The sequence below is a fragment of the Cricetulus griseus genome, chromosome 2 (genome assembly GCF_003668045.3).
Source record: "Cricetulus griseus strain 17A/GY chromosome 2, alternate assembly CriGri-PICRH-1.0, whole genome shotgun sequence".
NCBI classification, from domain to species: domain Eukaryota; kingdom Metazoa; phylum Chordata; class Mammalia; order Rodentia; family Cricetidae; genus Cricetulus; species Cricetulus griseus.
In genome coordinates this window covers 35,190,412-35,310,339 of record NC_048595.1, presented here as the reverse complement: position 1 = coordinate 35,310,339, position 119,928 = coordinate 35,190,412, and the positions used below count along the sequence as shown (strand labels likewise).

General features: G+C 47.6%; 7 protein-coding genes and 7 non-coding genes across 14 annotated transcripts in view; 6 read left to right on the top strand and 8 right to left on the bottom strand.

The window, feature by feature from the left end:
- Ptch2 (patched 2) overlaps positions 1-7,408 on the top strand; it is a 22,246-nt gene extending 14,838 nt beyond the window's left edge. Inside the window, 11 exon segments of the mRNA XM_035439684.1 lie at positions 279-478; positions 569-687; positions 795-1,143; positions 1,255-1,567; positions 1,663-1,805; positions 1,890-2,070; positions 2,200-2,480; positions 2,588-2,725; positions 6,231-6,373; positions 6,450-6,549; positions 6,790-7,408. Of these exon segments, the coding sequence (XP_035295575.1) occupies positions 279-478; positions 569-687; positions 795-1,143; positions 1,255-1,567; positions 1,663-1,805; positions 1,890-2,070; positions 2,200-2,480; positions 2,588-2,725; positions 6,231-6,373; positions 6,450-6,549; positions 6,790-6,981 (2,159 nt within the window). The 3' untranslated portion in view covers positions 6,982-7,408.
- Positions 7,409-13,145: 5,737 nt separating this feature from the next.
- Btbd19 (BTB domain containing 19) lies at positions 13,146-19,022 on the bottom strand. The gene is made up of 8 exons (XM_027402591.2): positions 18,609-19,022; positions 16,844-17,057; positions 16,660-16,713; positions 15,223-15,282; positions 14,187-14,255; positions 13,968-14,099; positions 13,729-13,854; positions 13,146-13,647 (listed from the first exon to the last, which is right to left on the bottom strand). The coding sequence occupies exons 1-8, from the start codon at positions 18,692-18,694 to the stop codon at positions 13,513-13,515; spliced, it is 876 nt and encodes a 291-aa protein (XP_027258392.1). The 5' UTR covers positions 18,695-19,022; the 3' UTR covers positions 13,146-13,512.
- Positions 19,023-20,933: 1,911 nt separating this feature from the next.
- Positions 20,934-21,632, top strand: Tctex1d4 (Tctex1 domain containing 4). Its single transcript, XM_035439683.1, has one exon. It carries the CDS (start codon positions 20,973-20,975, stop codon positions 21,630-21,632), a length of 660 nt encoding a protein of 219 aa, XP_035295574.1. The 5' UTR covers positions 20,934-20,972.
- Positions 21,633-21,639: 7 nt separating this feature from the next.
- Plk3 (polo like kinase 3) lies at positions 21,640-26,966 on the bottom strand. The gene is made up of 15 exons (XM_027402590.2): positions 26,269-26,966; positions 26,046-26,153; positions 25,841-25,957; positions 25,561-25,690; positions 25,380-25,467; positions 24,511-24,606; positions 24,221-24,419; positions 23,985-24,111; positions 23,679-23,770; positions 23,341-23,434; positions 23,116-23,199; positions 22,858-23,020; positions 22,576-22,705; positions 22,276-22,389; positions 21,640-22,167 (listed from the first exon to the last, which is right to left on the bottom strand). Exons 1-15 carry the CDS (start codon positions 26,476-26,478, stop codon positions 21,976-21,978), a joined length of 1,944 nt encoding a protein of 647 aa, XP_027258391.1. The 5' UTR covers positions 26,479-26,966; the 3' UTR covers positions 21,640-21,975.
- Positions 26,967-38,345: 11,379 nt separating this feature from the next.
- Best4 (bestrophin 4) lies at positions 38,346-42,731 on the top strand. The gene is made up of 8 exons (XM_027402596.2): positions 38,346-38,771; positions 38,856-38,950; positions 39,417-39,650; positions 39,843-39,997; positions 40,610-40,687; positions 41,285-41,482; positions 41,569-41,894; positions 42,006-42,731. The coding sequence occupies exons 1-8, from the start codon at positions 38,620-38,622 to the stop codon at positions 42,271-42,273; spliced, it is 1,506 nt and encodes a 501-aa protein (XP_027258397.1). The 5' UTR covers positions 38,346-38,619; the 3' UTR covers positions 42,274-42,731.
- A 2,889-nt stretch (positions 42,732-45,620) lies between these two features.
- On the bottom strand, positions 45,621-48,097 carry Rps8 (ribosomal protein S8). The gene is made up of 6 exons (XM_027402595.2): positions 47,940-48,097; positions 47,454-47,560; positions 46,891-46,990; positions 46,376-46,551; positions 46,054-46,183; positions 45,621-45,773 (listed from the first exon to the last, which is right to left on the bottom strand). Exons 1-6 carry the CDS (start codon positions 47,941-47,943, stop codon positions 45,664-45,666), a joined length of 627 nt encoding a protein of 208 aa, XP_027258396.1. The 5' UTR covers positions 47,944-48,097; the 3' UTR covers positions 45,621-45,663.
- Positions 45,888-45,957, bottom strand: LOC113833011. Its single transcript, XR_003482775.1, has one exon. It is a non-coding gene; the product is annotated as a small nucleolar RNA SNORD38 (small nucleolar RNA).
- On the bottom strand, positions 46,265-46,332 carry LOC113833012. The gene has a single exon (XR_003482776.1). It is a non-coding gene; the product is annotated as a small nucleolar RNA SNORD38 (small nucleolar RNA).
- LOC113833013 lies at positions 47,068-47,170 on the bottom strand. The gene has a single exon (XR_003482777.1). It is a non-coding gene; the product is annotated as a small nucleolar RNA SNORD46 (small nucleolar RNA).
- On the bottom strand, positions 47,648-47,726 carry LOC113833009. Its single transcript, XR_003482773.1, has one exon. It is a non-coding gene; the product is annotated as a small nucleolar RNA SNORD55/SNORD39 (small nucleolar RNA).
- Positions 48,098-57,380: 9,283 nt separating the features above from the next.
- Kif2c (kinesin family member 2C) lies at positions 57,381-79,843 on the bottom strand. The gene is given in 21 exon segments (NM_001246742.1): positions 57,381-57,960; positions 58,081-58,204; positions 60,312-60,422; positions 60,507-60,612; positions 60,931-60,998; positions 62,460-62,570; positions 62,667-62,871; positions 63,693-63,835; positions 64,754-64,845; positions 64,917-64,980; positions 65,183-65,273; positions 66,593-66,755; positions 66,843-66,897; positions 69,036-69,131; positions 69,710-69,810; positions 70,864-70,977; positions 72,464-72,586; positions 74,864-74,912; positions 75,060-75,161; positions 78,678-78,772; positions 79,734-79,843. Coding segments are annotated over 21 exon segments (2,157 nt in total). The 5' UTR covers positions 79,795-79,843; the 3' UTR covers positions 57,381-57,877.
- A 3,298-nt stretch (positions 79,844-83,141) lies between these two features.
- Positions 83,142-83,257, top strand: LOC113833020. Its single transcript, XR_003482765.1, has one exon. It is a non-coding gene; the product is annotated as a U5 spliceosomal RNA (small nuclear RNA).
- A 14,911-nt stretch (positions 83,258-98,168) lies between these two features.
- On the top strand, positions 98,169-98,285 carry LOC113833004. Its single transcript, XR_003482767.1, has one exon. It is a non-coding gene; the product is annotated as a U5 spliceosomal RNA (small nuclear RNA).
- Positions 98,286-119,171: 20,886 nt separating this feature from the next.
- LOC113833017 lies at positions 119,172-119,287 on the top strand. The gene has a single exon (XR_003482782.1). It is a non-coding gene; the product is annotated as a U5 spliceosomal RNA (small nuclear RNA).
- Positions 119,288-119,928: the final 641 nt, after the last annotated feature.

The following is a 119,928-nucleotide window of genomic DNA, read 5'->3' as shown; positions in this document are numbered from 1 at the left end:
TCACGAAGCTGCCACCCGACACCCCGCTCCCAGTAAGGACCCGTCCACCAGCCTGGGCCCATCTGAAGTTCATCAAAGTGGTTAAGAGCCTCTTGGTTTGAGTAATCTTGTCTGACTGGCTCATTAACCTTTCCGTGCATTCATGTCCCCATATAGAAACGGGAGTAACAGGGGCCGTGCTTGTGTCCTGAGGGTTGGCATAGGATCGGGGATGTAATTCAAGTCTGGTGCTTAGAACAGCACCTGACGGTGTTGACGTCTGTGGCAGCAGAATTCCATTTCTGCCTGGTTTCTGAGCCTCCCCTACTCTGTCTTGAGCTCCTGAGAGTATGTGCCTGCTCTGTCCTGGCAGGAGCGGATGGGTGAGTGTTTGAGACGCACAGGCACCAGTGTTGCACTCACATCCATCAACAACATGGTCGCTTTCTTCATGGCTGTCCTGGTTCCCATTCCTGCACTGCGGGCTTTCTCCCTACAGGTGAGGCCTCCTGAATGGGTGGGTGGGATGGGGTGGACACGGAGCTCAGAGCATGCTTCATCAGGCCTTCATCCCTTCCTGTCTCCCCAGGCAGCCATAGTGGTTGGCTGCAACTTTGCGGCAGTGATGCTTGTCTTCCCAGCCATCCTCAGCCTCGACCTGCGCCGTCGCCACCGCCAGCGCCTAGATGTTCTCTGCTGCTTTTCTAGGTGCTGTCCCTGCGTGCCCACCCTTTTCCTTCCTTAACCTCATCCTAGCTTGTCCCCTCCCCTGCATCTCAACATATGACTCATCTGCTTCTCTCTGACTCTTCCAGCCCCTGCTCTGCTCAAGTCATTCAGATCCTGCCCCAGGAGCTAGGGGACAGAACAGTACCAGTGGGCGTTGCCCACCTGACTGCCACGGTGCAAGCTTTTACCCACTGTGAAACCAGCAGCGGGCATGTAGTTACCATTTTGCCTCCTCAAACCCACCTGATGTCCCCATCTTCTGACCCACTAAGCTCTGAACTCTGCAGTCCTGGAGGGTCCACACGGGATCTTCTAGGCCAGGAAGAGGGGACAAGGCCAAAGGCAGCCCGAGAGCCCCTGCTCTGTGCCCAGTGGACTCTTGCCCATTTTGCCCGATATCAGTTTGCTCCGTTACTGCTCCAGACACAAGTCAAGGTTAGTCCCAGTCAGGTGGGGCAGAATGGAGATTCAGCATGTCTGGCTCCAAGGAGGGCAGAGGGCTGAAGGACAGCCCTGGGCCTACTGCTTAGTTCCCATTTTCCACAGGCCCTGGTGCTGGTGTTCTTTGGGGCACTTTTGGGCCTGAGCCTCTATGGAGCCACCCTGGTACAAGATGGGCTGGCCCTGACAGATGTGGTACCTCGGGGCACCAAGGAACATGCCTTCCTGAGTGCCCAGCTCAGGTACTTCTCCCTGTATGAGGTGGCCCTGGTGACACAGGGTGGCTTTGACTACGCCCACTCCCAACGTGCCCTCTTTGATCTGCACCAGCGCTTCAGTTCCCTCAAGGCTGTGTTGCCCCCACCTGCCACCCAGGCGCCCCGAACCTGGCTGCACTACTTCCGCAGCTGGCTACAAGGTAAGAAGCCAAGAGACCATCATAGAGGAATACTACAGAGGGAAGTCTTCAGAACTGCAGGCCGATCCTCGCCCATCCTGTGTGCCTGCCTCCAGGTATCCAGGCTGCATTTGACCAGGACTGGGCTTCTGGACGCATTACCCGCCACTCTTACCGCAATGGCTCTGAAGATGGCGCCCTGGCCTACAAACTGCTCATCCAAACCGGGAACTCCCAGGAGCCTCTGGATTTCAACCAGGTAAGGCGTGGACTAGCTACTCAAAAAGCACTGGCGGGCTCTAGACCACACAGCTCAAGCCTTTTGCCTTCTCTGCCTTCACAGCTGACCACAAGGAAACTGGTGGACGAGGAGGGACTGATTCCACCAGAACTCTTCTACATGGGGCTAACTGTGTGGGTGAGCAGTGACCCCCTGGGCCTAGCAGCCTCTCAGGCCAACTTCTACCCCCCACCTCCCGAATGGCTGCACGACAAATACGATACCACTGGGGAGAACCTTCGCAGTGAGTCCTGGGGGAGCTCACCTAGAACCTGGTCCTCAGCCACACAGGCCCTGACCCCACCCCACCCCACCCCCGTCACGGTTCCACTCATTCCATCACCCTCCCTCTGTTCCTCTGTCCTCTCCACAGTCCCAGCAGCCCAGCCCTTGGAGTTTGCCCAGTTCCCCTTTCTGTTGCATGGACTCCAGAAGACTGCAGACTTTGTAGAGGCCATCGAAGGGGCCCGGGCGGCATGCATGGAGGCAGGCCAGGCAGGAGTGCATGCCTACCCCAGTGGCTCCCCCTTCCTCTTCTGGGAGCAGTATCTGGGTCTACGGCGCTGCTTCCTGTTGGCGATCTGCATCTTGCTGGTGTGCACCTTCCTTGTCTGTGCACTGCTGCTACTCAACCCATGGACAGCCAGCCTCATAGTGAGTATCTGCAGGGTGGAGAGACAGACCCCAGTGGCACCCACCCTGCCCTATCTAGACCAATACTCCTCCTTCCCGGAGCTCCAGGTAAGCCCTGCCCTCCACAGGTGCTGGTCCTGGCGATGATGACTGTGGAGCTCTTTGGTATCATGGGATTCCTGGGCATCAAGCTGAGTGCCATCCCTGTGGTGATCCTTGTGGCCTCTGTGGGCATTGGTGTTGAATTCACAGTTCACGTGGCTCTGGTAAGCATAGGCCCTGAGAGGAAAGGTCAGCTGGTCAGTATTTAACACAAATGGTGTGTGCTGGGAACTATTTAAACGTTTAAACTGGGTGTGGTGATTGCCCTTTTAACCCCAATGCTCAGGAGGCAGAGGTGAGCAGATCTCTGTGAATTGGAGGCCAGCCTTATCCATGAATTGACAGGCCAGCCAAGGTTATGTAACAAGATTCCCCAACAAAAAGAATTGGGAGGGCCAGAGGCAGGCATAGTGGTACATACTTGTAATTCCATCATTTGGTAGAGAGAGGCAGCAAGATAATTCAAGGCCAGCCTCAGCTACATCGTGAGTCTGAGGCCAAAGTAGTTCCAAAGAAGAGCAAGAGGAGGGGGAGAGTTGAGCATGGTGGCTCAAACCTGAAATCCCAAATTCCACCTACTCCAAGACTGAGGCAAGAGGCTCAAGAATTCAAGGTAGCTGGGCATGGTGGTTCACCATACTGGTTTAATCCCAGCATACAGAACCAGAGGCAGGCAGTTCTCTGTGAATTCAAGGCCAGCCTAGTCTACAGAGTGAGTTCCAGGACAGCCAGAGCTACATAATAAAACTCTGTATCAAAAACAACAAAAAGGCAGGCGTTGGTGCACGCCTTTAATCCCAGCACTTGGGATATGGAGGCAGGCGGATCTCTGTGAGTTCGAGACCATCCTGGTCTCCAGAGTGAGTGCCAGGAGAGGCTCTAAATCTACACAGAGAAACCCTGTCTCAAAAAACCAAAAAGAGAGAGAGAGAGAGAGAGAGAAAATTCAAGGCCAACCTGATGAATTTAGCAAGATCTTATCTGAATAACTAAATATAAGGGTTGAAGAGATGGTTCAATGGCTGCTCTGCTTTTTTGTTGTTGTTTTTCCTTCTGGAGACAAGGTTTCTCTGTGTAGCCCTGGCTGTTCTGGAACTCACTCTGTAGACCAGGCTGGCTTCAAACTCAGATCTACCTGCCTCTGGTTCCCTAGTGCTGAGATTAAAGTCGTGAGCTTTTGTTATTGTTGTTGTTTTAGACAAGGCTTCATGTAGCCCAGGCTGGCTTCAAACTCTGTAGCTGAGGATGACTTTGAACTCCTAATCCTCCTGCATCCAGTTATTACAGGTGTGAGAAACAATGTGGGGACCTAGTTCTTCCAGCAAGTGTTGACGACTATCCTACTTTTTATGTGTACCAGTGTTTTGCCCACATGTATATATGTGTACCGTGTGCATGCCTGGTGCCCACAGAGATCAGAAGAGGATATTGGATCCCTTGGAACTGAAGTAACAAACGGTTGTGGTTCCTCCATGTGGGTGCTGGGGATGGAACCCAGGTCCTCTGCAAGAGTAGCAGTTGCTGTCAATCACTAAGCCATCTCTCCAGCCTTAACAATCATATCTTAATTAGTCTAGATGGCCAGTAGATAAGTAAACAAATAAGGTCCATATCTATAGTGAGAACGGAACAGGCCTGTTTGGAATGGAAGGCGGGAAGACAGGCAGCCTCATGTAATCTAGGTTGACCTACTGCTTTTGTGGCTGGGGATGACCTTGAACTGATCCTCCTGCCTCTGCCTCCTCCATGTTTGGGTTCGCCACCATGCCTGGCTTCTGGTTTTTGTTTTTTTGTGTTTTTCAGACTTTGGATCAAACTCATACATGTCAGGCAGGTGCTCTGCCATCAGGCCATATCCTCATCCCTAGGAACCAGCAATTCCTTTAAACAGTTTTACTCTAAAGGGGAGCAGAGATTGCATGGATGGCAGTGTGGGTATGAAGGAGGGGTTGATTCTACTGAAACCAATGTGTAAGAGCCAAAGAAGGTCCAGAGCTTCACGTCACAGGCCATCCGAAGCACCAGCACACCAATTAGTCTCCACAAATAGCATTCCTCTCCCATCCCCACAGTCCAAGAGTAACAATATATTAGCCCGTTGTGATAGTATATGTCTGTAATCCAAGCACTCAGGACTCAAAGACAGGAGGATCACCACAATCTTTTTTTTGTTTGTTTTGTTTTTCAAGACAGGGTTTCTCTGTGTAGCTTTGGAGCCTATCCTGGCACTCGCTCTGGAGACCAGGTTGGCCTCGAACTCACAGAGATCCACCTGCCTCTGCATCCCGAGTGCTGGGATTAAAGGCATGCGCCACCAACGCCTGGCGGTTTGGATCACCACAATCTTAAGGGCATCCTGGTCTACATAGTGACCTGCAAGACCTTGTCTGAAACAAACAAAAAATAAAACAAAATGAGCAGTATATGAATAGGGCATAGTGGCACACCCCTATAATCCCATCCTTGGTTGGTAGAGGCAAGACAATGACTTCATCCACAGCCGTGTAACAAATTTGAGGCCAGCCTGGGCTGTGTAGCAAGTCAGAAACCAGTCCAGGCTACATGAAGCCCTGTCTCAAACAAATCCTAAAATATTGTAGCTATACTTTAATAGGTGAGTGCTCACCTGGTACCATTAGGACATGAGTTGGATATTTTCCAGCACTGATTGGGGGCAGGGGAGCCAGTGTGCAGAACAATACAAAGAAATAATTTTCAGCTCCACAGTAAAAATTTGGCTGCTCTTGCAAAGGAACCAGACTAACTTCCCAGCACCCACTTGGCTGCCCACAAAACATCTATCTGTACCTCTTCTCAGGGATACAAAGCCCTCTTCTGGCAGACAAATCTGTATGAGTTCAAGACCAGTCTGGCCTATATAGTGAGTTCCAGAACAGCCTGGGCTACATAGTGAGACTCTGTCTCAAAAACAAACAAAAAGCCACCCTGAGAAGTTTATCACCATGTTGTCCATCCTCCTGGGACAGGAGTTGACACACATTTTTTTTTTCTTCTTTTTCGAGACAAGGTTTTACTGTTTAGCTCTGGCTGTCCTGGAACTCACTTCATAGATCAGGCTGGCTGGCCCTCAAACTCACAGAGATAACCTGCCTCTGCCTCTGCCTCTCAAGTGCTGGGATTAAAGGTGTGCACCACCACCGCTCAGCAACGCACATTTTTCATTATGTATACTTAATTTTGAGAGAGAGGGGCGACAGGACAATTGCAGTAGCTAGTTCTCTTCCAGTCTGTAGGTCCTGGGATTTAATTCAAATCATCAGGCTTGGCAGCCATCTTGCAGGCCCCATGCACATTTTCTTGTAAAAGGCCAGGTAGTAAGCATTTCATACTCCACAAGCTATGTTCTTATCCTCGTAGCACAAAAGCTGCCATGGGCAGCAGTGCTTTAATGAATGAATAGTATGGCTTTAGCAAACTGACCAAACACCATTGATACCTATCTGGGCATTGCTCTGTGTGGCCAGACACATCTCGAATGTGACCAAATTGGACTCAACAATGCTTCCAGACCATTCCCATGAAGTTAGTTCACCTGGCCTTCTGTAAGGGAAGACCTGGGTGCGCCCTGGAATGGATAAATGGCCACCGGGGATATTGGATGAGCTGGCTGTGATTGGCAGAGGAAGAACTCCAGGGCTCTCTCCCTAGGGCTTCCTGACCACCCAGGGGAGCCGGAACCTGCGGGCTGCTCGTGCTCTAGAACAAACATTTGCCCCTGTGACCGATGGGGCTGTCTCTACACTGCTGGGTCTGCTCATGCTTGCTGGTTCCAACTTTGACTTCATCATAAGGTATAAGAGGGCTCTGGAAGAGGGAACTACCCATCCTGGCCTCAAGGCCTGACCACTGACCCTCCCTCTCTCCCAGGTACTTCTTTGTGGTTCTGACAGTGCTAACACTTTTGGGTCTGCTCCATGGACTCCTGTTGCTGCCCGTACTGCTCTCCATCCTGGGCCCCCCACCACAGGTGACCAAACTCTCTCTCTGTGTCCTCACCCTAAGGGGAAGGGTGGTAAGGCAAGGGAAGGGACAGACCCAATACCAAACTCTCTCAGCCTGCGGTGGAACCGGCCTTAGCCTTTTAGGACCCAGAGCAGAGTTTCCCCAGCCTTACAATCTTGTATTATGAGCTCTGACAGGAGCCCAGCCTACAAACAGTAGTGGTGATCTCCATGAAGGGGCTCACTGGGACTGGGGTCTCTTTCAGGTGGTACAGGTGTACAAGGAGAGCCCACAGGTCCTCAGCCCTGCAGCTCCACGGAGAGGTGGACTCAGGTGGGGCATGCCCCACACCCTGCCCCAGAGTTTTGCCAGAGTGACTACCTCCATGACTGTGGCCCTCCACCCACCACCACTACCTGGAGCCTACGTCCACCCAGCCTCTGATGAGCCCACGTAGTCCCCCGCTGCCACCCCAGCTGCTGACAGCTCTAGCAACCTCGGTTCTATAGGAATGGGTCTAGCACTGTGTGAAAGAGCATTTGAATCGCAGACAACCCATAGGGCCACAATGGGTGGGGTGATCCCTAGAAGTCCCTATGCTGCTGTCTGCATCTCCTCCCCTGACTCAGTCACCCCAAACTTACCTGATACCCAAAGAGAACAGCTACTGCCTATTTGAGAACACCCTAGCACACGGGACTCTTGGGAACTCATGTCTGTATCCAGGTTGGGGTCAAAGGCTGTGTTCTGGCTGCAATGCAGCCCTGTCCCCTTCTGCCCCACACTGTCACCTCAGCAGACCAAGCCTGAGGGTCCTTAGCACATCCTCCCAGTCCTGGCCCTTCACTGTTTGGTGACTCCTAAGGAGGCCTTCTGTACCTCTTCCCACCTCCTACCATATAAATTATTTATATGAAGATGTTTATTTTTGTATATAGAAGCTATTGTTGCTGAAAGTTTTATTTTTAAAGAGTAAAATATATTCTATAAAACTCATTTCAAATGACTAAGGTTGTTTTTTAGATGACTCATGAAAGTTAACTAACAGAGGTGGCTTGCATAATGTCAGGACCAGAACTCCTGGGCTTGTCTAGTTCTGGGAAAGGCCTCAAAGCCTGGTATGGTGGCATATATCCTTAATCCTAGCACTAGGGAAGCAGATGCAGGTGGATCTCTGTGAGTTCAAGGCCAGTCTGAGGTCCAGGGCAGCCAAGGCTGCTACACAGAGAAAGCCTATCTCGGAGGGAAAAAAAAAAAAAAAAAATGAATGAGATGGGGGAGGGAAGACCTCAGATGCTGAAGTTTTATCAAAGTACTTGATAAAGGGTGAGCATAAAGCTTAGTGTTAGTATTCAGGCATCTGTCCTGGCCTGCCCTTGTTTTGTTTTGTTTTGTTTTGTTTTTCAAGACAGGGTTTCTCTGTGGCTTTGGAGCCTATCCTGACACTCGCTCTGGAGACCAGGCTGACCTTGAACTCACAGAGATCCAACTGCCTCTGCCTCCCTAGTGCTGGGAATAAAGGCGTGTGCCACCAACGCCCGGCCCATGTGGATCTTTTTTAGTTGTAGGCCAGCCTGGTCTATAGATCCAGTTCCAGGACAGCCAGAGCTACACAGAGAAACCCTGTCTCAAATCCCCTCCAGAAAAAAAAGAATTAACGTTAGCCGCCATAGTGATGAAGACCTGTAATCCCGGCACTTCAGCGCTATTGTATGATCAGAGGTTATCCTCTGCCACTTAGGGTTTGAAGTTAGCCTGGGCTACATGAAATGCTGTCCTTTTTTATTATTTTATTAAATTCGTTTGGTGTATAGGTGGGTAGTTGGGTGTGTATGTGCTATGTTTCTACAGAGTTCAAGCCCAGCCTGTTCTACAAAGCAAGCTCCTGGACAGCCAGGGCTAAAGAGGAACCCTGTCTTGAAAAAACCAAACCAAAACAACAACAAAACACACATACACACCAAAAAACATAAAGCCAGCAGTGTTGTTGCACATTGGTGGAAATATTGGGTAGCTCGGCAAAAACAAAGCAACAGAACTGCTACAGGCTTTGGATGCTGGCGGAGTTCTTAGCCCTTTGGTTGGTTGGAAACTAAGAATTTGTACATTTCAAAAGATTTACCTGGGCAGGAGAGATGGCTCAGTGATTAAGAGCACTGGTTGCTCTTCCAGAGGACCTGAGTTCAATTCCCTGCAACCACAGGGTGGTTCACAACCATCTGTAATGAGATCTGGCTACATGGAGCCTCTTCTGTCCTGCAGGGATACATGGAGGCAGAACATTGTATATACATAAATAAAATAAAATAAAATAAGATTTATGTAATGACCACAAAAACCTGGTGTCATGTACAGAGAACAATAAATGACTATCGTGGGGGCCAAAGATGTCCCAAGATAATTTGGCTCTAGACGTAGCATTCCAACCTGACCACATCATTGAGGTTCCAATCGCTTAGTCAGCCTTGCAGAAGGGGTGCTTCCTCTTAGGAACATTGTTCACAGCTGTGTTGAAAGCTTTTTAGCTGACTGCATGATCGGTGCTGTCCTGAAGAATGAGGGAGTCTCTGAAGGGATCCAGTCAGAGTTGAACCACTCCAGGGCAGTCAGTCTTGACCACTGACCTCATCCAGCCTGAGGTGAGAAGTTCTTCCCATACTGCTGTAGGGTGAGCTCACCCTGTGTAGCACTCCACCCTCTGGCTTAGCACCTTCCATGGCTCCCCATGCAGTAGATCAAGCCTAATGCCATCCCCCGTTCCACTAGGGCTAGCCTTGACTGCCAAAAACAGCCTCTTTAAAACACACTCCACTTTCCAGACAAGAATAAACCACTACTATTGGTGTCACCGTATACCATACAGAATGAGACACTGTTCTAAAACAAAACAAAAGATAACCTGGAGCCACACGTGGTAACATACATCTTTGATTCCAGTACTTGGGAGGCAGAGACAGGTGGCTCTCTGTGATTGTGAGTTCAAGGCCAGCCTGGTCTATGTGGTGAGTTCTAGGACAGCAAAGGCTATAGAGAGAGACCCAGTCTCAAAAAACCAAAAAATAAAAAAAGATAACTAGATGACAACTGCCAGAGGGGTGGTGACATGCCTCCTGTGTGGTCCTGCTGCTGAGTGCTGAGCTGGGCTGGTCAGTCTGGAACAACAAAACAGTCATTGTAGCACTGGGACAAACAATTCACCAATCCCAGATCCTATGAGGAAAGACAGGGAAGGCCCAGGCAACTGGCAAAGAAGCAAGAAGAGAGTGGCCTGGAATTCACAGCTTCCTCTTGGTCATTTCTGCCCACCCACATTCCTACAGCTGGTTTACCAAAACCAGTCTGAGGTCTTTTAATTTGCATACCCATGGAAGATAAAAAGACAGTTTCACTGTGCTTGAGTTCCAGCCCTGAGTGATGCAGAAGGTGCAGCGTGGATATGGATGGGTTCACCAGGGTCCAGGCAAAGAAAACTCAACACTTTTAAGAATGAATTTAGGGGACCCCAGCTTCAAGGAACCAAAGTACACTCCCTACACCCAGGGCATTTTTATTTTTCTCCATATTTACCATATTTACACTTTAGCCAGTTGATCACCACATTTTCAGAACAACTTGAATGAGGCTTCCAAAGAGACAATGCCATTTGCAGAGGTACCACAGTTTTCCGGGTTTCCTGAACCAAGTTTTGCATAGGCCTTCATCTTCTTGGGAAATTTCCAAACAAAGTTTACATAGGGGGACAAAAGGTATCCGGTAGGTCAAAGTATGGATCAGGCTAGGTGCTAGCTCTCTGGAGCTTGGCCAGGTGCCACCCAGGGGTTGGTTAGGGCTAGTCTCTATCACTGTCACACCAGGCCAACAGAATACCCACAACCTTGAGGATGTTTTTCCATGATTGTAGGATGCAATTTATTTGCTGAAAACACACATGTACATAAACTACATGCAGCTGAGGCACTGAACCTCTGGGTGCCTGTAAGCAAAAGGACACACCCATCCTCTGGTTTTTCTTCATATCACTGGCATCTTTCACCTTTCATACAAACATTTCCATGAAGAGGAACAATTTTGAGTCAACCCTTTTTCTTTCAGATTTATCTTATTTATTCTGTGTGTGGGGGTGTTATGTGTATGTGGCATTCAGACACCCATAGAGACTAGAGACATCAGACCCTCTGGAGCTTGAATTACAGGTGGTTGTGAGCTTCTTGAGCTGGGTGCTAGGAAATGAACTCTGGTCCTTTCCAAGAGTAGCTGAGCCCTCTCTGTAGCACCACCAACACATTTTTGTTTGCTTGTTTTTAGAAAGACTCTCATTCTATCTTCTAGGTATCTGGAACGCAGACAAAGCTGTCCTTCAACCCAGAGTGATCCACTCCCCGGTGCTAGGATTACAGATGAGGCACCACATTCAGCTGCTAATCTGGGGTATGGTGTTCCACACCTGTAATTAATGCTATCACTCGGGAAGGTCATTATAAGCAGGAGGCAGGAGGGTCATTATAAACTTCTTTGGTTTTGTTTTTTGAGACTAGATTTTGCTATATTGCCCAAGCAGGCTAGCCCCATTCCTGCTTCAGCTTTCTTAGTGCCTAAATCACAGGCCACCACAACTAGTTTTGTTTTTATTCATAGGTAACTCCGAGTGTCCTGGAACTCATGTAGACCAGGCTGGCCTCGAACTCACAGAGATCCGCCTGCTTCAGCCTCCCAAGTGCTGGGCGTAAAGGTGTGCACCACCATTTTATTATGTTTTTTGAAACAGGTCTCACCATGTAACAAACCTAGGCTGGCCCCAAACTGCTGATCCTCCTACGTTCATTTCCTGAGTGCTAACATTTACAGGCCTAGTTCGACGTGCTATGTTTGCCTCCTGAACACATGTCCAGAAGACAGCAGTGTTAGCCTGCATGAAAGGTGGAGTTTTCTGTCCTCAAGTGAAAGACTGATGGTTTCAAGCAATTGGATGGTTTCCAAGCTCCTGAAAACAGTTTAGAAAGCCATTCTCATCATAGTGCTGTAGCAAAGCTAATGGAAGCATAGGCTTAGCTTAGTACATGGCCTTGAAAGTTCATATAAAATAAAGTAACCAAAAGCAAGAGAATTAGTCATACAAGCAGCAAATTACTTTCAGTGTTCACTATCCAAACATGAATACTAACTGGGTAGCCTCCTGTTCAATTTTGAGAGAAAATACAAATACCTTTAATCCATAAGCAATATATTTTTATATGTCAGAATTATTTTATTTCCTTTTAATTGTTCACTGTCCATTTTTTTAATAATTTATTCTTATTTTATGTACATTGGCATTTTGCCTGCATGTATGTCTATGTGAGGGTGTCAGATGTTGGAGTTACATACCGTTGTTAGCTGCCATGTGGGTGCTGGGAATGGAACTGAGGTCCCCTGGAAGGACAGTTAGTGCTCTTAACTACAGAGCCATCTCTCCAGCCCGTCTTTCATTTTTAAATCTTTCTTTACAACTTCTTTAAAATTAAGCCGGGCAGTGGTGAGCACATGCCTTTGATCCAGCACTCAGGAGGCAGAGGCAGGCAGATCTCTGTGAGTTCCAGACCAGCCTGGTCTACAAAGAGTTAGTTCCAGAACAGCCTCTAAAGCCACAGAGAAACCCTGTCTCAAAAAAGAACAAAAACAAAAACTTCTTTAAAATTACTTGCTGGGAGCCGGACAGTGGTGCTTTTTCTTGGGGGGGGGATATATATTACTACAGTAGTTCCAGCTACTAAAGGGGGGTGTGTGAGGCATAGCTGTTTTAGCTCAGTTCAAGCCAGTCTGAGCAACAGATTAAGATTCCTTCCCATCTCTCTAAAAGGTTTTGTTTTCATTTTTCTGAGACAGGGTTTCTCTGTGTAGGCTTCACTGTCCTGGAACTTGCTCTGTAGACCAGGCTGGTTTCAAATTCAGAGTGCTGGCATCAAAGCCATGCGGCACCACTGCCTGGCTTTTTTCTGTTTTTAATTTAGCTGGAAGTGATAGCACATGATGCTTTCAATCTCTGTACCAGGGAGGCAGAGGCAGTTAGAGCTCTGTGAGTTCAAAGCTAGCCTGGCATACATAGTGAGTTCTAGACCAGGTGGAGTTACAGAGTGAGATTATCCACCACCACCACCCCAAAAAAGTTAACTCTGGAATTACTAAACTCAGCCGGGCGTTGGTGGCGCACGCCTTTAATCCCAGCACTCGGGTGGCAGAGGCAGGTGGATCTCTGTGAGTTCGAGGCCAGCCTGGTCTCCAGAGCAAGTGCCAGGATAGGCCCCAAAGCTACACAGAGAAACCCTGTCTCGAAAAAACAACAACAAAAAAAGAACTGCTCATTATCTAGGGACTTTAGTAGCTTGTCCTAGAATGCAGTTAAGGACGCTGAAGGACTGAGGAGGGAAAGCATGACAACCACAACCAGGGGACTATCACAAGGATGCATTGTGCACTGAGGGAGTGCTGGCAGGGGGTAATGGCAGAAAAGACCCCAGAAGTGACAGAAGGTAGGCTGAAGACTAAACCAACTCGAAAGTATCATTAGAATGGAGAAAGGGCATGAGATGAGATCCCGATTCCTGACCCGGGCTGGGAGAGAAGATGAGAAGGTAGAAAACACACTGAGCCTGGAGCCAGGAAGCCGATTTGTTGTTAAAGAGGATGAGCTAAATAGATAACAGAGTCACCCGAATAGAGGGGCACAGAGGAGTGGCCGGCAGCAGGATGCGGGGTGACCTCACGGAACAAAGGACAACCTCACTTCCGGCCTGGGGGCGTCGCCCGAGCTCCCGGTACAGCCCCAACCTCGGGCCCGCTACCCGCCCCTACTTCAAGGCGGAGGCCTTAGGTTTTGCCCCAGACGGGGAACGGTCCTCCCGACACCCGGCTCGCTAGGCTTGCTGGGAGCGGAAGCCCGCCTGCAGCGCAGAGCACCTCGGGAGCTGTAGTTTGGGGCGAGATCAAATTCCTCCCAAGTTCCGGAAGTAGGTCATTTGAAACGAAGGTCCAGAAAACGGTGGTGATCCCGGGGCAGGGTTCCCCTTCGCCGTCGGCACGTTGCGCCCCGGGCAGCGTCTCCTCTCCGTAGGGCGTGGCACTTCCACGCCTCCACAATTTGCTCCACCTGTAGGAGAAAGCTGGTCACCACGCAGTCCGAAGTCCCTGGCAAGGGCCCGGGCTCCTCTTCCCCACGTGGCGCCCGCACCGGGATGAACGGCTCCCGCCGGTTCTGCTCTTCCAGGGCGCTCAGCTCCGCCGGAGCCAGCAAGGCTAGTCTCAGCTCTCGAACCACTGGAGCCGCCACCTCGGCCACCGGTCGCTCCAACACCGCCTGTGGAATCGAACCCTGAGCCCCCGCGGAGCGGCGGCCTGTGCCCTGCCGCCCGCTTGCGGAGATCCTGCGGCCGCGCCGCTTGGCCCTCGCCTCCCCCAGGTCCCACTCACGGCGCCCACGCGCGCCCAGCTTCGGGCTGCCTCGACCAGCTCAGCCTCGTCCACGCAGAGCTTGTCACTGCGTAACACGGGCAGCAGCGCAGTGGCCGACAGCTCCAGGAAGCCACGGGTGCGGAGCGCCTCCTGTGGATCGGTGTATCGATCAGGGAGGAGGAGAATGGCGCGGGGCAGGGCAGGGCAGTCTACGAGTATAATGTTGGGGGGCTGTACCTGGCTGTGAGCCTCTATGAAGGCTATGCACCGCTCCTGCAGCCGCCCCAGGCCAAAGGTTACAGCAATCTGAGAGCAGAGTGAAGGTGGTCAGTCCAGAGACGGGAGAGGCGTGTAAGCCAGCTCTGCACACTAGGGACTGCCACAAGCCTGAGCACAATCCAAATGGCGAGGCTGACAGCACATGCAAGTGGCCCGTGAACACGCAAGCAGATGCTAAAAGGAGACCACGTTCAGGTCTTTAAACTCAGTCTTGGAGTCCAAGCATGGCTTCGAAACTCCACATCCCACCTTTCCCCTATCCCTGCTTAGAGCCATTCCCCCCCCCTTTTTTTTAAAGATTTTATTTATTTATTATGTATACAACATTCTGCTTCCATGTATATCTGCACACCAGAAGAGGGCACCAGATCTCATAACAGATGGCTGTGAGCCACCATGTGGTTGCTGGGAATTGAACTCAGGACCTCTGGAAGAGCAGTCAGTGCTCTTAAACTCTGAGCCATCTCTCCAGCCCCCCTCTTGGTTTTTGTTGTTGTTTTGATTTTTTTCCCCCTCCATACAGGGTTCTCTGTGTAGCCCTGGCTGGTCTTGAACTCAGATCTGAATGTCTCTGCTTCCTGAGTACTGGGATTAAAGGAGTGTGTCACCATGCCTGCCTTTCCCATCCCTTTGACTCTTCCTCCTACTTACGACCTTCCTGGTGTACTCAATACCCCACAGATCTGGGTACAGAGTTTATCTCTCAAGCATCCTTGAGCACACATGCCCTCATACCATTTGCAGATGGAGCCAGTCAAGACCACATTCTTTTTTTTTTTTTTTTTTTTTTTTTTTTTGGTTTTTCAAGACAGGGTTTCTCTGTGTAGCTTTGGAGCCTATCCTGGCACTCGCTCTGGAGACCAGGCTGGCCTGGAACTCACAGAGATCCGCCTGCCTCCCAAGTGCTGGGATTAAAGGCTTGCGCCACCAACGCCCAGCCAGGACCACATTCTAAAAATCAGATTCCTCCTCAGGGCTGCCCAGCAATACCTACCTGCAGGGCCTCACAAACCAACTCCACATCCAGCACTTTCACCACAAACTCCAGGCATAACTGGGGACAGAAACAAAAGCGAATTGTGTTTTGGTGTCCCTCCTTCAAGACCTTAAGTCCTACCCTAGAAGCAGTGAGTAGGCTTGGAACAATGAGTCACCCAGACTCCCAGCAGCCCCAGATCCATCTTGACCTCCCAGATTTGGGAAACAGAGGGAAATGTTCAGAGGACCTGCAACCTTGAAAACCTAGAGGACCTGGAGGCTAGCAAAGGCCATCCCAAAGCACCCCCAGTGCACTTGTCTCTGCTAAGACCCATCCAAAACCCCCAGCCTCCTCCCTTTCTTCCCCTCCTTAACTTGATGACACTTATGTTTTTTAACAGAAACTTAAATTTTATGCTTGACATCTCCCTCTCTTCCAGAAAAGCACAGGGTGGTGACAGCTGTCTGTTCTCAGAGCCACCCACTCTCTTGGACTGCCATTTCTGTCTTGGTCACATCCTCTTGACTTTGACACTAATCTGACTGGCCTGACAGGCCTTTCCTTTTTCCTTTTCTCTCAATCCCTTTCTCCCTTAGCTCCCTTGTCCAAAACTCAGTGAATCTCCACTACCCTTGCATTAAAAGGACTCCAGGGGAGGGAAAGTTGAGACAGGATCTTGCTATGTAGCTTTGGCTGGCCTAGAACTCTGTAGACCAGATTGGCCATAAGCTTGGATATCTTCCCCTCTACTCTGCCTACTGAGTGCTGGAAATACAGGTACATACACCACCACACCTGGCTAGTGCTAGGAGTTGAACCCAGGATCTATAGCATGCTAGCCAAGTGTTCTACCACTGAACTGCACTCCCAGCCTAAAGCACAAATTCTTGAAGCACCTGCATGAACCAGCTTCCTGGTACCCTTCCAATTCACCCCACACTCATGTTCTTAGTTAAACCACACTACTTATCTAGCCAGCTCCTTGATTGCCCTGTGACTATAATGCCATCTCCCCACTCTCCTGAACAAAACCCTACTTGTTCTTCCAGTTCTAACACAAAAGCTTCCTTCTCCAGGAATCTACATCAGCAGTCTGCCTATCACACTTAGACCCCTACTTTTAAGTTTAACTTTTGAAACAGTCTCCATAGCCCAGGCTAGCCATAACTCCATAAATGGCCTTAAATTTGCCATCCTCCCCAGCCTTCAGAGTTCTGGGAATACTGGCCTAAAGCACCATGTTAAGTGTCTTATGTCTCTCCAACCTCGGAGCCAAAGCCAATTTGCCCTTGTACTGCAGAGCCAGCCATAAACACTTCGGATGCTCACTCAGCACACACTGAGCATGCGCAGATCCTGTGTACACACTTCGGTCTGTGTGAGAAGGTCAGACTGAAGGAGGCTAAGAACTGAAAGGCAAGGGAAACAAGATGGCCTGCCTGAGACACCTACCTCTCGAAGTTCCTCCAGCCCATATTCCAAAGCTGCTGTCAGCACCTCCAGCACCTGCACAAGGGGTGGTTGTTGAGGGAGTAGAAGGGAGTTTCCCCTGCCCCACAGCCCACAGCATAAAGTGCAGACTCCTGCCTCTCAGTCCCCAGCCTCTCCTACCCTGACCCCTGCTTGGTAGGCTCACAGAGTAGCGGTGCAGCTTGACACTGTTGGTATACAGGAACTCCAGCACAGCTAAGAAGGCCTCGGGTGGCACAGTGCTTAGCACCACAGGACTAGTTACCACAAGGCCTGGCTCTGTGCCCAAAAGTCTCTGGAAGAAGTTGCATCTACAGGCCAACAAACACCGGTGGGCAAATACTTCTTGCCGTTCTTGACCAACCACAAAGCAAACATCACTGTGGAAGAGAGGACAGAAAGCTAGAGAAGGGAATCTTGAACCACATTACATTTTGCCTCTGCCACACTAGGGCTTAGCTTCTTTTTATGTAAAGTCAAAACCCAAGTCTGGGAGCCACAGGTCTAAACTCTAGTCTCAGTTCCACCCTATGACTCTCTATCTTTAACTCTCAGACTCCTCAGTCATGACCACAGGTCTCAGAGGAGTTGACTATGCTTGCTCAAAGAGGGGATGTTAGTATTCAGGCATCTGTACTGGCCTGTCCTTGGAGTTTTGACAGGATACACCCTCAGCTGCAGCCACTAAGAGTACTATGTTCCCTTTTAAAAGGGCCCTGCCACCTCCCATCCTCCTCTCTTTCCCTGTCTGTGTCCGTCTGTCTCCCTCCCTCCCCCTCCTGCACCCCTCTTTCCTCTCTCCTGCTACTCCTGTCCCTGAAGGCCAGTCTTCCCTTTCTCCTTTTTACAATCCTTTTCCCTTAATAAAAAAAACCCCTCTGCTTGAACTCTGTTGCATGGTGTCTTTCTTGAGCCACTTTTCTTAAATTACAACAGGGGATACCAGGGTTCGTGTAAGCAAGATTGCTCTTTCCCCAGTCTGAGTCTTGGGGGAAAGGAAACTCCTTGTGGTACTGCTTCTATGAGGTGCCAACTCAGCATCTTTGCTCTTCCTCCTGTAGGAGGGTGTGAGGATGTGCGGTACAGAGCACATTGACTGCAAACAGACATGGCAGTGATACACCATCATGAGGTGAGACCACATTTTCCATCTTCATGATCACTTCCGGCCCCAGCCTCTGGGCCTCTGAAGCTCTGTGTAAGGTAGGGGGGAGGCAGGCAGCAGAGAAAGCTTCAGCCTCCAATGCTTCCTACTCACTGGCTCAAGGCCTAAGGGTCCACTTTTTAGGCCAGACTGTGATACTCTGTCCTCAAAAAAGAATTATGACAGTCGCTAACCCTGGAGGAGCAGGCAGCCTCTTAGATAGTGAGGACGGGAAATGGCATTCTGTGTCCCATGACCAGCCCTGCCCCCAGCAAACTCTATTCCTGGTTTCAGACAGCACTAGTCTCTTGGGCAAGCAGTGGGAGGTCAGCCACCTTCAACTACTTCCTGTCTGGGTCTCTGACCTAATCCTTTGTGCTCTCTTCCTCTTAGGGATCCCTAGAGTCCTCTGTTCCTGTCTCTTCAAGGAAAGAAGTCCCATCACTTAGTTGAACACCCAAGGGAGGGAGTCAAGTCAAATCCCACCTTTCACAGCCGAGGGCATTAAGGATTCCTTCCTCTGTCCAGAGAAAGAGCAAATGGCTTTGTCTGAGTTCACACAGCTGCCCTCCTCTCTATCCCCCACTGCCCTCACCTGTGACTCAGGATAGCATGGACACAGGCCAGTAAACATACTTGCTACTCGGCTTCCTCATAGGCTGAGTTCACCAGGGAGGCCAAGTGCTCTTTCCTGGCCACTTCACCCTTAGCCTCCTCAAATTCATAGACCCATGAGAGCCAGCTAGGGAAAACCCACTAAGGGGAGGGGTGGGGGACACTGCCTCACCTGTACCGGGGATTGTTGACAAGGCTTCGTAGTGCTGTGGAAAAGGGTGCAGCCTGTCCATGCACAGCCAGTCCTGGGTTCTCCATATGTGGGATGAGCAACAGAACAAAGTGGGGAATGGCCTAGTAGGCCCAGCCAGGCCAAGAGCTAGTGAGGCAAGAGAGGCCTGAGAGGAAGAGCAGAAGCTGTGGAGGCCTGTTTGTGAGGAACTAAAGTTTAAGAAGAGGCCCAGGTCCCTAAAGAAGCTCAGTAAAGGCTGCAGGCACAGAGAGGACCCAAAGAAGCTGAGGTTGGAAAAGCCTTGGATTCCGGAGAAGCTGGTGGTGGATGAGGCCCAGATTGGGAGCCTGCCCAGACAGCGGCTGGGTGGGAAGCCTGTGGGTTTCCATGGAAACAGGAGCTGAGCCTGGGGAGGCCCCGCCCATCTCCCTATCAGCCCAGTAAAATATTTCATTGGTAGAAGAGCTCTAAGAAGAGTTCAAGGGTCCTCGTGCTGTCTCCTGCCTATGCTGGGTTTGGAATTCAAGACCTCTGCCTGCCTTCCTAATCCCTCCCCTATAGGTTCAGTTTAGAACCGGGATAGCCAAGCCTGAGACATCACCTCATCAGGGAAAATTCTCACCCCTAAGTGTGGTTCTCAGAGCTCAGACTTAGTTTGCCTGGGGGGGTGGGAAGCAACTCCATGCCTCCCAGAGTAGGAGAGGTGAGGTGTCAGTTCTAACAAACAGCACACAGCCCCTGGCATCCCTCAGAAGCAATCGGTCCTAGGGAGAAAGGTATTATATACTAGATACTGGGGCATGAAGGCAGTATGGCCAGTTGGAGACAAGTCCCAGGGCTTCTGAGTGGGTCAGCAGAAGTCAAGAGACTGGACTTAGATTCACCATTGAGTCATGGCTATGCCAGACCTGGGTCTTTCCCACTGAGCCCAAAGGCCTCCCCTCCTCAGCACACAGCTCTGAAGTAAGGAAGTCATCCAAGCCCCACCCTAGCTCTGCCCTGAAGCGGAAATGTTTGTCCTTGTTGAGGCTGATGGGAGAATGTAAAACCATGACGTACTCTTTCCTGTGAGGCCAGATGCTGGATTCCTAAGAAGCCGCCCCCATAGTCTAAGGCTTTAGCATATCCCAGGCCCCTGTAACTTGTTCACAGATGGCCAGGTCTGATGACTGGCCACTTCATAAGAAATAATGGCTCAAAAGCAAGTACATTTCTGATGAGTGTACCTCTCTACACCCGCCTCTCATCTGAGAGGCTCTAGAACTCCAAGCCCCTGTGGGACCCCTCCCTGCAACTCAGGGCATCCTTCCTCCCCTCAGCAGGTGCTCAGACCAGTAACACTTAGGTTATTCCAAAGTTTGGCTGGAGGGAGGAGTTCTGGGAGGGAAAGGTATGCTTGCCACAGCAGCCCCATGGTAACTGCACAACACAAGCCTTCCCACCCACAGGCCAGTCAGGCAAGCTCAGTAAAGACTGTGGGGCCAACAGAACTTGGAGGCCAAAGACAGCAGGTGAGTCAGGTGCCTGAGGGAGTTTCAGGAGAAGAGGGCATCCATCCCACAGATGATTCTGATGGGGTGAGAGACCTAAGGAAGAGGATGGATGTTGCTTCACTTGTCGCCTGCAGCAGGTCAAGGGGGGTATAAGTCACACCTTACTTAGAGCAGGGAAGATGAGTAAGTCCTATACTTCTGAGGCTAGAGAGATCTATGGGAGTGACGGAGTTGGGTCTGTCCCTTCTGGCTATGGATTGAAGAAACCCAGAAACCAGCTTCATGTCCCCATTTTGCTGGTGAAATCAAGTGGGAGGGGGAAAAAGGAAGTGGATTTACTGCTCACCCAGTCATCCTCCACAGTGACCGAGGGAAAAGAACTCTGGGTAGAGAGAGGTTCTACGAACAGAAACTAAGCAACCCTTTCCCTTGCTTACATCTCCAAAGCTACTAATCTTTCCTAAACAGTCCATGCACCCCCAATTTGATCTGTTTGTTCCAAAGATACAAGTAAACGGATATGGAAGAGTTAGACATGGCAATATATGCCTCTAGTGTCCTAGGTTGCACATTCTGTGGTCCCATCACTCAGGAGTTGTAGGCAGGAAGATGGAGTTCAAAGCCAGCCTCAGTTACAGAGTTGGAGGCCACGTGAGACTGTCTCAAACACACACACACACACACACACACACACACACACACACACACACACACACACACACACGAGAGACAGACAGAGAGAGAGAGAGAGAGAGAGAGAGAGAGAGAGAGAGAGAGAGAGACTCAACTTCACTAGGCAAGAGGCTGGGTGTAGAGAGATCTCAGCCAGTGAGAGCCACTCCTCAGTGTGGATCTTCCAGCAGGCAGATCCATGGCTGGCAGGACTCTGCTATCTGGTCGCCAGGAAGAGGAGACTACCAAAGACCTGGCTCTGAAATTACCACCAGGGAAGTCTGGAGGTCACCTGCCCAGCATTGATGAGACCCGACCTGTAGGCCCAGGCCCAGCCTCCCGTCGTGGCTCCCTGCTGAGCCTACACCCATCCTTTTCACGCCGCAACTCACTGGCAGGACCCCTAGTAGGTACTGGAGGTCGACGACCATCCCTGGGCCCAATGCCCCCTTTTGGTTCACGAGTTAGCTTTTCTGGGCTACCTCTGGTGCCTGCCCGTAGGATGGCACCCTCATACCGCACAGAACCAGCGCCGGGGGAGCGCTGGGAAGCTGCAAGCGCTCAGTGTGTCCTGGAGGCAGCACTGCACGCAGGGCTGAGCAATGTGTGCTACTCAGGTAGTGAGGCGGGGAAACTGGCACAGGCGCTGTGTGAACAGATACGCATGCGTGTGCGGGAGCTCTGCCTACCCCGCTACAAACTGGTATGCAGTGTGGTGCTGGGGCCACGCGAGAAACAGGGCGTGCACGTGGTCAGCCGCGCACTGTGGGATGCTGTGCACGATGGATTGGCCTCTGCTACCTTCACCAACACTTCACTGTTTGCCGTGGCTACTGTCCACGCGGTCTACTGGGAATGACAAGCCCTTCAAGTTCTGAAAAACAGTTTATTATCCCAGGAGGAGGCCCCCCTGGGGCTCACATCCCAATAAATAAATGTCTGTTAATAAATAAAAGTGGTCCATAAATAATGCCCCCTAACTGGGAGCTAAGGCTCAGGCTTATCTCAGGGAGAAGGGGGAAGAGACAGGAAGGGCAGGCCATCCCCAACTGTAGTAAAGCTGGTCCCTGATTGCCTGGGGGATTCAGCCCAGATCCCCCAGAGAGGCACCAAAGGGACAGGAGGGGCCACAAAGGCAAGGGCCAGAGCCTTTCAGGCACAGGCTTGGGGTCTGGATCACAGCCTGCTCTGCAGGTTAGAACCTAAGCAGGATTCCGATCCCTGAGCAGGTGCAGTGCGTAGCGCAGTCGCTGCCGCAGGTCCGGGGAGCAGCCCAGCTGCCGGAGGTGGGAAGCGAGGTAAGTACAAGCACTGCGGTTTCGAGCCACAAAAGTCACAAGGAGAGGCTCCCAGCCACTGAGGATCAACTTTGTGTGGTCCCCATAGAAGTTCACCTGTGCACAGAAGGTAACAGTGTTCAGGGCTGGGACACCAGACCCATATACCTTCCCAGAACCCTGGGCCTACCGGACCTTCCCTCCAACTCCAGGATGGGCTCTTACCTGCACAGTGCCATCACTAAACAGCATGAGTAGGGCCTGATCAGTCTTGACCCACTGCAACAACAAGGGCGGGGCAGGCACCTCTACCTCTTCCACACTGGGCAGGTCTCCGCCCTGAGAGAACAGGCAGGTCAGGTCACTAGACTGGCATGGGCTGGGTCTCTCCCTATGGATGTCTCCTGCCCTTACATGATCAGCCACTATCTTTGAGCCATCCCTTTCCCCATCCCCAACAGTGGAGAACCAGAAGAAATCAAGATGCATTAGCCCCCCTCCAGGCCCCCACAGCAGCCCACACACCTTCATGAGGTGCTGCTCCATGTAGGAGGCGAAATACCGCAGGATGCCCAGCTGAGGCTGCAGAGCACGAGGTACAGAACCCACAGAGAAGGAGAAGTGCTTCGTGCTGGTGGGGTTGTAGTGTACAATCCTGAAAGTGCAGATGCAGAGAGGAGCCTGGTATTATCGTTCCTCCCATTTGGACTTGAAACCCCCAGACCCCTGAACACAGAAACACACACCAAGGTGCAACCCTGCTTGGTACAATAGACTAAATACAAAGCACCCCAGCATAGCACTTACTTTCTATTGGCTGACAGGGCCATGTGTGTGCCATCGTTGAAGAGCACGGCTACACGGCGGCTGGACAGCTGATACCCAAAGCCAAACTTGTTGGAGTAGTCAACCCACTTGCTGACCCACACCAGAGGCTCTGGCTGTGCTAGAGGAGCTGGGTTCTGTTCCGCTGTTACGGGAGAGGAGGGAGTGAAAACATTCCCCTGGCCTCTAGGTCAAAAAGAACTTGCCAAACTATTCACATGTACCAGAGCCCAGCCTTACCTGGGGGCATGAAGGCCACACAGTTCCTCAGTGCACAGAGGGCAGACTCTACCACTGTGGCCACAGTCAAACCTTCTTCAAATCCTGAGGGAACAGAGGGCACTGACATTCAGCCAACAAACAGCCTCCTTGGGCCCAGGTCATGTCCCTCGGCCAGCTACTTCCTTCTGGCCCCTGGTCTCCACCCCAGCCACCTCCAGCACCTCTCATCTTCTGGCTCCTCACCATCTCCACTGCTTGCCAGTGTCCCACGGGGTGAGCTGTCCTCAGCAGCTGTTTCTACCAAGCTGACAGGGGCCAGACCTGCAGCTGCTGGAGCCTGGACAGTTGAGCAGAGAGGGAGTGCTATTAGGACCCAGAATCCAAATCCTTGAAAGTCTGATGGGCCAGCCCTGTCCCTGATGGCTCTCAGGGCACCCCAGGTCACCCTCAGCTGGCTAATGAGACACAGCCAATTAGGCCACCACGAGGTTGGATGCTTCATCAGCCTTTTAATGCTGGGCTTCCCTCAGCTGCTAGGGTCAGGGTGAGTCAGGGGAATAATGCTCACGTGAGCACCTCACCTCAGGCCTGACATCTGGATGACCGATGGATGTGCGCATCAGGCCGCTCACCAAGCAGGAGACATTATCCCGTTCCTCAGAATGGTTCTTATCTGGTGGTGAGGGAGAATACAGCCCTCAGTGTCCTGCCTGACCACATTTCCTAAAGTGTTCATACAGGCAGGTCTTCCCAAGTGCCTAGACAACACATGTTCTCCCCAAGAGTCTACAGGCACCCTCACCTGGTACCACTGACTCAAACAAATATAACAAGCCACTCCAACATTCTACTGCCCTATACCCTCAACCCACTGACACCTGACTCACTCTTGTTCTTTTTCCTGCCAAACAGGCTCTTGGTAACTTTGGCAAACAGACTCCTTGCCGGGTTGGGGGGTGTCAGATCTGGGACTGTCACACAGCTGTTGACAGGGAGCCGATCAGGGGTGTAGCCCTGAGGAAGAAAGCCATGCAAACAGAGAAGTGAGACCCCCAAGGGTCCTGCTCCCATTTATCCTTTGAGGTCATGCAGACGGAACCGTGCTATCTGGAGAACCACAGACCTTTGTAAAGAAGTCATGGCGCAGGATCTGTTCAATAGAGGGGCGGTCTTGGGGTGAAGCCCGAAGGATGGCAGCCAGGAGCTGACGGGCTGGCAGTGAGAGGCTGGCAGGCAGCGTGTAATGAACCTGCTTGATGCAGCGGTATGTTTCCTTCAGGTCAGCTGTCTCAAATGGGGGCCTCCCACATAGGAGTGTGTACCTGTGCCCAGGAATGGGAGATCAGACGTCAAGTAGTGGGAACACCCCATCCATGCATCTACCACCAGTCTGCCAATGACTTTGGCACTCACATGACACAACCAAGTGACCACACGTCTGCCTCGGGGCCATGGCCTTGTCTCAGCAGCACTTCTGGGGCCACATAGTTGGGAGTGCCACAGATGGTCCTGAAAGAGGGTAGGGTGGAGAGGGGAAGGCTCAGACCCAGCCCAACACCCGCCCCCATTCCTGCCCCTGCTGAGTTCAGACAAAGCAGCTGCCTGTCACCAAAGGCCAGAGAGCTCCTGCTTGTCTTGGGACAATGGATGCTGAGAATGGCAGCTGAGTCCAGTCTAGTCCAGCTGCTCAGCTGCTCTGCAGGACAGGAGGAGGCCCTGACCCCATCACAGCCTACTCTCCCAAGGTCAATACAGAGGGTCCATGACTGGTCCCTTCCCCCACGCCCTTCTGTCAAGTACACATTAGGCTGTCACCTCCCACGGTCTGTGCTGCACACAACCAACACCAGCTGTCATACCCTCCAAAAACACTCACCTGCCACACATGCGATCTGTGTTACAGACAGCCTGTCACAGGGGTCTTCTTAGACACACAGGGTATCACATCCTGTGATTCCCACACTCAGTCTGTCTTATATACATATGCTCACAGCCTGGCTTGTTTTCCCCACCCAACACAGGATCAGCCATACATTTTCCAAAAATCCTTAGACTCCCATCTGTGTCAGGGACGCAAGTCCTCGTCCATCTGGGCCACACATTCATAAGGCTGCCCTAGGATGCCACCTTTACCTTCACACATACAGACAGCCGGTCACCCCAGCCCTGTTTATCCCAAGCATACATCATGTCACCTTGCTGTCCACACGCACACTGTCACACTGTCACACCGCACATCATCTGTGTCACATACAGACCGCGGCCATCATCCCCTCACTCACTTTTTTCTCTGCTCAGGGGGCTCTAACCGAGATGCCAGCCCAAAATCCCCCACCTTCAGCTCCATGTTATCCGTGATGAAAAAATTTCCTAGATAGTTGCAGAGAGAAGTGTCAGACTCTTCACTCCCTCTCTTCCCTCCCCATACCCCCCACACCTTCCACCCAGACCCAGGAATCTCACCCAGCTTGAGGTCTCTGTGCAAGATACCCCTCTGGTGCAAGTACTTGAGGCCTGAAAGGATCTGGCGCAGGTAGTAGCGAACCTCTGGCTCCAACAGGGTGTGCCGGGCCTTCCAGATGTGGGCCAGGGACTGCAGAAAGCCACTGTTTCAGCCCCTGCTTGCCTTCCCAGACCCGCCCTCCATCTGTGCTTGCTTAAGGGTGACAGGAACCCAGCTTTGGATATTAGGAGCCACTTCCTTTCCCACCCCTGTTCCCGGTGAATCCCCTCTACTCCGGACCTTTCGGCTACAGAGCTCCAAGAAAATGTATATGTTGTCAGCATCCTCGAAATGGTGCGAAAAGCGAACGATATGGCGGTGCTGTAGGTCTCGGTGCAACTCGATCTCGTTTAGGATCTGCGACGAGAGCGCGAGATCATCATCCTTCCAGGGTTCACACGCCACCATCCCCTCCCTACCCCTGGTCCTCAGGGCCTGGACCCACCTTCTCGCGCTGATGCGGCTTGGCCACGCGGCTCTGCGGGATGATTTTGACCGCGTAGGCTACACCGGTCTCGGTGTCAGTGGCTTCATAGCAGCGGGCGAAGCCCCCCTAGGGGGAGGAGGAGGAGGATGCGTCGGTCCGGGAGCTCCCGGAGAGACAGGGTCGGGCCCGGAGGGCTCCCCTCCACCTCCGTCAGCGCCACCCCAAAGCCCCCGTGATCTACCTTGCCCAACAAGCGGCCCTTGATGTAGGTACGGCCGCTGCACGCATCGGTGATGAGGCGACCCGGGTCCGGCGCCGGTGACCCGGCCAGCACCTCAGGCTCCGACCGCGGTGAGGCACTAGAAGGCGGCCCCGGACCAGCGGGGGGCGCGGGCGGGGCGGCCGCGCGCGGGAAGGGGCGCGGGGACAAGAGGCCGGCGGCGGGCTCCATGCGGGCGGCGCGGCGTAGCGCCGGCCCGAGCTGGTTCTCGGTTCCGCCCGGCCCCGGCTGCGCGTGGCGCTGCCTGGTTTCTCTACTCTGCGATCGCGCCCGAGGGAGCCCGGCGTTTTTATCAATGAACGCCTGCCCCCTCCCGGGTGGCTCGTCATCGCGAGCTCCGCCCTTTTCCTGGCAGCCAGGCTTGGAGAAGCCCCGCCCTCTGCTCTGCCTCACGTCACCTGAAAACTCCTCCCTCTGTCCGGCCACGCCTCCTGCTGGGTCCTTAAAGGCGCGGTGGTAGTGTTTGTCATCCCAGCAGGTGCGAGCATGCTCCTCTTCATTTTTTTCCTCTCTGCTACCCCGTCCACGTAGTGACTACTTGTCCTGCCAAAGGCAGCTCCTTTCTTTCTTCATCCTTCTGGGTATATACTGAAGTCGGAGTGGAGGCCAGGTATCCGGAGACCTCTGTCTGAGCAACAAGGATCAGCGTTCCAGCTGAGAGAGGAAAGGCAGGGGTGGTGCAAACTTACCTCAGTGCACGTCACCGACGCGGGCGGTCTCCTGTAAGCGTCTCTTGCTCTGGAGCACAGCCCGCAGTTCTAGCCTAGTGCTGCCCTCTTTGGGCACTATAGAATAGCACGCTTCGGAGCCTGATTTACCTGCTCTGGGACTGTACAATGGGTTTGTATTCACGGTTTTGTTTTTGCTTTCAAGATAGGGTTTCTCACCGGGCTTTGGTGATGCACGCCTTTAATTCCAGCACTCGGGAGGCAGAGGCAGGTGGATCTCTGTGAGTTCGAGGCCAGCCTGGTCTCCAGAGCGAGTGCCAGGATAGGCTCCAAAGCTACACAGAGAAACCCTGTCTTGAAAAACAAAAGCAAAAAAAAAAAAAAAAGATAGTTTCTCTATGTAGCTCTGTCTGTCTGTCTGCCTGTTTGTCTGACTGTCTGACTGTCTACATAGAGCTATCTGTCTGTGTCTGTCAGTCCTGGAACTCACTCTGTAGACCAGGCTGGCTTTGAACTCAGAGATCCACCAGCCTCTGCCTCCAGAGTGCTGGGATTAAAGGCTTCACTTTAGAATCTTAATCCCTCTGCCGCTGTTTAAGGGATTCTGTCTTTGTTTTGGCCCTGAGATATCCATTCAGGCCTCAGTTTTACTGAAAGCATCTGATAAGTGGCAGGCACTGCCTCCACTAAGGATGATCAGAGCTGTAGCCCTACTTTAGTTTACATGGATTTGCTTTATGGAAGCAGTACATAAGCAAAGTAATTACAGGCTGTGAAAAGTGCTAAGAAGGAAATAAACAAAAGAGCAACCAAGAGTTTGCTTTGCAAAGACTAATCAGAAGAGCCAACAAATACATACACCCAATTCCTGCCACCTAGCTGAGTTTATCTCTCAGATGTCTCTATGTAAGCCTATCTTCCCTCAGACTCTGGTCTCATCATAGTCTACCTCGGTGGGATTATTGCTATTCTATACTGCCCTCCTAGCCTTTGGTTTCGTTTCCATTTCATTCAGTCAGACAGCTCATACAATCTTTAGCAGGCCCTCGAGGACTTTGTGTGTGTGTTTTGTTTTTCTGAGACGCGGTTTCTCTGTGTAGTAGTTTTGGTTGTCTTGGAACTATCTCTGTAGACCAGGCTAGCCTCAAACTCACAGAGATCCTCCTGTCTTTACCTCCAGGGTGCGTCACATGAGTGCTGGGGTTAAAGGCATGCAACACCACGCCAGGCCATAAGGACCTTCTTAAAGCTTGCCCTCATGACCCAAAAAAGAGGTCCCAAATAGCCTAAGACCAGGAGAAATACCAACAACTTCAATGAGAGGATGGGGTAAGGGGTGGTCAGGGATGTCTGAGGTGTCAAGCTCAGCAATTTCCCTTCGGGGAGAAGGTAGTGGTGAGGCCAGAAAGCTGACAAAACTTCAGCTTCCAAAAACAGATTCAAAGCCTGAGCTGGAGGATCGAGTCTAGAGGATCAAGAGTTCACAGTTGTCCTAGTTAGAGTCAGCTGTCAACTTGACAGCTCAGTGAGTGTCATCCTAGAGAGTCTCACTGAGGAACTGCACAGACCAGACTGACCTTTGGCCAAGTATGTGAGGAATTATCTTGATTGCTGATTGGTATGGGATGGCCAAGCCCACTGTGTATGGTGCCATCCCTGAGCAGGTAGACCTGGGCTGTATAAGAAAGCTAACAGACAGCCGGGCATTGGTGGCACACTCCTTTAATCCCAGCACTCGGGAGGTGGATCTCTGTGAGTTCGAGGCCAGCCTGGTCTCCAGAGTGAGTGCCAGGATAGGCTCCAAAGCTACACAGAGAAACCCTGTCTCAAAAAAAACAAAAAAACAAAAAAAAAAAAAAGAAAGAAAGAAAAGAAAAGAAAAAGCAAGCTAGCAGAGAGGTCTGGAGCAATGGTTCAGCAATTAAGAGCATGGAGTACTCTTTTAAAGTACCTAAGTTAGTTCGTTCACCCACACTGACTCACAGCTGCCTTGGAACTTGAGCTCCAGGGGAATTCAACACCTCTAGCCTCCTTGGTTGGGTTTCTTGTCTGTACACACCCACATACATACACGCATAATTAAAACAAAGAAAGAAAGCTAACAGCAAAAGGGATCAAGTCAGTAAGCAGCATTCCTTCATGGTTTCTGCTTTAGTTCCTGCTTCGGCTTTTGCCATGGCTTCCCTCCATGATTGGCTATAACCTGTAAAATGAAGTAAACCCTTTCTTCCCCAAGTTCCTTTTGGCCATGGTGTTTATCACAGCAACAGAAAACTGACTAGAACAAAGGTCATCCTTGCCTATATCCATAGTGAATTTTTTTTTTTTTTGAGACAGGGTTTTTCTGTGGCTTTGGAGGCTGTCCTGGAACTAGCTCTTGTAGACCAAGCTGGCCTCAAACTCACAGAGATCTGCCTGCCTCTGTCTTACATGAATGCTGGCATTAAAGGTGTGCACCACCAGTGCCCAGTAATATTTTCAAAAATTATTTTTATTTTTAAAAATTCTGTCTCTGTCTCTCTGTATGTGTGTGTGTGAAAATCCAGATGTCAAGCCAGATGTTGGTGGCACATGCCTTTAGCTCAGCACTTGGGAGGCAGAGGCAGGCGATCTTAGTGAGTTTGCGGCCAGCCTGGTCTACAAAGCAAGTTCCAGGACAGCCAGGATTATCACACAGAGAAACCATCTGGGGGGAAAAAGAAAGAAAGAAAGAAACAAACAAACAAACAAACAAACAAACAAAGAATGCAGGTGCCAAAAAGAAGACCGAATTTAGGGCACTGGAGAGATGGAGAGATGGCTCAAAGGTTAAGAGCACTGACTGCTGTGCCCAGTGGTGGTGGCGCTCGCCTTTAATCCCAGCACTCGGGAGGCAGAGGCAGGAGGATCTCTATGAGTTTGAGCCTGGTCTACAAGAGCTAGTTCCAGGACAGCCTCCAAAGCCACAGAGAAACCCTGCCTCGAAAAAACACCAAAAAAAAAAAAAAAAAAAAAAGAGCACTGACTGCTCTTCAGGAGAACCTGGATTCAAATCCCAGCATCAACATGGCAGCTCATAGCTGTCTGTAACTCCAGTTCCAGGGGATCTGATATCTCACACAGACATGCATGCAGGCAAAACACAAATGCATATAGAAAATAAGAAAGGGGGGGCTGGAGACATGGCTCAGCGGTTAAGAGCACTGACTGTTCTTCCAGAGGTCCTGAGTTCAATTACCAGCAACTACATGGTGGCTCACAACCACCTTGAATGATATCTGGTGCCCTCTGCTAGCATGCAGGCAGAAGACTGTATATGTAATAAATAAATAAAATCTTTTAAAAAAAGAAAATAAGAAAGAAGACAGAATTTAAAATTACATTTGTGTGTGTGTACATATGTTTATGGATTGCATGAGCGCATATGGAGCCTGAGTTGGTTCTGTTAATCCCAAAAATGGGAGGAGAAAGACCACCGACCCAAAGCATCATGGAAAAATTAATTAAAACAAGCTATTAATTAAAGCAAGCTTTTATGGGGAGTTGGTGGTGCATGCCTTTAATCCCAGCACTCAGGAGGCAGAGGCAAGCAGATCTCTGTGAGTTCGAGGCCAGCCTGGTCTCCAGAGCGAGTGCCAGGATAGGCTCCAAAGCTACACAGAGAAACCCTGTCTCGAAAAAAAAAAAAAAAAAAAAAAAAGAAAGAAAGAAAGAAAGAAAGAAAGAAAGAAAGAAAGAAAAAATTAAAGCAAGCTTTTTTATTTGCATTCATGGGCTGCTCCCCCCTAAGGTGGTGTTCAAGAGGCCAGTCAGCCTTGGATGAGAGAGGAAGGCATGGGGTTACTTCATCCCCTTTGTTCTCATCCTAGTCAATCAAAAGACAGTCATCCCAACATTCTCAGGAGGTATAGGGGGAGAGACACCCCTTTTTTCCTTTCCATACACTAGAGCCCTAAAGATGGCCATGCGCCAGTCTGCCATCACTGTCTTTGCCCTGTGCAGAGGCAGCCCCACCTTGTCCTTCTGAATAATAAAATCTCCTTTGGGCTGAGATGTCTGGTATCTGATATGTCCCGTACCATTTCCAGGGTAACTTCAGTTGTGGCATAAGCCAAGTGTGATGCCACAGGCCTGTAATTCTATCACCCAAGAGGTTGGAGGATCAGGAATTCAAGGCCATTCTCAACTTCATAGCAAGTTCCAAGCCAGCTTGGGCTATACTAGGCCATCTCCAGACAAAAGAAATACCAATAATAATAATAATAATAATAATAATAATAATAATAAAACCCTAACAAGTTCAGAGTAACTGAACAGTGCAAGGGTCAGACCTGAAAAAGCTTTGCAAAATGTGTGTGGTGTGTGTGTGTGATGTGTGTGTGTTTGATGTGTATGTGTGATGTGTGTGTATGTGATGTGTGTGTGTTTGATATGTTGGATGTGTGTGTTTAATGTGTGTGTTTGAGTGTGTGTAATGTGTGTGTGTGATGTGTGTGTATGTATGATGTGTGTGTGTGTGATGTGTGTGTATGTCTGATGTGTGTGTGTGTGATGTGTATGTGTGATGTGTGTGTGTGTCTGATGTGTGTGTGTGATGTGTGTGTGTGTATGATGTGTGTGTGATGTGTGTGTGTGATGTGTGTGTGTGATGTGTGTGTGTGTATGATGTGTATGTGTGATGTGTGTGTGATGTGTGTGTGTGATGTGTGTGTGTGTATGATGTGTGTGTGATGTGTGTGTGTGATGTGTATGTGTGATGTGTGTGTGTGTCTGATGTGTGTGTGTGATGTGTGTGTATGTCTGATGTGTGTGTGTGTGTGTGATGTGTGTGTGATGTGTATGTGTGATGTGTGTGTGTGTCTGATGTGTGTGTGTGTGATGTGTGTGTATGTCTGATGTGTGTGTGTGATGTGTGTGTGTGTGTGATGTGTGTGTGTGTGTATGATGTGTGTGTGATGTGTGTGTGTGATGTGTGTGTGTGTGATGTGTGTGTATGTCTGATGTGTGTGTGTGATGTGTGTGTATGTCTGATGTGTGTGTGTGTGTGTGATGTGTGTGTGTGATGTGTGTGTATGTCTGATGTGTGTGTGTGTGTGATGTGTGTGTGTGATGTGTGTGTGTGTGTATGTCTGATGTGTGTGTGTGTGTGTGTGATGTGTGTGTGTGGTGTAGAGGCAGTTCAAAGTCTTCTTGCCCCTCTTCACGTTGCAAAGACCCCAAGTGTGTGTGTGTGTGTGTGTCTTAGTTACCTAGAGGAAGCCAAATTTGAATTTGAGGAAACAGTTATTTGGAGTCTGGCAATATAGCCAGGGTCAAGAAATGGGTTTTGGGAAATTCAGAGGGGCAGAATAGCCTTAATGGGTTTCTGGGGAGAGGAAGCTGGTGCTGTGTCCCCATGCCTGGTTCCCTGGTCCTCCTTTCCAATACAAGGAGTTCCCACCAAGCATTGGATGCTAAGCTTAAGGCTGCTCTTTGCAGGCCTGAAACTTGAGCTTAGGCTGTTGACTCATTTTTGCCACAGAAAACAAGGGCCCTTGACTGAATTCCCTTCAGGGATGTCTTGCCCTCTTCTTATGCCTTCTTCCACTGGCTTGGTCCTCAGAACCACAGTGGGGCTTCAAGCCTCCTGTACACCTGTTGTTTTCATTCCATCTCCAATGTTAGGGACTGGGCCCAAGGCTTAAGGCCTGTTAAGAAAGTGATCTACCAGGGATGGTTCAGTGGGTAAGAGCACTGACTGCCATTCCAGAGGACCTGGGTTCAATTCCCAGCACCCACATGGCAGCTCACAGCTGTCTGGAGCTCAGCAGTTCCTGACACCCTCAACTCAATGCTCATAAAATAAAATTAAATAAAAAGTGATCTGCCACTGAGCTACACTCCAAGGCAACTGTCCAACTGGGAAAATTAACAAGGTGTTTGAGCCCTCCTCTGGGAGTCAGGATATTAGATCATTCTGGATGCTGTCATCTCCCTCAACACTCAGTCTTGGTATCAAACCACGGGCATGCTGAACTCTGTCAGATGTTGTAGTATAAAGGCCTGACTGTGCCACCTCTCCCTGTGTAATCTGCTCCCCATCTATGTCCCAGGCACTGGCCTAGGCAATTAGTGTATTGATTGTTCCCAGTCAGCCTATGGTAAGGAAGTGATTATAATCCTCTTGAGGAAATGAAAGCTCACAAGAGTGGAGCAATTTCCCCAAGGTCAACTCAGCTCCCAGGGCCAGATCCAAGACCTGAACAAAAGTTGGACTGACTCTGCTAGTCACAGTTACTTGACTTTTGTGGGGTTGCTGATCCCTGGGTCTTGCATCTGTCTATCTCTTTTGATTTTTCAAGACAGGGTTTCTCTGTGGCTTTGGAGGCTGTCCTGAAACTAGCTCTTGTAGACCAGGCTGGTCTTGAACTCACAGAGATCCGCCTGCCTCTGCCTCCCGAGTGCTGGGATTAAAGGCGTGCGCCACCAACGACTTTTCTGAGTTCTCTGTGTGTCCATCCTCAAATGTTGCTATAAGGCCTTCTGCTCTGGTCTGCTTGGCAAGTTGGAGTCAGTAACTCTTGATCAGAACCTAAGGGAGCAGGCAAGTCAAGAATAAGAGGTGCCAGCCAGGTGGTGGTGGTGGTGCCCGCCTTTAATCCCAGCACTGGAGAGGCAGAGGGAGGTGGATCTCTGTGAGTTCGAGACCACCCTGGTCTACAAGAGCTAGTTCCAGGACAGCCTCCAAAGCCACACAGAAACCCTGTCTCAAAAAAACCCAAAAAAAAAAACCAAAAACCAAAACAAAACAAAAAAAAGAGCTAGTTCCAGGATAGGCTCCAAAGCTACACAGGGAAACCCTGTCTTGAAAGAAAGAAGGGGGGGCAAAGAGGGAGAAGAAAGAAAGGAAGAAAGAAAGAAAGAAAGAAAGAAAGAAAGAAAGAAAGGAGGAAGGAAAACACAAAACAAACAAAACAATATGAGGTCCCACAAAGGTTAGGGTTCAGACTCCAGACGAAACCCTAGGTTAATCAGTAAGGAGGCCCCAGGCCCTTGGTGCTGCTGCAGCCCACCTCACAGGCTTGGAGCCAGCATAGGATACACAGTAAAACTTCCACATGAACAAAGAGCAAGACAGAGGAGGTGGTGAGATCGCTCAGTGGGTGAAGAGGCTTGCCATACACCACTGGTGACCTGTGTTAGAGCCCACAAAGAGGGAGAAACGATTTCACAAAATCTCTTCCACAAAACCGTTCTCTGACCTGTACATGCACCTCATACACACACAGCTATAATAAAAATCAAAACATTTTAATTTTTTTTGTTTTGTTTTGTTTTTCGAGACAGGGTTTCTCTGTGGATTTGGAGCCTATCCTGGAACTAGCTCTTGTAGACCAGGCTGGTCTCGAACTCACAGAGATCCACCTGCCTCCGCCTCCCGAGCGCTGGGATTAAAGGCATGCACCACCACCACCCGGCAAAACATTTTAATTTTTAAAAAGTGTGAAGGGTGCCCGTGAGATGGCTCCATTAGGTAAAAGCACTTGAATTAAATCCCCAGGACTCTTAGGGTGGGAGGAGAGAACCAATTCACGTACACACAGAATAAATAAATAATTACATGTAATTTTAAAATTTAAGGAGCTGGAGGGATGGCTCAGAGGTTAAGAGAACTGATTGTTCTTCCAGAGGTCTTGAGTTCAATTCCCAGCAACCACATGGTAGCTCATCTATAATGAGATCTGGTGCCCTCTTCTGGCATGTAGACATACATGCTGGCAGAATGCTGTATACATAATAAAAAATTGTTAAAAGTTTTTGTTTTTGTTTTTCAAGACAGGGTTTCTCTGTGGTTTTGGAGGCTGTCCTGGAACTAGCTCTTGTAGACCAGGCTGGTCTCGAACTCACAGAGATTAACCTGCCTCTGCCTCCCATCACTGGGTGTGGTAATATTCATCTGTAATCCCAGCACTTGGGAATTGGGAAGCAAGAGGATCATAAATTCAAGGTCACCATCAGCGACCCAGGGAACTTGAGGTCAGCTTATGCTGGGAGACTCTTATCCCACCCCATCCCCACACACAATTGCTAATGGCTAGACTATGCTTCCTGCTTTCCTCTTGCTCATCTGAGTACTTTGTTTATTAGCTAATGTTTCCAGCAACTTGATGCAATTGGTATTGTCATCTCCAGCTCCTCTTGGTGATATCCATTGATATCACCAAGAAGTTAGGCTGCTATGGTGGCACATGTCTATGATCTGGCACTTAGAAGGGGGAGGCAGGAGGATCAGGAATTTGAGAACCTGATAGATTACACAGTTTGAGGCTAGGCTGAGCTTCGTGAAACCCTGTCTAAATAAATAAAAACAGCTTGTCTGAGGTCGTGAAGCTTGGAGAGCATGGGAATGTGGGCAGCCTGGCTGCACACCCCAGGCTGTTAAGTACTCAGTCATATACCCACTATGGGGAGGGAAGGCATTGGTAGGCAGGACCAGCAAGAGGAGAATGGAGAAGCAGCACAGGTCAAGTGATTTATGGACCAAATGGTTCCATTCTGGGATTATAAAGCTTCTCCCAGCTTTATGATCCCAGAATGGACCCATCCTCAGTGGGAAGAGAGATAAGATAATTTAGGAGGGCATGCAGATGGCTTCCTTCTCCTGCCTGGGGCAGTTTTCAGGTCATGAACCTTTTATCCTGACTCTGTGGGAAATTCACAAAGCAGGGAGCTGATATCAGGTACAAGTGTGAGGCTCCTGAAGCTGTGGGGCATAGAACCTCAAGGGGGCAAAGGAGGGAGGGAGAGATGAAGAGAGGGAGGGAGATGAGGAGGAAGGGAGGGAGGGAGGGAGGGAGGGAAGGAAGGAAGGAAGGAAGGAAGGAAGGAAGGAAGGAAGGAAGGAAGGAACCACCCCCCAAGGCTCAGAAGATGGACAGGAAAAATTGTAAGAACCAGAGCTGAGGAGCCCTTGAGAGAATGTGTCTGTGGAAATGACAGGATCGATGCACTCAGGAACTCACAGGACCTGTGGTTGCCTGAACAAGACCAGCACATGATGAAGCAGGCAACATTGTAGCAATGGAGGAAGGAGAGGTTCACAAGCCCCCACCTCTAACTGAGGAGCTATGGATTCCAGGGGGAGAAAGTCAGACTTTTGGGTTTGTTAAGGGTGTGACCTCTGGTAGGTTGACCATACTCTAGTAGATTGCCCTATACTCAGGAGTACATGGGCAGCACAAATTGGACTTGATGGGTTATGGGGGAGAGGAAGAGAATGAATTGGAGAGTAGGGAGTTGGGGGTAGATTTAGAGTTGGGTAGAAGGGGATGAATATGATCAAAATACATTGTATGAAATTCTCAAAAAATATTCAAAAAGCTATATTTTGGAGCTGGATAAATGGCTCAGCAGGAAAGACCTCTTCCAGAGAGCCTGGCTTTAGTTCTCAGTTCCTACACCAGGCAGCAAACAACAGCCAGTAACTTCAGCTCCAGGGGATTCAACATCCTCTCCTGACCTCTATGACCCCTGCTGCATACAGTGTACATACATACATTCACCCCCACAAACATTAAATAAATAAACATTTAAAGTGGGCGGTGGTGCCACACGCCTTTAATCCCAGCACTCGGGAGGCAGAGGCAGGCAGATCTCTGTGAGTTCAAGACCAGCCTGGTCTACAAGAGCTAGTTCCAGGACAGCCTCCAAAGCCACAGGGAAACCCTGTCTCGAAAAACCAAAAAAAAAAAAAAAAAAAAAAAAAAAAAAAAACCCAACAACAACAACAAAAAAAACAAATAAATAATTTAAGAGAGAGCAAGTTTCCAGGTGGTGGTGGCTCACACTTTTTGTTTTGTTTTTTTGTTTGTTTGTTTTTTCGAGACAGGGTTTCTCTGCATTGTTTTGGAGGCTGTCCTGGAACTCACAGTATAGATCAGGTAGCTTCGAACTCACAGAGATCTGCCTGCCTCTGCCTCCCAAGTGCTGGGATTAAAGGCATGCAACACAATGCCGGTCGGTGGCTCACACTTTTATTCTCATCACTGGGAAGGCAGAGGCAGGAGGATCTATGTGAGTTCAAAGCCATCCTGGTCTACAGAGTGAGTTTCAGAGTACCAGAGTACACAGAGAAACCTTATCTTAAAACACACACACACACACACAGAGAGAGAGAGAGAGAGAGACAGAGAGACAGAGAGACAGAGAGAGACAGAGAGAGACAGAGAGAGAGAGTTCCCTAGAGCATTCACAGGAGTCAAGACCTTGGACACAGAACTTAAAGGCATGTGCATCATGCATGGATATGGGAAGTGCCTGACCAGGAAGCCCCAGAGCCTGGGACAGAACCCTGGCACTGTGTTGAGGCTACCGGTGTCAAGGACACTGATCTCAGTGCTCAAGTCTTGCTCTAGGCCCAATCAAGCAACTCCCAGCCTTTCAAGCCCAGAAGCCCGTGGCTTTGACTCCTGCCTCCAACATTAGTTGTGTGACCTTGGGCAAGTCGTTTGCTTCCTGGAACCTAATCTGTGAAACTGGAATGATTCCTACATGATGGGGATATGATGAAGATTCCATGAGAGGAAGATAAAATGTTGTCCTTGGCATAGTATCTGTCCCTTGAGTTAGTACTTTATCGGCAGCTGATATTATGACAATTTACCCTGAACTGTCATCTTGCCTATAGCATAGGATAGCAATCCCTATTGTCCCTAGTTTAAAGGACATGGCATGCCCTGTGCGAGTTGTGGGGTCAGGACACATGGCATGTTAGGTACTCAAAGACCAGCCTGGCCCCACAGGGCTAGTAGCACACACCCAGTTCCCAGGGGAAGCCAGATGACAGCCTCCATTCATCAATGACAGTACCAGTCCAATCTAACTTTATGGACCCAGCAGCTACTTAAGACTGAAGAGCAAAGTCTGGTCCCGTTCTTCCTGGCTTCGGCTGAGATCAGGTAGGCAGGTGTGAGTGGGGTTAGAGGGTCCTGGGGCTTGGGATACCAGGGGAACAGGTTTCAAGAAGATGCTCCAAGGAAAAATGGTGACTCTGGTTTGGAGTTGGGTCTGGTTTGTTTATTTATTTTTATTTTATATGTATTGATGCTTTTCCTGCATGTATGTCTGTGTGAGGGTGTCAGATCTTAGAGTTACAGACAGTTGTGACCTGCCATGTGGGTGCTGGGATATTGAACCCAGGTCCTCTAGAAGAGCAGCAAAGTGCTCCCAACTGAGGAGCCATCTCTCCAGCCTCCTGTTTGTTTTGAGACATGGCCTTGCTATATAGCATGGGCAGGCTTTGAACCGGTGACCTCCTGCCTTGACTCGGTGAGTGCTGGGATTGTAGGCATGTGCCACCATACCTAGCAAATTGGGGCTCTGTCCTCAACACTTCAGAATCTAGTTATCTCTGCTCCAAAGGTAGAAAGGTTGTGGAAAACCTCTGTAGGAGGGGCACAGAGTTCAGCCCCACGTTGCCCAACCCCGTCCTGGCTTCAACCAGCCATGTTCTGCAGAGAACAGTTTGTACTTCGTCCTACAGCTTTTTAACCCCTCGTCTAGAGACACAGGATGAAGATGAGTGACCAGAGATGAAGAGACTTTGCTTGGGGTGCTAGGCTTAGTGACGGGAAGACAAGCAGAGAAGAGGACAACTCTGTGACCTTCTGGACTAGACCCCAGCACCATGACGGTGTCTTACACTCTCAAAGTGGCGGAGGCCCGCTTCGGAGCGTTCTCTGGCCTGCTGCTCCGCTGGAGGGGCAGCATATACAAGCTCCTGTACAAGGAGTTCCTGCTCTTCAGTGCCTTGTATGCTGTGCTCAGCATCACCTATCGGTGAGAGCAGCTCTGAGTCCTAGCCTATGAGGACTTCTGCCGCCGGCCTCCTTCCAATCCAGGTCTCTGCCTGATGTGCCCTAGGCTGCTGCTGACCCAGGAGCAGAAGCATATTTATGCCCAGGTGGCCCGATACTGCAACCGCTCAGCAGACCTCATCCCCTTGTCCTTTGTGCTGGGTGAGGCCCCCTTCTAGTTTTCCCTAGTCTCCTGACCATGTTCTCTGACCTTTGGGTTGAGGTGACAACTCTGGGCAGCAATGGCCTGGAGTCATCTAGCCGAAGGGCTAGAGCCTGGGTCCTCAGTTTCCTCTGGGTTACTCCTTGCCTGTCATTTGCTGGACCCCCAATCTTCATTGGTACAGAGACACCGGCTGGCTTTATAATCCCACTCTGGGTACCAAAGGGGAGCTAGAGAGAAGGGATAGTCCCTCCCTACCCTCATAGGAAAACGGTCTCAGAGTCAACAATAAATTCATCTCGGACTCCCACTTCCTCCTCCCTGCAAGTTTGTGTTCTTTGCCTCTTTTCCGGGCCCGATTTCCCAGCAGGCAGTGGGACCAGAAGGGCCACAGAGTCCAAAGTAGTACCTCCCTAGCGCCTGGCATCTTTTTTTCTGTCCCTGTTATCCATGGCGGCTCACTAGGTTTCTACGTGACTTTGGTGGTGAACCGCTGGTGGTCTCAATACACAAGCATCCCACTGCCGGACCAGTTAATGTGTGTCATCTCAGCCTGTGTGCACGGTGTGGATCAGAGTGGCCGTTTACTACGCCGAACTCTCATCCGCTATGCCAACCTGGCGTCGGTGCTGGTACTGCGTTCCGTGAGCACCCGTGTGCTCAAGCGCTTCCCCACTATGGAGCACGTGGTGGATGCAGGTGCCTGGGTGGTCGCAGCCCTTAGGTGGGTGGCTAGATGCTTTCCTCCCGTGATGGAAAGGTCTGACCCTTAGGGGGCGCTCCAGGGTTTCACGGAAGCCAGTGGGTTTAATGGAGAACAGCCAGATGCTAAACCACTGGCGCCCCTTGCGGGCAGGAAACGTCTGCACTTCAATTTCTTCCCCCTGGCAGGTTTCATGTCTCAGGAAGAGAGGAAAAAGTTTGAGAGCTTGAAATCTGACTTTAACAAGTACTGGGTCCCTTGCGTCTGGTTCACTAACCTAGCCGCCCAGGCCCGCAGGGATGGACAAATCCGTGACGACATCTCTTTTTGTCTCATATTGGAAGTAAGTCCGTTTAGGATTTGGATCCTTGGTTCTATCTCTAGCTTTAAAATAATAACTTGGTACTTGACACTTAAAAGGCACCAACTATATACCGCACGCTACTTTTGGGGCGGCGGGGGGTGGGGTAAGATTACTCTCCATAGATCAAGCTTACCTGGAACTCACTATTTAGCCCAGGCTGGCCTCAAACCCATGGCAATCCTGCCATCATCTCCCAAACTTCGGAATCACAGGCATGAGCCACTAGGCCTAGCTACTGTGCACTTTGGAAGCATGTGCTTAAGGTGACTCATTTAGTCCTCAAAACAATCCTTGAGACCGGCACTATTATCACTCCCTTACACAGACAGGGAAACCCAAGCACAGAGTTGAAAAGCCCCTCACACAGCATGTTAGTGATGCTGGGACTCATGGTTGTTCTGGTTCCAGATCTGGAATGTTTTTTGCTACCTTCCTAAATTGCTTCCTGCCCTAAGCACCTCAGCCTGGTAGATAACCCTAGAGCAGTGGGGCTCTGGCCTGGCCCAGGTCTTCTTTGTGTGGGTTCCCCTGCTTCCTTCCTCGTCTTCCTTCCTTGTCTCCTCTGACCTCCCCCTCATCTGCTTTCTCTAGGAGCTGAACAAGTACCGTGCCAAGTGCAGCATGCTGTTCCACTATGACTGGATCAGCATCCCACTTGTCTACACCCAGGTAACTGTTGCTTGCCTGCCCAGCTCAGTTGTCTATCGGGTGTCCAATGGTGTGTGAAATACCAAGGGGCAGAAAGGTTCTTCACTTGGGCCAAGTCAGTCTCAGGAGGCACTGAACTGCTGAGGGTCATCCTCAAAACTCTTCCTCCACACCCATAAAGATCACTGTCTTGAGCTAGGCAGTGGTGGCAAATGCCTTTAATCCCAGCTACTCAGCAGAAGCAGGCAGAGCTTCGAGTTGGAAGCCAGTCTCCTTTACAGAGTGGGTTGCAGGCCAGCCAGGGCTACACAGAGAAACTCTGTCTTCAAAAACAAAAAAAGATCATCCTTTCTTGCCAAGTGTGGTAACACACATCTTTTATCCCAACACTTGGGAGACAGAGGCGGAAGGACCTCTGTGAGTTCCAGTACAGCCTGGTTTATATAGCAAGCTTCAGAACAGCCAGGGCTACAGAGACCTAAGAAGATGAGCCGAAACTCATTGATGCTACCACCCAGTCCATGCTTAATTACTTGTTAGACCCCTCCAGGCCCTCAGAAACAGGGACGGATTTTCTTGCTGTCCCAGGTACTCTGGCCCTTGCTTTTCCCTCTTCAGGTGGTGACGATAGCTGTATATTCCTTCTTTGCCCTTTCCCTGGTTGGTCAACAGTTTGTGGAGCCAGAAACAGGAGCTACCAAACTCCAGGAGTCTCTGGAGCCAGGCAAAGAGGCCTCTCCAGTCCTGGGGGACCTGGACATGTTCGTGCCTCTCACCACGTTGCTGCAGTTTTTCTTTTATGCTGGTTGGCTCAAGGTGGGCAAGGATGATCACTGTCACAGTGGGCAGTGGGTGGGGGTGGGGGCTCTGCGCCTAGAAGACACCATTCCTGCAATTCATAGGTAGCTGAACAGCTCATTAACCCTTTTGGTGAGGATGACGATGACTTTGAGACCAATCAGCTCATAGACCGAAACCTGCAGGTTAGATGTGGGGTAGGGGACTGGGGGCAGAGACAGCTAGGTGTGCAGAGAAAAGGTTGTGGCATACTGCTTGCCCTTCTGCTGGCCCAGGTGTCCCTGCTCTCTGTGGATGATATGTACCAGAACCTGCCTCCTGTCGAGAAGGATCAGTACTGGGATAAGGACCAACCTCAGCCACCCTATACGGTGGCCACAGCTGCTGACTCACTGCGTCCTTCCTTCCTGGGTTCCACTTTCAACCTGCGGTGAGTTTGGATTTGACATGGAAACCGGTACCTAGTGCCTGGCCATCCTATGGGGATACAAACAAGTTCTCTAAGAGTCAATAGTTGTTTATGTCGCCCTGGCACTGGCAGCATGAGCGACGACCCTGAGCACTGCCTTCAGATGGATGCGTCCCCAAGGTCTGATCTGCCTGCACCTGTCACACAGACCCCGCTGCTGGGCCGATTCTTGGGCGCAGGAGGACTCTCGCCCGCTGTAAGCCTGCGGAACTTCGGCAGAGCACGCGGTGCCCCCAGGACCCCACACCTGATTCGCTTCCGAACTGAGACAGGTGGCGAGGAGGCTGCCAGCCGCATAAATGAGGCTGAGGAATCTGAGGATGAAGCCCTTGAACCTTGAGAATGCCCAGCCGGCCGGTGGCTGCCACCAGCCCTTCTTCCCCAGCTGCCCTGTCATCAGCCACCACTCTGAGACTTTCCTGCACAGCGGGTTGGCCATTGGGGAAAGCATTTGGGGACAGCCCTTGAAAGCAAGGATGGCAAGGAGTCAGAGCTGGGGGCAGGGTGTGTCTCCTTCAGCTTAAAAGTGGGATTGCTTGGGGAGATGAAACGAGAATGAAGAAATGGCCAAATACGTAGGGCTAGAACAAGAGGAAAAGTTATCTTTCCAGGCTTTTGGGGAGCTAGGCTGGTGGCCCCAACACTGGCATAGTGTCAGCATCTTGCCTGGTGCCCAGCCTCTTTGTGCTGCAGTTTAGTACTGAGCTCAGGAAGCGGCATTTCTAGTTTTCGGATGCTGCTGTGGGGCTGGCCAGCTGAAAGGTAGATCCCACTGGGTGTGCTGTGGGATCCTTACTTGCAAGGTTCACTTCTTGTTTATAATGAGAATATATCCATTTCTTCATTGTGAATGAACTGTCTAATCTGGCGTCTGCCTAGGATGTAGGTGGAATTAGGTTTGGGAACTTGCCCTGGTGGCCCAGCACTAAGAACAGTTGTAGAAGTGAGCTGACTCTTGACAGCTAATGCCAGGAAGGAAGAAACTGAAGACAGAAACACTGGAGTATAGACAGAATCTCACTAATTGCCCGAGCTGGCCTTGAACTGTTAGATTCTCCTATCTCAGATTTCCAAGTAGGCATACAGGTTTGTGCCAATGGGATCCAGTCCTACCTATGTCCCAAATTTACAAAGTAGTTTAAGTCAGGGGGTGGTGATACACGCCTTTAATCACAACACTTGGGAGGCAGAGGCAAGTCAACCTCTGTGAATTCAAGGCCAGCCTGTTCTACAGACCAAGTGCCAGGACAGGCTCCAAAGCTACAGAGAAACCCTGTCTCGAAAAACAAACAAACAAAAAAGTACTTATGTGCATGAATGTTTGCCTGCACATATTAAGTGTACCATAGGGTCCAGAGGCTACCAGATACCCTAGCCATCTCTCCAGCCCCTCCAATTTTAAAAACTCAAATTATAGTACATTTATCACTGTGTATATACACATCGTGGGAGATCCACCTTTGAAGTCAGTTCTGGGTGGTGGTGGTACATGCCTTTAATCCCAGCAATTGGGAGGCAGAAGGTGGATCTTTTGAGTTCAAAGGCCAGCCCAGTCAGGCTCCAAAGCTACACAGAAAAACCCTGTCTTGAAAAAACAAAACTTAGTTCTGACCTTCCACCCTGTGGGTTCAAGGACTAACTCAAGTCACCTGCAGTCATTTCAATGACAACTAAAAACGACAGAAAACTTTATTTGGGGCTGGGTGTTAGTGGCGCACGCCTTTAATCCCAGCACTTGGGAAGCAAGAGGCCAGCAGATCTCTGAGTTTGAGGCCAGCCTGGTCTCCAGAGCGAGTGCCAGGACAGGCTCCAAAGCTACACATAGAAACCCTGTCTTGAAAAAACAAACAAAAAAAAACCCACCAAAACAAAAACCAAAACTTTAAAGTATGTGCCCCAGAAGGGGAATGTTTAAATTCAAGGTTGCCTGGTATCCTTGAATTTAAGTGTGGGTCATAGGGGCTGCAAAAATGACTCAGCACTGCCTGCACTTCCAGAGGTCCTGAGTTCAATTTCCAGCAACCACATGGTGGTGTACAACCATCTAGGAGAGCTGGTGCCCTCTTCTGGCCTGCTGGGATACATGCAGACAGAACACTATACATAAAAGTGAGCCACAAAAACAAGCAGGCAGTGCTCACCTTTAATCCCAGCACTTGGGAGGCAGAGGCAGGTAGATCTCAGTAAATTCCAGGACAGCCAGGGCGGTTACAGAAAAACCCTGCATTGAGAAACCAAAAACAAACAAACAAACAAACAAACAAACCAACTTATCAGAGGGGCTAGAGAAATGGCTGTTATTGACAACACCCATTCTAGTTCCAAAGGATTCTAACGCTGTTTTCTGGCCTTGGGTACTTGCAAAACACTCATGTTGGGGGGGTGGGGAGGACCTTATTGGGGTTAAGCATGATGGCACACACCTTTAACCCCAACACAGGAGAGATAAAGGCAAACAACCCTGTGAACCTGGTCTACCTAAGAAGTAGACCAGCCAGGGTTACATAGTAAGACCATCTCAAAAACAAGTTTTTAAGATTTAAAAATACCTGTTCCAAGACTCCCTTAATCCCAACACTCAGGAGGCAGATCTGAATGAGGCCAGCCTGGTTACAGGCTCCAATAAAAAAAAAAAAAAATCAAAAAACAACCAAAAACAAACCCTCTCACATTCCAGATAGCTGTAATTAGAGCTACCACTATGTCCTGTACCCACATGCACAATGCTCCCCACCAAAATGAACTGTAAGCAAACTCCCAATAAACCGCAAAATTTGCTGGGAATGATAGCATATATCTTTAATCTCAAAACTCAGGAGCCAGACCCTGGTGGATCTGAGTTCCAAGATAGCCAGGACCACAAAGACCTTGTTTTAGAACTTCTCCCCTCAAAACAAACTTGTTTCATTCAGTGCAGTATACACCTCTAACCCCAGCAATCAGGAGACAGAGGCAGGCAGATCTCTGAGTTTGAGGCCAGCCTGGTTTACAAAGAAGCCCTGTCTTGAAAAACAAAAAAAAAGTCCCCTTGGTCTTTGGTGTATCAGCCAGTGTTTGCTGTGCGAGTATTAAGACAGTCCAGATCCCTTTTCACAGAAGAGCACAGAATAGACCACCTAGGGTTAAGGCATGACTTTGGGTAGGGTTCCACTTTTCTCTGGGAAACCCCAGATTAACCTTAGCCAGGCACAGTGGTGCACACATCTAACCCAGCACCTAGGAAGCAATCTTCTCTGGGAACTCACATGATGAATGAAGGTCCCCAATACAAAGTCCCCAGACTTCCCATGAGCCACCTCACCTGGCTGGAAGAACAGCAGCTGGTAACAACCATGCACTTAATACTCATGAAAGTTAATGCTTAGTACACCTACACAAATTTAGTGGAATCCTTGAAACCCACGTCTACAAAGGAAAGGGAGTCTTCTAGCCTGACAATACAAGCATGGTTTAGTCAGCATCCCTACAGTGTTTGAGAACTCAGCCCTGAAGAGCTCACAAGTCTCTTCCACACCAACCTGCTCTAGGTTCCCAAAACACCCAGGAAATACCGGGTTTACTGTAGCCCCCGCTCTCAAAATAGACTAGGCCCAGGGCCTCTTACAGAACAGCTAGACAGTAAAGATGTGTTCTTCAGCTTTGCTCAGAGAAGGAGAAAATTTAGCCATGCATTTCGGACAATATAAATACAGAACAATAAACACCTTTATTACATGAGCTATGAATGAGTTTATTTGCCTTTCCGGGCTTTGATCTTCCTCAGGTAGAACTCCAGCTCCTTGCCTTCTAGCACATAGCCATCTGCTCTGCCGCACTGGCCTGGTCTTGAGGCAATACAGGCTGTAAGAGAATAGGCGGTCTTCAGTAAAAGGACAAAAGGCCCCACTCAACCTACCTGTCCCCTTTAAAGCCCAACTTGCTCTGATACCCAAAGGGCTGGCGTGAAGCCAACTGTCTCCTCAGATATACTTTATCCTCACTTACAAGTCAGCAGCAGAACTGGACAAAGTTCTCATCACTGAGACAGCCACCAGCCAGAGCATCACCACATCCCTCTTCAGCCTGACAGCCACCAACACTCATGCTTCCCACACCACCACCACCACCGCAGCTGACTCACCAAGAAGCTTGCCCTGCTGGAACTGCTCCTCCAGAAGGCTGCTGATTTTGGCATTCTTTTTCCTCTCATCATATTTCTTTTGAATTTTCTTTGATCGCTTTTTGTTTAATATTTCTTCCTCCTCGGGGGTCTGAATAAAGAAAATACAAATGGGTACGTCATGAGGAAAGTCACCAAGCCTTCTTAACCCCCAAAATTCCTGATGCTTGCCTTCTTCAGCACTATAGTAGTCATCTCCTTCCTTCAGTAGCAGAACTGGACAGTATTCTCATCACAAGAAGGCAGCCCTTCCCCTCATCCCCCACGGGAAAACAACACTCACCAGCTTGGCCCCCTTCTTGCGGCCCAGGGGCAGTGCATAGTGGGACTCGTACCACTGCCGGTACGGTGTGCTGTCGATGAGCACAATGCAGTTCTTCACCAGGGTCTTGGTGCGGACCAACTCGTTATTGGATGCATTGTAGACAACGTCAATGATCCTTGTTTTTCGAGTACAGCCTGCACACGAGGGAAACTCACAATTAAGGGGCTGGGGAGGCAGCCCAGTGCCAGGCACCTGCTTAATGTGTACCTGGCTCCGGCACATGAGCACAGGGCAATCACTAGCTTCACCTCCTTTCCCCAGGGTCCTTAGTGCCAGGAAGGGCAGAAAAGAACACCCAGCCTCTCTTCACCCACAACCATTCTTTCTTTAATTCAGGGAGCTTTTGCAAGCTCTCCAGAAACCACTCCAAGCTGCATGAGTCAAATCATATCCGGAAGAATTCTCCAGCCACCTCAAGGTCTTTGAGCAAGGGGCAAATTCAAACTCCCCGATACCCAAAAAGGACCACTTACACTCAGAGCCCCAGGAAAAGTTTCCCACGTCCAACCTTAGGGCACGGTACTTCTTATTGCCTCCTCGAACTCGGACTGTGTGTATACGACGAGGACCAATCTGGAAAATACAAGAAAATCACAACATGGTCATCAAGAAGAGAGGGGACCGTGAGAGGCACCTGAATTATACGGAGGTAACAGTCAGTGTAACTATGACAAGTCCTTTCATTGGCAAGTGGCATTCAGGTGACCAAGACGGCCTAACCACGCCTAAGGATACTTTTTCATCACTCTAGTTACCTCTAAAAAGACAGACCCTTCAAACACAGAAAGAATTCCAGTAATACTCCAATGTGACAGGAGCCCATTCCAGGGGTCCCTTGAGTCCTGGTGCCCAGCATGTCCCATTAGACCCTAAGCTCGGCGACGCGGGCGCACAGACCCAGCACGTGGACATGTGCCAAATGCTCAGTCTCCAAAAATCGGAGACATCAAAGCCTAAGAAAGAAGCGACCACAGCCACCGCAACCACGCTCTAGCGCAGGGAATGAGACACCCCCGGCCCCGACCCCGGCACGCACCTTCGTGTTGGCAGCAGGCCGTCCCAGCTCATACTTCCGCTTCTTGTGGTAGGGCTTTCTCTTACCCCCGGTCTTGCGGCGCTTGTGCCAGTTGTCCCGAGAGATGCCTGTGTGCGGGAGCGGGGACGCAAGCCTGAGCAACCGGGCCTCGGTGCCGGCGACTCAGCCAGCTCCGGGGCCCCGCTCGGCGCGGCCGCACACTCAGCTCTCCAAGGTTGGCCTCCCCACGACGCAGTCGGGAGTGTGCAGCATACCTAGGTGTCATCATGCGCGTGCGGCCCGCGGCAGCCATGTTGGACCGCTCGCAGCCCGGAGCCCGGCCAGCGGCCGCAGAGATCTCGGCAGCCCAAGCCCACGGCCGGCCCTCCCCACGGGTGCTCGTGGCCCAGGGTCGGGCCGAACACGTTCCTGGCAGGCGTGCGAGGCAGGATGGAGGCGGATGGCGCTCGCTCCCCGCAGCCCGACCCGGCCCGCAGGAACACTCACCCATCGCTCGGCGCTGGCTGGAAAGAGGAAGCGCAAAGCTTCACGGTCCGGTTTCTAAAACGCAGCCCCGCCTTCTTTACGTCTCTTCCGGTTTCCGGGAAGGACCTGGGGCGGCAGCGTTCCTGGGACGCTGGCACGGGGGACGGTCCCGCGGCGTGCCACGCCTGAGACCCCCCCTTCAGGTCCCTTGACCTCGGGCATTGTGGAGGGCCCGCCCGCTAGTCTTTAAGCCGACGTGATAGGACACACTTGCCCGCGGTTGAGCTCGCAGTTTGTTTTTTCCTTTGGAGACAGGGTTTTCTGTAGCCTAGATCCTAATTCCCACCTCCCAAGTGCCGGAATTAAGGTCGTACACTACCTTGTCTTTATATGTTGTCCCCCCTCCCCTTCCCCGTTTATTCTTTTATTTTTAAAGTTACACTTGGCAGGGCATGGCTCACGCCTTCAATCCCAGCTCACCGGAGGCAGAGGCAGGTGGATTTCTGTGACTTGGAGGCCCACCTGTTCTGTAAAGCGAGTTCCACGACAGCAGGGTTTGCACGGACCCTGTCTCTACAAAGAAAAAGAAAATAAAGTTAAACTTATCTGGTCTATGTGGGTGGGCTCGTGACTGGAATAGGAGTCAACTTGAGGGAGTCAGTTAGGTTTCTTTCTACCCTGTGGGACCCGGGATCTTTAGTTTTTGATTCTTTTTTTTTTTTTAATTAGTTAAAATTAGGAACAAGCTTGTTTCACATGTCAAAACCTTCTCCCTCCTCCCCCACCCCCGACCTATCCCCCACCCTATCCGCCCTCCACTCCCCAGGCAGGGTAGGGCCCTCAACCAGGGCTCCCCAAAGTCCACCACATCATTCTGGGCTGGGCCTGGGCTCTTCCCCATGAGTCCAGGGCAAGAGTGTAACCCTTCACGTGGGATGGGCTCTCAAAGTCCCTTCTTACACCCGGGAAAAATACTAATCCACTACCAGGGGCCCCCTGGATTCAGCGGCCTCCTCATTGACATCCATGTTCAGGGGTCTGGATCAGTCTTGTACTGGCCTCCCGGACAGCATCTGGGGTCGATGTGCTCTCCCTTGTTCAGGCCAGCTGTTTCTGTGGATTTCTCCAACCTGGTACCGATACCTTCGATCTTCATTCCTCCCTCTCTTCAACTAAGTTCCAGAGTTCAGTTCAGAGTATATCTGTGGATGTCTGTCTCTGCTTCCATCAGCCTCTGGATGAGGCTCTTGGGTATGGGACAGATCGGCCTTTTGATTCATTTTTGTGTGTGCTCCTGTTGGGAACAGAAGCTGTTGGATACCAGGCAGCCACAGTACCAACTCAGCTCTACCCTGTTAAGTTTCAAACCCAGGAAAAATGCCTGAGGTGCCTCTTTAACATATCGAAGTGGACCTGACCTCCAGGTTCTTTCTGCGTCCCTAAGTCCCTGCCTGTTAAAGGGCATGACTGCCATGCCTGGTCCTCTATCCAGAACTCGCCAACCCAGGGACAAGGCTGCCCTTCCCACAGAGGTTAGACATACACAGACATTTTGGTTACCAGTCCCCTTTTGTACCTTTGACCTCCAGGCCGCTGTGCCTAGTCTCTCCTCTCTCCTGTCCCTACCCCACACGGCCCAGCTCAGTCTGCTCATGTCCACTCTGGACTCTCCCTGATGTCTCTGCCTCTACCTACCCTCTCCCTTTTATCTAAATAATAAACTTTCTCCTCCACCATACCAATGAGCAGTTATGTCCTTTCCTTTCCTTTTGATTTCTATTTTTCATTCATACCCTAGTTCTGGAATACAATTATTTATTTTTGGGCTGGAGAGATGGCTCAGAGGTTAAGAGCACTGACTGCTCTTCCAGAGGTCCTGAGTTCAGTTCCCAGCAACCACATGGTGGCTCTGGTGCCCTCTTCTGGTGTGCAGATATACATGGAAGCAGAATGTTGTATACATATTAAATAAATAAAATCTTTAAAAAAAAACATTTATTTTTTAATTAAAAATGTGATTTATTTTCTCCCAGCAGTGGTGGCCCACACTTTGAATTCCAGCACTCAGAGGCAGAGACAGGAGGATCTTGTGACTTCCAGGCCACCCTGGTATACAGAGTAAGTTCCAGGTCAGCCAGGACAGTTACACAGAGAAACCCTGTCTCAATAAAAAACAAGCAAACACACAAAAACCTGCTGCAGCAGAGTATGCCTTTAATCCCAGCACTGAGGAGTTGGGGTGAGGGGTGGGGCAAGGGGGTATTTTGATTTCATGTGCATTGGTGTTTTTGCCTGCATGCATGTCTGTATGAGGGTGTTGGATCCCCTGGAACTGGAGTTACAGATAGTTGTGAACTGTCATATGGGTGCTGGAGATTGAACCTGAATTCTCTGTAACAGAATGCTCATGGAGCAGACTCAGGTCCTCATGTTTGTACACCAAGCTCTTACTCACTGAACCATCTCTTCCAGTCCCTTCCCTGTGAAGTCCTGGCTGTCCTTGAACTCACTCTCGGTCCTCTGGAAGCACAGCCAGTGCTCTTAACCCCTGAACCATCTTCTCAGCCCACGTTTCATGTAATTTTCTTTTCTTCTTTCTTTTTTTTAAAATTTTTTTTAAATTTTATTTATTATGTATACAGTCTTCTGCCTGCATGCCAGCAGAGGGCACCAGATCCCATTAAAGGTGGTTGTGAGCCACCATGTAGTTGCTGGGAATCGAACTCAGGACCTCTGGAAGAACAGTCAGTGCTCTTAACCAGTGAGCCATCTCTCCAGCCTCTCATGTAATTTTCATGTTCATGTATTATGTCTTAAAAATAAGCTCCGGGACTAAGTGTCCCACAGACCAGACAAACTCAAAATGGAGGGTTTAAAGGGTTCTAACTCAGGTGGTATAATGCTTGCTTAGCATGCCTGAAAGTGGTCAGTTGAATACCCAGCAACAGAGGAAATACGTTGGAGACAGGGTTTCTCTGTATAGTCCTGGCTGTCCTGGAACTTGCTTTGTAGACCAGACTGGCTTCAGATTTAGATATCTGCTTGCCTCTGCCTCCTGAGTGTTGGGATTAAAGGTGTGGGCTACCATGCTTTAATCCTTTGTTTGCTTTTTTTCTTTTTTCCTGTTTGCCTTAAAAAATACTATCTGTCAGCCGGGCAGTGGTGGTGCACACCTTTAATCCCATCACTCGGAGGCAGAGGCAGGTGAATCTCTGTTAGTTCAAGACCAGCATGGTCTCCAAAGGGAGTGCTCGGAAAAAAACAAAAAAAACAAAAAAAATAGCCCAGGCTGCCCCTCAACTGGTGATAATCCTCAGCCTCAATGCTGGGATTACAGGTTTGAGCCACCATGCCAGACCAAGATGTCAGATCCTCTGGAACTGGCATTGCAGGAGTTGTGAATCACCTAACACTACTTAACACTCTGGTGCTGGGAACTAAACTCAGGTCCCTTCAAGAACAGCAAGTGCTTTTAACACTAGACCATCTTTCCAGAACTATTATTGTTTTTGTTTTTAATTTCCTTTAATTTCTTTTTCAGATTCCTAATTGCTGCCATGTAGAGATACACATCAATTTTGTGTGAACGTATACAGGATCAAATCCACCTATGAACAGAGAACTGGAATTTCTGCTTTTCCAATTAGGACCCTTTACTCCTTTTTATTGCCTAATATCCCTGAGCAAAAGTAAGTAACCTTGAGCCAGGCATGGAGGCACAGGCATATAGTCACAGCTACTAAGAGGTCTGAGGCTGAAGGATTGCAAGTTCAAGGCTAGCCTGGATACCTTAGTGAGATCTTACTCAAAATCAAACAAACAAAAAGGCTCGTGAGATGGGCTCCTGGGTAAAGGTGCTCACAAGTCTGGTGATTTGAGTTTAATCCCAGAACCCAGGTAAAGGTGTACAGAAAGAACCAACTCCACAAAGTGTCCTCTGACCTCCACACACACCAAGAGTACATGTGATGACTCGAGCCCTCATATACACATGCACACACAGTTTTCTCACTGAACCTTTTACCAGGCTCAATGACAAGCCCGAGCAATCCTTCTGCCCCGCAGCATTGTGGTTACAGGCAGTCTTTCTCACACTTCACTTTTTTTTTTTTTTTTAAGATTTACTTTATGGGGCTGGAGAGATGCTCAGAGGTTAAGAGCACTGACTCTTCTTCCAGAGGTCCTTAGTTTAATACCCAGCAACCACATGGTGGCTCACAACCATCTGTAATGAGATCTGGTGCCCTCTTCTGGCGTGCAAGCATATATGGAGGCAGAATGTTGTATACATAATAAATAAATAAATAAATCTAAAATAAATAAAGATTTACTTTATGTGTATTTTACCTGCATGTATGTATATATTTGTACATTCTCTGTGTGCTTTGATGTACAAGGAAGTCAGAAGAGGGCATCAGATCTCCTCTAACTGGAGTTACAGTGGCTGTGAACCACCATGTGAGGGCTGGGAATTGAATCTGAATTCTCTGTAACAGAATGCTCATGGATGCAGACTCAGTCCTCATGCTCTTACCCACTGAACCATCTCTCCAGTCCCTTCTCTGTGTAGTCCTGGCTGTCCTTGAACTCACTCTGTAGACCAGGCTGGCCCTGAATTCAGAGATCCACCTGTCTCTGCCTCCCAAGTGTTGGGATTAAAATCGTGTGCCAACTAGCTCAGCTTTCTTACTTTTTAAAATTAAATTTCAAAACAAATATCCCCATAGGTAGCAGAGAGATTTGATAATCCACTCAGATTCTGTAGTTGCATAACCAGACAGCCACACTAGCTTCAAAAACTAAGTTGTTAGCTGGGTGGTGGTGGTAGCACTTGGGAGGCAGAGGCAGGCAGATCTCTGTGGGTTCCAGGCCAGCCTGGTCTACGGAGTGAGTTCCAGGACAGTCAGAGCTATTACACAAAGAAACCCTGTCTTGGGAAACAAAACACAAAACAAAAAAAAAGCATTAACCTCCAAACTGTTCTGCAAAATGTGGCCTGCCTAGAGCAGCAGAGAAACTGACCAGACAGGGATTATTAGATCACAGTAGGGCATTCAGAATTTATACTTTGTACCAGGGAAGTTACTGAAGAACACCAAGTTGAGGACTAATTTACCATTCCTCTGACTAGTTGACAATGGGTCACTGAGAGCCAAAGGCTCAAGCAGGGAGACTGGTTAGGGGGTTCTAACCAGAGCTCCAAAGTTTCCAGATGAAAGTCTTTAGTTTAACCTCTGTGACACTAAAAGGTGAATTTCTATAGTCTCCTTTTAAAAGATGGGGTGGAAAGTTAAGTTCTCTTCTCCTCCCACCCCAGCATCTCCTCTTGCTGATGCCAGGCAAGTGTTTGCCACTGAGTTCCATCCTTAGCTTCAAGAAGCTGTTGTCAAGGCTACAGAGTGATTGCTACTTCTCTCAAACATGGGACTCAGCCAAAATTCTGAATGCAGAAATTCAGATTTTAAAGGCTACTTTGTAAATGGAGGCAGAGCTTTTCTGTTCAGACTACCTGGGTCTCAAATAATCACACACACACACACACAAAAAAAAAAAAAAAAAACAAAAAACCTCCAGCTTATATCAATTACAAAATGTTCCATCTATAGCTCAGGCTTATTTCTAACTAGCTCTTACAACTTACATTAACCCATTTCTATTAATCCACATCTTGCCATGTGGCTTATGGCTTTCCCTGTCCTCTAGCATGTCTTGTTCCTCTGGTGGCTGGCTCACATCTTCCAGCTCTGGCCTTTTTTCTCTTTGTATTTTCAGTTTGGCTTTCCCACCTATTCTTATTCTGCCTTGCTATAGGCCAAATCAGCTTTATTTTTAACCAACTAGGGTAAGATATTACCAGCATACAGAAGGATTATCCCACAGCACTACTTAATGACATCTTAGACTTCTTTTGCTACAAGGTAGAAAATGCCTTTGTTTCATAAACTAAGGGGTTGAGAGTTTTGCTCAACGATTGAACACTTGATGACAAGGGCTGAATCCCTAGAACTGCAAAAATAAACACGCAAAACGTTTTGGGCATGCTGTCAATTCACCTTTAATCCCAGCACTCTGGAGGTAGAGGAAGTGGGTATGAGTTTGAGGACAGCCTGTCTGGTCTATGCCAGTTCCAGGCCAGTCGGGGCTACATAGTGAAACCCTATTCAAGAAACAAATAAAACAGGTTGGTAGCCAGAACTTGTTTCACTCATTCCCATTGTTTGCTTTCTGAGTGAGTTTATATATTCATGCAATTTGCCCACTCACTGCTCAACAACACCCCCCCTTTTTTTTTGACAGGGTTCTAGAACTCCCTCTGTAGACCAAGCTGGCATCCAATTTATAGAGATCCATCTGCCTCTGCCTCCCAAGTGCTAGGATTAGAGGCCTGAGCCACCGCTGCCTGGCTATACACCACCACCTTCTTTGTTTTTTTTGTTTTGTTTTTGTTTTACGAGACAGGGTTTCTCTGTGTAGCTTTGGAGCCTATCCTGGCACTTGCTCTGGAGACCAGGCTGGCCTCGAACTCACAGAGATCCGCCTGCCTCTGCCTCCTGAGTGCTGGGATTAACAACAACACCCGGCACACCACCACCTTCTTAAATGCACATCTATGTGACTCTTAGCATTAAAACCTTACCTCAACCCATCACATCAATGTTTTTCTTCCAGTCAGGGTCCCCAGTATCGTGACATTGCTCTCTCCCTCTCCCAGCCCAGTGAAGTACCCAGGCTTGGGTGGGATGACACAGCCACACCTTTCAGCCATTGTTCTTCCAGCTCCTCGGACCCTCATTTGCATTTTTGGGAGTCGCCCCACACAGGAGTAGGACTCCAGGGTCACTCCTGCTTGATTTGCAAAACTTGTTCCTCTTTCCAAACCCTGCCCTTTCAGAGAATCTCCAACAAAGGCACCAAAAAGCCCAGTTCTGCAATCTTAGTGGCTACGGCAGCTCCTCCTCCAAAGTTGCAAGTAGCCCAAGGCTCACCTAAAGTGGTTAGCTTTTGACCACACTTGGGCACAACCCCAGCTTATGGAGGACATGGCATCGCCTCTTGCCTACAGGGTACATAAGCTGTGTGACTCTGATCTCTGGGACTGGAGGGCTCACTTGGGAGTTGCTTGCTCAAATACACCTGTTTTGCTTTTTCAATTCCGATTGATACTGTGTCAGTGAAGAAACCTATTATCGTGTTACAGAAAAACCTATTAAGAAAAAATGAAGACATCCCAGCACTCGGGAGGCAGAGGCAGGCAGATCTCTGTTAGTTCGAAGCCAGCCTGGTCTCCAAAGCCAGTGCCAGGATAGGCTCCAAAGCTACACAGAGAAACCCTGTCTCGAAAAACCAAAGGAAAAAGAAAAAAAAAGAAAAAGGAAGAGTCCACTGTCCTGGATAAGCTGCTTTGTGATCTAGATTTCTTTTTTCTTTTCTTTTCTTTTTTTTTTTTTGTGATGGGGGAGGAAGGGTCTTACATGCTGTCCTAAAACTCATAAGGTAGCCTAGGCTAGCCTTGAAGTCCTGGGACTCCTTCTGACTCAGCCTTCCTAATGCTACCACACCCAGCTTTTCTGGATCACTTTGAACTGGGGATGAGCAGCAGCTGCAGCACTTCACTGGTGGAGAGGAATATGCTAGTTAGTCTGCCACAGGCAAGTCATTGTCAATGCGCTTGACTGAAATGGGCATGTGTGCACTGGAGTTGGATTTGCAGGCTTTTGGTTCAAGAGGCCCAAGGTCATGTACAAGATACAGGTTTGTAGAAAATCATGGATTATAACTATAGCCAGCTGTCCAGCAACTTCTGAAAGATGGATGCCATGCAGAAGCCCATCTTGCTGGGTGGCCAAAGGCCCCTCAGTTCCCAGTTCAGAAACCATAGGGTCCAGACCTTATGGGTACCATTTGATGGGTATGGTTGGGAGATCCAGCATCCATAGAAATGGTCTGTGGCAAGAAGTAACTTCTGCATACCACACAGGTACAAGATAAAAGATTGTAAGATGGGGGCTGGAGAGATGGCTCAGAGGTTAAGAGCACTGACTGCTCTTCCAGAGATCCTGAGTTCAATTCCCAGCAACCACATGGTGGCTCACAACCATCTGTAATGGGATCTGGTGCCCTCTTCTGGTGTGGAAGCATGCATGAAGATGACTGTGTACATAATAAATAAATAAAAAAAATCTTTAAAAAAAAAAAAAAAAAAAAAAAAAAAAAGATTGTAAGATGACTCAGGCCTGGCCTGGTTGCTATTTCCCAGAAAATCCTAGGTGTAAACCTGGCCATCCCCTCCATAGCAGAGGAAGAGCCAAGGATTTTCACCACTTGTCTCCTGGGTTTGTGAGCTGAGTCACTGTTTTACCCAGTCTGAACATGTGCTGCATTAAAATCCTTTAGGAACACATTAGCACCACTCACTGAATTCATTCTATGATATCTGACCCGTGAGTGCCCACACACCCATGCCTTAAGCTTGGTTCCTCAGTCCACCTGACAAACTAATCATTTTGCAAAAAAATACTATTGTTTCCTTCAGATGCCTTTTCTCTTCAGGAAGTCAAATGCTTTGTCAGCATTACCAATTTCTCAGCATGTCCTGAGAAGAGTAAGCGAGGCCTAGAGCCACAGGCTAGATTCCTGCTAAATGCAGATGCTGAGGAGGGAGGGTTATAACTTCAAGGCCAGAGACTTAGTGGGACATTGTCTCAAAAAGAATTTGCTAAGATGGCCTTAGCCCCATCTTCCCTGAAACTCTGCACCGTGAGAGCAAAGGAGGGAAAAGTGAAGGCACAGGTTCAAGTGCAAGAGAAGAAAGCTGAGGCAGAGGTGCAAGTAATCAGCATGTGTGTCCACAAAGGCTTTGGGAGCAGAAGTGAGGGGTACTGAAGGACGGGGGCTGGTACAAGTTGTTGGTACTGTTGGTAATGTGCTGCTGTTGGTAATGAGTCTCAGTGGATCTGGAGCATCACCATCTGCTCAGAGAGCACCCGAGAGACTGCTTGCCTGCCTGCCTGCCTGCCAGCCCAAAGTCTGCTGGCCCTCTGCCCTGGACCTGTGGCATCTGCACTAACTGTGAGTTCTGTTCTCACTTGTGGCCAAGTGTAACTCATGTAACAATAAATCAGCTTTCTCGCTGTCTCAGCTGAAGAATCAAAAAAAAAAGAAAAAAGTAGGAATACAGCTATAATGGTGCACTTTCCTGGCATGTTTAATCCTCACTGCTTTGTAGCTAGAGCAATGCAACTTTAGCCCCTTTCACTTAGCGTTCCTGGCCCCAGAACCTGAAGCTCAGTACACGGCTACTGAAGACAAAACAAAGATTGGAACTTCAGCCTGTTGCTGAAACCATAGGTGTAAACTTGGTTTCCTAGGAAGAAGAGACTCAGAGCCCAAGGCAGGAGCAGTGGCCTTGGACCTAAAGACTCAAGAGATGGCAGTCTCTCTGACAATCAGAGTCTGACTTTTTCTTTCTTTATTGTTAGGTACAACATAAAAATACATACAGCAGGAAATGGAAATCTTGGATTTCTAAAACTAAAACAGAGGTCTCAAAAACTTTTTTTTTTCTGACACAAGAGTGCTCAGAGCAAGGGTGATACCACAGACCAAAGGCAGTAGAAGCTGGACGAGGACCAATTTCTCTCCCAGAGCCTGGACCTTGCAGGTTGTCTATCAGCAGCTGTTGCAGAGGGGCAGGGTGCTGCCGCAGGGAGACTACCCAAACAGCACCCCCTCTGATAGGGAGGAAAAGGGGAAGCAGTCATGAAAAGCTCCTTCCTCCTGCTCCAAACTAAGCAAGAGAACAGCAATTCTCTCTCCGAGTCTTCCTGGGCCTGATGCCCCTTACCTGGCATTTACCAAAACCCATCCAACTCAGTCCCTAACCAAAGCCAGAAGGTGCCCAAAGTTTGCTGGATAGGGGAAGAGGCTGGTGTGACATAAACAGATCTTTATTGAAGTCATCATTGGTGCCGTTTCTTGCTGTTCATCTGTTTGCTAGCCTGTTCTTCCAGTTGCATGGCCACACGCAGGGCCTTGATGACTTCTGTAAGGAAGTGGAAATGGGTCACCAAGCGTCTTTGGAACCACCTTCTCCAGTGCCACTGCCTGCTCTGCTAAGAGCCACAGGCTGGCACCGCTGCACCTGTGCAGTGACAATACCCACCTCGCAGGGCTGAGAAGTGCTTAGTCTGCTGAGTCAGGGCAGATTCTGCTTTGTTCACAAAGGTCTCTAAGTCATAGTCTGGCTGATCAGTCATCTCAGAGAGCTCAAGCCAGCCTGGTCCTTGCTGAAACAACAGAAGAATCCAGTCAGCTCAACTCACGGAAACACTCCAGCAAATCATCCTCATCCTCGGCTGAACCCATATCCACATCTGTGTTCTGCCTCCTGAAACCCTTCCCCCAGGAAGTGCTCAGCCTGGGCACAATGTGGTAGTGTATGCCCATAATCTCAGCACTTAGAGGTAGGAGGATCAAGAGTTCAGGAGGAAAAAAAAAAACAAAAAACAAACAAACAAACCCCAAAGCCTGGCAGTGGTGGCACATGCCTTTAATCCCAGTACCCAGGAGGCAGAGGCAAGTGGCCAGCCTGGTCTACATTGTAGCGTGAGTTCTAGCACAGCTAGGACTACACAGAGAAACCCTGTGCTGAAAAATAAGAAAAAAAAAAAAAAAAAAAGGAATAGGGCTAGATAGAGACAGCCCAAGCAGTTAAATTACCAAGACCCACATAAAGGAGAGAACTGACTCCTATAAGTTCTCCTTTGACCTCAACACACCTCAACTCCAGGAGTTCAAGGACAGCCTGGGCTTCAAGAGACCCTGGATTAAAAAACAAAAACAAAAACAAAAAACCCAACCAATCAACCAACCAAACAAAAAACCCCAGCAGTAACAAAACAGAAGGAATCCTTAGCTTGAGCTTAGTCAGCATCTCCCTACCCCAAAGCTGTCCCTATGTCAAATAAGTGACATCACTGATCCTATCTTTTGTTTTTTCGATTCAGGGTTTCTCTGTGTAGCTCTGGCTGCCCCAGAACTTGGTCTATAGACCAGGCTGGCCTCAAACTCAGAGATTCACCTGCCTTTGACTCCAGGGTGCTGGGGATTAAAGGCGTGCGCCACCACTGCCCAGCTGGTCCTGTTGTAAAAAGTCAGAAGTTGGAATAACTTTCTTTCTCCCTCCCTTTCTTTGTGACAGGGTTTCATGTAGCCCAGACGGACCTGGAACTCATTCAGTATCTAAGAGTAGCCTTGAAGTCCTGAGCAGTAGTATTAGGCATGCCATCATACCTGGCTGATGAACCTCACAGGTACTCGAGGAAAACAACCACTGAGCCTACTGGCCCTATGCTTGAGACAGGCTCTTACTTTGTAACCCAGGCTGGCCTCCACTCAGCCTCTCAAATACTGGGATCACAGATTCCAGCCATCACACCTGGCTTTTTGGTTCCCTCCTTTTCTTGCTTTCCTGATATGAGCTGGGCATGGTGGTGCACACCTGAAATCCCAGTACTCAGGAGGCTGACAAAACAGGATTGAGAGTTGAAGATTATGTATCTATTACTCTGTCTCAAAAACAAAACCAGGGGCTAGAGATGGCCTGGTGGTTAAGAGAACTTGTTCTTCTGGATGTCAATTTCCAGCACACAAATGGTGGCTCATAACCAGTTCTAAAGGCTCCAATACCTTCATCTGACCTCTGTGGGTATTAGGCATAAAAATGGCACATACATGCAGGCAAAAACATTCAAACACATTAAAAACAAAACCAAACCTGTGCTCTGACCACATTGCCACTTTGCTGAAGTCCCTTCAAAGGTTTCACTGTGTCATAATAAAATCTGAGTCTTTGATATGAGCCACATGTAAGATCCTTTAGCACCAGGGTCCCGCTAACCGTATCTTTACCTATCCCCCTCTGTTGACAGTTTTTGCTTTGACTACAGTCAACTCTTGAAAGGGCCATGCATTTTGTCACAGTGCCCCCAGACAAAGCAGGGAGGACATGTCTGCACACTTAGTCTTCACAGCAGTCTCCTAAGTGGCACAGTTCTTTCTGCTTCCAAGTCTGCCACTGACAGAAGATGCTCCCCCCTATTCCCACAGCAGGCTCACAACAGAAGTAGCATTTCCCACTTTCACCAAATAAATAGGATGTCCCTGTATATGAAGGTCCCGCTACACCCCTAGTCAGCAGGACCAGGCCACAGGAGAGTGTCCCGGGTGAACAGATGGAGACTGGAGAGAGCTAGGTATAGAGGGCTGCATTGTCCCATCCCAACAAAGATCCAAAGGAGTAAAGCCCAGATTATGTTCCAGGAATAGAGCTGAGCTCTGTGAGCTGTGCCAGAGTGGCCTGCCAATCCCTCCCTGGCTGGGACCAGTTTGCACCTGTATGATCTCCCTGAGCTCCTCCATGGCCCTCTCTTCCAGCTCCCTGATCTGACTCATGGCTTCATTAAAGCTGGACATCTGGGAAGACAGCTCCTCTTCTTCCTTGAACTGCAGGCCAAAGGGGAGATAGTGTGTAAAGGTGTGGCCCAGGTTCCTTCTCAGAGACGCATTTCATCTTACCCTCTACCTTACATTGACTGCCAGCGAGGTCCCATTAGAGCTGGCTTCCATCTCTTCCGTTTCCATTTGAATTGGCTGCTCTCCACTGAGCCCGCTGTGGGGGCTCAGCTCCTTGACTCTGAGGAAATAAGATGATCTTCAGCTTCCCAGCAGTCCCCTGGGCACTCACTACAGAAGTGCATCACCACTCAGATAACAAGGCTTAGGGACCCAAGGGGTGAATAGCAGCTAGTCTTCAGCCCAGGAGAGGCGGCGTGAACCTGAGGCTGACATGCAAAGACCCTCCCATACTATGTTATAGACTGAAGGGGACTGGGACAGACCGAGCTGTGGCTGCTTAGGGAGGAAACACAGTGGTCACTGCAGTGCTCCAGTTGCTTCCCATCTCATCACTGCCATTCCCTTCTCCAGCCCACCTAGATGCAGGCCCTCATACCTGTCTGCATATCTCAGCGTGTTTAAAGTATATTCACAGGAGCTTATGCCTGGTGAGATCATGGCAATCTGAGAAGGAGGGAACAGGTGGTTACAAGTGGAGATTCCCAAAGTGCGGGCACTAGAAAATCTGCTCCCGGAGAGCTACCGGGAGTGGCTGCCAACCGGTGACACCGACAAAGTAAAGCTCATGTGCTCTGCTGGGCAACTTGTTCCTGGGCATGGAAGGCTAAAACTGACAAAACTGGCAGTAGAATAGAGTCCTGCAAATTGTCCTCTGACCTCCAGCTGAGTACCACGACATACGTCCATGCAAACACATCTACATAATAACAAATTTCAAAAATAAAAAATAAAGCTGGGTGGTGGTGGCGCACACGTTTCATCCTGGCACCCGGGAGGCAGAGTTTGGCAGATCTCTGTGAGTTTGAGACCAGCCTGGTCTACAAGAACTAGTTCCAGGACAGCCTCCAAAACCACAGAGAAACCCTGTCTTGAAATAAATACATAAATAAATAAAAATAAAAAAAGTTGGGTGCTGGGCTGGAGAGATGGCTCAGAGGTTAAGAGCACTGACTGCTCTTCCAGAGGTCCTGAGTTCAAATCCCAGCAACCACATGATGGCTCACAACCATCCCTTATGAGATCTGGTGCCCTCTTCTGGTGTGCTGATATACATGGAAGCAGAATGTTGTATACATAATAAATAAATCTAAAAAGTTGGGTGCAATGGCACATGCCTTTTAATACCAGCACTAGGGAGGTAGAAGCAGACAGATCTCTGAGTTTGAAACTAGTCTGGTCTATGCAATGAGTCCCAGGCCAGCCAGAGTTCCATAGTGAGACACTGTAGAAAAGACTGGAGAGCTAGTTCAGTGGTTAAGAACACTTGGTGTTCTTGCAGAGGACCTGGGTTCAATTTCCAGCACTCACATGGCTGGTCATTCATAACCACGGTTAGAACTCCAATTCTAGGGATTAGACACCATCTTCTGGATCTGAGGGTACCCAGAACTCTGATTAAATCCGCTACAGTGTCAGAGGAGGACAGAGAACAGTAGTACTAACTAACACTAACTAATAGAGTTTAAGCTGACAGAGAAACCTATCCTTCATGATAGGGCAGAGGCGAGGGTGTGCTCCGGATAGTGGCAGATGGCACTTAGCAGCACCTGAAGAAAAAGCAGGGCAGGAAAGTCATAGAGGCTGTTTGTAGTGTGGGAGTCATGGAACCTGAGGGGAGCTGTGGGAAAGGGGAGGACTTACTTCTCCTGCGTCTACTAAGGCTCACTTCTTGAATTCCGGAACCCTTTTTACCAGGTAAGAGAGCAATGGCTGATCTCAGCACCTACAGAGTGGATTCTTTCCTCCTTGCCTATAGGAAAGTGGAGGCTACAGGCTGTGGAAGTCCAGTCAGGAGCCCAAGAACACAGCTAGAGAGATTCTAGCTCCCTGCCCAAAGTCAGGTCAACATCTTCCTGCAAAGCAGCTCTGGGTCTTCTTCACCACCCACAAAGTCATCCCACTCACCATGCAAGTCCTCGAGTTCTCCCCAATGAATGAATCCCTTAGCACCTGAGTCAGCTTGCTCTCACGGAATGGGGTGTGAGCCTTGTTCTGTCCCAGCGCCCTGATGCACTCCTGTGGGGCAGCAGAAACAAATGAAGCCTCTTTCCACTTCTCATGCATCCCACTCTCTCCCTTCTCAGCTGCCTTCCACTAGTAAGTGCTTGCTACCTTCAGTGCTAGGAGAGACTTGTTAATCTCTGCACCCTCCATGCGAGTCTGGCGGTCAGCACTAGAAGTGTCAGCCCCTCGTTCATTCCCTGCCAGATCCACCAAGGAGAATTTGCCATGCAATCTCCCTTTGGCTCGAAGAAGAATCTGGAAGCAGGCATGGGAGCGGGAAGAATTGGAGTTGGCAAAAGTCTGTCCAGAAGTCCTATTAAAAGGAGGGGAAAGGCAAAGAAAGGTTACAAACTTCGGGGATCACTATCCTCCAGGAGATCCAGTGTTTAAACATTCCAGGACATAGCAGTAAAATCTACAGTAAAGGAGGCACATGGATCAGAATCCAAAAAAGTCCCGTGTCTTCCTGTCTCTAACCTCCATTTTACCCTCCAAGATAGTAGCTGTTGACCTATTTTTCAGGCAGCCAAATGAGCACTGGACTCTGTGCTTGGGCATTGCCAGACTTGGTGTCATGAAGATGAAGAACAGCTGAGTCTTCTATGAGGAAAGGAGTCTAGTCATAACCACTTGCCCAAACTTGAGGGTTCTTGCCATGGGTAGAGCTGTGTAGAGCACACGCCCAGCATGTGAAGCAAATCTCTGGGTTTAATGCCCAGTGCTGGGAGAAAAACAATCTGAGCCCCACAACTACCCAGCAGCCTACTGCACCATGTCAGCACTTCCCTGCATTTACACAGAGGCGCCATGGTCTCATGACTTCCAGCCCACAACAGATTCAGGTCTGCTAACTTCTTCCACAAGAGAAAACTAGGATCCCAGACCCCAGGCAAGAATGCCTGTGACTAATCCTGCCTTTGTTAGATTTAAACTGCTCTGATTTTATTCTTGAGACTCCTGGGATTATCTGCCCTACTTAAGGTAGAGGCCCTCATAGCATTTACTCTGCTGGGGTGAGAACTATGTGGAAAAAGAAATGGCTTCCTCTTGCCCTCATGCATGTTTGTGGATCCGAGGTTTCATTACTTGAACTAGGTGTTCCAAGTGGTTCCCTTCCCTCAACAGAACTCTGACCTGCAGGCACTGCCCATGTTGAGCATCTTGATGACATCATCAGCACAGTTAACCAGGTACTCCTGAAGTCCCACAACCTGCACCTGCTGCTTGCTGTCTTCTAGTACACGTAGCTTGGCCTTCTTGTTGAGCAGATCAAACACCTGTGCCAGGCAGAGAGCATAAACATAGGGCCACCAGTGCTGGATAATCTGGCTGACTCCTTCCTACAGAGCCTGCCCCAGCCTGGACAGGGCCAAGAGAAGAAAAGGCAGAGCCTGTGCCAACAGGTAACAAACAGATCTGCTTCCCTGGTTCACACCAATGTCACCACTTTATTATCTGCACCACCCTGACAAAGTTACTGAGCTACCCTAGACTGTTCCCAGCCTGTAAAATCAAGAGAAAAAAAGACTAGAGGCCAGGCAGTGGTGGCGCACGCCTTTGATCCCAGCACTGGGGAGGCAGAGTCAGGTGGATCTCTGTGAGTTCAAGGCCAGCCTGATCTACAAGAGCTAGTTCCAGGACAGCCTCCAAAGCCACAGAGAAACCCTGTCAAAAAGACTAGAATAGCAGCAGGGCGGTGGTGGTGCACATCTTTAATCCAGGAACTTGGAAGGCAGAGGCAGGTGGATCTCTGAGTTCAAGGCCAGTCTGGTCTACAAAGCGGAATTCCAGGACAGCCAGAGCTAAACAGAGAAACCCCACCTTGAGAGAAAAAAAAGACTAGCAAGTGCTTAGCACATTAAATCCCATTTTTATTATTGAGGTCTTGTTCTACAAAAAAAAAGGTGAGAGACAGAGAGAGAGGCATGGAGGGTATGGACACAAAAATATACGGGATGGGGAAGGAGGGTGTAACAGAAGGTGGGGGTCAAGGGAGGATGGCTCACATAGAAGGCAACCTCCCACCTAAGAGGGAGCCTGGAAGAGGACATTTGCTCTCCTTATTGAGCTTGGCTGCCATCTCACCTTCAGAGGAAAGGTCCATATGCCAGGCAGAGTAGCCCCAAAGGCCTACAGCTAACAAGATGTCTGGCTTCAACCATTTCTAGCTATCTTTAAGGTTTTAGTTTGTTTACCTTCCCATTGTAGATCTCAAAGAATGTCACATAAACTTCCAAGTTTAAGTTCCGGTAGCGAGGCTGACTCTTCAGAAGGAAGACATCCCGGGCTGGGAGGAAGAGCCTGTATAAGTAAGCAGCTTTCCATGCCCCATCCCTATGTGGAAAACAGTTTACTTACAAGCCATTGCATAGATCCCTTTAGATGTATTCTGAGATTTACCAGACAGGTCTCCACCCATTGTCTGCAAAAGGAAACAGCACATGACCACAGCATACCAGATCATAGGCAGTGCCACAGTAGGCCATGCCAGAGCCAGGAGACTGGACCTGCTAAAGGCTCTCTCTTCATGTGGTATGGCAAGTGTCTAGTGATGGGCATCTGTACCATTCAAGAACTTACTGCTGCACTACACAAGGCTTTCTCTAGCAGACTGAAGTACTCACGTGAGTCTTCCCACTGCCCGTCTGCCCATAGGCAAAGCAGGTTGCTTTTCCCCCTTCAAAAATCGTCTGTACCAGTGGCCTTGCTGTGAACCTAGGAGAAAGGACGGAGTAGAGGGAAGGGCATTTGGGTAGCTATTCCTTAATATCCAAGAGGGATTTGGTGATGAACACCCCCACTGATACTCAGCACATAGCTGATGTTTATTTTTTTATTTTTTAGATTTATTTATTTATCATGTATACAGTGCGTGCCAGAAGAGGGCACCAGACCATATTACAGATGGTTGTGAGCCACCATGTGGTTGCTGGGAATTGAACTCAGAACCTCTGGAAGAACAGTCAGTGCCCTTAACCCCTGAACCATCTCTCCAGCCACCATAGCTGATGTTTAAATCACTGACTTTATTTTTGTGTGTGTCGAGGTAGAACCCAGGGTTTAGCATATGCTAGGCAAACACTTTCTTTCTTTTTTTTTTTTTTTTTTTGTTTTGTTTTCGAGACAGGGTTTCTTTGTGGCTTTGGAGGCTGTCCTGGAACTAGCTCTTGTAGACCAGGCTGGCCTTGAACTCACAGAGATCCGCCTTCCTCTGCCTCCCGAGTGCTGGGATTATTAAAGGCGTGTGCCACCAACGCCTGGCAGCAAATGCTTTTCTGCTGAGTTTATTTCAGTCAAGTCCTTTATATAAAAGGGCTCAATGCCTGCATGTTGCTTGCATATACTTTTATATATCTCTAGATTATTTGTATCCTAATACAATGTAAACATGCTGGGCAGTGGTGGCACATATGTTTAACCCCAGCACAGCATTCAGGAGGCAGAGGCAGTTGGATTTCCGTGAGTTTGAGGACAGCCTGGTCTACAAATCAAATTCTAGGACAGCCAGTGCTACAGAGAAACCCTGTCTCGAAAAACAAAACAAAAAAAGATTTAAATGCCTACTGACACACTGGACTGGCCAGAGTAGATCTGAAGTCACCCAAGACTGCTGAACTCATTTAGGTAATGAAGTAGTTGCATAAGCCATTGGAAGGTGTGATCTCAGTAGTTGGGAGGCTGAGGCAGGACTGTCAATGGTTCAAGACCATCTGAGTAACACAGACACTAAGCTAGCCTGGGCTATAGAATAAGATTTTGTCCAAACAAAAACAACACTAGGAGAATCCCTGGTACCTACCCATGAGCCTGAGTACAGTGAGTAATAGTTCACTCACGAGTCACCAAGACTGGGTGCTACAGCTTAAAAGGTGACATGGCAGACTCCAAAGTGGGTCTTCCGATTATAGGGCCAGAGCTCCTTGATCAGAGAGCTGGTTCAATAGAAAACAATAGGCCAGGGAGCAGGGAAGGAGTTTAGTGTTTGATGGGGGAGAAAGTGAGTAAGAGGAAAAAAGAACATTAAAGGGACTAACCTGTAGACGACTTCATTTGAAGCTGTTTCATCAAAGGCAAAATCGAAGCAGAATGCCTGATTCTCCAGATACTTTGTCAAGTCCACTTTCAATTTGGGTTCATGCACAAAGAGCAAACACTTGCTGGGAACAGAAATCACATCGATTTCTTTCTTGGCCAGTTCTGCAGGAGGAGAATATTTCAGTGGTGGCTCCCAAAACATTGGCCCTTCCTCTTGGTCAGTCTGCTGTTTCTGACTGAACAGCTCACCTTGCTTATTCAGTGGGCGCTTCCTCACACACACGCAGATCCTGTGCTCTTCCGTCTGCAAGAGGATGAGGGGACAGAAAAAGGGTGGTCAGACAGTACCAAAACAAACACCCACAAGCTCTCTCTTGGCCCTAGCAAGGAACAACAAAGTCTGATACTAGGGCCCCAGGCTCCCCTGTTAACTACTCTAGGGTACAAGAAAGCTGTTCTAAATTCCCCCTGGTTCTCTCACTCCACTACCTTCAAGATTCCAGCACTACTCTCCTAGTTCTTAGCAGTCTGGCCAGCCTGAAGCAGGGAGTCTCATCTGAGCTTTAACTAATGCTCTCACTAAAGCATTCAAAAACAAACAAACAAACAAACTAGCTGATGAGATGGCTCAGTAGTAAAGGCACTTCTGTCAAGTCTGATGATCTGAGCTCCATCCCTAAAGCCTACATGATAGGAGAGACCCAACTCCAGTAAGTTGTCTTTTGGCCTCTTCATGTATGCCATGGTGAGTAAACACACACGAACTCATACATGCACAGAATGCTTTTTGTTTTTTTTTTTTTTTGAGACAGGGTTTCTCTGTGACTTTGTAGGCTGTCCAGAAACTAGCTCTTGTAGACCATGCTGGTCTCAAACTCAGAGATCCGCCTGCCTCTGCCTCCCAAGTGCTGGGATTAAAGGCGTGAGCCACCACTACCCAGTGCTTTTTGGTTTTAAAAAGGCCAAGTTTCACAGCATACATCGAAACTGTCTCAAGAGGTGGAAAAAAAAAGAAAAAAGAAACAAAACAAAACAACAACAACAAAAAAAAAAACGAGCTAGTAGGATACTCAGATGGTAAAGGCAGAGTCACTACATCAAGCCTAATGACTGGGAAAACTAAACAGCTGCAGCTGGCTGAGTCTCAGGCCCTTCTGTTTAACATATGTGAATCGTGTCTGAGACTGTGCAAAACTTGGTTGGGAAAAACTGGTGCATTTGGGGGCTGGAGAGATGGCTCAGAGGTTAAGAGCACTGACTGCTCTTCCAGAGGTCCTGAGTTCAAGTCCCAGCAACCACATGGTGGCTCACAACCATCCATTATGAGATCTGGTGCCCTCTTCTGGTGTGCATATATACATGGAAGCAGAATGTTGTATACAAAAAAAAACAAAAAAACTGGCACATTGTCCCTTTGGAAGATTAGTTAGGATATTTGGGGATATGGAAATCAGCTTGCTAAAGGTGTAGATTGCAAAACAATAAAGAAGCCCTTGGCTAGCCAGGTTGTGGTGATGCCAACTCTTAGGAGGCAGAGGCAGTCAAAAACCCTAACCCTGTCTGGGGATAAGTGGGAGGGGGATGGTGGGCTTGGCCAAGGGAGGGTGACTCAGGCTGAGCCTCTCCTCAGCTGGAAAGGCTAAAATCATAGTAAGAGTGCCTCTGCTCTCTTTCCACAGACCTGCATGAATCCATACCTGTCCAGACACCCTGGGACCCACACGGTGGCGAGAACTGACTCCTGCAAGTTGTCCTCTGACTCCCAGATAGCAATGTGCACAAGAATCCTCCTCATGGTATAGACAAACATAATTTAAAGACATTTTTAACTGGATGCAGTGGCATGTACCTGTAATCCCAGCACTTGGGAGGCAGAGGCAGGCAGTTTAAGGCCAGCTTAGTCTACACAGCAAATTCCAGGCTGTGTAGGTCTACATAGTGAGACCCTTTTGTTTTCTAAAATGTGTACAGGTATTGTGCCTGCATGTATGTGTATCACATGGGAGCCCTGCCAATGGAAGCCAAAGGGAAGGAATTACAGTTGGCTGTGAGCCACCACATGGGTGCTGGGAACTAAGCCCAGGTGTTTGGAAGAATAAAAAGTACTGAGCCATCTCTCCAGCCTCAGACACTGTCTTAAAAAAAAAAAAAGCATCGAGGGGCCCCACCAGGGATATGGCTCAATGGGACACTGTGTGCTCAGATATACGGGAGTCCTGGATTCAATCCCCAGAAACACACACACACAGATAGGGAGGTGGGAGGAGATGGCTATTCACACACACGGGAGAGAGGGGAGGGGAAAAAAAAAGAGAGAAACATTAATTCTCCAGACAACACTCAAGAGTGAATGAAGACCCCAGCATGCCTTTCCCTTGTCCTTCAGTGTTCTTCCCTGCCCTGCTCAGGGAAGAGAGGTAGAAGCCTTTCTGGTATACTCACAGGATCAGTCAGAGTAAGTGGGTGACATTCTATAGTAACCCGGAATTCTTTAATCATCCGGGCAAATTCCCAGTTTGGAAAGCTGCTGTCATATTCCTGTTTGAGGCAAGAGGAACGAAGGGCAGACTGTTAAGACTGAGCACTCTTAGACCTAGAGATACCAGGCAGAAGACAGCCCCACAGATGTTGAGTGCCTCGACTCTGGCTCTAGTCTGAGAAGTCAGGCACGAAGTCCTGGGAGCAGGATTGTCAGGGGAGTCTAGGCATGCACCAGGGACAAGGGCTGCCTTCCACATCCCAGGAAGCAAAGCAGCAGACTGGGTTTCCTCAGAGCAATTACCCAACTAAAACGATTCCACTGCCATTGCTTCTATCCTGTAATACAGGTTACAGGGGATGGAGGGAAAGCAAGCAGGTATGCCCAGCAGCAGCACTGAATCTTGGGAGCACGCTGATGGGCTTTCCCACTGGCCAATCAACATCAAATATGGCTCATCTGAACAACTTCAGATAGTTTTGAATTATGCATTTATTTTCTGAATTCTGATAAGAAGCAATTAAACTTCCAGATATCAGAACTGGAGCCTTAGAAGTGCTAGGGCCAGTTAAGTGTTGGCTGCTTATCTGCCAGGGTGCCTGTCCTGAACTTCTCACCCACATCTCCCAAGGCTCACCTGAGCTCGCTTTATTCTTATTTCCGAGTTCTGGGCCCTCTTCTCTTCCCGCTTGTTCTTCATTTTTTCCATTTCCTTCACAATACATGATTTCCTCCGAGCTAAGGGGGGAAAGGAAGGCACTATTTATTCACCTGCTGCTTGTTAGTGTCTGGCTATTCTGATGAGTACTGGGCCTTCTGTAGGAACAGGTCTTCTTTCTCTAGATTCTATTTGTTTTTATTTTGTTTGTGGTTTTTGTTTTTGTTTTTTCAAGATAGAGTTTCTCTGTGTGGCTTTGGCTGTCCCAGAACTCTGTAGATAGACCAGGCTGGCCTCAAATTCAGAGATTTGCCCTCTTTTGTCTCCCAAGTGCTGGGATCAAAGGTGTGTGCCATCATGCCTGGCCTTGTATTTGTTTATAAATGTGTGTGTGTGTGTGTGTGTGTGTGTGTGTGTGTGTGTGTGTGTGTGTGTGTGTGTGTTTGTATGCATATTCATGCCATGGCATACATGTGGAAGTCGGGATAATTTTTGGAAGTCAGCTCCCTTCTTCTGCCATGTGGGATTTGGAAATTGAGCTCAGGTCATCAGGCTTGGTGGCAAACACCTTTTGCCTGCTGAGCTACCTCAATAACACACCATACCTCCTTTTCTAGATTTCTGTCTGACTCTTGGATGGACGAGTCCATGAAATACTAACTGGGCTAATGTGAGGTCAGAGCAACTATCACACCAATCTGGTTTTGACCTAAGCTCTATGCTTCTGCAGCTATTTTCTCTAGAACCAAAATGAGGCAGGGCTGGAGAGAAAGTTCAGTGGTTACAGCACTTGCTCTTGCAGAAGACCAAAGTTTGATTCCCAGCACCCACATGGTGGTTTACAGCTATCTATAACTCCAGTTCTAGGAGATCCAACGCCCTCTTCTGACCTCCTCTGGCATCAGGTATGCACATAGTATAGCCACATGTGCAGGCGAACATTCACACACATAAACACCAATAAATCTTAAAAAAAGTAAGATAGCCCACTTCATTTTCACAAGTCCCCTGGGCTATTTATCAAATGGTTTCTGACAAACTTTAACAAAAGGTTTTGAACTCAGGTGCCTAGGCAGGACCTGTCCTGTGCTAGAGCATAAGAGCACACAGCCCAGCATGCCTATCTGAATTACCAGGGTTTGCAGAAGATGTGCTTCGGGTGGGATGGACTTGCTCTTCTGCCTCCTCGCTGACCATCGACAACGGTAATTCTGTCATTGCAGGACAGGAGGGCCTAGGGAGGCCAGCTGTGGGAGACAAAGTCACTAGAGAAGCAGGCAGCACAGAGCAGCTGTCCTAACCTGGTCTCAACAAGTCAATGACAAACTTGGGGCTTTTCCTCTTGCCCTCATCCCAAATTCAACCACCCTTCCAGCCAGGGACTGTATCTGGGGCCAAAAAGCCGTAAGCTAAATATGAAAGTAGAATTTTAAAAACAATTTTAAGTTGAGTGTGGTAGCTCCCACCTGTAGTACCGGCACTTGGAAGAATGATTTCTATAAGTTCAAGGACAGGCTAGGGTGCACAGTGAGCTCCAGAATGAGAAGAGACCCTGTCTCAAAACAACAGCAGCGCATGGTGACACAAGCCTTTAATCCCAGCACTCAGGAGGCAGAGGCAGGTGGATCTCTGAGGTCAAGTCCAGCCTGGCCCACAGATCGAGTTCAGGGCTACACAGAATAACCCTGTCTTGAAAAACAACAATTGAGACAGAGTATCACATAGCCTGGGTTGGCCCCAAACTCAGTACAGTTGAACTGAGGTTGACCTTGTGTCTAAAGCCCCTGCTTCATGCTAGAAGCAGGCGGGTTCCACTGTGTTCTGTTTCATGCAGTGCTGGGAATGGAGCGCAGGCTTTGTGCACGCTGGGCAAGCACTCTACCAACTGAGCCACAGCCCTAACCAAGTAATAATTTTAAGTTTTTTCAACTAGATGTGTAAAGTAGGTGGAGATTTTGTGAGATAGTGTATTATGCTTTATGTATTAAATTCATCTAAATGAAGGCAAATGAAAGAATCATGACCATGTATGAGTGTAATAAGGCATGATGGACTGTAATTGTACATTTCTATGATTTGGGTCTGCTCAGGTTTTTGTTCTTTTATTTATTTATTTTTTTTGTTTTTTGAAACAGAGTTTCTCTGTAGCTTTGGAGGTTGCCCTGGAACTTGCTCAGTAGATCAGGCTGGCCCCTCAAACTTACAGAGATCCATTTGTCTCTACCTCCTGAATGCTAGAATTAAAGGTGTACACCAACACCACCTGGCCTGGTCAGTTTTTTCCAGTTTGAGTTTTTGTTGTTGTTCTTGGTATCTGTGTATTTTTGTGCTTGGAGACAAGATTTTCACTCTAGCCTAGGCTGACCTCAAGCTCATAGCAATCTCTCAAGTACTGGCATTTTAGTTGTGAGCAACCACAGTCACCTGGTCCACTGAGTCAGTATAGTTAATTGCTGCCTAAGTGGTCAGTCACCCATATTTTTTTCTTTTCCCCAGTCTTTGCTTCTGTTAATCACCTGGATTCTGGGGCTTTAGAGAAGTCAGAAAGGGCTGGGCTGGCCCAAAAAGCCATCCTTGGGTCAAGTCTGTAGGATCAGGCCTCTGAAGGCTTTCCCTCCATGACAAAGCCCATCCTGAACTACTTTACGAACCCAGGGAAATTCAGCACAGCACACATAAAGCATAACGAACTGCTTTAGGGCCTTAGACAGGGAGAACACACTAATTACTCACTGGCAACCGAAAACTGCTTTCGAGAGTTTGTAGCCACAGGCAGCTCCACCTCCATTTCATTCTCCTGAGTGGCAATTCGAACCTCTGGGACAGTGGACATGCGAGTGGAACGGCTTCGAAGACCTAAAACCAGGAGGACCAATCAGTGCAGCACACTAGGGTAAGCTAAAGCAGCAGGAGACTGCACAAGGCAGGCCAGAATCTAGTCACCCAGACAAGAGCCCAGAAACAGCAGGAAGACCAAGCACCACTATCTCCAAAGTTATTTGTGCAGTCTGTAGATCTAGGTGCTCCTGAGGGCAAGGATATTTTCCTTAAGAACATTTGTCTTGGCAAGCCAGCCCTGAGGGTCTTCTTGCCTCTGTCTCACCAGCACCAGGGTGTTACAGACTTATGTCATCACTTCTGGTTTTCATATTCATGATGGGGAATCTGAATAAAACCTTCATGCTTGCATGGCAAGCAGTTTACCCATTGAGCCATCTCTCTAACCTTCATTCCTCCTTTTGACTCACACACACTTAAGGAGCTACAGGGCTGGGAATATAGCTCAGTGGTGGAGTATATAGACAGCTTCAGTCCAACCCTCAGCAAAGCAGAACAAAGTCAAACACAGCCAGGTTTGGTAGCTCTAATGGAAAACTAAGGCAAGAAGATTGTCATAGGTTTGAGGCCAGCCTGAATTCCATAGTGAGTTCCAGAACTGAACCAGAGACCCTTTCTCAAAAACAAACAAAGCCAGGGCAGGAGAGATGACTCAGCGGTTAAGAGTAGGTACTGCTGTTCCAAAGGACTGGAGTTGGGTTCTCAACACCCACATTAGATAGCTCACAATGGCTTCTAACTCCAGCTCTAGAAGGATCTGACGCCTCTAGCTTTTCCTTGGGCATCTGCACTCATGTGTAGCACACACAGACAAACTGGTTCACAAACACAAAATTTCAAAAAATAATATGACCAGGCAGTGGTGGTGCAAGCCTTTAGTTCCAGCACTTGGGAGGCAGAGACAGGTTGATCTCTGAGTTTGGGGCCAGCCTGGTCTATTGAGCAAATTCCAGGGCAACCTCCAAAGCTACAGAGAAACCCTGTCTTGAAAAACAAAACAAAAATATGAATCTAAAACAACAAAAACAAACAGCACAATAGTTCATCAGGTAAAAGCATGTGCTGCATAAACCTGATGGCTTGAGTTTGATCCCCCAAACCCATGGTGGAAAGAAAGAATTGCCTCCCCAAAGTTGAGAGTACTGCAGCATGTGTCCCAGCATGTACACTAAAATCTAACAAATCCAATCAACCAGGAAAAGCGGACATATCCCTTGAGGACATGCATTGAAATGCAATCAGTCCTTTCTTGTAGGCTGTGTGTGCGTGTGCTTTGCAAGAGTATTAAGCATGACTATGGGACCTGCATACCATGGTGCACATATGGAAATCAGAGGACAACTCAGTACAGCTTCTCCTGCTTTTAAGAAGGAACTCAGGTTGTCAGGTTTGTGTAACATGTTTTACCTGCTGAACTATCTCACCAGCCTTTTCATGTTTTAATTTTTATTTATTATTAGTTTTTTTTTTTTTTTTTTTTTTTTTTTTTTAAGCTAGGGTCTCATTATAGCTCTAGCTCTGGCTGTCCTGGATCTTTTTTTTTTTTTTTTTTTTTTTTTTTTTTTGGTTTTTTGAGACCGGGTTTCTCTGTGTAGCTTTGGAGCCTATCCTGGCACTCACTCTGGAGACCAGGCTGGCCTGGAACTCACAGAGATCCGCCTGCCTCTGCCTCCCCGAGTGCTGGGATAAAAGGCATGCGCCACCACCACCCGCTGCCTGTCCTGAATCTTGCTATGTAGATCAGGCTGACCTCAAACTCAGAGATCCTCCTGCCTTTGTCTCAAAAGCTGGGATTAAAGGCGTGCGCCACCACTCCCAGCTTCATTTTGGGGGGATGGTTTCCTCATGTAGCCAAAGGCAGCTAGAATTTCCATCCTCCTGGTCCAGCTTCCTGTGATGATCATAGCCATACATCACTGCACTCAGCATCAATACTTGTCTAAATAGCCCAAAACTACATTTATGCTGTCCTCACAGTCTTATTGCAAGGCTCAGTGTTCTGAGGGAAGGAAGCAGGCCTAACAGGAACTGATTCCCACTCTCCCCTGTATCAGACTCTGATCTATAGGACAAGTGTGTAGGCCAGAGAACAAATGTCTGAAATATACAATTCTCTCAGAGGTTAGGTGTAGGTTGAGTTCTTCCTCACAGAGAAAGATGACTGAACAAAAGACAGAACTCAGTTTACACTGAAGTCACATGCTCAATTAGGGCAAGGAGTCCACTTTGGCTTCTACTCTGAGCCCTAGGAACCTCACCCACAACAAAAACACGTAAAAATAGCCAGCCATTTACCTTCTTTTGGAGCTGGAATTTTGGAGTTGACTGATCTGCGTTTTTGCTTCTGAAAAATAGAACAAATCACCACAATATATGTCCTCAGGGTCCTGTGTACTGTGATAAGGCCCCAGGCAGTCCCAGACAGAAATCAGCAAAAAGGTAACAAATGACTCTTCAGGGACAGCAGCTCGGTCAGATGACAGGCACTCACCGGAACTGTTACATTTTCCTGCAGTGGCAGATTGTCCTTTGGGTGTAAGGGAAGAAGCTGTAGAAGTTCTGGGTTTATTGCAGCCACATCATCAAAATCAATCTGCAAGAACAAGTGAATTTCAGTGAAGCAACAGTGCTTGATCTAAGTGAATTGCTGTAATCAAGGCCATCCAAGATTCAGGCTTTACCAACCTTATGTTCCATTAAGCACTGACCACTACAAAATAGTTATTCCTTAGTAATGGTTTACCATCTAGATGGAATGGGTTTCCAGGTTCTAAGCCAACCGGAGATTGTGAGGGATGAGAATGAGAGGAAAACAGAAGTCCACAGTAGACCTAGGCCACTTGGCTCTCCTACTGATCTGCTAGACAGTGATGTCCTGCTGGTCACAGCCCCCTGAGCACTTCTTGCTGGCTGATACGAGGGAGGAAACAAGTTCTAGCCGGCTGGTGGTAGTCTGGTGGAGGCCCCCTCAGGTCTTATAAGCAGGAGTAAGTTCCCGGAAGCTGCTACCTAACCCTAAGTCTACCTACATTTTCTACTGGGCCCAGAAACTTCTTCCCAGCCTAGCCTTCCAGTTGATGCCTTTCCCAGCTCCTGCTCACACCCACAATGAGGTCACAATTCTGGGTTTACATCACCAGAGTCCTGTAACTCTTTAGGAACAGCTCAGACTCGGAGGTTTGAAGCAGCAAATCCAGCTGAGGGATGCAGTTCAGCGGTAGTGTTTCTTTGCATGTATGAGGCCCTGAATTCACTCTTCAGCACCACACACACACAAGACACCAAATGAATCTCACTTTGTTTACATTTTGAAATGGACAAAGCAATGAATACACCCTAGGGCGAAGAAAGCTTTACCACCTAAATCCATAACCTATAACCTGCATCTACTTGTTTACTTTCTACAGTGCTGGAGCTGGCACCCAGGGTGAACAGACAAAGCAAGTACTCTATCATTTAGCTACACCTCCAGTCCAGACCGTATTTGTTAACTGTGTTAGGAACCAGTAAGCCAGCAGCATGCAAAAGAGGATAACTAAAAATAAATGCAAATATAGCACCTTTCTGTGAATTCAAATTCTAATGGGGAAGAAAAGTCATGTCCCAAGGGGTAGAAATCAAGCAGCATGGGTAAGATGAGGACAGCAAAGCTGGGTGGTGGTGGCGGCGCACGACTTTAATACCAGCACTTGGGAGGCAGAGGCAGTCAGATCTCTGTGAATTCAAGGCCAGCCTGGTCTACAAGAGCTACACAGAGAAACTCTATCTCGAAAAACAACAAAAAAGATGAGGATACATCACTGTCTGCAAAAGCTGGCAAGTACTTCACTAACCAGTCTTGAGGACACTCCTCACATTGCTACATATTCCTGTTTCATGCCCAAGCCTCAAACTACACAGAGCATAAACACAAGAGCCTGGACCCAATACTGCCCCAGTCTCCTATGTATATTCACACTGAACATCCTAGGACAAAGAGCACAGGCCTGGGTAGAGTGGGGAACAGCCCCGTTTGACTGAAGTAAGATCTTTAAAAGGCTCTAGAGATGGAAACATAGATCAGTGGAACAATACAATTGATATGAGGCCCTGAGATGAAGCCCAGACTTGCTCTCACTCCCCCTCACACACAAACTATACACACTAATTTTCTTTCTCTCTCTCTCAAGACAGGGAGATGTCCTGGAATTCACTTTGTAGACCAGGCTGGCCTTGAACTCACAGAGATCTGCTTGTATCTGCCTTCTGAGTGCTGGAATAAATGCCCCAAACCTACCCCCCTCTTTGATAAAGGGCCTCACTATGTAATACAGGTTGGCCACAAACTCTGTTTGGGCAGGCATGAAATCTGTAATCCCAGCATTCCTAAATCAAGATGAAAGATAAATCAAGATGAAAGATGAAGATAGGACAATCACCCAGAGGCTCCCAAGCTAGCTAGCATGGAGTATCATGTCAGTGGAAACAAACAAACAAAGAAACCCAAAAAACAAAAATCCTCAATTTCAATAAGGCAAAGGTGAGAGACTATCTTCCCAAAGTTGTCCTGAAATCTTCACACATGACACACATGCATCACGGCACTCATGAGATTCTCCCTCCTCTTACACACACACTATTTTTTTGGTCCCACTATGTAGCTCAAACTGTCCTAGAATTCACTATGTAGAACAGGCTGGCTTGGAACTCACAGAAATTTGCCCGCTTCTGCCTCCCAAGTGCTGGGATTAAAGGTGTGCACCACCACTGCCTGGCACAAATATTTCTAAAGGGAAAAGACTTAGATGCATCTTTTTTGAGACAGGCTCTCACTATGTAGCCCTGGCTGGCCTAGAACTCACTATTGAACCAGGCTAGCCTCAAGCCCGTAAATATCTGCCTGTGCCTGCTTCCTGAGCATTGAGATTAAATGTATGCACCACCACAGCACCTGTGTCACCCTCTAAAACTCCATGAGGGAGTGAGGGAGAATGCGTCTTATTCACCTCCATTCCCAGGCCTCAATACACACTCTATCATTTTGGAATAAGTCCGGCAGGACTTTGTGGTTAAACCCTCACAACACTCTGAGGCAGACATTGCCATCTCTACAGGTTAGCAAATGGAACTTCTAAGGGCAGACACATGGCTGAGAACACATAAAACAGACCAGTGACCTTTCATAACACCACGCCTTCTTCCCATCTCTACTTTTCTCAATATTGTTAGGCTCTCACTAAATATAAACATCGTAGTTGCCAAAGATGAAGATGCTTCAGTCTCTTTTTAGTCAGTCTTTTGGCTGCTGCCAAAGCACCCCGAGTCTGCTCTGCCTAAGGCCAGCTTTGTCACTCAGACCTCAGGGCTGACGCATGGCCTAGCCTGCACATCTTACGCTGCTCACCTGTGTCATCCATCACCAGCTGCTTTGTGACTTGGCATTTCAAAACACCTTTGTTTCCTTTCTGGGGTTACTGATTTTGTTACCTAAACTGAAGCAGTAGTGTGCACTCAGAACCCTGCTCAGGGAAGCAAGCAAAGCCATGGGATTCACTGCAATTTGCTCTCCACAGGCACACCAGAAACTATTAATTCCTTCAATTTAGAACACACCTGAGGGGGCTGGTGAGACGACTCAACATTTAGCCTCACTGAGTGCTCTTCAAGAGGATCTGGGTTCAATTCCCAGGCACCCATATGACAGCTCACAACTGTCCATAACTCTCCCAATTCTGGGGGACTCAACACCCTCACACAGGCGATTCATGCAGGCAAAATACCAAAGCACATAAAATAAAAATAAATAAATTAGGGGCTGGAGAGATGGCTCAGCGGTTAAGAGCACTGCCTGTTCTTCCAGAGGTCCTGAGTTCAATTCCCAGCAACCGCATGGTGGCTCACAACCATCTGTAATGAGATCTGGTGCCCTCTTCTAACCTGCAGTTATACATGCAGGCAGAAGAGTGTACATATAATAAATAAATAAATCTTTATAAAAAATAAATAAATTAGAACACATGTGACTAAATGAAATTCCAGTGTATCTGGAGAGGACAGCACAGCGTAAGAGAGGCACTGGGTTCTCACAGGCACTCTACACAGGATCATATGACATTCTCATAGAACCTACCTCTTTGCCTTTCGTGTTACCTCCTTCTATCCATTCCACTGAAACACAGGATTTCTCCACGTTCACTGTGCTTATGTTGGCACTGTGAATTAAGCCTGTGCATGAAAAGACCAGAGATTATCCATCTGTCTCCTGAGAACTTAACTTGTATACCTCTGCTTTTAGGACTCTACGGAGACTTCCAATGTAGAATTTACCTAGGAAAATTGATTTCACCCTCTTTTAAAAACCAACACAGCCAGGTGGTGGTGGTGCACACCTTTAATCCCAGCACTTGGGAGGCAGAGGCAGGTGGATCTCTGTGAGTTCCAGGCCAGCCTGGTCTACAAACTGAGTTCCGGGACAGCCAGGGCTACACAGTGAAACCCTGTCTCGAAGAACAAACAAACATAGACCATTCCACAATGAGGTGGGTAGGGAACAGGCTTTAATCCCCAGCTACATTGGCGAAGGGCTCATCTCCGCTCCAGAGAGTGTGCAATATAACGAAGGCTCATTTGAGCAAGGAAGTCGCTACAGTCCTTAGAGGAGCTGTTCCTGAACACATCGCTAACCTTTTGGGTTTTCCTAACTCAGTTTTGGCAGTGGCTGTCTGGCTACTGCACGAATGACACATTAGACGTGCAGTCGTCGCTTAATAAAAACACAAGGTTGTCTTACCAGCTCCTTAAAAGCAGGGATCCTGCTCGTTTACTTTGACTCCCTGCACCTGGCATACTGCCAGGCACATGTACAGCACAGTCTAGGGGCTAGGGAGCGGAGCAGTTTCAGTCAAAGATTTCGGCAGCAAGCACAGCCACGGGCTCTAACCTAGCCTAGGCAAACCAATGACCGCAGGGGTGCTCCGCCCACACTCAGAAAGCAGGCAGGGGACCCACAACCAGGGCAGCGTTTCCCCCAGTGTAGTGGACACCGATCGCTAGTGCCAAGATAGGGCCTCCTCAGTGTGGGACCGGGGTAAGTGTCTGTCCCAAAGCTTGCCGTTTGCGGGCCGGGTAACCATCTTGGCATTCTCGCCGCTCTTGCGTCCCCTCGGCCTCAGGACCATGCCCTCACCATTACTGCGTTGAATCTTGATGGAGAGACCAGGAAACAATCGAGCGGGAAGCGACTCCATGGGCTCGGGAACAACAGCAGGTAAAAAACAAATCCAAGAAGCTCGAAAGGGACGTCTCTGCTAATGCAGCGCAAAAATTAACGCCGCCTAAACCGCTGCAGTTTAAATCCCGCGCGCTAGCGTTCTTACGACGTCACCACTGCGAAGGCACCGCAGCGCATTTTGGGATATGTAGTCTTGGCCTCATGACTTCCGGCGGGCTCCCAGGCTCTGTGACATATGAGAATATTTCCAGGTCCCTGTCACTTTCCCATCTTAGTACCAGTTCGATCCTCTGCTTTTATGTACACTGGGAATCTTATATATAATGTTTCAGTTATGGCCCTGTGGTTCTGCAGACAGGGGTTCAAATCCTGGCTTTTGTTTTTGTTTTTGTTTTTTTGGGGACAGGGTTTCCCTGTGGCTTTGGAGGCTGTCCTGGAACTAGCTCTTGTAGACCAGGCTGGTCTCGAACTCACAGTGATCCACCTGCCTCTGCCTCCCGAGTGCTGGGATTAAAGGCGTGCGCCACCACCGCCCAGCTAAATCCTGGCTTTTTTAGTAAGTAGCTCAATGACTTTAAAGAACTCAGATACTTTCTCTTTGAAATGTATAAAATATTTCGAAGACACCGACTTAACTTAGTTTTGAGTATCAGCCACATGCTAGTGCTAGACAGGAATAGTGGAATGAACAAGACAAATAGTACCTGTCCTTGAGACAATTTTTCTATTAAAAACACGGTGGAGGGCTAGAGAGATGTCTCAGCACTTAAGTCTGGCTGCTCTTCTAGAAGACCTGGTTCAATTCCCAGCACCTACATGACAGCTCACAACTGTCTGTACCTGTCTGTACTTCCTGTTCCAGGGGTCCGACATCCTCATACAGACATACATGCAGGCAAACACCAAAGTACATAAAATAAAAATAATTTTATTAGGAACACAGTGGAGGGCTGGAGCACTTGGGAGGCAAAGGCAGGAAGATCTCTGTGAATTTGAGGCCAGCCTGGTCTACAGAGTGAATTCCAGGACAGCCAGGGAAACACAGAGGAAACCCTGTCTCAAAAACAAACAAACAAACAAACAAACAAAAGAAAGAAAGGGGAGAAGGGAGGAAAGAAGGAAGGAAGGAAGGAAAGAAGGAAGAAAAGGAAGGAAGACCAAAAAAAAAAAAAGCAAAATAAAAAAGCAGATCAGGCCGGGTGTTGGTGGTGCACGCCTTTAATCCCAGCACTCGGGAGGCAGAGGCAGGCAGATCTCTGTGAGTTTGAGGCCAGCCTGGTCTACAGAGCGAGTGCCAGGATAGGCTCCAAAGCCACAGAGAAACCCTGTCTCGAAAAAACAAAACAAAACAAAACAAAAAAAGCAGATCAGCTGGGCATTGGTGGCACACACCTTTAATCCCAGCACTCGGGAGGCAGAGACAGGCGGATCTCTGGATCTCTGTGAATTTGAGGTCAGCCTGGTCTACAGAGCCAGTTCTAGGACAGCCTCCAAAGCCACAGAGAAACCCTGTCTGGGGGCGGGGGACAGATCAGCTAGCTTGGAACTCACTATGAAGAACAGCATGGCTTTGAACTTGTGAACAATCCTCATGCCTCATCCTCCCAAGTCCTGGGATTGCTTATAGCTTTTCAGCGGCTTCATTTTGCCATCAATGTAAAACAGATCACAGACCCCCAGTTTCTTCTCTCCCTTTCCCAGAATCGAGGCCATTCATCTATGCAACTTTTTCTTTATGAGCCAGAGTAGATCAGATGTGTTGTGGGCTTACAGCTCTTATGAAGGATCTAGCTCTCTCCCTTCCTTGCAACTGTGAGCAAGGCCAGTATCTCTGAGCCCTAGACCTAGTGTCTTCCTGCCTTGTGACTCCTGGCACTCAGGTCACACCAGGCTAGATTATATAGTATCTACCCCCACAACCTGTAAGAGTCAGAATTTCACTTTGTCCTCCGGAAGTGAGGGCTGTCTGTCTGTCTCCCTTCAAGACACCAGTCTCTGGCCTGGCTTGGTGATGCATGCCTCTTAATCCTGGCAGAAGGAGGAAGAGACAGGTGGATCTGTGAGTTCCAGGCCAACCCGGGCTGCATAGCAAGTTCCAGAACAGCCAAGGCTGCATATCGAGAGACCCCGTGGAAGGAGAAGGAAAACAGAGGACGAGGAGGGAGGGGAGAAGGAGGAAGGGGAGGAGGAGGAAGGGGAGGAGGAGGAGAGGAGGAAGAGGAGGAAGAGGAGGAGGAGGAGGAGGAGGAGGAGGAGGAGGAGGAGGAGGAGGAAAATAGACACCACCATTCTGCCTCTGCCTCTCTTACTACAATGTGTATCTCTCCTATGCCCTCTCACACAAGTCCCTTGCCCAGGGTGCCCATGACTATGATTCTGTCTCTTCTAGGAAAGCTCATCCAAAGTCATACCTCTCTGCATCAGGTACCTCTCTGCAGTTGTCACCTTGCTCTTCTGAATCCTTAGTGCTTGGCCTGTGTCAGTAAATACTTGGTTATCAGTGGCTAGGCATACAGTCTTGTGTCCTAGAGTAAGCGAGTGCTGCTTGTTTGAAATACATTTTTAGAAAATGAATGTACCAGAATAACGAGTTTGAAGATTTGATTAATTTTTTATATTTATGTCTTGATGCTAGACAAGCTCCGCCCCTGTTCATTTTATTTTTAATTAATTAGAACTTTTAAACTGGGTGTGGGGGCACATGCCTGTCATGCCATCATTAATAGGCAGAGACAGGAGGATCAGGAATTCAAGATCTTCCTAGGTGATGAGGCAAATTCAATGCCAGCCTGGTTTACAGGAGACTCCCTAATGGGTGCCCAGTACTCATGAGGTTGAGGCAAGGAGAACTGTGCTCAACTTCTCATGCCCGACTGGCTACATAGTGAGTTCAAGGCCAGCCTAGGGGGCCTTGTGAGACACTGGCTCAAAACTTCAAGAAGCAAAGTCAAAATATCGCCCCCCTAAAAAAAGAGAAAGAATTTTTACTTGGTGTAAATTATAAGACCAGATTTTTGTAGTTGGATCAGGCATTTATAGTCCCATGAATTTGGTTTCTGCACTGCCCCCTAGCGTGGGCCCAACATTTACTCTGGGAAAATGAAATATTTATTTCCGTATAACGGAGGCCGGTGAAACAGCGTAATTTACATACCCACAATGCATTGCACCCAGGCCGGTGCGAAATTTAAATGGGTAAGCTCTTTTATTTTTTTCTTTCTCGTTTTGTTTTCGTTATAGTGATGCGGCTTTCAGAGATCGTGTGGACGGAAAGCAAGAGTCATCATTTACTTTGTGGAACTAGTTCCCATCGGCGAAGTAGGAGTCACCGTTGCTCGAGAACGCTTGGCCGGATTCGCTGTTATACTCTGGTTTCTCTTCAGATCGTATAAATCTTTCGCCTTTTACTAAAGATTTCCGTGGAGAGGAACAATTCTGAGTCTTAAACTAATTTTTTGAGGTCCTGTGTTTGCAGGGCTGTTATTACTTGTTTAAACATAGACCCATTGTTTTCTTGTACTTTGTGTATGTATAAAGGGTAGTACGGTAACACGCGGTTCGTTTGGTAACTAGTGGCTACCTAACGTTTAGGGTTGTGTTTTCCAGGTTTCGAGAACATAATGGTGTGTTTTGTTTTTGTTTTTTTGTTATTTTTTTTGGGTTAGCCTTGGCTGTTCCAATGACTATGCTTTTTGATCTTGTGTAGGTTTTCTAGAACTATGTAATTGACACCAATTTTTTAAGGTTTTGTTATGTCAGACAGAGCGCACCAACTCTGATTTAAGGTGGTTGGGAGCAAGTATGTGGTTGCTGGATTGAACTCAGAACGTCCTGGAAGAAATCAGTGCTCTTAACTGCTGAACCATCTCTCTCCTGCTCCCTTAAAAAAGACAGGTTTTTAGATGGTGCTGGGCATCCTGAATGTTTTGATGGTTTTTGTTTGTTTTGCTTTTAGGGTTTTCAAGACAGAGTTTCTCTGTGTAGATTTGGAGCCTGTCCTGGCACTCGCTCTGGAAACCAGGAGGGTTGGGATTAAAAACGTGCGCCACTGACACCTGGCATATTTTGAGTTTTTGAGACAAGGTCTCACTATGAATGTACTGATACAGTCATTTTCGAGGTGCTGTTTATATACTGATCCATGCGGTGGTGAAAGACAAGGGCTCTACAACGACGACTCTTCTTCCAAAGTGACAAATTTAATTCAAGCTTATTAGTAGATTTACATTAGGAAAATCTGGAGTTTGCACTTCCCCTTGGTGGTCAGCTCACACCTTTACATGGGAGGAAAAGGAAACAGTTAAGGTATTTCCAGAGCTTTGAGGGTGGCGACTTAATCTTCATTTACATACTCACAAAGCACTGCACAGCGTGTATTGCTGACTTTAAAACCCGAAACCATTGGCTTCATTTTTCAGTCTTGGTTTCCTTCACAAAGTACGGCTTTCACATATTTATGTGAGAATGAAAGAGAAGTATTACCCGGCTTTTTGTTGTTGTTTTTGTTTCTTTTAGGAAAAAGTTACCATCATTGTTCCTTTTTTGTTTTTTTGTTTTTTGAGACAGGGTTTCTCTGTGGCTTTGGAGGCTGTCTGGAACTCGCTCTTGTAGACCAGTCTGGTCTCGAACTCACAGAGATCCGCCTGCCTCTGCCTCTTGAGTGCTGAGATTAAAGGCGTGCGCCACCAACGCCCAGCTCCATCATTGTTCTAAGATTTACAGTTATATGAGAACAACATACAAGCATACTATTATAGAATGGATGAGGTTTTTCTTCTTCCCTTTTTTCTATTAGAGAATTATTTTACATGTCAATAGGTTAGATGAGTTGTGGTGGAGATATGGAAACAAAAGTTTTTGCTAAGTCAAGTTTTGGGATTCTTGTTAATGTCCTTTTTTGTTTGTTTGTTTGTTTGTTTTTTCGAGCCAGGGTTTCTCTGTGGCTTTGGAGGCTGTCCTGGAACTAGCTCTTGTAGGCCAGGCTGGTCTCGAGCTCACAGAGATCTACCTGCCTCTGCCTCCTTAGTGCTGGGATTAAAGGCGTGCGGCACCACCGCCCCGCAGAAGGTCTTGTTAATATCTTGACAGTACTGCTAAAATCAGTTTAAAAGTAGCCACTATTGTCTTTTAAGCTTATTTTCTGGGAATGTGATGTTTTTAATCAAAGTATATGTTTGGGCATGATCATTCTTAATGTTTTTATCATGTTTTTGGTACTCTACTACCCCAAACACTGAACGTATTTATCCTAGTAATTTTGAAGTTCAGCTATCGAATGTCAGGTGTCCCATGCCCAAAGGTGTCTGTGTGGCCCCTGCCCACCTCCTCCACCACTTCATTTTCTCTGGCCATTTATTTATTCACTGAGTTAGTTCTGATTGTGTTTTAGAATTCACAGATGACACTGTATATTTAAAGAGAAAAAGCACGGCCTTGCTCAAATGTCTGACACCTTCGCTCTCTGAGCAAGCTCCACCCACCCCCCCTTTGCCAATACTGATGGAGTATTTGCTGCAGGACCAGTGCTAAGGAAACAGCCGTACTCACCAGACACGGGCTGCCATTCTCAGATCATGGACACTTAGTTCAAGAGGAAAGAATCATTCCTCTAATCCAGAGAATAACTAGAGTCCGCACTGAAGGGATGTGGTAGCTCATACCTGTGATAGCAATACTCAGGAGCTGGAAGGTCTTTGTGTACTGCAGAGTGAGTCTGAAGCCAGTCCAGACTAAGACCATGTCTAAGAGCAAAAACACCAAAGCAAGCCAACAGCCCTGTCTGCACCAGACTGCCTCATGCTTCTCCGCTGATCCCTCTGTGGATAGATGAAGGAATTTAGAACAAGTGGCCTTCTCAGGGAGCCAGTGGACAAGAAAGATTGGGCAGAGGGCAGGGTTAATGTTCCCTTGGCAGAAGGACCTCGGAAGTGGCCAAGTTAAAACAAACAAAAAAGCCACTCAGGGGTAGTGCTTGCCCTTATTCTCAGCACTTAACATGCAGAGGCAGACAGATCCCTGCAAGTTCAAGGCCAGCCTGGTCTATAGAGCAAATTCTAAGACAGCCAGGGCTGCACAGAGAAACCCTCTCATGGGGGGAAAAGGGAAGTGGTCCAGCCCCAGACCTTGGATATTCCATATGTGGAGGTAAATAAAATATCCCACCTAGGTGTGTGTGTGTGTGTGTGTGTGTGTGTGTGTGTGTGCTAGCTAGCTTTTCTTTCTTTCTTTCTTTCTTTCTTTTTTTTTTTTTTTTTTTTTTTTTTTTTTTTTTTTTTTTTTTTTTGGTTTTTCGAGACAGGGTTTCTCTGTGTAGCTTTAGAGCCTATCCTGGCACTTGCTCTGGAGACCAGGCTGGCCTCGAACTCACAGAGATACACCTGCCTCTGTCTTCCGAGTGCTGGGATTAAAGGCGTGTGTCACCAATGCCCGGCTTTAGCTAGCTTTTCTTAATTTGAATTAGTTAACCTGTCTACCTTTTCCCTCTGGGTTTTTATCTTTCTTACTTCTGTATATCTTATTTACCTTCTTATTTCTTGGCTGGGTGGCTGGCCCCTGATATCCTCCTCTCCTTGTTCTCTTGTTGCTCTTTGGGCCTCGGGTCTCCTTCTATTTATACTCTCTGCCTGCCAGCCCCACCTAGCTTTGCTCCTGCCTCACTATTGGCTGTTCAGCTCTATTAGGACCACTAGGTGTTTTAGATAGTCACAGTAACACAGCTTTACAGAGTTAAACAAATGTATCTTTAACAAAAGTCTCGGCTGGGTATAGGTGGCACGAGCCTTTAATCCCAACACTCGGGAGGCAGAGGCAGGAGTATCTCTTTGAGTTCGAGGCCAGGCTGGTCTCCAGAGTGAGTGCCAGGATAGGCTCCAAAACTACACAGAGAAACCCTGTCTCAAAAAACAAACAAACAAACAAACAAACAAACAAGTCTCATACCTGAAATAACATTCTTCCACAGGAAAGTCTTTGATTGTGTGCATGATTTTAGAATTGTTTTTTGGTGTTTTTTTTTTTTTTTTTTTGAGACAGGGTCTCTGTACATAGCCCTGGCTAGCCTAGAACTCTTTATGTAGATCAGGTTGGCTTTGAACTCACAGAGATCTTCCTGCCTCTGCCTCCTGAGTGTTGGGACTAAAGGCATGTGCCACCAGAATTGATTATTGGAGACACTGTGGATGAGAATGCATGGAAAAGACTGCACTCTGAAAATACACAGCTTCATGAAGGAATCTGTATTAACCAGCCAGTGGCTATAAACAGGATTCCTGTGACATGCCATCCTTGTTGTCCAGGAAAGATCTTTTCATGGCAAGAAGAGGTTGGGATTTGATGCTTGTCCACACAGACACTATCACAGATAGATTTTATTTTGGGGACTCTGTGTAACCAGAAAACCCTTGCTTCCTGCCTCCTCCCCTCAAACTCCCAGAGCCTGCAGTCACTTCCGGCCCCTCTATAACTGAAAGCCTTGATGCCTTTGCTTAGCTCTACATAAAGTTCAGCTAACCAGCACCTCCCTGAGCCTCCTCTGTAGGATCTGTGTTTAGGGAAGTAATATGATTTTTTTTCTGTTCATCTGTCTATAAATATATCTATAAATATAATCATTTTCTACATCAAGATGAAGAAGTCCTTAGAGTGCACAGAATAAATCTAAAATTTTTTACACATGTAGCCACTTCCATGGTGCCCACATATTCTGGAGTCACAAGCAGCAGAATTCTTTGCTCCTATTTTCTTGGGAAATCAGGGCGCTAGTTTACTATGCACTTCTAGACAAGACTGCCACTTTCTGGCTGTACCGAGGAAGCGCGTGTCTACATAGATGGTCTTTTCCAGCAGAATGTGCTTGGCAGGCTGTAGCTGGCCAGTCAGTCACATGCTCTGATTGCTGTGTGCTCTGCTACCCTCTTAACTGCACCCTATTCAAATACTAATGCTGAAGCACTAAAACCAGACTGATTCAATACATTTTCACTACATCATAATCAAAGACCAATACTGAAACACCAAAAACTGATTGACTGACTATTAGACACAGACTCTTCAGTGTTTTAGTTATGTGGATCACACTGGCTTTGAACTTGTGGCAATCCTCCTGTTACAGCTGTCTTCTTGTGGGATTACAGAGATGTGTCATCACCATGCCCATCTATAAATACTTTTGGAGATTATTTTTAAGTGCTGGGTAGGCTGATGAGATGGTTCAGTGGACAAAGGCACTTGAAGCCAAACTGACTGAGTGAGTAAGATCCCAAGGACCACATGGCAGAAGGACAACAGTTCTGCTAGCTGTCCTCTGACCTTCACACCCCTGTGGTATGCAGGTGTTCCCCATAAATAATAAACAAATACATGAGTGTGCTAAAGGGCCCAGGAGGGTCAGCAGTGAAAGTGAAAGACCCCGGAAGAGGTACTTTCGTAGAAGGAGACCCGTACCCAGGAATCAGCGAGACCACGAACTTGGATGCAAAAGCAAGAGGCTTTATTGAAAATACGGGTACCCGGGCGACTTAGCTTCTGTGAGGCCAAGCGCCCCGAGCCAAGGGAAAGGGGTCCTTATATAGGGAAAAAGGCACAAGCTAGAAGCAGGGATTCTATTGGATAATTCTAATGAGGCATTGTACAGAGCTATTCCCATTGGTCAATGTAAATGAGGCGCTATACAGGGTTATTCAAATGAGGCGAAGTACAGAGTTATTCAAATGAGGTGAAACACAGAGTCTTTCAAATGAGGCGAAATACAGAATCATTTCTATTGGATGGTTCAAATGAGACACAGAGCCATTCCAGATCAGCATATTCTCAAGGTCTGGTGTCTGGTACAACAGACTCAATTCCCCCCCCCTCCGCGTCCAGATGGCTGACCTCATCGGGCGGGGGCTCAGGGGCAGGGCTCCAGGCCGGCTCACTTGGTGTTCGTTCTCGTGCCATCCCACCTGGTGCTCGCCCTCGTGCCGGCCCACCTGGTGCTCGTTCTCGTGCCGGCCCACCTGGTGCTCGTTCTAGGGCCGGGCGTGCGGCGGGTGGCGGGGGAAGTGGAGGCCGCCGGGGGTGGGGATCGGGGAAGCCGCTGACAGGAGGAGGAGGAGACAAACTTGAGAAAGAAAGGGCTAAGGGGCAGGGGTCTTTCAAAAGCACTTGGAAAGCAAGCATGAGAAGTAGAGTTCATATCCCCAGCACCCAGGTAAATGCTGGGTTAGCATGGTGGCTGGCCTGGACTGTCAGCACTAGGAGCTAGAGATAGGGGGTGGCAGGGCCAAGCTGGCTAGCCCAGCTCACACTGAGTTACAGGTTCAGGGACAGACCTCAATATGAGCAGTGGTGGTGCTCGCCTTTAATCCCAGCACTTGGGAGGTAGAGGCAGGTGGATCTCTGTGATTTGCAGGCCAGCCTGGTATACAGATTAAGTTCCAGGACAACAGAGCTACACACAGAGAAACCTTGCCTGGAATAAACCAAACCCTTTTTCCCCCAAAAAATGAGAGTGGTGGAGGAAGACATTCCACGTCACCCTCTGACCTTTATATGTATTGCCCACAAGTGGATACATACTTGCATATGCACGCAGGTGTTACGAAGGTCCTTCCCCACCAGCTTGGTCCCGCAGCCACCTTGCCCAAAACTGAACACACAGATGCAGTACTAGTTATAATACTGTTGGCCATTGGCTTCTTATTGGCTAGCTCTGTCTTAATTATTAATCCATAACTAACAATCTATGTTCTTCTACATGGTCTTATCTTAGGACAGAATGACTGTCTCGTGTTGTCTCTTTCTGGGATCACATTGAGCCTCTCTCTACTTACACTTTCCAGAATCCTCCTGATCTCCTAGACCCGCTTATGTTGCTGCCCTATTGGCCAACAGTGTTTTATTCATCAACCAATTAGATAAACATATACAGAAGGACAATCTTATCACAAAGTGTGCGTAGGCACACACACACACACACACACACACACACACACACACACACACACACATGCTCACATGTAAAATCTTAAAGTCTAGTGAGTTGTAGTAAGCCTATGAACTCAGATGAGAGAAGCTGACATGAAGGGGGATGTCCTTCTATATATATGTTTCTCTTATTGGTTGATAATAAAACCCTGATTGGTCAGACAGGAAGTATAGGCGGGGCTACAAGAGGAAGTAGAGAGGAGAGAGGTGCCGAGATGCCTTGTAGTCGCCAAAGGAGTAACATATCTGGGCATTCGCTGGTAAGCCAAGACCACATGAAAATAGATAGACTAATAGAAATGGGTTATTAATTAAGACAGAACTAGCCAATAAGAAGCCCTAGCCATGGGGCTGGAGAGACGGCTCAGGGGTTAAGAACACTGACTGCTGCTCTTCTAGAGGTCCTGAGTTCAATTCCCAGAAACCACATGGTGGCTCACAACCATGTAATGTAATCTAGTGCCATCTTCTGGCACGCACTGTATACATGATAAATAAATAAATAATTAAAAAAGAAGCCCTAGCCATTGACCAATAGTTTAATACTTGATATAACATCTATGTATTTATTTGTGGCTGAAGGGCAGTGGGACCTGGTAGGAAAGAAACTAGTTACAAAATGTTGCCCACACAAGGAGCAAGATTTCCCACATAAAACCTGACAAAAAAACTTAAAAGAGATTCTAAAAACAAAAGTGTTGGGTTTTTTTTGTGTGTGTGTAAGTCACAGGTGTGATGGAACAGGAACCAAGAGATTTATTAAGCACATGGAGTTTATTAAAGGGAAGGTGAAGAAGAGAAAGAATCAGAGACAAGGGGCGGAGAAGGGAGAGAGAGAGGGGAGCAAAGAGAGAGAGAGAGAGATGAAGGGAGAGAGGGAACACGTGGAGGAGCTCACTTAAAAGGGGAACCTTGCACATGCATACTGAGTCCTTACACAGCCCGGTGATGTAGCCATGACGTGGCCACGCCACTATGCATGTCCTGCCCATTTTCAGGGGGCAGGGTCATCATAATGCCTAGGTTCCAACAAAAAGAACAGAGGCAAGCATGGCTTCTTGGTAGCAGCAGCATTTTCTCAGGTGGGCTCTGTTTGCTAGAGACAAGTGGAGGCTCATGGCTCCCTTAAGGGAGGCTTCCTGGCTCAGCATTATCGACAAATAGTTCAGGACTTTTTTTTTTTTTTCAAGACAGGGTGTTTCTCTGTGTAACTTTGGAGTCTATCCTGGCGCTCACTCTGGAGACCAGGCTGGCCTCGAACTCACAGAGATCCCCCCGAGTGCTGGGATTAAAGGAGTGTGCACTAACGCCCGGCATGCAGGACTCTTTTAAGAGGCTCTACTACCGAACAATTAAATGGTGTGTACCAGATGCTTGATGTGGGCATAGAGAAAAGTTGAGGCAGTGAGCACAGCTCCCAGTGCTGGCGTAAATGTACCCCTGCCTAGGGGTACAAATGGCTAGGGCTTCTGATTGGCTAGCTCTGTCTTAATTATTAACCCATTTCTATTAATCTATGTATTTCAATGTGGTCTTGGCTTACCAAGGAAGGGTCGGGACCTGTTATTCCTTCCTCGGCTAAATGGCATCTCTCTGAGAACTCTCTCTGCCTGCCTTTCCCAGAATTCTCCTCCTCTCCTATTCCTGCCTATCTTCCTGCCTCTATTGGCCAAAGAGTGATTTATTCATCAACCAGTAAGAGAAACATATATACAGAAGAGCATCCCCCATCAGAGGACTCCTATAGTGGACACATGGGTGGCTTTTGTGGTTATACTTCTCCAATGTCCTTCTCTTTCCATTTGTTTCTTGTTTATTTAGCTTTCTGGTGATGTTGGTAACCCTACACACAGACCATTGAACGTGAAGTTCTGTGTTATCTCAGAGCTCTCAACCGTTACCATCATCATAATCCACAGCTGTGCCCCACCATAGAGGACCTTGTGACCCCTAAGTGATGCTGCAGGCTGGCCTCTTGAATCCACCGAGACCACTGCCCCCCTAGTTGAGTGCTTGAGTGTGTGTAGGCATTAAAGTTGTGCACTACCTTGAGCTGAGCCAGCCCGGCCATCAATTTCTTACCTTAACCACTGCCTCCCAAGTCCAAAACGCCACTCAAGCCTTTTCTGCTTTAGGATTCTACATCCTAAGATGAATCGGTGTCACCAGGACCCTGTTGCCATATGAAACAGTGTGCCGGGGTGGGTGCCAGGAAGACATATTGGAGCTATATCAATGATTTTGGTTTGACCTTGCTGTCAGGGAAACATGTTCACACAAAAAGACCCAAAATGAAAGTATTTGGAGCCCCAGTTCTAATGACCCATTGCATCTTACTCCAAGTGGCCAAAAAGACAACTGGTGTTGTAAATTTTACTACTTAAGATAGCAAGGTGTCCATTTAGCTACCCAGATATGGACCCCACAGAGATGACAGAGGGGGCATGACCAAGTAAGTCTCTTAAGTTACTAAAAGCAAGCAAACAAACAACCCACACTCCCTACTCCCTCTCCGAGAGGTAACTGTCTCTGAGACAATTTGTCTCCTTCCGAGTCTCTGGCTCTCCTGCAGCATATTTCCTTTTTTAAGCACACTAGTTGTCAGGAATGGTGCCCTGACATTAATTCCAGCACTCAGGAGGCAGAGGCAGGTGAATCTCTGTGAGTTCAAGGCCAGCCTGGCCTACAAAGTGAGTCTAAGGACAGCTGTTACACAGAGAAACCCTGTCTCTAAGAAAACAACCAACCAAATAAAAAAAAAAAAAAAAATCTGTAGTGGCTGGCTACTGGCCTCTGGCTGTTCATTTTGTCACAACCCCAAACCGCATGTGTGAATTTGGGTGATGGTGAAAGGGAGTATCAGTTCCCCTATGGCGACGTGAGAGCCTTTAACTAACACTAGGGAGTTAGAGGCAGGAGATGTTTGTGAGTTCAACCTTAGCCTGGTCTATATATTGAGTTCTCGTCTAGCAAGGGTTACAGAAACAAACTAATACAAAAGCATCTATCTGAAACAACAACAGAAATTAAATAAAGTTTGATGTGCAGACCTGTGCTAGTTGTCCCAACACTGGGGAATCGCAGGCAGAAGGGTCTCGAGTTCAAAGTCATTTTCAGCTACAAGGAGAGATCGAGGCTAACCTGGGCTACGACAGACTCTGTCCTCAGCTGTCTAGCTGTATTTGTATTATTCTGTCTGCATTCGAGGCAAATCTGAGGGGAGGAACGTCCTGGTGCCTCTCTGCCCTTCTCTGGACCCTCTAGTGTTTGGCGCCTGTGTCTTTGAACTTTCAGTCATCAGTGCTTGGCACACATCCCAGTGTCTGAAGGCAAGGACCTCAGGCGCTCAGTACTTTGAGTTAAATGAATGTACTGATACAGTCATTTTCGAGGTGTTGTTTATGTCCTGATTGATGCGGTACCAGGTGAAATCCAGTGCCTCGTGTATAGACAATGGCTGTACAATGAGGACTTCTGCCGAAGTGACAATTTAGGCTTTACATTCGGAAAATCTTGAGTTTGCACTGCCCCCTGGTGGTCATCCCACACCTTTCCATGGGAGGAAAAGGAAACAAGGTATTTTCCAGAGCCTTGAGGGAGGCGACTTGTCTTCATTTACATACCCACAATGCACTGCATAGGGTGTATTGCTGACTTTAAAACCAGAAATCACTGGCTTGTTTTTTTTACCATTTTGATTTCCTTCACAAAGTATATTCTCACATATTTATATGAGAATGAAAGAGAAGTATTTCGCATTTTTTTTTTTTTGAGGAAAAAGCTACCATCACTGAACTAAGATTTACTGGTCAATGAGAACCTGCAAATTTAACACTAAGTTGTACACCTTGTGTATGTATGTATACTGGAAAAATAGCCAATTTTTGGAGGTCCTGTTGATGGCTGAACAGGGCCGCCATAATGTGCTTAAAAAAAGTTTCTTAGATTTTAATAGAGCAGACTGAACTCCATTTCATAGGAGGGTTTTGCTAAGTTCGTTTTTTGCTTGGTGTTTTAGTACTATTACTATGTTTCCCTGTTTTCGTTTTCCGCCCATCTGTGGTTTGTATGTAAGTACAACATAAAGTCCATGCATTTGTGTAACTACAGTTAATTTTTAAAGATCTCATCTGAACAATATGGAGAATAATTAAGTAGCAAGGCAGCGAGGTTGAGAAAGAGCAGGATGAATCCTCTCAGCTCTACCCATAGCCCTGTAAAACCTGCAGGCAGTAAGGTGTGCTTAGACCTCAGTACTGGGGAGGGCAAAAGCCAGCGAACCGGGAACTCAAAATTATCTTTAGCACCAAATAAACACACTGTTGGCTGATGGCTAGGACTTGTTAGTAGCTATCTTTGTCTTAATTATTAACCCATAAACTACTAGTCTATGTATTTCTGCATGCCCTTATCTTACCAGAGAAACCCTGGAGTGTCCTTTCCTCCTGGACTCTACACGGTGTCTCCTTTCAGTGCCTCTCTGCCTCTCCCTCAGTATCTTCCTCATTTCCTAGACCCACAAATCTTCCTGCCTCTACTGTCCAAACAGTGTTTTTTTTTTTTTAATTCATCAACCAATAAATGAAACACATATACAGAAGAACATCCCCCATCAGTTAATTAATTAATTTGGATACAGGGACTCTCTATGTAGTCCTGGCTCTCCTGGAGCTCGCTACACAGAGCAGGCTGTCCTCCAACTCAGAGATCCTTCTCCTGCCTCTGCCTCCCTAATGCTGGCATTAATGATCTGTATTACTAAGCCTGCTTTAATATCATTTTTAAAGACAAGAAAATCAATGAAGTATTAACAATATGAGCTATTATTGTGGCATATGTGTTGATGTGTCAGGAGTTGTGGTCTCCTGTAGCCTGACTGTACTCAGCTTGCCATGTAGCTAAGGATGACCTTGAATTACTGATCTTACCAGTTTGCTGTTTGAAAATAGAGTCTTGGTAGCTCAAGCAAGGAATCAATCAGAAGTTAGCTGGTGGTGCTATGCTTTACAGCTCTGGGTGTGCTTTACGGACAAGTGCACAGCAATGAGGGCCTATGGGCTATGACAACCAGTTGACCAATCAACACAGGGCAAACCCTCCAAGCCAGGAGGCACACCAATCCTGAGCCTGTGCGTACCCCTAGACACTCCCCTTATGCTGCCCTATAAGATCTCTATGCAGTGGCTTCACCTCTTTCCTAGCCATCCGCCATGGTGGATGGAGGAAAGGCTAACATGGGGTTAGCTCGTTAAACAACTACAATAAAGCCTTGTGCAGTTTGCTTCAAGCTTTCTGCCTCTGCATGGTGATTGGGGTGGCCGCAGTCCTGGGCTGAGATCCTGGGGGCCTGAGTCTCTGGGGGTCTTTCACCTAAGAGCAGTTTGCTGACTCAGCAAAGTGGCACACAACAGCTGTACTGATCTTTTGCCATGCTGTTTAACAGATTAAGACTTGTGGCCAGAAAAAGATAAAGATATATAGTAAAGACAGATTCAGAGGGAAAAAGTAAAACCACTAAAGGATTTAAAGTGTGTCTAAAAATATACATAAGCTTGGGAAAGAAATGAAAAAGGAAGAGTCATTAAAAAAGAAATAGAGGCTGGGCGGTGGTGGCACATGCCTTTAATCCCAGCACTCGGGAGGCAGAGGCAGGCAGATCTCTGTGAGTTTGAGGCCAGCCTGGACTCCAGAGTGAGTGCCAGGATAGGCTCCAAAGCTACACAGAGAAACCCTGTCTCGAAACAAACAAACAAACAAAAAAGCTACCTAAAGATGGAAAATACACAGAGTCTGGATACTGTATGTTATAGTGTTGTCTTTAAATTTTTTGATTGCTGAGGAAAGGGCTATAGCTACTAAAATACATTTGATTATAAATGCTGCTGGGCTATCCAACTTATATATTTTGAAAAATGCTTTGGCTTACTAAATTTAAGTGTAAGGACAGGTTTACTTGGGAAAAGAGTTTCTCTTTTGTTTCCACAGAAAGTGAAAAGCTGTGGATTCCTTGCAGACTAATATGGTCTGATGAAGCAAGACCCCCTGAAGCAGTGGCCCAGGTGATTGAGCATCTAAAATGAGACGATACAGCCTTGCAGACTACTACAACAAGGACTTGCCCAGATTTCTGTGTTTTCTAAGGATCCCCCATGATATTTCAATGCTCCCTAACAGCAGGAAGTAATTTGGAGAGAATGATGCCCAAAATCCCAAATATTATTTGTAAATGTTAGTGGGGTTGGCTATACATGGTCAAGGATCACAACCAATCTCTTTCTAAAGGAAAAAAAAGGATTATGATATAGAAATGAATACTTTGTATTGGGATGGATTTTCATTTATTGATACAAATTTAAGGCCAATTTTGTTATGTATATATTTCTCTTCTTGTTTAGGTATTGTGTTTGTACAGCTCATTAAAAATGTAATGTATAATTAAGTAAAGGTTTAGATAGTTACCAATATTGTAGATTGTTACCTATAGTTAGGTTTTCTAGATATATAGAGATGTTTTTCAAATGGATAGGCATTCTTCTTACCTTTCAAAGACCTACAGAATATGGCATGAAGTTCATGACAATGAGACAATACTGCTTCTGGCAACACCAATTACTTCAGAGAGGAAGATGGTCATCAGAGAAACTCATTATGGTGTTTGCTTTCCATATGGCAACAATAGCCATTTGGGCAAGAAATTGCTCTTGTCTGGATTATTTATATGCTGTATGAGCTGGACATGCAGGACCCACAGGAAAGTGACTGCTGAAACAAGATGGGACAGTGCTGCAGGGTTCCTGCATCATAGAAGAGTCTGCCAGACATTCTGCAGGACGCAGAAAAATGACTGACTGCCAATACAGGCAGAGAGTTTGAAATTTCCTGCTTTGATGAGAAGTTGCCAGACACACTATAGCCTATGGACTGAAGATGGATGCCCCAACATTACAGAAGAACTTCAGGTAACCGTTCAGGTAGTGAGATGTCTCTGTCAATTCTAGAGTTTATATACTATCTTTCTGTGGTCTTTGATGGAGTTGAAGACAGTTATGGTTATAGTCTTCCTTAGATATGATAAAAGATAAGTTACATCTAAGACTTTAGACTCAAGCCGGGCGTTGGTGGCGCAGCCTTTAATCCCAGCACTCTGTGATTAAAGAGTGCTGTGGATCTCTGTGAGTTCGAGGCCAGCCTGGTCTCCAGAGCGAGTGCCAGGATAGGCTACAAAGCTACACAGAGAAACCCTGTCTCGAAAAACAAAAAAAAAAAAAAAAAAAAGACTTTAGACTCACAAAGATAGGATAGATGATAGAATATTTTCTTTAAATCTTCCTAAATGTTAATGAACTCAATATTGTAACAGTAGTTCTTACTTGATAATTTATATATAATTTTACTATGTTAAGTTAAAACCTCTCTTTTTATTTAGACAGCAAAGAGGAGATGATGGTGTTATCCTTCTGTACATGTTTATCTTATTGGTTGATGAATAAAACACTGTTGGCCAATAGGGCAGCAAGATAGGTGGGACTAGGAGATGAGGAGGATTCTGGGAGGTGTAGGCAGAGGAGAAACAGGTCCCGGACCTTTCTCCATAAGACCACGTGGAAGTACTTAGATTAATAGAAACGGGCTAGAGAAAACGGACAGAGAAAACCAATAAGAAGCCCAAGCGAACGGCCCACAGTATTATAATTAATATAGCCTTTGAATATCCATGTGTGCCCGACGTGGTTGTGATGAACAGCAATGCCGAACGCAGTGGAAGCCAAATAAACCCTTTTCTCCCCAGTTCCTTTGTCATGGTGTTTTCCACTGCGATAGAAGCCCTAAGACAGCACCCATCCACCATCCCTTCCTCCAACTTACTACACCCGGACTCCCTCCCACCTCACCTCCTTTTATTTTATTTGTTTTGTTGCTGTTGTTATAAAGTTCTTATCAGTAACTTTCTGAGTCCAGTTAGTGCTGCCCAAATACTCATGGGTGTGGAGTCATCCTGGGGCAGGAGCATCTCTCCCTCCCTCAGTAGCTGTCAACCGCCAGTAGCTCCCCTCTAAGGGTGGGGCTTCGAGACCCCTCCCCTCTGACAAGTCAGAGGTTGTGGTTGGTGTGTGCACTCCAGTAAATACGGCTTTCGTGCCGCCCCCTGATGGCGGCCCGACGCTATCACAAGGATAAAGCCTGGAGTTTGGGACCGAACGTCTTTTACATACCCATAATGCATTGCCCAGAGATCCGCGCTTTCTTTTAAAAGTATAAGCTCTTTTCCTTTTTCGTTTTGTTTTCTTGATAGCGATGCGGCATCGAGAGACTGAGTGTGAGCCGAAAGCAGAGGTCAATGACCACTTGTTTTGTGCGTCTAGTTCCCATTGGTTATGCAGGAGTTTCGGGCGCCTGAGGACGGTGAGCGGAGCCGTCGTCGGCATGCTCTGGTTTCTCTTCAGATCGTATAAATCTTTCGCCTTTTACTAAAGATTTCCGTGGAGAGGAACAATTCTGAGTCTTAACCTAATTTTTTGATGTCCTACGTAATGTAGGACTGCTATGGTTGGTTCAACAACAGAAACAACATCGTCTTTTACAGTAAGAAAGTTATTCAAATAACCTAGCTTCATGCACGTGTGTTAACCATTTTGACAATGGTTTATGATAAGCTACTTTTCCTGCCAGGGCTTTTTTTTCTTACCTGCCATACTATCTAGAGACAGCCTAGCTGGACAAATTCTTGCACGCTGTACACAGCTTTCTTTGGGTTCCAGGACAGGCAGGGCTGGTTAGAGAAACCAGAAAGCCTGCCTCAAAAGTGCAAAAGAAAACAGGCAGGTTTGGCAGTTCTAATTGTATTATATATTCTTATAAATTCTCCTTTTTCAACCTGACATTCTAAAAACCCAACCAAAGAGATGGAGAAGAGGAGTCAGTGGTCTAGAGTGCTTATTGCTGGAGAAAGAACCGAGTTGGTTTCAACCACCTGTTAATTCCAGCTCCAATAGATGGATGTGATGCTCTCTTCTGGCCCCTGAAACCTGCACCTGCATTCACACACACAAAATTAAAAATAAATATTAGCCGGGTGTGGGTGGCGCACGCCTTTAATCCCAGCACTCGCAAGGCAAAGGCAGGCGGATCTCGGTAAGTTCGAGGCAGCCCTGATCTCCAGAGAGTGCCAGGATAGGCTCCAAAGCTACATAGAGAAACCCTGTCTCGAAAAACCAAAAAAATAAAACAATAAAAATAAGTATTAAAAATATAAAGTCAAACCCAGACCAGTTTAGGAACTTTTATCCTAGGCCCGCCTGTACCTGGAGGGAGTCTTAGACGGTTTATGAACTTGCATTGACTGAGAGTCCCCAAAACCCACATTTCAATATTCTTGGACATGAGGGTTTTCTGTTTCATAACCACTATTATATTTCTTATCTTCCTAAAAATTATCCTCTGGCATCACTTTAAGATATTTTAACTTTCTGAGGGGGGCATGGTGGCACATGCCAGTAATCCAAACACTCCAGAAAAGTAGAGACAGGATTGCCCCTGAGTTTGAAGATATCCTAGGCCACCTAGCTAATTTGGTCAGCCAAGGGTCCATATTGGGACCCTGCCTCAAATAACTAATAAGCCATTATAACTTTATAACAATGACCCCCCATTGCCTCTCAGCAAGGCCCACAAATCAGTCCTTACAGACTACTTCGGACTTTGCCTGCCCTTAATCCACCTCTGTCAGAACTAACATCCTGTAGCAAACCTTTTGGAATCTATTAATTTAGCAGACCACTAACTTCCACCAAGCCCCAAACTAAGAATGTGGGCAGACATTTGCCTGCAGAAGAGCTATCCTCATTTTGTTGTAACTTCGAAGGGAAATTTGAAATTTACTTGATTTGTGAAATGTTCTTTTTTTGTTTGTTTTCGAGACAGGGTTTCTCTGTATAGCTTTGGAGCCTATCCTGGCACTTGCTCTGGAGACCAAGCTGGCCTCAAATTCACAGAGCTCTGCCTGCCTCTGCCTCCTGAGTGCTGGGATTAAAGGCATGCGCCACCAACGCCCGCCGTGAAATGTTCTTGTTCTGTCAAGTTACAAGACTTCATGTAACTGCTTCCTTGTTGGAATATAAAATTTGGAGTAACCTAAATATGTGTCCCCGAGTCATGAATAAGCTATTTGGATCCAGAATAGACTATCTCTTGGCTGTTTTGTTTTGTTTTTGTTTTTGGAGACAGAGTTTCTCAGTGTTACAGCTCTGGCTGTCCTGCAACTCGCTCTGTAGACCAGGCTGACCTCAAACTCACAGAGATCCTCCTGCCTCTGCATCCTGAGGGCTGGGATTAAAGTTGTGCAACACCACTGCCCTCTCCCCCCCCTTTTTAAAAAGAACTTTAACATTTATTTATTTTGAGGATTTATTTATTATGTATACAGTGTTCTGCCTATGCCTGCAGGCCAGAAGAGGGCACCAGATCTAATTACAGATGGCTGTGAGCCACCATGTGGTTGCTGGGAATTGAACTCAGGACCTCTGGAAGTGCTCTTAATCTCTGAGCCATCTCTCCACCCCCCCCCTTTTTTTTTTTAAAGTTCCCATATGGTGGCTCCAGTTCCCGGGGATTTGACACCCTCTTCTTACCTCCATGGACATCAGGCACACATGTGGTACATATTCAGGCAAAATAGACACATAAAATTAAATAATCTTTAAAGAAATTGACCTTGAGTACTTTCCCATGTAGTCCATGGTATCCTTTTTGACATTTTTAAAGAAACATGTATTTCATATGTATTTGTGCCTGATGTGTGCATATGCACCATGTGCATACATTTCTTTCAAGTGTGTACATGCTTGGTGTTGCATATGCAGTATGTACATGCCAGAACCAGAATAGGTCCTGAAAGGCACAGGATGCCCTGGAACTGACTTTAGATAATTGTGAGACTCTAGACATCATAGCTCTGATTTGTGTTATTGCTTTGCTTTTTAATAGTTTCCTTCTACTCTGCAGAGGAAGAGAGGGAGGGAAGATGAAAAAGAGCAAGAGAACACCTCAAAAGAAGGACTCCTTTAATGGTCACATGGTGACTTTCTTCAAGGGACAACTCCTATAATGGACACTTAGGTGACTTTTGTGGTTATACATCTCCTGGGTGAGCTCATCAGTGTTCTTTTCTTTCCATTTGTCCCTTGTTTTTTAACTTTCTGGTGAGGTTGGTGTCTTTCCACACACAGGCCATTGAACTTGAAGGTCTGTGTTATTTTAGAGCTCTCAACCATTATTTTGTAGGGGCCTTGTCTGTGAACCTGTAACAGTGGCCACACCCCTTTGGGTGTGGCTTCGGGCGAAAGGAGGCAGAAACAGGGAAGCATGAGGCATAGCTTCTGTTTTTCCGAGCTCCTTTCTGGTGGGTCAGCCGATCCAGTAGGAAGGACAGAGAAATGCTCCCACGGTTTTTTGTATTTTTCTGTGTAAGTGTTCCCCAATAAAACCCATTTATTATTATCTTGGGTCTAGTGAAATCTTTACACACATGCCTTCAATTGGTGTCTGACGTGCTTAGGTGGGTCCCTGCAACCGTCCCACATGGCTGGCTGTACAGCCTACGGCTTTTATATTTTGCTCCGGCTGCTGAGTCTGCTGCACAGTTTCTGTGGAAAAGCCAGTACTTTGCTGTGCTCTTTGCATGCCGTGGATTTGTGGGCGCGTGCTTGTGGAAAGTAGCCCAAAGCTTTCTGAGTTGCAGCAGATTTTCTTTCTGCTTCCATCCTCTTGAAGCCACACCCAAAGGGGTGTGGCCACTGTTACAGGTTCATAGAAAAGATGCTTAGAATTACCATCATCATCCACAGCTGTGCCCCACCACAGAGGACACTTCTCACCCCTAAGTGATGCTGCAGGCTGGCCTCTTGAATCCAGTGAGACCCACTGCCCCCCTTCTTGAGTGCTCGAGTGTGTGTAGGCGTTAAAGTTGTGCACTACCTAGTTGTGCACTACCTAGTTGTGCACTACCTCGAACTTAGCTGCTCCAGCCTTCAGTTCTCCCCCCACCCCAAACCACCCCCGCCCCCAGACAAGGTTTCTCTGTGTGGCTGGCTATTGGAGCAGGTCCTAGAACTCTCGTTGTAGACCAGGGTGGCCTTGAACTCAGTGATCCGATTCCCCCTGCCTTCTGAGTGCTGGGATTAAAGGCATGCCCAGCCTCAGTTTTTTTCAGTGACCACCCTCCGCAGTCCAAAATGTCATTCAAGTCTTTTATAGTTTAGGATTCTACACCCTATGTTGAATCAGTGTCACCAGGGCCCTGTAGGGTCATTTTGTAGGGGTCTTGTCTGTGAACCTGTAACTGTGGCCACACCCTTTTGGGTGTGGTTTCAGCCAGACAGAAGTAGTAGGAGAGAAGCTTGAGGTGTGTCTTGCCTTGGCGCAGTCTTTCTAGTGGGTCAGCTGATCTGGTAGGAAGGGCAGGAAAATGCTCCCGCAGTTCTTTGTATTTTTCTGTGTAATTGTTCCCCAACAAAAACCCATTTATCATTTAGCTTGGGTCCAGTGAATAATTACACCCTTGCCTTCAGCATCATGCCTATGAACCTGTAACAGTGGCCATGCCCTTTGGGTGTGGTTTCAGGTGTACATGGCCTGTTTAAGATAGAGGAGTTGGGGACAGAAGCTCCCTTGGGTTCCAGAGAGCATTGAGAGGCAGGGTCTGTATTCTTCGAGCAGGGACACCTGGACAGTTGCTTATGTTACATGTGTAAGTTCATCCCCAATAAAACACCTATTTATCGTTTATCTTGGGTCTGGTGAGCTTATTTAAACCTTACCTTCAGGGCCCTGTCACCAGGCCCTGTCTCCATATGAAACAGTGTGCCGGGATGGATGGCAGGTAGACATATTGGACCTATTATCAATGATTACAATTTGATCTTGCTGTCAGGGAAACATGTTCACACAAAAAGACCCAAAATGAAAGTATTTGGAGCCCCATTTCTAATGACCCACCACATCTTACCCCAAATGGACAAAAGACAACTGGTGCTGTAAATTTTACTACTTAAGATGGTGAGAGTGTGTTGCTCAGCGTTTGTGGTGCCCATCTTTAATCCCAGCACTGGGAAGGCAGAGGCAGGCAGATCTCTCCGAGTTCGAAGCCAGCCTAGTCTACAGAGCAAGTTCCAGGGCAGGCTCCAAAGCAATACAGAAAAAACCTGTCTCAACCTCACCACCACCCCCCAAAAAAAGAAAATAAAAAGATGGTGAGGTGTCCATTTAGCTACCCAGATATGGACCCCACACAGATGACAGAGGAGGCATGACCAAGTATATCTCTTAAATTACTAAAAGCAAGCAAACAAGCAAACAACCCACACTCCCCCCTGCCTCTCATAGAGGTAACTGTCTCTGAGACAATTTGTCTCCCACCAAGTCTCCGGCTCTCCTGCAGCATATTTTCTTTTTTTAAATACACTAGTTGTCAGGAATGGTGTCCTGGCATTAATTCCAGCACTCAGGAGGCAGAGGCAGGTGAATCTCTGTGAGTTCAAGGCCAGCCTGGTCTACAAAGTGAGTTGAAGGACAGCCAGGGCTGTTATACAGTGAAACCCTGTCTCCAAAAAACAAACGAACAAAACAAAAATGTGTTGTAGCTGGCTACTGGCCTCTGGCCTTTCATCTTGTCACAACCCAAAAGCACACATGAATTTGGGTGATGGTGAAAGGGAGTATTAGTTCCCCTATGGTGATGTGAGAGCCTTAACCCCACACTAGAGAGTCTGGGATTAAAGGCATGGGCCACCACTGCCCAGCCTCAATTTTTGCAGTGACCACCGACTCCCCAGTCCAGGAAATGTCTGGGAGTTTGATGTCAGCATGGTCTATATATAGAGTTCTATATGTCCAGTTAATATAGCAAATGCTATATTAAACAAACAAAAAACAACCCACATATGTGGAACAACGCAAACCAAGTTTGATGTGGAGACATTCCCCAGTTGTCCCAACACTGGGGAATCGCAGGCAGAAGGATCTCGAGTTCAGAGTCATTTTCAGTTGCAAGGAGAGATCGAGGCTAACCTGGGCTACGACAGACCCTGTCCGCAGCTTTCTAGCTGTATTATTCTGTCTGCATTCGAGGCAAATCTGAGGGTAGGAACATCCTGGTGCCTCTCTGCCCTTCTCTGGACCCTCTAGTGTTTGGCCCCAGTGTCTTTGTGAACTTTCAGTCATCAGTGCTTGGCACACATCCCAGTGTCTGAGGGCAAGGGCCTCAGGCGCTCAGTACTTTGAGTTAAATGAATGTACTGATACAGTCATTTTCGAGGTGTTGTTTATGTACTGATTGATGCGGTGGTGAAATCCAGTGCCTCGTGTATAGACAAGGGCGCTACAATGATGACACATCTCCCCAAGTGACAATTTTAATTCAGACAGAGCAGAAGATTTACATTCGGAAAATCTCGAGTTTGCTCTGCTCCCTGGTGGTTGGCTCACATCTTTTCACGGGGTGAAGACGGAAATATTTAAAGTATTTCCGGGGCCCAGAGGGCGGTGACTCAGGCTCATTTACATACCCACAATGCACTGCACAGGGGTCATTGCGAAATTTAAAACCAACCGCTGCTTCTTTGTTCCAACTTGGTTTCCTTCACCATCGTACAATTTAGAGAGATTTATGTGAGAATGAAACAGAAGAGTTACGTATTTTTTTGAAAAAAAAAGTGACCATTGGTGAAGTAAGATTTTTGCTAACATGAGAACTACATGCAGGGCGTCCGTAAAGAAGTCTGTCATATCCTGAGAGTAAAATCTCTCTTCTACAATTTTTGGGGGTCCCCACTTCAAAGCCAAAGTGGGGCCATATTTCGTTAAAGAATATAAGTTACTGTCTTACTAGGCCCTTTCAGGTTCTATCAGTAAGGGTATTTTATTCTTGAAAGCTTTTTTGAGACCGTGTTTTCCTGCTTTTTTCCAACCCCCGCAGATCCCGCTAGTCTAACTCCTTACCGATAGCTCTAAAATATCGGTGTGTTGTTGGTCCCGGCACATTCATTTTGTATACCTACAGCGCTTCTATCATGCACAAATCCTCACCCACAGCTCAGTAAAACCTGAAGGTAGTGGTGTGTTTAGGGCCTTCGTACTGGGGAGAGAGGCAAAAGTCAGATGAGACTTAATGAGACTGTCTTAAAACAAACAAACAAAAAAAAAGCCAGCTCTCCCCATTGGTGGAAAACACTCAACCAAACCAGAAAAGAAAATGTTAGATTTTCTTCCTTTCCCACTTTGGGGGATTCTTTCATTTTTCCTTTATCTATGCTAACAAAAACAAAATTCCCAGCTGGGTCAAGCCTTCAATCCCAGCACTCAGGAGGCAGAAACAGACAGATGTCTGAGTTCCAGACTGGCCTGGGCTACACAAAGAGATTCTGGCTGGAAAAAAAGGAAAACATCAGCAAAGTCTCCTAAAGAAACAATAACAAGAAAAAAAAAAAAAGCAAAACCAAAATTTAAAGACAACATATAACCCAAACCAAAACAAAACCCCAAAGTAGAACAGGAGGAGCTGATGGATGCCATTAATCCCAGCATTTGGGACGCAGAAGCAGGTGGATCTTTGAGAGCTAAAGGCCAGACTATATAATATATAATCAGTTCCAGGAAAGCCAGGGCTACACAGAGAAACCCTGTCTCCAAACCAACCAACCAACCACCAGGTGTGGGTGGAGTGAAGTGGTGTACATCTTTAATCCCAGAACTCTGGAGGCAGAAACAGGGGGATCTCTGTAAGTTCGAGGCCAGCCTGATCTACAGAGTGATTTCCAGGAAACCAATCAAAACAAAACAATCAAAAAGCCCAACGAAACAATGAGCAACAGGCAAAGCAGGAGAGCCCAAACTGAAACACCAAACTGAGATAGCTGGGCTGGGTGGCATGGGTCTGCTATTCCAGTCACTGGTGACAGGAGGCAGGAAGCTCAAAACCACCCTGCACTATAGAGCACGTTCAAGGCCAGCCTAGGTAATATAGAAAGATATTGTCTCAACAATTAAAAAGTAGAAATATCTGGGGATATGATGGAATGTCACAAAGCAGCTGTGAGGCCTGAGGCTCCATCATTAGCCCTGCAAGGCAAAACCTGAAAGAGGCTGGGAGAAAGCAGAAACAGGAGTGGTGAGGGCTCGCCCAGGGTATAAGCCATGGGGGTAAAGGGGTGAGATGTTGGGTTCTAGAGATACTTGGATGGTAGTCAGTGGACCATAGACATGGGGACAAAGAAGAGGCTTTGGGGACACTATGGTATTGAGTTACAGGAAGGAAGAGTGACTGACCATCACTGGAACTGGGGAAGACGGCCCAGCACTAGAGTTGGTTTTTTTCTTTTCTTTCTTTTTTCTTTATTTATTGGTTTCTCGAGACAAGGTTTTTCTGTGTAGCTCTGGAGCCTGTCCTTGAACTCGCTTTGTATACCAGGCTGGCCTTGTACTAACAACATCCTGATGCCTCTGCCTACTGAGTGCTAGGATTAAAGGCATTTGCTAACACAGGCTAGCTGGAGATGTTTTATTAGACACAAGGAGATGTTGATGTCTGGCTGAAATACAAGGGGTTGAGGAAACAGAACCAAAGCAAAAGTCAGGAGAGGAGCAGGTGTGTGTGTGTGTGTGTGTGTGTGTGTGTGTGTGTGTGTGTGTGTGTGTCCAAGTCAGGAGACTGGATTCCTGTGTGCACAATGGGTACCATTCTGTCCTGGGAAACTCCTGAGGCTGGTGGGAAGGGAAATACTTACAAGGAAGAGCTGGTAGAGTTCCTCCCCCATGGACTTGTGGACATGTTCCTCCACCAGTGGGAACATTTGCACAAAGAACTGCAGCAGAAGGTGGATGGGTGGCAAGACAGTGTGGGTGTCTGCTGACTTGACTGCCCATGCCCTGCAGTCTGCCACACGCCCACCCCAGCCCAGGCACCTCTAGAGTGAGGCTGGCCAGTCTCTGGCTGTTGCTGTGGTCGGTGTTGCCCATGGCTGTCATCAGGCTGTGGATCACGCGCAGGTACAGCAGCTCCTCTGCCACTTTCAAGTCACTTCGTGCCAGGATCCTTTGAGGAAGGACAAGAAGACAGGGACATAGGAAGGGAAAGGAGTCCCTCACCCCAAGTCTGAAGCCTCTCTCTCTCTAGCTGAGAAAGAAGAATTCCAGAAGAGCTGGGCTTTGTGGCACATGCCTTTTTTCCCCAGCACTAAGGAGTCAGAGGCAGATGGATTTCTGGGAGTTCCAGGCCAGCCTGTCTATGTAGAGAGTTCCAGGACAGCCTCATCTACATAGACTCTCTGTCATGGAGAGACCTTATTGGAAAAACAACAAAAAACAAGACAATGAGCTGCTATTCTTCCTTGAGAAGCCTATACTTTTTGTGGGAATTCATTCCACCAATAGTATTTGGGATACTGGCCTTAGGGCGTGCCTTTTTGTCTGCAGAGATGATCTCATAAAAGGAGAGAGACAGAGGTCCAGTGCTCCTCGGCCTGTGAACCTGGTTAGGGGATGTGAAGCAACATTTGGCCATTCCCAGGTCCCTTGGGCAAACAGAAGGACTCTGCAACTGGTTATACCTTGTCCTGTATCCGTGAGTCTCTTTTCCCCAGTTCTCTTAACAAGTGGCACACAAAGTTTAGGATTAACCCAATGGCCGCCTAAATTCGGCCTGCAGCCCAAACTCCATCCTTTGAAATTCCAGATTGCCCCACGCCCTAGCATTCCCCTGGCAGGTTTCACCAGGGCACTCCTTGGGAGCTAAGGCCTCGCAACTAGGCTCCCTCCAACACCCCCCCCCCACCGTCCCCTCCACTCGCCACAGTCACAAGCATTCCTTTGTAGCATTAGTCGCACCCCACTAACGCCGCTCTGTTCGCAATGAACCAAGCGGCTGCCGTACAACTCAGTCTTCCTGGCAAGCCGCGTAATCGCCTGCCTTGCGCTTCTGTCCCGCCCGGCAGGCCTGCGCCAGGTCCGCGTGGCCCGGATGGGTTCTGCTGGGCACGCTGGGGCAGGTGCCCGTCACCCTGCTCACGGCTCATAGCGTTCCTCAGCCTCTGATCTGCTTCCCTGACCCATCCTGCCAGTGTAGGAGCAGCAGGAACCCGGGAACCACGTTGGTAGTCTACCTAGCTTAGGCTGTTTTTGCTTGGCGTGACCCGTGACCCGGATCTCGAGAGCCGCGGGGATTGAGGCCGTTTGTGGCCCACCTGAGCTGCTTGCAGGTGCCTCAGAGTGGAGCAGGTCTCCCGAGTGCTCCCCCCCTCCCCCCCGGCCACTCTCGGCTCTCATCCTGAGGAAAGCCCTAGGCTCTCTCTGTAACCCAAATTGCTCTTTGTAGTTTAAATTCTGTTTAGAAACAACAGGTTATTAAAACTCTGGGAGCGCGAACCCAGAGCAGCATTCCAGGACCTGCTTTGGCGCCATGCCTCTGGGTGGTGGTAGTGCATGCCTTTAGTTTCAGCACTTGGGAGGCAGAGGCTTGGAGGATCTCAAAGTTCGAGACCAGCCTGGTCTACAAGAGCTAGTTCCAAGACAGGCTTCAAATCTTCACAGAGAACCCCTGTCTTGGAAAAACAAAATACATAAATAAATAAACAAACAAATAAATAAATAAATATTAAAGACTTCCTAAAGCTGGGCGTTGGTGGCGCATGCCTTTAATCCCAGCACTTGGGAGGCAGAGGCAGGTGGATCTCTGAGTTCGAGGCCAGTCTAGTCTCCAGAGCGAGTGCCAGGATAGGCTCCAAAGCTACACAGAGAAACCCTGTCTCGAAAAACCAAAAAAAAAAAAAAAAAAAAGACTTCTTAAAATTCAATGAAAAAAACAGCACAACATACCCAAAACTATGGGACACAATGAAAACAGTGCCAAGAGGAAAGTTCATAGCACTAAAATTACAAACCAGATGAAGCTAAATGAGACTGTCTTAAAACAGACAAAAAAGTTTTCCCTATTTGGGGAAAAAAACAAAAAACAAAAAACCCAACCAAACCAGAAGAGAAAACTTTAGATATCCTTCCTTTGAGCCTATTCCACTTTTTCACTTTTGCTTTATCTATGCTAACAAGAACAGAAATCCGAGCTGGGTCATACTGGTTCGAACCTTTAATCCCAGCACTCAGGAGGCCAAAACAGACAGATATAGAGGTCCAGAGCAGCCTGAGCTACCCACTGAGATCCTGGCTGGAAAAAAAACAAACCATCAACAAAGTCTCTTAGAGAAACAATAGCAACGAAAAACAACAAAATCTAAAGACCACATATAATCCAAACCAAAACTAACAAAAACACCAAGAACAGGGGGTGGTGATCCATGTCTTTAATCCCAGAACTCTGGAAGCAGAGGCAGGGGGATCTCTGTGAGTTTCAGGCCAGCCCGATCTACTGAGTGATTTCCAGCCAACCAAATAAACCAAACCAAAATAATAAAAAGCCCAACGAAATAATAAGCAACAGGGAAAGCAGGAGAACCCAAACTGAAACACAAAACTGAGTTAGCTGGGCTGGGTAGTGCTGGTCTGCTTTTCCAGTCATTGGTGACAGGAGGCAGGAAGCTCAAAACCACCCTGGACCAGAGAGCAAGTTCAAGGCAAGCCTAGGTAATTTAGGAAGATATTTTCTCAACATTTAAAAAGTAGAAACAGCTGGGGTTATGATAAAATGTCACATAGCAGCTGTGAGGCCTGAGGCTCCATCCTTAGCACTGCAAGGCAAAGCTGAAAGAGGCTGGGAGAAAGCAGAAACAGGAGTGATGAGGGCTCAGTTCAGGATCTGATATGTTACAAGCTGGGCACAGTGGCACATGCTTTTAGACAAGTGCCTGGGCCTGCAGACAGTATCAGGCGTGGCTTTCTGCAATCACCCACTCCCTCTGTTGGCCTACCCAATGGTCTTGGTGGCTGCAGCCTGCTTCAAGAACACTGGTAGCTGGGTGGTGACCTGGAGAATCGATGACTCTGAAGAAACGAGGGACCATTAGCCAGGAAGCCCTTTCCCTCCTCCAGGGGCAGCCCCGTATCAGGAGTCCTACCAGTGAAGATCTTGGCCTGCAGTTTGGAAGTTTCCTTGACGGATGGGATAAGCAGTGCCACAAGGCCCTTGAGCAGAGGCAACCGCACGTCATAGTGGATCAGGTCCTTTATCAGCTCGATGGCTGGGGAAGACAGAGATGCTGGAGAGGCCCCTGGTCCTCCAGAACTCACTACCTTCTACTCTGCTCTCTCCATCACCACCTCTCCTGTGCTTTCTGCTGCTCAGAAACTGGAAAGGCCTTGTATGGGGAGGTTACACTTCCTGCCCATCTGGAGCTAGTGAGTAGACACCGGCAAGAGGAGGAGTCAGAGGAAGGAGGGGATGGCGAGCCCACCCAGGAAAGGCCTCCAGGTCAGAGCTGGAGGTTGACGGCCATAGAAATGAGTTGCCTGGCAACAGCTTGGAGGAATTCAGGTTTGATGGAGAAAGAAAGGGCCAGGCTGGGACAGATTTCATTTATCTTAAGAATCTGATCCCTAGGGATCAAACTCAGGGCTCCAACATTCTAGGCAAACACTCTACCCCTTAGCTACATCCTCAGGAATGGGCAGGGTCTTTTGTTTTTTGAGCCTCTCCATCTTATATTATTGCCCTGAGGTTGATCCCCAGAAACCAGGTAAAGAGAGTTGAGAAGTGACTCCACCAGGTTGTCCTGACTGTCACAGGTGCACCGTGACATGCAAATGCCTCCAGCTTGCTTGTAATCCTAGTACTTGGGAAGTAGAGGCAGGAGAATCAGGAGTTCCAGGCCATTAAAGAAAAAACAAATAGCCAGGAATGGTGGCTAGAAGACCTGCTTCCTTCACAGACACTTCCTGCCCTGCAGAGGCTAAAGCAGGAGGATTGTGAGTTTGAAGAGAGTTCAAGCTTTAGGTAGATCAAGACCCTGTATGTATGTATGTATGTATGTATGTATGTATGTATGTATGCATGCATGTATGTATACACACAGTCACTTCCTATGCAGCTCAGTGTGGTAGCACAGACTTGCTCTCTAAGAACTTAGGAGGTTGAGGAAAGACTGAGGCAGGGCCATTATGCTTTTGAGGATAACCAGCATTACATAGCAAATTCCAGCCTAATAAAGGCTACCCAGAAAAACTCTGTCTTCCCTAGCACCTGGGATATTTCAAATGTGGGGAAAGTATCACACTTAGGGGTATGTGTTTCTATGTGTGTGCAAGAGAATGTGCTCGAATGTATGTGTGAGTATTTAGAGCTATTTGTTTTGTTGGGTTTTTGTTGTTGCTGTTTTTAGTGTGTTTGGTTTTTGGAGACAGGGTTTCTCTGGCTTTGGATGCTGTCCTGGAACTAGCTCTTAGACCAGGCTGGCTGGTCTCAAATTCACAGAGATCTGCCTGCCTCTGCCTCCCGAGTGCTGGGATTGAAGGAGTGGGCCACCACCACCACGCTGTTTTTGGTTTTGTTTTTGGGAGGGTTATAGTATATAACCCTGGCTAGCCTAGAACTCATCATGTAGATCAGGCTGGTCTTGAACTCACAGAGATCCTCCTGCCTCTGCCTCCTGAGTGCTGGGATTAAAGGCATGTGCCACCATGCCCAGCATTAGAATTGATTATTGGAGAAACTCACATCTCTGTGGATGGGAATGGGTGGAAAAGACTTCACTCTGCAAATGCACGGCTTCATGAAGGAATCTGTATTAACCAGCCAGTGGCTATAAACAGGATTCCTTTGACATGCCATCCTTGTTGTCCAGGAAAGATCTTTTCATGGCAAGAAGAGGTTGGGATTTGATGCTTGTCCACACAGACACTATCACAGATAGATTTTATTTTGGGGACTCTGTGTAACCAGAAAACCCTTGCTTCCTGCCTCCTCCCCTCAAACTCCCAGAGCCTGCAGCCACTCCCGGTCCCTCTATAACTGGAAGCCTTGATGCCTTTGCTTAGCTCTACATAAAGTTCAGCTAACCAGCACCTCCCTGAGCCTCCTCTGTAAGATCTGTGTTTAGGGAAGCAACATCATTTTTTTTTTTCTGTTCATCTGTCTATAAATATATCTATAAATATAATCATTTTCTACATCAAGATGAAGAAGTCCTTAGAGTGCACAGAATAAATCTAAAGCTTGTACATATGCAGCCACTTTCAAGGTGCCCACATATTCTGGAGTCACAAGCAGCAGAATTCTTTGCTCCTATTTTCTTTGGAAATCAGGGCGCTAGTTTACTATGCACTTCTAGACAAGACTGCCACCTTCTGGCTGTACCGAGGAAGCGCGTGTCAACATAGATGGTCTTTTCCAGCAGAATGTGCTTGGCAGGCTGTAGCTGACCAGTCAGTCATGTGCTCTGATTGCTGTGTGCTCTGCTACCCTCTTAACTGCACCCTATTCAAATACTAATGCTGAAGCACTAAAACCAGACTGATTCAATACATTTTCACTACATCATAATCAAAGACCAATACTGAAACCCCAAAAACTGATTGACTGACTATTAGACACAGACTCTTCAGTGTTTTAGTTTTGTAGACCACACTGGCCTTGAACTTGTGGCAATCCTCCTGTTACAGCTGTCTTCTTGTGGGATTACAGAGATGTGTCGTCACCATGCCCATCTATAAATACTTTTGGAGATTATTTTTAAGTGCTGGGTAGGCTGATGAGATGGTTCAGTGGACAAAGGCACTTGAAGCCAAACTGACTGAGTGAGTAAGATCCCAAGGACCACATGGCAGAAGGACAACAGTTCTTCTAGTTGTCCTCTGACCTTCACACACCTGTGGTATGCAGGTGTTCTCCATAAATAATAAACAAATACATGGTTGTACTAAAGGGCCTGGGAGGGTCAGCAGTGAAAGCACTTGGAAAGCAAGCGTGAGAAGTAGAGTTCATGTCCCCAGCACCCAGGTAAATGCTGGGTTAGCATGGTGGCTGGACTGGACTGTCATCACTAGGGAGCTAAAGATAGGTGGTGCCAGGGGCAAGCTGGCTAGCCCAGCTCACACTGTGAGTTACAGGTGCAAGGACAGACCTCACCTTGTAAGGAGGGTGGCTGGGTAGTGGTGGTGCTCGCCTTTAATCCCAACATTTGGGAGGCAGAGGCAGGTGAATCTCTGTGAGTTGGAGGCCAGCCTGGCCTACAGAGCGAGATCAGGACAACCAGAGCTCCACCAGAATAATCCTGTCTTGACAATACCAAACCCATTCCATCCCCACACCCCCCAAAAAAAGGAGAGTGGTGGAGGAAGACTTTCGATGTCACCCTCTGACCTTCTTATATATTGCACACATGTGGGTACATACTTGCAGATGCAAGCAGGCGTGTGTGGCGGATTACACAGACACACAGACACACACACACACACACACACACACACACACGTTCACACACAAAAGCTTAAGTTCTAGTGGGATGTAGAAAGCCAGTGAACTCAGATAAGAGAACCTGACATGATAGGTGATATCCTTCTGTATATATGTTTATTTTATTGGTTGATGAATAAAACACTGTTTGGCCAGAGGAAAGAGGAGAGAGGCTCCAAGAAGAGATCCCATGTAGCTGCCAAAGGAGTAACAGTTCCATGCATTCTCCAGTAAGCCAAGACTGCAGGGAAATATACAGATTAATTAAAAGACAGAGCAGGCTAATAGGAAGTCCTAGTCATTGCCCAACAGTTTATAAATTAATATATGTCTCTGTGTGCTTATTTGAGGCTGAAGTGTGACAGGACCTGTCTGGCAAGAAATTCCAGCAACACTGACAAAAGTGGGTCACTTGAGTCCTGAAGTTCAAGTCCATCCTGGATAATGCAGCAAGAACTGGTCCAAGATACAAACAAAAATGCATTATAATTATTGTTAATTAATTACTAAATTTGGAGAATGGGTTTCTCTATGTTGCCTTGCTGTCCTGGAGCTTGCTTCATAGAGCAGGCTTTGTCCAACGTACAGAGATCCTTCTTTCTCTGCCTCCTGAGTTCTGGCACTAAAGATGTGTCACCAAGCCTGGGTCATTATTATTTTTAAAAATCAGACAATCAATGAAGTATTAACAATATCATACTTGAAGGCAATCATCTGTACTCACTGATCCATTTTACAGGCCCTGAAAAGGCCTGGGAGTCTTTAGGATTTCTCTTTTATCCTCTCTGTCTCTGTCTTTCTGCTCTCTGTCTGTGTCTCTCTCCAGGTTCTCACTTTGTAGCCCTGCCTGCCTTTAAATTCAATTTCTAGACCAGGCTGGCCTTGAACTCATAGAGCTGGAACAACTGCTTCTGTTTCCCAAGTGTTGGGAAGCTCTTCTATCATCCAGAGCAGCATTTTAGCATTTTGTTGAATATTTTTAGCCTCCTGTCTGAACCAGGAAACTAACTGTAATTGACGACCAGGCTCAAGATCAGCTTTAATCAAGTCTATTCAATCTATCGGGATAACAAACAGACTATGTGTTTATCATCTGCTTCACAAATGGGGAATGAAAGCCCTATGAGTCTATCACTTCCTTGAATTTCCCAAAATCTATCATTGTCACAGGCTTCCTAGTAGAACGACTATAGAACCTTTATCATTTGTCACTTCCTATAAGGTTACCAGATATATTAAGGTTGGTTTTCTTAAGACCTTAGATTCATTCCCCTTTAATCTTTTTTTAAAAGTTTATTTTGATTTTTCGAGAGATAGGGTTTCTCTGTGGCTTTGGAGCCTGTCCTGGAACTAGCTCTTGTAGACCAGGCTGGTCTCGAACTCACAGAGATCCGCCTGCCTCTGCCTCCCGAGTGCTGGGATTAAAGGAGTGCGCCACCGACCCCCGGCTCATTCCCCTTTAATCTTAAAATGCAATGTTGAAGTTTATTTTCCATTAAATTTCTCTGTCTGGGTCTGAATATCTCTATGATCTGCTTTAATAAGTTTTTCTAAGGCTTGCACCTTGGCACTCATATAACCCAACTTTTTTAGGGATAAACCAAGATGATAATTAACAGTATGTCAATCCCAGTTTAGTATTCCTTTGTTTAATTGTTCCAATGTTCCATTTTAAAATCATACATTGCATAATCATACAGAGACCTGACACTTTCCATTGTAATGTGTTTCCCTTTTTTTTTGATTTTTTTAATTTGAATTAGAAACAAGATTGTTTTACATGAGTGTTTCCCATTTTTAATGGGAAAACTCTCTCTTTTAACTAATCCCTTTAAGAATTCTGATATAATCTTCACAAATCTCCAGACAGTGTCAGCTGTATCATGTCTGAATTGGAGAACTAGCTTGTGTCTGTTAGGTGAAAGTGTCAGCCTGAGGAGAGGGCTGTAGGCATCCCACAGCGGGCGGTGGGGGCGGGAGTTGAGAGAATATAAAATTATAAACTTAGAGAAATGAAACTGACAGCTAGCAGCTGTCTCAGCAACTGAAGGTTAACTTTCTGATAACTCCTCTGCAGCTTACAGGCTCTCTCTCTCTCTCTCTCTCTCTCTCTCTCTCTCTCTGCTTTGTTTTCTTTCTGAGACAGGGCTTCTTTGTGGCTTTGGATGCTGTCCTGGAACTAGCTCTGTAGACCAGGTTGGTCTCAAACTCACAGAGATCCACCTGCCTCTGCCTCCCGAGTGCTGGGACTAAAGGCGTGCACCACCACCACCACCACCACCCAGCTGGAACAAAGTTAATTTCTAGGTTAACTTCTACTTCTTCTTCTTCTTCTTCTTCTTCTTCTTCTTCTTCTTCTTCTTCTTCTTCTTCTTCTTCTTCTTCTTCTTCTTCTTCTTCTTCTTCTTCTAAGAATATTTATTTATTATGTACACAATGTTCTGCCTCCATATATGTGTGCATGCCAGAAGAGGACACCAGATCTCATTACAGTTGGTTGTGAGCCACCATGTGGTTGCTGGGAATTGAACTCAGGACCTCTGGAAGAACAGCCAGTGCTCTTAACCTCCAAGCCATCTCTCCAGCCCCCTAGGTTAACTTCTAATAAGTTGTTTCTAACTGACTTTCAGCTTCACATTGTTTTGTATCTTTCTCTGCTATGGGAAACTGGCTATAACAGGAAAGCTATGGGTTTTTGTAAACACCATTAGTTGTGTCAATAAAGCTGTGGTTTTTTTTGTAAAACCGTTGAGCTGAAACCTTGTAATCGAAAACTGTAAAATGCAATATGTCTCTAGGTTTATTTCAAAATTGTAAAAATTCCTTTGTCCATGCCTAATGCTTACTTCTTGCTATATAAAAAAGCCCCAAATCTGCCCCCATTGCCACAGTTTCAGAAACCAAAACTCTGGCTGTGTTCTCAGCTAGCTGAAAAGCTTTTTGTGCCCCACAGTGATTTTTTTCTTCTTCTGGAATAAAATTTGCTTCTGGCTTCATAGACTTCGGTGGTAAGTCTTCCATTGTTTTGTGTACCTCTGGACCGTGTACACAAAAAATAAAAGACCCAGGGACAGGTATTGGGGTTCAAATTTCAAGCTGAAGATCTAAAAAGCAAAGCAGTTGGTCACTGGCTCTTACTGTTCCTCTGATTGAAAGTCAGTCCTGGCTCCACCAGACCTCAGACTGCTGCCTCTCCTCAGGGTGGCTGGAGAACCTGAGACTTCAATGTCTTTCTATCCTCAACGTGGCTGGAGAATGAAAGCCAGCTCTGAGACCTTGTTCCTGTCTTATATACCTCCCTAATGCTGGGATTAAAGGCATGTGATCTCAGGTGCTGGGATCAAAGGCATGAGCTGTTACTCTTCACCCTTGTATAGGCCATAGTGGCCTTGAACTATCAGAAAACCCTCTACCTCTTAATCCTGAATCCTGGGATTAAAGGTGTGTTGCACCACTGACTGATCTCTATAGCTTGAGGCTTACTTTGCTTTCTGAATCTTCAGGCAAGCTTTAATAAATCATAAATAATATATCACCACAGGACCTAACAAACATCAGCTGACTTGCCTGCTTTCATTTTGAAAATTTATGTGTATGAATATTTTGCCATCATGTATGTCTGTGCATGCCTGGTGCCCATGGAATTCAGAAGAGGGTAGGGATTGTTGTGAGCCACCATGTGGTTTCTAGGAACTGAACCCAGGTCCTCTATAACTAGTTAAGAGCAACTAGTACTCTTAACTACTGAGTCATCTCTCCAGTGTTGGGAGGCCATGCTGGTCAGAGGTTGTAGTCCACCATAGCTTAGCAGCTCTTCCTGGGCTCAGCGCAGCATGGAGGACTCTCTCCCAGCAGGGTCTTCCCGCTCTCTACCTAGCCTTATCTGGAGGATGTCTCTATACCCCGATGGCTGACTTTTCTCAAGGATGACTCTTGACACAGTTCCCTGCAAATGCTCTTCCTCTGCAGCCCACATGGTAATTAGGTAACATGCTTTAGCCACTTTCATAGGGCCATGCTGCCACCACTCCAGTATGTGACAGGAGACTGCCACTTATGCAAATTAGGTGATCCCTCAGCCTCTGTCCCCATCCTATATATCTCCCCTCACTCCCTCTTATTGAAGTCATCTCCTGGAAGGCCATTTCCTCCATCCGAAGCTCTCTGTCATCCCTTCTGCTCCTTTGTCCTTGAAGACTATGGGGAAAGAGCCACACTCCAGCTCTGATGTCCTACTCATTTTGTTTAGCTGGCGACAGGGTCTCACTATGTAACCTAGCTGTCCTGGAATTCACTATGTAGATATCTGTAAATTCAAATTTACAGAAAACTCCCGCCCCACCGCGCCCCACCGCGCCCCACCGCCGGCCTTCCGTGCCTCTCTCTGTGTGCTGGGATTAAAGGCACGGAGTCACCAAAAGTAGGTTGATTCTCCTACTTTTAAAAATGAGTATGAAAAAAGCAAAACCAAAGTACACTCCAAATCTGGTCACGTTTTCCATCTTAGAGTCGTCCTCTCCTTCTGTTGTATATGGCTCTCCTCACCTTCTCCTATTTTCTGAGGCATAATCACACTCCACATCCCAGGCTAGCATAGACTTTCTATATGGACCACCATGGCCTTGAATTCCTGGCAATCCTCCTGCCTCAGTCTCCAGAGTTGCTTTACAGCTTTCCTGTGGCTACCTAGTGCCTTCCAGGTACATCTCAGGTTTACCACCTTTGGTCTTCTGGACCTGCTAGTGACAGGACTCCATGTCCCAGCGTTGTTATCTCCACACAGTCCACAGGCCTGTGTCCCGGGGCAAGCTCGGCCAGTGCTCAGCACATTTGGGTCAAGGGAATGATGAAGACAATTTTCAAGGTCTTTATTTATTTTGAGACAGGTTCTTTGTAACCCTAGCTGGCCTGGAACTGACTTTGTACAAGAGGTTGGCCTCCAGCCAGAGAGAAGCACCTGCCTCCCCCCCATTCCCCTACGAGTGTTGAGATTAAAGGTGTGGACCACCACAACCCACTATCCAATATATTTGGGTCACATGTACTGGCTGGTTTTGTGTGTCAACTTGCCAAGTTAGAGTCATCAGAAGAAGGAGCCTCAGTAGAGGAAACACCTGGATTTATCCAGCTGTAAGGCATTTAATCCTTTAGGGATCAATGGGGGAGGGCCCAGCCCATGGTGGGTGGTGCCATCTGTGGGCTGTTGGTCCTGGGTTCTGTAAGAAAGCAGACTGAACAAGCCATGGGAAGCAAGCCAAAAGCAGCACCCACCCCCCCGCCGCCTCTGCATCATCTCCTGCCTCCAGGATCCTGCCCTGTTTGAGTTCCTGTCCTGACTTCTTACAGTGATGAACAGCAATGCTGGAAGCAGTGGAAGTCAAAAAATTCCTTTTCTCCCCAGTTCCTTTGGTCATGGTGTTTTTCCACAGTAATGGAAGCCCTAAGACAGCACCCATCCACCATCCCTTCCTCCAACTTACTACACCCGGACTCCCTCCCACCTCACCTCCTTTTATTTTATTTGTTTTGTTGCTATTGTTATAAAGTTCTTATCAGTAACTTTCTGAGTCCAGTTAGTGCTGCCCAAATACTCATGGGTGTGGAGTCATCCTGGGGCAGGAGCATCTCTCCCTCCCTCAGTAGCTGTCAACCGCCAGTAGCTCCCCTCTAAGGGTGGGGCTTCGAGACCCCTCCCCGAAGTCAAGTCAGAGGTTATGGTTGGTGTGTGCACTCCAGTAAATACGGCTTTCGTGCCGCCCCCTGATGGCGGCCCGGCGCTATCACAAGGATAAAGGTTGGAGTTTGGGACCGAACGTCTTTTACATACCCATAATGCATTGCCCAGAGATCCGCGCTTTCTTTTAAAAGTATAAGCTCTTTTCCTTTTTCGTTTTGTTTTCTTGATAGCGATGCGGCATCGAGAGACAGAGTGTGAGCCGAAAGCAGAGGCCAATGACCACTTGTTTTGCGCATCTAGTTCCCATTTGTTATGCAGGAGTTTCGGGCGGCTGAGGACGGTGGGCGGAGCCGTTGTCAGCATACTCTGGTTTCTCTTCAGATCGTATAAATCTTTCGCCTTTTACTAAAGATTTCCGTGGAGAGGAACAATTCTGAGTCTTAACCTAATTTTTTGATGTCCCATTTCTGTGGGACTACTGTTGCTTGTTCAAAAACAGAATATAGTTTTTCTTTTTAAGTTTCTCGCTTTGTGTTTCAAAGCCCGTTATCACATGCCTTGTCTCCAGGTAGACCTCTTTTAATCTGTCTCCGTATGTCACTACTTAGACCCAATAAAGACCCTGTAGCACGCGAGGCAAATTTCTGAGAGTTTCAGGACAGCAAGGGCTACATAGAGAGACCTTGTCTCAACATCCCAAACCTGACTTATTTTTGGGACAGGGCTTCTCACTGTATCCTTGTAGACCAGATTGACATTAAACTCAGAGGAAGATCTGCCTGCTTTTTCTATCAGAGTGATGAGTTTATTTGGTCTTCTCTCCTTCTCTCTCTGTCTCTACAACATAAAGTCCATGCATTTTGTGTAACACCAATCAATTCTTTAAGGTCCCACTGAAGTCTTCTGAGCAAATTTGTGGAGTAACTAAAAAGCAAACATGTTGGGGAAGAGCTGAGCTCTGGCGTTCTCACAGACAGGATTGGGAGTTGTTTCACCAGGTAAGCTTATCTATCATGCACAAATCTTCATTTTTACCCACAACTCTGTAAAACCTGAAGGTAGCATGTGCTTAGGACCTTTGTACTGGGGAGGCAAAGGCCACAGGACCAAAACTCAAA

What these genes read in the sequence shown, in the direction of transcription:
- Rps8 (XM_027402595.2), bottom strand. An exon ending in GCAAGAAGGGGGCCAAGCTG is followed by an intron (nt 46,184 to 46,375) that starts GTGAGTGTTGTT and finishes TTCTTTATTCAG; the next exon opens with ACCCCCGAGGAGGAAGAAAT. An exon ending in CCAGCAGGGCAAGCTTCTTG is followed by an intron (nt 45,774 to 46,053) that starts GTGAGTCAGCTG and finishes ATTCTCTTACAG; the next exon opens with CCTGTATTGCCTCAAGACCA.
- Plk3 (XM_027402590.2), bottom strand. Translation starts at nt 26,478, where the DNA reads ATGGAGCCCGCCGCCGGCCTCTTGTCCCCGCGCCCCTTCCCGCGCGCG. An exon ending in AGCCGCATCAGCGCGAGAAG is followed by an intron (nt 25,958 to 26,045) that starts GTGGGTCCAGGC and finishes CTCTCGTCGCAG; the next exon opens with ATCCTAAACGAGATCGAGTT. An exon ending in ACTGGCAAGCAGTGGAGATG is followed by an intron (nt 23,200 to 23,340) that starts GTGAGGAGCCAG and finishes CTGTTCCCTCAG; the next exon opens with GATTTGAAGAAGGTTTGACT.
- Best4 (XM_027402596.2), top strand. Translation starts at nt 38,620, where the DNA reads ATGACGGTGTCTTACACTCTCAAAGTGGCGGAGGCCCGCTTCGGAGCG. An exon ending in GGAGCACGTGGTGGATGCAG is followed by an intron (nt 39,651 to 39,842) that starts GTGCCTGGGTGG and finishes TCCCCCTGGCAG; the next exon opens with GTTTCATGTCTCAGGAAGAG. An exon ending in TCCCACTTGTCTACACCCAG is followed by an intron (nt 40,688 to 41,284) that starts GTAACTGTTGCT and finishes TTCCCTCTTCAG; the next exon opens with GTGGTGACGATAGCTGTATA.
- Tctex1d4 (XM_035439683.1), top strand. Translation starts at nt 20,973, where the DNA reads ATGGCTGGCAGGACTCTGCTATCTGGTCGCCAGGAAGAGGAGACTACC.
- Btbd19 (XM_027402591.2), bottom strand. Translation starts at nt 18,694, where the DNA reads ATGGAGAACCCAGGACTGGCTGTGCATGGACAGGCTGCACCCTTTTCC. An exon ending in TCAAGCTGCACCGCTACTCT is followed by an intron (nt 16,714 to 16,843) that starts GTGAGCCTACCA and finishes CCCCTTGTGCAG; the next exon opens with GTGCTGGAGGTGCTGACAGC. An exon ending in GCTGGGCGCGCGTGGGCGCC is followed by an intron (nt 13,855 to 13,967) that starts GTGAGTGGGACC and finishes TCGATTCCACAG; the next exon opens with GCGGTGTTGGAGCGACCGGT.